This window comes from Oncorhynchus mykiss, chromosome 23 (genome assembly GCF_057628025.1).
Source record: "Oncorhynchus mykiss isolate SJ-2025 chromosome 23, ASM5762802v1, whole genome shotgun sequence".
NCBI lineage: Eukaryota > Metazoa > Chordata > Actinopteri > Salmoniformes > Salmonidae > Oncorhynchus > Oncorhynchus mykiss.
Genome location: NC_143044.1, coordinates 26,400,890 through 26,527,024, shown reverse-complemented (window position 1 = coordinate 26,527,024; position 126,135 = coordinate 26,400,890). Strand labels below are relative to the sequence as shown.

The following is a 126,135-nucleotide window of genomic DNA, read 5'->3' as shown; positions in this document are numbered from 1 at the left end:
ACCTCGTACCCCTGCACATCGACTCGGTACTGGTATCCCGTGTACATAGCCAACGTAGCGTTTCCTCCCGTTATTATTTTTCTATTCGTTTTTAATTGTTCTCTCTGCGTTGTTGGGAAGGGCTCGTAAGTAAGCATGTAACAAATAACATTTGATTTGATTTGACACACACGCCAATACTAGGACGATCACGGTCAAAGCAGCTCCAATCATGACAGGAGTCATCCTACAGACGTGACGAGATGTGACATGTCCCCCGTTCCAAAACTATTGGGACAGTGACAAATTATTTGTTGTTTAGGCTCTGTACTCCAGCACTTTGGATTTGAAATGATACAATGACGATGAGGTTAAAGTGCAAACTGTCAGGTTTAATATTTATCCAGATATGGTGAACCGTTTAGAAATTACAGCACTTTTTGTACATAGTCCCCCCAGGGGACCAAAACTAAACTATTGGGACAAATTCACTTATACTGTATGTGTATTAAAGTAGTAAAAAGTTGAATATTTGTCCCATATTCATAGCACGCAATGACTATAGATTGTGATTCTTCAAATTTGTTTGAAATATTTGCTGTTTGTTTTGGTTGGGTTTCAGATTATTTTGTGCCCAATAGAAATGAATGGTAAATAATGTTTTGTGTTTCAGAATAGGTTTCAGAATAGAATGTGTTTCTAAACATTTCCACAGTAATGTGGATGCTACCATGATTATGGATAATCTTGAATGAATCATGAATAATGATAAGTGAGAAAGTTACAGACGCACAATTTTCGTTCCCCCAAAAAATGCTAACCTCTCACCATTACAATAACAGAGGAGGTTAGCATTTTTGGGGGGGTATGATATTTATGCCTCTGTCATTTTCTCACTCATCATTATTCATGATACATTCAGGATTATCTGTAACCATGGTCATATCCATTAATTTCTATTGGGCACTAAATAACCTGGAATACAACCAAAACAAACAGCAATTTTTGTTGAGTCATCATCTTGATGTAGTCGTTGCGTGCTATGAATATGGGACCAAATACTAAACGTTTTACTATTTTAATACGCATACGGTATAAGTGAATTTGTCCCAATAGTTTACGTCTTCTAAAATGGGCGGACTACTGTATGTACAAAAGGTGCTGTAGTTCCTAAACTGTTCACCGTATATGGGTTAAAATACCCCAAAATAAAGTTGACAGTCTGCACTTTAACCTCATAGTCATTGCTACATTTGCTGGAGAACAGAGCCAAAACAACAACAAAATGTGTCAGTGTCCCAATACTTTTGCTCACTGTATTGCTCACGTCATGTTTCTGAGCCAGTGTTTTGGCTGTACATACACATATGTTAATGATAATGCAGAGGATATTTCCAATGTTGCTGTTGTCGTATATCCCCCGATAGTTATTGGGGTCAAATTTGTGCCCACTGTTGTGTATTGGGGTGATCTCAAACCACACAATGGGACTTCCAAGCAGGTGGCTGAGTCCAATGACCCCACACATAATGTAGTTTCTTTCTTTCTCTCTCTCTCTCTCTCTCTCTCTCTCTCTCTCTCTCTCTCTCTCTCTCTCAAACTGAATTTTGTCTCACTTTCATCTTATTGTGTACTAACAGCATCACTCAGGTGATAGTCAACGCCTTCAGAGGGGTGTCAGTTTGTATGTGCAGCACAGATCTGTCAAGGCCAGCTAATATTGAGAGATAAAGATATGAAAGATACAGTAGCTTTTTTAAATCCACCGGCTTAAAGAAACATTGGATGAGTTCAAAGAAACAGTGAATTAGTTCAAAGAAACAGAGGATGAGTTCAAAGAAGATAGAAGAGTAAACTTACAGCACTACACCTGTGGAGAAAAGGTCAGCTTTTATGTTCCCAGGCCACTCTCTTTCTTTCTCCTTCCATCTTTCTTGGCCACCTCTCAAACCCTTCTATTTCTCCCTCTCTCTTCCTGTTCTCCCCATCCCTCTTTAAAGGTCAGTTTTGCTGTTGTGCTTACAGTTTTCTAAGCGCTTGCTCCTTCACAGAGGGGGTTTGTTCCCTGACTAAAAGGTCTCTCTCCGTCTACCTTTCTTTCTCTTTCTCCCTCTGCTCAGCCTCTTTCTTTCTGTCATGCTCTCCCTTTCTGCCTCTCTTACTCTACCTCCCTTGCGCTCTGTCTTCCTATTTTTCGAATGTACTGCTTGGCTCTAGTCACCCAGTTCTTTAAATAACTGACCATAACAAATGTTTTCAAAAAGCTCTGTTTCTATTAAAAAGTTACATTTCTATCCCTGAACAGAGTGTACTTTATTAGTATTTGGCTGAGCTCACCTAAACGTCTGTCTAAAGTAATACTGAGACACACACCACATCACTTCAGTGTGTGTGTGCGTGTGTTTGTGTATGTACGTGTGTGTTTGTGTTTGTGTTTGTGTGTGTGTGTTTGTGCACTCTGACATGCTGTTTTCTGCTTTACTGACTCATAAACCTGTGTGTTGTTATTCCAGCTAAGGAGGGAGATCTCCTCCCTGTGAGCAGTTTGACTCCTGAGCTCAGTATCAGTGCAACATTCTCCTATCTGCCATCATGTAGTACTATCTGTAGTATAGCCTGATCCCACTGGTCCCAGACCTGTTTGTGTGGTCTTCTCACCTCAACAGCCAAAAAAAAGACCATTTTATAAATGTGTAGGCTAAGAGTCTTCGAACAGACAGCAGTGTTTTAAGGCACCCTTAGACATGTGATAACTCAGAAGATGTCACAGTTATAAGAATATAGAACATAAGTAACTGCAAAAAGTATAGCTAGCAGCTGAGATGCTGTATGTTCAGCTCAGAGGCTGCACAAGGCTACCGTTCTTCCTCAGATCAAGAGAAAGTAACTAAGTCACAAACACACACACACACACACACACACACATATACACACACACACACACACACACACACACACAGACTCCAATCCTAACCAAGTCACAGTACAGTAGTGTTCTATCATGCCAGCTGGCATCTGCTCTTTACAAACCCAGAGAACCTGCCTTTGACAGGACAATACCCTACAGTAACAACCACTGAACCGTCATGACACACTCACTCACGCACACAACACACGCACACACAACGTCTCACACAACACATGCAGAGAGAGTTTGGCCCCCATGCAGACCTCACAGAACAGGTATGATCTGTTGGAAGGTCAGAACATTAGGAATATTCTTTCTGATTCTCAACATTTGTTTGGAATATTTATCACTCATGACATTCCAGGCAACCACATTGCTGAGAGTGACTTTGAAGAAAGGAGAGCGAGAGGAAGGGAGGAGAGAGAGGTTGAGTGAAAAAGGTGTTATTTGTGAGAGAAACGGGAGAGAACGATGGAAACTACCAGCTTTCTCAGTCAGTGAATGTTTTGACCACATTTTATTTATTGTCCTTGAGCCTGGTCTTGGAACGTTTTTCCTAAATCCCTATTCCCCTTCCACAGCCTTCTGTGCTGCCCAATGTCTGTTGTCTTTGGCTTTGGTTTGTCTAACCTTACTGAGATTGACAGTATTGTTGTTGTGTCTGGGGAATAGCTAACGCTAACCCAGCGGATTTAGGAATGTCGAATAACAACCAAATGTATTGGCATCAGAGCATGGGAATTAGCAGATTCACTAACTCTAACCAAGTAGAGCTAGTTTAAACACTTGGAATAAGAATATGACAGAGATATACTGTGCATCTCAAATGGCACCATAAAGTCCTGTTTTTATAAATGAATGCACTGTAGGGAGTTAGGTGCTATTTGAGACACACTTTATGGATCCTGTGATGAATGAGCATATTAAGTCATATAAACAACAATTGACATCAAAATAAGTCAGTTTGTCTCAGGTGTTGGAACTGGTTCAGGGAACAGAACCGAAAACCGGAAAATAACAAAGAAAAATTGAGGAACAGGACCAGAAGTGAGAACGAAAGTGATCTATAGTGTTTCGGAACACAACCGTTATTTTAAAACCATGTGAACCGGTTAATAATGTTATTTTACATTCCGCAATTTTTTTTTTCCAGTCCCACAAAAAATGCAACAAAGTGCCTATGCAAAGCCCTCACTGTCACTCAGAAACTTCTTTCAGTGTCTGCCTGCCTGCCAGCTCAAAATCTTTGCCTGTGCGTGTAGGCTACCTGCCCATCCCCCTCCCCCGAAGCATGCATAGTCTACTGTAGCTACAGACGTTGCAGGCATGATAAAGAAATTTTATTTTATTTTTATTTATTTTATTTTTTTACAATGGATTAACTTTTTCAATGCTAGTTAAGGATACCATAGTTATCACGTTTCACATTGTATTTAATAAGTACAAAAAGGTTTTAAAAAATCATTTTAATTCTGGTGCCGCTCTGCACACACAAGCTTGTTAGCTAGCTAGCTTGATAGCACGCTCTGGTCTAGCTCTTGAAAACTAGATGGCATTGTGTGTAATGTAATGGAACTGAGAGTCATGATCAAGGACTACCTCTGGTCCAACGTTAGCCAACTCTCTGAAGTTCAAAGACATTCAAAGATCCTTCATAGAAGCCACTCCTCCATAAGTATAATTCTGTGGGCCTAATTCAGATAATGCATGTCAAAACAACAAGATGCCCAGCGCTTCATGCCCAGCTCTCTCCTCAGCCACAAAATTTCAGTCGCATGTCGCACCCTACACTACACTTTTCTGTCCAATGCATGTATATAAATTGACCGCTCATCCATTGGTGAAGTAATTTGATGTCGAGCTAAATTTACATTTCAGATGATAAAAAGGGAACAGAAAAGAAAGATCTAAATTGTAACTTTTTAGGGGTTCAAACCGGTTCAGAACTTTATTTTCCTGGCCAGAACATTGGAATGGAACGAAAAAAGTTATGGTTCTGTTCAGAACGAAACAATTGACAAATAATATTGGTTCCAACCCCTGGTTCGTCTTTCAAATGTACAAGTTGTGGTAAGTAACCCACTGTGCCAAATCAGATAGTGATCAGACCTGTCAGTGGGTCTAGTGAACATAAGAGGAGCTGGTTTGTTAATGAAAGCTGGGACACACACTGCTGCAGACAGACAGAATGTCTGGCAATGGGCTTACGGGAAGGCCAACTCTGTGTGTGTGAGTGTGTTTCTCTCTCTCGCTAGCTTACTCTCACTCTCTCTCTCGCTGCCTCTCTCTCCCTCTGTGTCTCCCTCTCTCAGTGTGTGGCCCTGTGTGTTTGTTATTGGATGTAGAATAGAGACAAGTCTTCAAAGCTCTCCTCCACATCAACCCCTATTCCCAGCTCAGTCAAGGATATCTTGGATATACAGTGGGGTCCGAAATTATTGTCACCCTTGATAAAGATGAGCAAACATTTATTTTTAAAATAAAGAATTCAAATACTGAGCTAAATTGTATGGCACTTTTAATTTTAATTACATTATTTTATACTACAAAAAAAAACGTTTTTTTACGTACAATTTAGCTCAGTATTTGAATTATTTATTTAATGCAGTCATTTCTGCTATTCTTTATCAAGTGTGTCAATAATTTCAGACCCCACTGTGCATCAGTTTAAATACAGTATACTGTTAATATAAGTTATTTAGTTCACATAGAGGAGAGGTGTTCTGCCATGAGGTTTAGGACTTCTGGAAATAGGAATTTTGGGAAAGTTGCCCTAGTTCTAGTTGAGAGACCATCTAAAACATTTGAAAGATATACCACTCAAAATATATACCACTAAAGCTTTGAGTACCAAAAAACTAAGAAAAATCACATTTCTATGCTTAGGCTACAGTTAGACATTGATTTTGAATTTGTTAACACTGAAATGTATATCAGGGCCTATATTCATAAAGCGTCTCAGAGTAGGAGTGCTAATCTAGGATTCCTTAATAGTCCCAACTATGACCCCAACAACCACACTGCCTAAACCCCCTTGTATTTGGGCAACAAATAACTAAATACATAACAAGAAGATTTAACTGGTTATTTCCATTACAACACCTACTGTTGACAATGACATATTGAGCTGTGGGGTTGAGTGGCAGAGACTGTCATTCTGCATCAAGTTCATGCCTGTGTCCCAAAGGGTACCCTTCCCTCTACAGTGCGCTACTTTTGACCATAGGCTCCGGCCTATAGGGCTCAGGTTAAAAGTACTGCATTATATGAATATTTGGGACTCATACCATAAGTTTCCACCTTAATCCATTTTAAATTCAGGCTGTAACCCAAGAAAATGTGTGTTGTCAGAGTTGCCCAGACAGCCTGCGAGTTGAATGCACCTTATTCATTCATATTTGTGAGAGAGCGGAGGGTCGGCAAAGTTAAGTAATGTCTTCACAGTCATTGGCTCAGATCATAGAGTAGCATCTGCAGTAACCATAATATAACCTTTTCCTGGTCACACACACATGAAAAGAAATACACACACACACAGAAATACACACACACACAGTGCAACACATGGGCATGCATACACACATACTGAAATCTGACATACAGTGCCTTCAGAAAGTATTCACATACCTTAACGTTTTCCACATTTTCTTGGGTTACAGCCTGAATTTAAAATGGATTAAACTGAAATGTTGTGTCTCTGGCCTGCACACAATACCCCATAATATCAAAGTGGAATGATGTTTCTAGAAATGTTTACAAATTAATAAAAAATGAAAAGCTGAAATGTCTTAAGTCAATAAGTATTCAACCCCTTTCTTATGGCAAGCATAAAATAAGTTCAGGAGTATACATTTGCTTAACAAGTCACATAATAAGTTGCATGGACTCTGTGTGCATTAATAGTGTTTACCATGATTTTTTAAAATGTTTATACCTCATCTCTGTTCCCCACACATACAATTATCTGTAAGGTCCCTCAGTTGAGCAGTGGATTTCAAACACAGATTCCTCTACAAAGACCAGAGAGAAGAAGGGCACCTATTGGTAGATGGGTAAAAAAAGCAGACATTGAATATCCCTTTGAGCATGGTGAAGGTATTAACCCTTTCACACGTACCATCACACGGGTGTGATCGTTCTACAGTGGTCCCTGAAGAGTACGATCACACAATTGTGATTAGAACGCTTATTTAGAACGCTTATTTAGAACGGCCAGTTTCGAATGACGCAACAATCAGTATTTGAGCTGGCCACACTTTTTTCAGAAACTATTTACACAAACACAGTCCTTACAAAGTTATGTCCAGAATGTAAGCAGTTTAGTTTTGGTTGCAATGTTCAGACATTCACAGAAGTATCTATAGCATAAGACAACCATCCAAACCGGAAAAATGTAGGCTACATTTGTCCTAGCCAACTGAGGAAAGATTGACTCAACACAAGCAGTAATTTTTGTGTAACTCTCAGCTGACAAACTACAATATGAATGAGCTAATAGCAATTAATATTTATAATTAATCACATCACGGGTGAGCTAACCATTGATTGAAATAATTGAGTAAAATACTTTCTAGAAATGAAAAGAAATCTGACGATTAGTTTCAGTGTGCTGCCATGCTTTTTTTTCTCACAGAAACCAAAGATAATAAAAGAAGACAAGATGAGCTTGGTCTGTTTTATAGTATGCATTTTGAAGGGGTGGTCGTCTACCATCGTTCACATCCCGCCATTCACTTCCTGAAGTTCTCAAAAAAGGAGTGAACCCTTACTGACCTCATTTTGTTATAGCATCTTTGGTCAGACAGACAATTACATGAAACCCAGAATGCATTGTATGTCAACAAACATGGCTCCACACACGGCTATAATTAGCTTAGCTCATCATAATCAGAACAACCTTCAAAAGTATTTTACACACATAATATGTGCCCATTATAATCTATGCAAGAATGGGTAATGCAGGATTTATCACTGTTACTTAAAAACGTGAATGAAACACTAAATATATAAATAATTACCACACAAAACATTTTCTGATAGTGATTTATTGATACAAATGACGCGTGCCGACAATCAATCACATAACCTCTCACTCCCACTCTGAGCCATTCAGTGTTGTTGTTTATGTATGTAGCTCGTGAGCTAAGCTGTAGCATTAGCAATGTCCTTCAAAAAGGAGACACCTCACAAACGTGGAAATTCTGGATATTTTTTACAATTCTGACAATGAGTCTGAGTATGAAAGTCAGGAATCAGATTCTTACAGTGACAGAGGAGTTAAACACAATAATAAATGTCAACAGTTGGCAGTAAAGTGGCATGACAAACGAGACATCCATGTCCTCTCCACTGTCCATACAGCAACCATGTCGGCCACAGGGAAGGTGGCCCACCTGACGGGAGAGAGAAAATTCAAACCAGACTGCGTGCTTGACTATAACCTCAACATGGGGGCAGTGGATAAGGCAGACATGATAAACAGCTTTGTGGAATGCACGCAGAAAACGACCAAGTGGTACAAGAAGATATTTTCCCAGGGTAGCTTCAAATTACAACAAGCCAATACTTCTGACACAATTAGCATTGTTTTACAGAGCTAATAGAAGAATGTAGCTAGCTACATAAGCACGATTGAATATAACACCATAAATGTTATGAAATGAGTAACGTTACCTCGCGTGTCCGCGGTTATAAGGAATATACACAAATATATTATGCTCCGTACAGAGTGAGCTACAGTAGAAACTGTATAACACAACATACAGAAACTATTATAACGTAATAAGGCACTTACTTTGATAGAAACTCAATCTAGATTTGAGCCTGGGTGTCTGTAGCACTGAGACGCTGTGCCTTAGACAGCTGCACCACTTGGGAGTCATAAGGCCAGGGTAGCTTCAAAATACATGCTCAGCCTCTGCTTCGGGTACCACTTCGGGTACCACCCCCAGACCAATGGGCAGACGGAACGCTTGAACCAAGAAATAGGGAAGTACCACCACCAACAATGTTCTGCCTCTCCACACGACTGGAGTCGATATATGGCCTGGGCCGAATATGCTCAGAACTCACTCATGCACTCATTCCTTCACCTTACCAACCCCCCATGTTTCCCTGGGAGACGGAGCCTGGTACTTGGTCAGCTGTCTACGACTGGTTTTGGCGTAGTGATTGGGTATGGGAGACCACTCACCGGCATCTGCAGGAAGCCTCTAATACCCAGAAACGCTTTGCCGACAGATGCCGTTAGACATTGGAGGGGAACCTGTTTACGCCATACGGGCCATCCTTGATTCCAAACGACTGAGAGGTCGCATTCACTACCTAGTGGACTGGGAAGGTTATGGGCTTGACGACCGGTCCTGGGTCCCCGGCCAAGAAATCCTCGACCCAAAGAGGATTCAGGCATTTCACCATAACCTTCCGGATCGTCCCGCTCCCTAACCACAGGGTTGACCCCCGAACAGACCCACTGGACATCAGCCTTGACGCAGAATGTCGGGTCAGTCCACAACCTCGTCGAACCAGCCTGCCGGACCTCGCCCCCGAGGTAGGCGTCCGCCTCTGCTCCCTCGCCTGCCCGTTCCACCCTCTGGTGCCGTAGGGTTGTCAGGAGCCTCCCTTCAGGGGAGGGGGGGGGGTTACTGTAAGGTTCTGCTTTTCTTTTCTCAGTCAACCTTGTGTTCTTTTTCTTTGTGTTCTGGAACGTAGCCCTATCTTTCATTACAGGGTAAATATATTTTTTTATCTGTATGTACAACTGCACAGTATGTAATTGGGGAGAGCGGGTTGGTGGTAATGACTGGAGTGGAATAGGTGGAACGGTATCAAATACATCAAATACATCAAATACATGGTTTCCATGTGTCTGATGGCATTCCATTCACTCCGTTTTGGACATTATTATGAGCTGTTCTCCCCTCAGCAGCCTCCTGTGATGCACAATTGGGCAACCTGTACAGGTGTAAATGTGTTTTTTTTTGCATATTCCACTCCCTCTGATGCACCCTCGGAGAGTGGGTTCACAGCAGGGGATCAACCATTACTGAAGGTGACCCTTGAGCAATTAGGGTTAAACAAGGGTGGAACAATAGATTTTTACTTTGTCGGCTTGGGGATTCGATCAAGTAACCTTTTGGTTACTGTTATCTACAACTTTGTTGGAGTCCACCTGTGGTAAATTCAATTAATGGGACATGATTTGGAAAGGGACACACCTGTCTATATAGGGTCCCACGGTTGACAGTGCATGTCAGAGCAAAAACCAAGCCATGAGGTTGAAGGAATTGTCCGTAGAGCTCTGAGACAGGATTGTGTCGAGGCACAGAGAGATATAGAGGGATTGATGATAACGTTATTATGAAAACATTGTAACCTGAAGAGTTTTCATAATATGTACATGATGTTTATATACTGTGTGTTGTGATTGGCGCGCAAGATGGCAGTCAGTGCAGATAATTTGTTTTGGTAGCTGAAGGAATTATTGGATTTCCTTACCCAATTATGACCATTGGATTATTTCTACGGTCATAACGGTTTATTTACCAAAGTAATTGATTACTTTCTGCAAGTTATTCAACTCTAAAACGAAGTTTGCGACAACACTAGATAGCCCGATAAGCTAGCTAGCTCAAAAACTAGCTTGTCGAACGTACATGGAAACTGCCACGACCAGAACCAAAAGGAAAGAAATGGAGAGATCGTCAGATGGACAATTAACCACAAAAGATAGTATGATTTTGGGTACTCCTCTTCAGAATGTAACTGTGGGGGGAAATACTGTTAATGGGTGATGAAAATGTGGTGAGCACGGACAACAATGCTCACAACTTGCGCCCCTCCAGTCCCCTGCTCAGGCCTTTACATTACGACCCCGGCACTCCAGTCAAGCTCTAGGGGAAAAAGATGAGAAGCTAAGAGGGTATGTCACTTCTTGAGATGCAAAACAATATTGTAATGCTTTTGACAGCAAAGATAGATCAAAGGGCAAATGACTTGGAGGTCATGGTTAGGGAGAATACGATGAAAATTGAGGCCATTAAAAAATCTGTTGACTTTATCTTTGGAGAAGTGAAAACCCTCAAAAGTGACATGAAGGAAGTGGTGGTTATCTGCCAGGAAAATGAAAAGAAGGTGGCTGAACTCGAGCAAAAGGTGAATGAGGCGGAGAGATAGCAGTGCAGGTGGAACCTGAGGCTCCATGGAATTCCAGAGCAGGCGGGTGAGGACATCAAATGCAGAGTTGTTGACATCTGTGGAGCTGTCATTCCCAAATCAAAAGCCAAACTTCAGGAAAATGTAGACATCGTCCATCGTTTGGGAAGACTTAAGGATCAAGACGAGACCGAGGACGACCATCATCCGGTTCACCAACAGATCCACACGGGATCTTCTTTGGAGGCGAGCGAAGAATTGTGAATTCCTCATCAAGCAAAAAATGAGGTTCACGGAGGTTCTGACTTCAGCAGACAAATTGACAAGAGAGAAACTGTGGACGACGGTGACTGCAGCTCGAAAGGCAGAGAAAAGTGGCATCAAGGTATCAATTGAACCATCAATTCTTACTGATCATAAATTTATATTCTTATCTTTAAATATGAATGGATATGAAGTTAAACCGGATCGGAGTTATTGGAAACACAATAGTAGACTGTATGAAGATGATCATTTCAAGATGGATGCCAACGATATTATACAAGACAATTGGAGAAAAGCCCAACTATTTCAGACTTATGTGAAATATTGGGAATTAATGAAGTATGAAATAAGACAAACAGCCATGAAGAGAGGTAAAAAAAATTCTGAACTTAAAAGATTGAGGGAAGATAAACTTGTTAAGGAAATCCTTTCTCTAATCTCTATGGAGGACCTTGATAAAGAAGAAAGGGTCAGTTATTCTCTTTACAACTAGAAATGGACAGAATGTATGAAGAGAAACCAAAAGGAGCATTTGTAAGATCAAGAATGAGATAGATGGTTGGAGGAAGGTGAAAAAAATACAAAATACTTTTACAATTTAGAAAGAAATAATTCTGAATTTACATCTATTCACAAGCTCAATATAGATGGCAAACAAAATGAAAACCCCAAAGATATTTCAAAATATGTTTCAGAATTCTATGGTAACCTTTATACCAGTAATGCCTGTCCTACTAGTGACTTATCTACCTTTCTAGACTCTGTCAAATACTGTGCAAAATTCATAGATGAAGACTTCCAAAAGTCTTGTGATGAAATTATTTATATTAATGAAATAAAAAAATGTACCAGCAAGTTAAAAGAGAACAAATCTCCAGGGAATGATGGCATTATCAGTGAATTCTATAAATATTTTCAGGAGGATATTATTGAATTTATATTTAATGTTTTTAAGGAGGCAATTGATTTAGGGTTCCTGCCTGTTTCTATGACACAGGGCCTAATTTCTGTAATACCCAAACCAAACAAAGATTATATGATGTTAGAAAATTGGAAACCAATCACATTCATGAACAATGATGGAAAGATACTTGCATCCATCTTTGCAGAAAGACTGAAAAAAGGTCTTGACCAAATCATTGACGATACCCAGTCTGGTTTTGTGAAGGGCAGACATATATGTAATAATATTATACTAGTATTGGACTTGATAGACTACAATGAGCACATTATGGAAGATAGCTTTATTTGATTTGTAGACTTTTACAAGGCATTTGATACAGTTGAACATTCTTTTCTTTTTGGGACTCTTGGATTTTTTGCTTTTGGTCAATATTTTCAAAGTGTAATTAAGACACTTTACAATAATAGTAACAGCTCTGTTAAATTATCCCATGGAACTTCACAAAGATTCGACATTAGACGTGGAATTAAACAAGGATGCCCAATTTCTCCTTTCTTATTTTTAGTGGTCACACAAATTATGGCACTTCATATAAATAAGGATAGTTTTAGGGGTATTCAGATACAAGACAAAGAGATAAAATGTTCACAATTGGCTGACGACACCACCATTTTTTTTGAAAGATCATAATGAAGTCAAGAAAGCTATTGAGTGTATTAATGCTTTCACACATTTATCAGGTTTATCTCTGAATAGTAGGAAATGTGAATTATTTGCGTTGAAAAGATGTGACTTAAACTCAATATGTAATATCCCTGTAAAATATGTGATCACATATCTTGGTATTACAGTTAGCAAAGATCAGAAAGAAAGGGCCAACTTAAATATCTCTAATATTGTAAAAAAAATTGGAAAGAGATTTAACTCTTGGTTATTAAGAGATCTTTCTTTATCTGGACGTGTACTATTGTCAAGATCTGAAGGTCTGTCCAGATTAGTTTATACCTCCCTTGCCTTGGATGTTCCTCTGTCAGTAACTAAAATGGTTTATACTAAATTATTTAACTTCATATGGAGGAATAACCTCATTATTTAAGAAAAGCGGTAATATGTAGCACCCAAGGTGAGGGATGGTTGAATGCTCTGGATTTTAAAACCTCTAATATAATATTTAAGATTAAATGGATACAAAACTATTTAAGAAATAAGGATTGCATCTGGAATATCATCCCTAATTTAATATTCCAACAAATTGGTGGTCTAGAATTCTTACTCAAATGCAACTTTGATATGGGTCAAATCCCTTTAAGCTGCAAACTTTCATAAACAAGCACTTCTAACTTGGAACCTCATGTACAAACACAATTTTTACAGGTATACAATCTGGAATAATAAAGACAGAAAATACAAAAACAAGTCTTTGTTTTTCCAGAACTGGTTTGACAACAACATTATTTGGGTTATTATTGAATAATGATGGACAACTATATGATTATCCAGAATGTATTAGAACACACAATGTTACATTCACTCCTGAGGAGTATCAAATTGTTGTTAGAGCTGTCCCTAAAGGTGCTATTCTTGTTTTAGGAGAATATAACAGTACTCCAAGTGCAACTGTTGAGGATTTTGTAGCCTCAATACAACTAGAAGGAATTTACATTTTAAACTATAAATGTAATAACATGTATATAAGGAAACTATGTCAATATGTTACTATTCCCTCTGCTAAAATGTACTGGAATGCAGCCCTTGGACAAGTGAACCAGAACAAAGTTTAGTTGTCGTCTGGTAAATATTGTATATCTAATAAGGTGTAAGAAGTATCATACAAACTCATTCATAGAATCTACCCTGTAAAGACCTTTATTATACACAGATTTAAAATAGCTATTGATAACAAATGTGTATTTTGTGATTGTGACCCAGAGACTCTTGACCATTTATTTTGGGACTGCTCTTATGTCAGAAGATTTTGGTGTGAGTTAGAAGATTTTATTTTAAAAGAAACAACTATTAATGTTAATTTGAAAGACTCTGATATTATGTTTTATTTTGAACCAAATGATATGGACCCTGATTTAACTTTCATTGTTAATTTGTTTATCTTTCATGGAAGATTCTTTGTCCATAAAATGAAGTGGGCAGAGAACAAACCCCTTTTCACATGATTTAAGATAGAATTGAAATATTATTTTGAAATGATCAGTAAATATAAAAACAAAAAAGCAATACGCACCATAAAAGTATTTAACAAATTGAAAATGAATCTTGATATGTAATAAAACAGAAATATACAAACAAGAGTATATAAACCTAACAGACAGTACTCTTGTTTGTATATTTCTGTTTTTTTTGTATTTGTTGTGAAAAAAAAAAATATATATATATATATATATATACTGTGTGTTGTGTAGAAAGTATGCAGATCAAAGAGAATGTTTTTGTAAAGATGAACTGTGATTTTAGTTGTCTAAACGAGAACCTGGTACGACTAGTCATGACCCCAAAACGCAACACAAGGAAGAGGACAAACAAACCTCTTAACAATCAAGGCTACTATTGATTACTGTATCTAAGAAGGTGAATTCAAGAAGAACCAACCAGTTATACTCTTCAAATCAACAAGTAAGTACATTCTTTGTAGTTCTGACCAATAAGAGCGGCAGTTCAGGGCAAGGTGTTAGGGCTAAGTTAAGCATAGTTTACAAATGTATCCAAGTATGCTTTTCTCTCGTGCACTTTCTCTCTCTTTCTTTAATATTTTTATGCGTGACTTCAAAATATCTCTAACGGTCACCCCAGCATGAGTTTTTTTATAAACGTGATGTTAGAATGTTCTCTCCATTCCAGAATGTGAGTGTTACTCAACAGTACATTTAATCCGCGCTGCCCTCTAACCAAGGCAGACAACCTGTTTGTATTTATAGGCTCAACTAGTCAATTTCAAATGATTTTATAACAAGTTTTGATTTTCTAAGAACAGTTTGAATTGAAGTGTGTTCCGCCTCCTCATTCATTCACATCAAAAATAGTCATTTTTACTTTTGCGGACAATACATGTTTTTTGACATTTCTGACCCGGACAAAATTCCCCAAGAACTTCCCAATTGTTTGTGCAGTTCAAGTCTGCAGACATTTGCGCATCTTCTGAGTTTGGCTGGTGTAGGCAGTCATTGTAAATAATAATTTGTTGTTAAATGACTTGCCTAGTTTAATAATGGTTAAATAAATAAAAATTCATATGACCATGGTTTGTTTTCATTTGGCCTTTTTAGCATAGCTCTGTTCTGCCCTGCCTTGCCCCCCTGTGGAGATCAAAAGTTACTGTTTCTTACTGTTATAACAAGAAGTGCAAGAAAACACACACGCCAATATGTAATAGCCATCTATTTTATTGCAGGATTGGTGGAGGTTGGTTCAACAACAACAACAAAAACATGTTTTACTTGAGGAAAAAAAAACATTTTATGTTCAAGGAAAGACTGAACTACAACTGCATTTCCACCCCCACCTCAAAAGGCATAGTATCATGGCAGGTCACCTGTCAGGTCAGTCAGTCATTGATTGCCTCAGATGTGCTCAATAGTGCTTGAGCATATGATACTCCCCAAAGCATGGTGAAATACATAGAGGTGTATCACAAGCTGAACACATGTATTTTGTCAACTTCCTCTGCTTACTTCTCCTGGTGCCAGACAGGCAGTCTTTGCAGTGCCTCCGTGTGCGACTACCTTGAGCAGCAGTTTGGGGGACTTTGAAGGGAAAATGCTATGCAGTGAAGCGTAGGGGATTGTCCGCAGCAGGACAACCCCCAGTGGATGGGCGCCGAGGGGTGTTGTGCTTCTCCAGCAGTTCTCTCATGAGGTTCTCTCTGTACTTTTGGTAGGTCATTACTTTACATATGAGGGAAGGGAGAGGATGATGAGGCAGTGGGTAGGTGTGTGAGATATTGTCACTATAATTGCATAATGGAACTGTATGTGATTTGTATGTGAACTGTATGTCCAATTACAAAAAAATCCCTTGTTCAGTAATCATCTCACCTGTTAGTTGGCAGTGACCTATGTGGCCATTGAAGGCAGCAGTGTCGATCAGATGGAAAAATATTTTCAGAGTGCATTCCACAAAGTTGTTTATCATGCCCGCCTTATCCACTGCCCCCATTTTGAGGGTGTCAACCACACAGACTGGTTTTATTAAAAACAAAAAAAATGTAAACCTTTATTTAATCAGGAAAATTCCATTGAGACCCAGAGACTCTTTCTCAAGGGAGACCTGGCAAAGAAGGTTGCAACAATCAATACATTACATAATTACATTTACATTACATTTTTCTCTCTCCCATCAGGTGGTCCACCTTCCCTGTGGACGACATGGTTGCTGTATGGACAGTGTAGAGGACATGGACGTCTCGTTTGTCATGCCACTTTACTGCCATCTGTTGACCGTTCTCCTTGAACTCCACCTCCCCTCTCTGCATCTTCCTGCATCCGAATGCCAGCATCCCCTTCCTGTTTGACCTGACTGTGCCACAGGCCCCTGTGCTGTTGGAGAGCAGATGCTGGAAGAGTGTGGGACTGCTGTACCAATTGTCCACATACAAAGTGTGTCCCTTGCCGAGATGAGGAGCCAGCATGGTCATTACCACAGACCCGGACACCCCAAGACCCTTATAATGTTGGATGTCAGTGGTGGACCCTGTGTAAGTTATAATGTCCTGGACAAATCCTGTCTTCACATCACACATGACAACGAACTTGACCCCAAACCTGTGCCTTTTGGAGGGAATATATTGACGGAACACCAGCCTACCTTTCCATAACATCAGGGACTCATCAATGCATAGATCCTTGTATAGGCACAAAGAACCGATCAAATGCTGATGTCAGGCTGGTAAGAACATTTCTTAGTTTATATAACCGGTCGATACTTCGATACATCCAAAAATAAACTGCTCACATTCTGGACATAACTTTGTACGGTCTGTGTTTACGCTAAATGTTTCTGAAAAAACTGTGGCCAGCTCAAATGCATTTTGTTGCATCAATCGAAACTGGCCGTTCTAAATAAGTGTTCTCAATAAGCGTTCTAATCACACCGGTTTGATCGTATGCTACAGGGACCACTGTAGAACGATCACACCCATGTGTTGGTACGTGTGAAAAGGTTAAATCTCCATCTTGTGTAACACGTGTTGGTCCGCTAGGGACCTGTTACCATTTTATAAGTTCTAACCAATAACCTAGACTGTTTGTGTATGTGTATCTTATATTATCATTTATCTTGATAGTAAATAAATAATCAACTCAATTGGTGTGGTCGGAATTATTTAGTGAGACCCGGGTTTGGCAAATTTACGAATTATGCAATGTTAAGAATGAGACTGGTCAGGAAATGTATTAATTAGTGACTGCCATGAAATCGATATTCTGATATTCTTTGAGTTAATTTGGGAAACGGTAACTCATTAAACAAACTTTCCCCATGGTGCCCCAGGTTACTGAGCTATTCGATGAATAGCAGTCGTCACATTAATGATACCAACGTCCGCCGTAGGCAGACCTGGCTCTCAAAAGAAGACAGGCTATGTGCACACTGCCCACAAAATGAGGTGGAAACTGAGCTGCACTTCCTAACCTACCAAATGTATGACCATATTAGAAACACATATTTCACTCAGAATACACAGCTCCACAAATAATTCGAAAACAAACCCAATTTTGATAAACTCCCGTATCTACTGGGTGAAATACGACAGTGTGCCATCACAGCAGCAATATTTGTGAGCTGTTGCCACAAGAAAAGGGCAACCAGTGAAAAACAAACACCATTGTAAATACAACACATATTTATGTTTATTTATTTTCCATTTTGTACTTCAACTATTTGCACATCGTTACAACACTGTATATAGACACAATATGACATTTGAAATGTCTTTATTCTTTTGGAACTTCTGTGAGTGTAAGGTTTACTGTTCATTTTTATTGTTTATTTCACTTTTGTTTATTATTTACTTCACTTGCTTTGGCAATGTTAACATATGTTTCCCATGCCAATAAAGCCCTTGAATTGAATTGAGAGAGAGAGAGAGAGGGAGAGGGAGAGAGGAGGAGGAGGGAGAGATAGAGTGGCACCTGGATAAACAGGGGAGTCAATAGCGTGAGCCCTGTGTTCCAGTTCATTTGGCCCAAGCGGAGAGGAGGGTAAACCCGCTTGCTCTCTTACCCGTCTCTCTCCTCTTTCATTCCTCCCCTTCTCTTCCCCAAAGCTCTTCAAAAGTCTAGCGCAGCCTTAGGAATCTAATGTTGCATTCAAACATAACAAGCACACCATCCAGGCAGATCGCTCAAGAGTGACTTCAAAATTTGACGTCTTTCAATGTCTTGAGGACGTTGGAAAATCCCTTCAAAACCAGCCATTGGGGCAACAGTGAGCAGTATTACCATCAAGTTTGCTCAAGTATTGTGGACGGGGGACATGGATGGGCGTAATCCAATGACCCTGGATCAGGTTGTGTGCTCGATCCCAGTTTATTTTATTTTTGTTTTAATGCTATCCCGAACCTTAACACTTATCTTAACCATTCGGAATGAGTGCCTAAACGTTATGTTTTAACCCCATCCGAAACGCTCATGCACACATGCACAAGTGACTGCAAACACACTGACAAATGCAAACACACACACACACAATGGTGTATTTAAGAAAAAAATACTTCAATGTACTATATGTCGTTTTTGGGGGGGTTTATGTACTTTACTTTACTATTTATATTTTTGACAACTTTTACTTCATTACATTCCTAAGGAAAATAATGTACTTTTTACTCCTAAAGTACTTGTTATATTTTAAATTCTTAGCAGGACAGAAAATGGTCCATCAACACACTTATCAAGAGAACATCCCTGGTCATCCCTAATGCCTCTGATCTGGCGGACTCACGAAACACAAATGCTTTGTTTGTAAATGATGGTTGGAGAGTGCCCATGGCTATCCGTAAGTTTAAAAAAAAAACAAGATAACACACAAACACACACACACACACACACACACACACACAGTCAGTAGAAACACAGCTGTTGGTTCAGTTGAACAGAGGGACATGGACATGACATCACCAAATGCTCAGTCTACAGGACACAGTGAGATAGAGGTACTGTTCCCCTTTATAGGTCAGCATTTCCCATCCATCTCTTCATGTTACTGTGAGGCTGAACCAAGGTTGACCAGAAGCTAAAGGTAAAGGTGAAAGTACTCCAAAGGAATGTAGATTGTGATGTGACACTTACTCTCCCTAGCGCTGTCTGCAGGTTAGCATATGCCATCTTTCTCTCCAGGTCCCCCCATACTGAGGCTGAATGAAGCTTGACCAAAAGGTAAAGGCAAAACAGAAGTACAAATGGTAGAGGTAGTGTCCAAAGGGCCACTGCTTCTAGTCTAGGAAGTCCCCCCTAGCAGCCACGAGGACAGATGACTTCACCTAGAATGAACCTTATTAAGGGAATTTGTAACCCCTAAACTGTGTTGACAATGGCAAGTTTCCATTCTATCACATCATCTCTGTTTCTTGAGCAGGTATGTGTGAATCACCCTATTTTTTCCACTGAGCTGTTTATTGGTTCATGCACCAACCAAAGATCCTGTTTACAGTTTGCAGTTGGTTGAGTCAGATAGTACCTTCTTGCATCATAGACCAGGAATGGGACACTCAGGTCCCGTAGCTTCCTATTTTTTTCCTCTCCCTGGCACTTCATTGGTACATTAATGTCACTGATTGGTCAGGGAGGCCATACACCTGGTTTTCCAGATAAGTGCCCATCCCTGATCTAGCCGAAAAGGTGATTGAATGTTTTATGCTGGTCATTGTCTAATTGTGTATGCTGCTGCTTTGGCTAAGTTTCTTCAGTAAAAGATAAAAGAACTTCACCTGAGATGATCCTGAAAGCAAACAATCCTCTCATTCCATAGATTATGATCTGTTCATACCAACATTCCATAGAACACAGAACATGGGAATTGTGACAGTATCATTATGGCTCCAGCAGATATCCAGTGAGATTCCGGTCTTGAACATTTTTTAATATCCCTCCCTTTGTTTATTGAAATTCCAGACCTCTGTCTTATCCCATTACCTTGTCTCACTAAGAAGAAATATACAATACCTGTTTAGGCTATTGTTGGTGTGTTTTATCAACACACTTATCAAGAGAACATCCCTGGTTATCTCTACAGCCTCTGATCTTACGGACTCACTAAACACAAATGCTTCATTTGTAAATGATGTCTTAGTGTTGGAGTGTGCCACTGGCTATCCATAAATCTAAAAAATATGAAATTGTACCACCTGGTTTGCTTAATATAAGGAATTTGAAACAAATCGTACTTTTACTTTTGATACTTAAGTATATTTTTGAAATTACATGTACTTTTGATGCTTAAGTATATTTAAAACCAAATACTGTTTATTATCTACCCATAGTCACTTTACCCCTACCTACATGTACCAATTACCTCGACTAACCTGTATCCCCGCACATTGACTCGGTACCGGTTATTGTTATGTCATCTTATTGTGTTACTTTTTATTTTACTTTCGTTTATTTAGCAAATATTTACTCTATTATTGAACGCCATTGCTGGTAAGTAATCATTTCACGGTAAGGTCTATCTATACCTGTTGTATTCGGCGCATGTGACAAATACAATTTGTCTTGATTTGAACCCGCAATCAGACTGAATCCCGACCTTAGTCACACAATGTGACTGTTTCCTTTTTGTACTCTCATGGCTATACATTAAAATGCTAACATTGGGAACAGAGTGTCAGAACCTAACTTGAGTTTCATCAGTACTAAATATACATATCTCTGATTGACATCTGTGATTCATATTGAAAGTGTGAGTTACAGTACATGCAGGAATCTCAGGTTAGGATTCATCCTATAATGAGATGGATTTTACTTTTTAAATCACATTGCACATGGCTCTTTTATATAATAATGACACTTTTATTTGACATTGGAGACACGATAAGGAATGCAATTAACTTGAAAACAGGTTGAACATCATCATTTATACACCATCATCATAATTTATTTACAGTAAGGAGGCAATGCAACATTTGGTGGAAAGCCTGGTTTGAGGTACCGGGAGCATCATTTTACATCAGTGTTCTTCAGTGCTTGTCCTGGGGATCTATATGTTGTGCAGGATTTTGTTCCAGCACAACGTTAACATTCCAGATTCATCTGATCAACTGAGTTTGAATCAGGTACAGTATGTATGTGCTTGGACGGAGGAAAAGTCTTGCGGAACCCTAGAAGCAGGATTGAAGAACACTGTTTGGCATTGAAGGCTTGGTTATGACTGTGTGATATGTGTTTAGATATGTATTCGTTATGCAATATGTTTTCATGAAAAGCATCTATCAAGAATCATCCAATGCTAATGTCAAAAATATGATGAAGATCATGTCCTTTGTGTATCAAATAAAGCAGACATTACCTTTCTTCCATCATGGGAAACCCAAAGCAGGGTCCTCTGTAGCTCAGTCGGTAAAGCATGGCGCTTGTAACGCCAGGGTAGTGGGTTTGATTCCTGGGACCACCCATATGTAAAATGTATGCATGCATGACTAAGTCGCTTTGAATAAAAGTGTCTCCTAAATGGCATATATTATGTTCAGTAGGCACGAAATAAACGTTTTGGAACCGAGTGAAATGCAGAGGTATTAAAATATGGAAACGTTATTCTATGGTGTGTCCTTTTGAACACTACCCAGATATGTACCGGTGCATTCTAGAGGGAATAGTGTGCGATATATAGACGCAGACACACTGAAGTCCAAGGCTAGTCCAGCTGATGAGGTGGTGTGAAGGACTCTGCAGTTCGTTGTTAACTCCTTAACTCACAGCAGCATGCTCCCAGTGTGTGTGCGTGTAATTATACAGTTCAGAGGGGGCTGGGAGCTAAGTGTTGACAAACAGAAGTCCATGAAAAGTCCATGAACAAGTGAAGAAAGGAGGAAGAGAAGTCCATGAGTTGTTATGTATGAGAGGAGTGAAGAGAATAAGAAATGTTCATGGAGAGCTCGTTTTGAGAGTGAAGAGAGGGAGTGAGTTCTATGATCCGTTTGTTTCAGGACGAGTGAAAAGATGGTAGATGCTTCCATGAGCAGTTAATTTTCCAGAGGAATGAAGATGGAGAAGAGACTTTCATGTTCAGTTTGTTTTCGAGAGTCACTGTACACTCCCCCAGAGAGAGGGAGGAGAGCGAAGGAGGGAAGGTTCCAGAGTGAAGTGGAGAGGAAGTGTGTAGCAGCTACAGTAGTCCGGTTTGCAGATGGGAGGAGAGGAGAGGCAGCAGAGAGAGAGAAAGAAGCCAGAGAGAGAAGCCGGCCCATCTTCGGACCCCCGAGGAGCGTGTCCCCCCAAAGTAAGCTACCTGAGCTGCAGAGAGGCACAATGAAGACAGAAAGATTAATAACAGCCATAGATTAACTCACAGTGCAAAGCCAGTGCAAACAGTAAGTCATGCAGGTACAGGGATGCAGAGAGGAGAAAAGTAGTTTGGAAAATGTTACAATCACTCGTTGGAAGGACTGTAGCCTCAAAAAACCTATTTCGCTTGGGCAGCTATATCTATTGTATATCGTAGCACATTCTAGCCTGGTCCCAGGTCTGTTAGTGCTGTGTAGCCACTTTTTATGGTCAAACATGGCATGGCATTTACAAGAGATGGCAAGACAGCACAAACATATCTAGGACCAGGGTAAGCCCACTCACCCACGCAGGCCGATCCATCATCGTTGGGTTCAAAGCCCTGGTTGCACCTCTTATTGGCACGACACTTGTGGCTGCCATAGGTGTTAGTGCATACAGGACGGTCAGTGGGACACACAGAGGGGAACTGGGTGCACTCATCCTTATCTGGAGGGAGGGGGGAGGGAAAGAATGGGACGTGTAAAGGGGGAAGGGAGGAGAGTGGGAGGAGAGGGAGAGAGAAGGAAGGTAGCGGGAGAAGACGTTTATTGCAGGGAAAGAGATGCAGGATAGCACATTGGCAAACAGGACAGGGATTGTTAAAGACATATAGTGGAGCTCAACCTACCTGTGCACCGGCCATTCTCATTCATAGCAAACCCTTGGCCACACTGTAAGAAAGGGATACACCTTCAATACTGTCTCGTTGAAAGCAAGAAACTGTATCATCTTATAACACAAGATCTTATGATAAGTACAGAATACAGTCACTGGATAATAATTATTAACAACCAGAGAGAGAGAGAGAGAGAGAGATAGAGAGAGAGGGAGAGAGAGAGAGAGAGAGATAGAGAGAGAGAGAGAGAGAGAGAGAGAGAGAGCAACTAAATTATGTGCGGGGTCAAACTTAGCCACTTGCTTTGAAGTCCCATTGTGTGGTTTGAGATCACCCCAATACACAACAGTGGACACAAATTTGACCCCAATAACTACCGGGGGATATACGTCAACAGCAACATTGGAAATATCCTCTGCATTATCATTAACAGCAGACTCGTACATTTCCTCAGCGAAAACAATCTACTGAGCAAATGTCACATTGGCTTTGGGGTCACTTAGTTTGGGGTCACTTAGAAATGTTCTTGTTTTCAAAAGAAAGCAATTTTTTTGTCCATTAAAATAACATAAAATTGATCAGAAATACAGTGTAGACACTGTTAATGTTGTAAATGACTATTGTAGTTGGAAACAGCAGATGTTTTATGGAATATCTACATAGGCATACAGAGGCCCATTATCAGCAACAATCACTCCTGTGTTCCCATGGCACGTTGTGTTAGCTAATCCAAGTTTATCATTTGAAAAAACCCAATTATTAATTAGAAAACCTTTTTGCAATTATGTTGGCAGAGCTTAAAACTGTTGTCCTGATTAAAGAAGCAATAAAACTGGCCTTCTTTAAACTAGTTGAGTATCTGGAGCATCAGCATTTGTGTCATGGCAGATTTCCTCCTCTTCGTCTGAAAAGGAGTAAGGATCGGACAAAGATGCGGCGTGGTAAGTGTTCGTCATTTTAATGGAAAAACTGAACACTACAAAACAACAAATTGCAAGAAACTGATGATCTCGTACAACACTGTGTGCTACTCCCTTCACAGAATAGCGCAAACTGGCTCTGTTCAGAATAGAAAGAGTGGGAGGCCCCGGTGCACAACTGAGCATGAGGCCAATACATTAGAGTGTCTAGCTTGAGAAACAGACGCCTCACAAGTCCTCAACTGGCAGCTTCATTAAATAGTATCCGCAAAACACCAGCCTCAACATCAACAGTGAAGAGGCGACTCCGCAATGCGGACCTTCTAGACAGAGTCCCTCTGTCCAGTGTCTGTGTTCTTTTGCCCATCTTAATCTTTTATTTTTATTGGCCAGTCTGAGATATGTATTTTTCTTTGCAACACTGCCTAGAAGGCCAGCATCCTGGAATCGACTCTTCACTCTTGACTTTGAGACTGCTGTTTTGCGTGTACTATATGATGTGGAAACTGAGCTGTACTTCCTAACCTCCTGTCAAATGTATGACCATATTATAGATACATATTTCCCTCAGATTACACAGATCCACAAAGATGTTGAAAACAAATCCAATTTTGATTAACTCCCATATCTACTGGGTGAAACACCACAGTGTGCCATAACAGCAGCAAGATTTGTGACCTGGTGCCACAAGTGAAGAACCAGTGAACCAGTGAAGAACAAACACCATTGTAAATACATCCCATATTTATGTTTATTTATTTTCACTTTTGAACTTTAACCATTTGCATATCGTTACAACATTGTACACATGATATGACATTTGTAATGTCTTTATTCTTTTGGAGCTTCTGTGAGTGTAATGTTTATGGTTATTTGTATTGTTTATTTCACTTTTGTATATTATCTACTTTACTTGCTTTGGCAATGTTGGCATATGTTTCCCATGCCAATAAAGCCTTTGAATTGAATTGAGAGGGGGGGGGGGGGGGGGGGGCAGTGAGAGGGAGAAAGAAACAGTGAAAGAGAGAGAGAGAGAAAGAGTGAGATAAAAATATGGTCCTTACCTCTATCTCTATTTCAGGTGTGCCCTCCTCCTCCTCTCTGGGATACCGTATCTCCAGGACAGAGTTGATCTCACTTGGTTCCAGAGGCCTGGCTATTGACTTCCCATCTGGCCAGTACACCTCAACATTAGTGGCTATGTCTTTACCTGGAGAGACAGGTAAGAGAGACAGGTAACATCACCAAAACATCCTCATAATGTTCCATAACATTGTCAGAATGTTTACATAATGTTCCCGTAAAATCCACATAATGTTCCTTTAATGTTTCTATATTATGTCAGCACACACACACACACACACACACAACACACACACACTACTGCTAGTCTGAACCGGCAGAAGTTAACTGTCTTGGCTGGACTATGGGGATGAGGGGCTGGAGAGGGGTTTCTATCCAGGCCTTCCAGCTGCTGCACCTGCACCTGCCTCTCCCTTCCACCTCCTCGCCCCTCACATCCTCCCCTTTCTCTCTATCTCTCCCCCGGGCCTCCAATCAGAAGGGGTATTAAGGCAATGCTTTCCACATGGATCTTGCAATGCTTTCCACACACACACTCAGTCTGTGTGCACTCTGCGTGTGTTTGTTTCCTACGTGCATGTGTGTGTGTATGAGCGTACATCTATATGTGTCAGACCTACCGAGCCCAAAGTGTGCTACAGGCTCCATCTCACAGAGGTATCCGGAGCCCCCGTCGATGATGCGTGTGTGTGGACCACTTCTCTTAGTGTAGACCACTACCTTAGCCCCCCGAGCATACGCCCCGTACTGGGTACGAGGGATAACACGCAGCCATGAGTTAGTGGAGCCCTGAGAGAAAGAGAGAGGGGGGGGGGGGGGCAGATTAAAGGAGATGTGTGTGGGATACAACATCTCGAATTAGAAAATATGGTGAGAGAACACACAACGAGAACACGTGGTCAGAGCACACACACAGTGGTACCTGGTTGACTCTGTAGATAGAGAGAGGCTGTGCAGCACTCTCTCCATGAGATATCAGCAGGTCCAGACGACCGTCTCCATCAAAGTCTGTCACTGCCGCCCCTGATAGACGACAACACATACACACATGCAAACACTTAGAACACACATCGAACTAACGGACACAGGTCACTGAGAGGACACGAACATACAACACAATAAGAATAATAAGAGAACACACATTGAGAAAAGAGGCTGATAAGGAGCTAGAATCAGAGCTGCCAAAGCTGATTAGTCAAGTTTACAATCTCAAACCACAGACATCTAGCACCATCCCATGGAGGAAGTAGGAATTACACTATATAATTGATGTGTGTTACACATTTACAGTGTAAAATAGGTTAATGATAAACAGTTCATCACAGTGTAAGCCTAATAGGTATTTCTACCCCCCATACACATACACCTGTACACTCCCCTGACCCCCAACCCTCACCTGTTCCTCGTCCTTCTGGCTCGGCTGCCTCCCCCACATTCAGCTCCTCAATCTGGGGGTCCCCATGTTCTCTCCTAGTTACCCTGCCATAGCAACCAGATATCTGTTAAACTCCCCATAATAACCCAGGCCCAGCTACCATCACTCAGGGTGCATTCTGTTGTTCCCCAAGTGGGACTCAAACTCACAACATTCTGCACAGCAAATGCCCCTCAAAGCCAACCGCCTTAGTCAAAAAAGCAAGACACAAGTCCAGCGATCATCATCTTGATTCAGCCTTGGGCCAATTTGTTCTTGAGTGCATAGTTGGGGGGCCGGAACAGAATGTCAAATCATTTGTTGATTGCAAATTGACCACAAGACGCCCAAACAGATATTATATTTCAAACCTTGCTTACATTTGTATATGATCACTTGTCTATTATGCGTTGGAATACTTGGGAACATATTTCCAAAATTAAAATCACTTGGAGCTGATTTCCTGGTATTTTTTACATACTTTTATGTCCAACAATAAAAAATATATATATAATACAAAAATTATACTAATTTGTAGACTGCAAATTGACCGCAAGAAGCCCAAACAGATAAAATATTTGACTAAAACAATAATTTCAAACCTTGCTTGCATTTGTATACGATCATGTGTCTCTCTATTATGGTGGGAATACTTAGGAACAGATTTCCAAAATGTAAATTACTTGGAGCTGATTTCCTAGTGTTTTTACAGTCTTTAATGCCCCTCAATGACATACAGTTTCAAAATATAGAGATTTTTTGCTCAGAAAACTTTGGGGGGCAAATAAATCCACACGCAGGCCAAATTCGGCACGCCAGTTGGAGAACCCTGGACTAGCCTGTCACTCTGTGAATGACAGTTGCCTTTTAGATCTCAGTAATGTCCCTGATTTACTCCAGCCAACACACTTTGGACGAGTTTCATACCCACTACACATTTGTAATGTTGGATGTTATGAAGCACAGCAGCTATTTTGTCCTGATTATCCTGGCATGGACAAGTTCAATCATTTACACATCCGGTACTAATCACTGTCATTTCCTCGTAACATCTCATAGTTTGAACAGCGCCTCACCTAACAAAATTTTCCATATTGAGATTGGGTCACAAATATGTTTTTCTATCAACTTTATTAAACTTCAGAACATTGTCAACTTAGAACATAAGACAGAGTTTTCCAGCGCACTCAAACCCAGCACAACTTTGATTGATTGAATTAATTAGCTTCAATGAGGACAATGAGGAAAATAGTTCAAGCTGGGTATTTCATTGCCAGACAATGCATAACCGTTAATTTTGGTGGATTGTGTTTCATGATTGAAACTTCAACTCAGGTTTTAATATGGTACAAGTGGAGCCTCGGGCTTTGGATGTTGGATTGATCACCATTTCAAACCACAGATGTCCTGCATAACTACAAAGGGGACAAACACATGAGCACACAAACACACACACACACACACATTCCACCAATAGTCACACGTCTGGGAATATTCAGTCATTATGACTACTTCCTGACTACAGAAATGCTTTAAGTCTAAAATAACAGAGGAATTAGAGATCTGACATTAACAAATGTTAGCTAAGATTTGAGGCTCAAATTTACATGGAAATTCAATTAGTTTAATTGCTTTTTGGAACTGATGATTCAACTGATATATTGCATGTGTGTGAGTGTATGTGTGTGCGTCTCCGTGTATGTGTGTGCGCGTGTACCTGAACAGTCTGTTGGATGACGACCCTCTGTAAGCAATGTTATTAAAGAACACCTCTAGTTCGTTGTCGTTGTCGAAGTCTGCAGCGATGACCGTACGCACCGGAGACGGCATGGAGAACTTCTGAGACGCTATGTCCTGGGGGAGGGAGACAATATGTTAACACACAGACACAGAGAGACACACACACACACACACACACACAGGAACACAGGCACGAACGCACATATGCATGCACGGCACGAGTTTGCATGCAAGCACACACACCTCCACACACAACAGGAACAGCAGGAGACCAATGTAACATTATGGGAATACTCACTATGTACACTCACTCCAGGTAGCTAACATCCCACTATGGCGACCTCATGGGGTTTAGGCAATGTTTCGTGTTGATATTACATACACACTGGGGGAGATTCCTGTTCATAAAATTGTATTTCTGTAAATGTACCATCTGTTGAGTGGAAAAACTCTCAACCAAACCCAAATAGTGGGTCACTCCGTCCTGTCTGGAAGCATTTTTCATTTGTTTTCTTAATACATGTGCAATTGTGGGCAGCAGGGTAGCCTGGTGGTTAGAGTGTTGGACTAGTAACCGGAAGGTTGCAAGTTCAAATCCCCGAGCTGACAAGGTACAAATCTGCCGTTCTGCCCCTGAACAGGCAGGTACCCAGGAACCCACTGTTCCTAGGCCGTCTTTGAAAATAAGAATTTGTTCTTAACTGACTTGCTTAGTAAAATAAAAAAATGAAATGCAATGAAATGTGACTGCTGGACTCACTGTGAGTATGGATAAGCAAAGTGAGTAATTTGTAGTTGGTCTGCTGAGTAAGCTGGTGTAAAGCTGGGCTGTAACAAAAACCTGCACATCCTATCCAGGACCAGGCATAGTGTCAACTGTCAACGTATTTGGGAGCCTCAAGCCCAAAATATTGTACTGTTCTACCACACTGGGGGGAGGGGAGTCTTGATTTGTTGGTCAGGTGATTTAGTCCTGGGCTCATGGAGTGGAGGCTGTTAGAGCAGCAAAGGGGAGGACCAACTCCATATTTTGGAATGAAATGATCGACGGGCACGTGTCCACATACTTTTGGTCTTGTAGTGTACATGTTCCTCTCCTCTCCTCCTCTCTCACCTCTATCTCATCCCTCTCTCCTCTCCTTACAGTGTTTACTCCCTGTGTTAATTATATGGATCATAAAGCCTAAGGGGAGGGCGTAGAGGAGAGGGGATGAGGAAAGCGGGGAGGGAGGGGAGTGACCTTCTACTGTTTAGGTGAAGGAGAGGGGATGGCCAAGTGAGGGCAGGAAGGAGGGAGGTGAGGGGAGGAGGAGCGAGGAGAGAGAAAGAGGGAGAGAAGGAAAGGGAACGACGGAAGAGAAGAAAGGGGCAGAAAGTGACCTTCTGTTGTTTTGGTGAATGAGTGGATGGAATGGCCAAAGAAAAAAGGGAGAGGGGAGAGAGAGAAGTTGACGAGAGAAGAGAGGGAAGGGAAATTCAGAAAGGGTGAGATAGGGAAGGGGAGATAAAGAGAGGGGCAAAGGAGATGGAGTGAGGAGCTCTATACTGGGAAAAAGTAGCCTGGTTGATGCGGCCCACATGACTCACAGTGCAGGGAGAGTTGTGACACACTGATCTAGAAAGGAGGTATTGATTGGTTCTCTCAAATGTTTTGAGACCTCAACTTGTTTGGATTTGAAAATCCAACTGTTGTAATGGAAGGGGCGGCGCTCAGGGCTGTGCATAGTATGTGGGTGTTTGAGCAAAATAGAAAGAGGAGAGCCAACCAGTAAAGAATACAGCCCCCTTCATTATTGACGCATTGTGGCTACAACATCAATGAGCCATCCCAGAATGAAGCCAGCAGGACTTGGATAGTTAGTTGTTAGCCAGATTAGGGAAGAGGACCAACTACTTTGTCAAATCTCAGATTTGTTCAATTCAAATCAACATGATAGTGATTTTCACTGAATCCCTGCTGACATTTCATTTTAAGATGCCCCATTAGCTCACATCATGTCTTCTGAGATTTATTCTTAGTTACGGTTGGTGGGGCTGGGAGACATACTGCTAAGATGAGTGTGTGTGCCTGTGTTTTTGCGTGCATGTGTGAGTGTGCAAGTGTGTGTGTGTGTGTGTGTGTGTGTGTGTGTGTGGTCGCTGCATCCATAGAGTTAAAACAGTCCTAATCGGCACTTTCCCCTCTTCCCCCTGTCCATCCACTGTCCAGCCAAGCTGCTGCTTCAGCTCCTTTTATTCAGTAGATTACTGGAGTGACAAAACACCTGTCACGACTTCCGCCGAAGTCGGGATCCTCTCCTTGTTCGAGCTTTCTAGCCCTCGCCGCTCCATTTTAATATATCCATTTGTTTTGTCTTGTCCCATACACACCTGGTTTTCATTCCCTAATCATTCTACATGTATTTAGCCCTCTGTTTCCCATCATGTCTTTGTGTGTAATTGTTTGTTTGATATTGTGGATTATTGTTGGGCGCTTTACTTTTGTCATGTTCCGTGTTTTTGGCAGGTTATTGTTTTTATGTGCTGTGTCTTTTTGGAACGGAATTAAAGTGCGCCTGTTCACTACACTCTGCTCTCCTGCATCTGACTTCGCCTCCCGTACACACCTTTGACAACACCTTAATTACCAATGCTAAAGGTCAACCCAGATACTGTGTGTGTGAGAGAGTTGAGGTAGGGGAGCCTGGCAATCCGTCAGAGGCATGAGAACCCGATGAGCCGGTGGAAGCAGGGGAGCCTGGCGATCCGGTGGAGGCAGAAAGCCTGACGAGCCGGATGAGGCAGGGAAGCCTAGCTATCTGGTCGAGGCATGAGCCTGTAGAAATAAAATAACACTCCCTGATGCTTCCCTTAGGTGAGGTGTTATTCTGTAACAAGTGCGCTGAGAGTCAGCAAGTTCAATGAGTGAGTGTTTTAATAAATAAAAGAAACAATGAACATGAAACAACGCACCGACATGAAAACAGAGTCAATGACACCTGAGGAAAGAACCAAGAGGAGTGACAGATATAGGGAAGATAATCAAGGAGGTGATGGGAGTCCAGGTGAGTGTCATGAGGCGCAGGTGCGCAAGACGACGGTGACATGTGTGCGGGTTAATCAGCAGTGTGATGACCTACAGGCCAGAGAGGGAGTATACGTGACATATCAAGAAGCTGATTAAACAGCATGATCATTACAAAGGTGCACCTTGTGCTGGGATAATACACAGCCACTCTAAAATGTGCAGTTTTGTCACAACACAATGCCACAGATGTCTCAAGTTTTGAAGGAGTGTGCAATTGGCATGCTGACTTCAGGAATGTCTACCAGAGCTGTTTCCTGGGAATTGAATGTTCATTTCTCTACATAAGCCGCATCCAACATCATTTTAGAGAATTTGGCAGTACGTCCAACCGGCCTTACAACCGCAGACCACGTGTAACCATGCCAGCCCAGGCACTACACATCCAGCTTATTCACCTATGGGATCACCCAAGACCAGCCACCCGGAGAGATGAAACTGATGAGTATTTCTGTATGTAATAAAGCCCTTTTGTGGGGAAAAACTCTGATTGGCTGGGCCTGACTCCTCTGTGGGTGGCCCTGGCTCCCAAGTGGGTGGGCCTATGCCCTCCCAGGTCCACCAATGGCTGCTCACCTGCCCAGTCATGTGAAATCCATAGATTAGGGCCTAATTTATTTATTTCAATTGACTGATTTCCTTATATGAACTGTAACTCAGTAAAATTGTTGCTTGTTGCGTTTATATTTTTGTTCAGTATCAATCACGCCTGTGCGATGGTGGGACTCATTGAATTAACAGAAACATCAGCCCAGCCAAGGTTTATGGGGTTTGTGGTGTAAGGCCTCACTGGGACAGCTTAATCCCTGACAACACACACACACACACAACACACACACGCATACACTGGAAACAAATTTAATTAGCTATTTTACTTTTAACTACAGTTAGAAGTAATTGGTAAATATGTAAGACCATAAAAATACACGGATAATAATGGGATTCAGGATCTAAATAGCTGGGCTTTGTTCTGGCAGGAAAGTAGCCATTGATTATTTTCAGAGGAGACAGAGCAGCAGCAGCCGCAGCAGCAGCCTGCGTGTGTCAGAGGAAGGATCTGCGGTACCCTCTAGAATCATTAAGCACAGTAGCTGAAGGTTAGCTAAGATCAATGTACTGCTCAATAGAAGAAACGGTGGGATGCTAGTTGATTACTGTGCTTGAACCTTTGTTATCGTTCCTTGAAGTTGTGTGTGAGCCTACTTTCTGTAACTTGAACCTGTGCTGAAGTTGTGTTTGTATCTGTCTACCAAACCTTGAACCTGTGCTTGAACCACAGTACCGTACGTGGAATCTGTGTTTAAAACTGTGTTCCATACCTTGAACCTGTGCTTGCGGTTGTTGCCCAGCTGTAGGTAGAGTCGATGTGGCCCGTTCCAGTTTCCGTAGACAATGTCCATCTTTCCGTCTCTGTTGAAGTCAGCCAAAGTCACCCCCCTACCGTGCTGCATAGGGTCTTCCACACCTGGTACACAGAGGAGGGAACACCACAGTAATATATGGTGTGGCAATCAAAATACATAGATACACCTGTTCAATTAGCTGTCTCTCCATCTTTCTCTCACCTGCCTGCTGAGCCACGTCTGTGAAGGTTCCATCTCCATTGTTTACAAACAGGAAGTTAGGTCCGTACTCGTTATCACAAAACACGTCAGACAAGTACTGGCTAACAATGGGACCTACAACCACACCACGGCCACCTGGAGAGAGAGACAGAACACGTCTCACAATCTGACTGATGTCACACACCAAGAGAGAGAGCGAGAGAGAGAAAGAAAGAACACATCTCACAATCTGACTCTCACACCTCGAGAGAGAGAGAGAGAGAGAGAGAGAGAGAGAGAGAGAGAGAGAGAGAGAGAGAGAGAGAGAGAGAGAGAGAGAGAGAGAGAGAGAGAGAGAGAGAGAGATGAGAAATTGGTTTTATTGATTTTTAAAAGTAGATAGAACATAATGGACAGTAACAACATAAATACAGCAACAAGTTACATTGATACTATCCTATGCAATAGCTGTTAAACAATATATGACTTCCACTTCAAAAGAAAGAGTTGACGGGCCAGAAGGCTATGGCGTCTGCTTGGGTGTTACAAAGACTAAGCCCTTCGGGGGATACCCCGAAAATAGCAACAGAGGGATCTGGGGCAATTTCCTTATTGCATATATACAGTGCCTCGCGAAAGTATTCGGCCCCCTTGAACTTTGCGACCTTTTGCCACATTTCAGGCTTCAAACATAAAGATATAAAACTGTATTTTTTTGTGAAGAATCAACAACAAGTGGGACACAATCATGAAGTGGTTGTGGTGGCTGAGACTATCACATGCACTGTGATAGTCTCAGAGGTCCGTTAAAAGCGCAGAGAGCATCATGAAGAACAAGGAACACACCAGGCAGGTCCGAGATACTGTTGTGAAGAAGTTTAAAGCCGGATTTGGATACAAAAAGGTTTCCCAAGCTTTAAACATCCCAAGGAGCACTGTGCAAGCGATAATATTGAAATGGAAGGAGTATCAGACCACTGCAAATCTACCAAGACCTGGCCGTCCCTCTAAACTTTCAGCTCATACAAGGAGAAGACTGATCAGAGATGCAGCCAAGAGGCCCATGATCACTCTGGATGAACTGCAGAGATCTACAGCTGAGGTGGGAGACTCTGTCCATAGGACAACAATCAGTTGTATATTGCACAAATCTGGCCTTCATGGAAGAGTGGCAAGAAGAAAGCCATTTCTTAAAGATATCCATAAAAAGTGTTGTTTAAAGTTTGCCACAAGCCACCTGGGAGACACACCAAACATGTGGAAGAAGGTGCTCTGGTCAGATGAAACCAACATTGAACTTTTTGGCAACAATGCAAAACATTATGTTTGGCGTAAAAGCAACACAGCTCATCACCCTGAACACACCATCCCCACTGTCAAACATGGTGGTGGCAGCAACATGGTTTGGGCCTGCTTTTCTTCAGCAGGGACAGGGAAGATGGTTAAAATTGATGGGAAGATGGATGGAGCCAAATACAGGACCATTCTGGAAGAAAACCTGATGGAGTCTGCAAAAGACCTGAGACTGGGACGGAGATTTGTCTTCCAACAAGACAATGATCCAAAACATGAAGCAAAATTTACAATGGAATGGTTCAAAAATAAACATATCCAGGTGTTAGAATGGCCAAGTCAAAGTCCAGACCTGAATCCAATCGAGAATCTGTGGAAAGAACTGAAAACTGCTGTTCACAAATGCTCTCCATCCAACCTCACTGAGCTCAAGCTGTTTTGCAAGGAGGAATGGGAAAAAATGTCAGTCTCTCGATGTGCAAAACTGATAGAGACATACCCCAAGCGACTTACAGCTGTAATCGCAGCAAAAGGTGGCGCTACAAAGTATTAACTTAAGGGGGCTGAATAATTTTGCACGCACGCCCAATTTTTCAGTTTTTGATTTGTTAAAAAAGTTTGAAATATCCAATAAATGTCGTTCCACTTCATGATTGTGTCCCACTTGTTGTTGATTCTTCACAAAAAAATACAGTTTTATATCTTTATGTTTGAAGCCTGAAATGTGGCAAAAGGTCGCAAAGTTCAAGGGGGCCGAATACTTTCGCAAGGCACTGTATGAGAAAGTCTCAAACATAGAGGACCAGAATGGAACTAGTGCCGGGCATGACCAGTATGTGTGATACAGCATGGAGGGTGCCTGATGGCATCTAGTGCAGGTTGGGTCTATTTCTGGAAACAATCTGGCAAGTCTACTCCTGCAAAAGTGTTGGCGATGAAATCCTTGAAACTGTAATAACCCATGTCTAATGCAGATAGAGGATGAGTGTATCCTGTCAACTGCAGAATGCCAGGTCATATCGTAAATCAAACTCTTCCTCCCATGAACACTTTACATGGTCAAGAGTGGGGCATGCAATATTCTAAATATTGTCATATAGCTTAGTGTAACGATGTGCACTGAGAGTTGGGAAGCAAGTTCAGGGAGTGAGTGTTTTCATAAACAAATTAAACAAACACATAACACAAACAACGCAGCCATGACCCAGGAACAGAAACAATAACAATAATGCCTGGGGAAGGAACCAAAGGGTGTGCCATATACAGTATAGGGAAGGTAATCAGGGAAGTGATGGAGTCCAGGAGAGTCTGATGATGAGCAGGTGTGTGTAACGATGGTGACAGGTGTGCGCCATAACGAGCAGGCTGGTGACCTAGAGACCGGAGAGGGAGCACATGTGACACTTCGAAATGTTTCCCTTTGCATAGGGATACAGTTTCAGACATTCATCGAGCCAGCTTGTGGGTGGGAGAGATGGGAATGAGGGGAAAATCTTTCTTGTAAAGTTACGAATCTGCAGGTACCTGAAGAAGTATGTCTGGGGTATACTGTGCTCTCTAACTAGATGTTCAAAGGAGGTAAATATACGCTCATGGAAAATGTATTTTTCACTCTTCAATCCTTTCTAAAACCATAGCTGGAAGGCTGTATCTATTAGGGAAGGTGTGAAGAGTGAGTTGGAAATAAAAGGCATGGATGAGATAGCTTGTCTATGTCCAAAGTGGATCCTAAACTGAGACCATATCCTGAGTGAACTTTTCACAGTAGGGTTGTTTGAGTGGTATTGAATGCTCAATGGTAGGGGTGCACAGACTTAGGAGACTGGGGATGATGATTGACACGAGCGCTCTTCCATAAGGGACCACACCAGTCCTTCCCCCTCTAAAAATGTAGAGGCCCAAAAGGTTATCTTGTGAATATTAGCAGCCCAATATTACTAGAGGAAATTGGGTTGGGCAAGACCCTCCTCTCCTTTCTGTCTCTCCAAAAACACTTTACGCAACCACGGGATCTTTTTTTTCCAAATGAAAGTAGATATATCTATCCAGTTTTAAAAATATATATTTTGCAATAAAGATGGGAATAGTCTGAAATAGATACAGGAATCTTGGCATGATGACCATCTTGACCGAGTTGACTCAGCAAATGATTGAGGTGAGGGGAGTGATTGAGGTCCTGCTGAGCCTTCTCCAATGCTGGCTTGAAATTAAAATTGAACAGGTCTTTCAAGTTCATAGTCACACAGAACCCTAAATATGTGAAAGTATTGAGTACCGTGAAAGGAAATGAATCCAAAGATAGATCTATTGCTTGCTTATTGAGCGGAAAGAGTAAGCTTTTTGTGAAATTGATTTTGTAACCTGAAACATTTCCAAATCTGGAGATGATATCAATAGTGATTGGGATAGACGTGATGGGGTCTGAGATATACAGTAAGAGGTCGTCAGCATACAGAGACAGTTTGTGGACCTGCCCTCCTCAACTGTCATCCCTGCGCCACCTCTCAGGGAGATGTCTAGGGGTTCAATGGCTATATCAAACAGGAGAGGACTCAGCGGACAGCCTTGACAATTTCCTCTATGCAGGGAGAAATATTGTGAGAGTGCTGTTGGTACGAACAGATGCTTGAGGAACTGAATATAGTTCCGTTATCCACAAGACAAAAGTAGGGCCAAATCCAAATCTTTCATGTGCAGTAAAAAGGTATTCAAATTCAATACGGTCAAAGGCTTTCTGGGCATCCAGAGAGATCAGGGCTTCTGGAGTGGGGGAAGAATTTGGTGAGTAAAGAACATTGAATATGCGCCGTAGGTTACCGAATGAACGTCTGCCCTTGATAAAGCCTGTCTGATCGGGGTGTATTATTGTAGGCATAACCACTTCTAATCGGATATCCAGAGCCCTAGTAAGTATCTTATAGTCACAGCAAAGCAGGCTAATGGGTCGGTAGGACTCAAATTTCATCGGGTCATTCCCCTTTTTCAGGAGGACTGATATTACAGCCTGTGACATGGTAGGGGGGAGTGACCCCTGCATGTGTGCCTCAGTATAAACTTAGCATAATAAGGGAGTCAGCTTAGAAGATAATCTTTTGTAAAACTCAATTGGGTAACCATTGGGACCCGGGGCCTCACCGCTTTTCATTAATTTTATCGACTGGTCAATCTCTGATACAAAGAGGGGCTTCTCAAGATCAGATTTATTGTTTGTGCTGGCTCTGACCATAATAGAAAGAGGAATGGGAGGTCCTGGTGCACAACTGAGCAAAAGGATAAGTACATTAGTGTCTAGTTTGAGAAACAGATGCCTCACAAGTCCTCAACTGGCAGCTTCATTAAATAGGAGCTGCAAAACACCAGTCTCAAAGTCAACAGTGAAGAGGCAACTCCGGGATGCTGGCCTTCTAGGCAGAGTTCCTCTGTCCAGTGTCTGTGTTCTTTTGCCCATCTTAATCTTTTCTTTTTATTGGTCAGTCTGAGATATGGCTTTTTCTTTGCAACTCTGCCTAGAAAGCCAGCATCCCGGAGTTGCCTCTTCACTGTTGATGTTGAGACTGCTGTTTTGCGGGTACTAAAAACAGAATGGAAGTACTCTGAAACACCAAAAGTTGGTGTTCTTCAATCTGAATATTGGTGTTTTTAAGAGAACCTCGTGAAACCCATTGTTGGTGTTTCAGTCCATGAAAAAGGCTGCATCCAAACAGAAAAATGATGTTTTGACAGAGTGTGTCTTTCATACAATCAAATGGTTTTGAAAAGCCAATGTTTATAGTGTAAATGTTGATTGACAATTTTCAGACAATATTTGAATCAACATTTTAAAGATAACACTGGAATTTTAACACTGGGAATTTAACACTTTTCCTATGGTAGACAATGGCAGTAATTATTAGTGGCATGAACTCATGGATGCCAAGGGAAGCCCGCCTTCCCCCAAAAAATGTACCAAGAAAAAATCAAAAATGATTTGTCTTTCATCTCTGTGTTTCATAATTTTCCTTCAATTCCCAAGAGCCTGAATGTATCTCACCGGAGAAAGCATGTTATTGCATCCTACTTTTGACATTAATATTTTTATCTCGTTTCTATATTTGCATAGCTTCATTCATGTATAAATGCATTTTGCATATTGCTATTGATGTTTAATAATTGTATATTCATGTTGCAATTTAAGAAATATTAAAGTAGTTAATAACTGAAATACGCATTCATGTTCTATCACTATTGCTTGGTATTATTTGCTATTTCTCAGTTTCAATGCAGAAAAACATACATACTACATTTACCACAGGCTGGTCAATCCTAACCAAAGCCAATTTAGACAAGGATCACAGACTAATGCCAACTGACCTGTCAACTGTTAATCATATCATCTAACGGAATTGTACTGTGACTCAAGCCATCTGAACAACCTTCCATGTACCATCATCTGAATATAAAGACTCAGTTCAGAGACATTAGCATAAGGGATGACTGGTGGATCGCATTGAGCACTGAGCTGAAGTTTTGTACAAGTTTTGTATTAGTGCTACTTCTAACATTAGCAGTCATTGACAGTTTTTTTTATTTCTGTTCATGTCAAATATAATACCATATTCCCCTTGATTTTGAAGAATATGAATATGATAAATAACTTACAGATCCCATGATGTCAAGCAAAGAGGCACAGAGTTTGAAGGTAGGCCTTGAAATACATCCACAGGTACACCTCCGATTGACTCAAATGATGTCAATTAGCCTATCAGAAGCTTCTAAAGCATGACATAATTTTATGCAATTTTCAAGCTGTTTAAAGGCACAGTCAACGTAGTGTATGTAAACTTCTGACCCACTGGAATTGTGATACAAGTGAATTATAAGTTAAATTATCTGTCTGTAAACAATTGTTGGAAAAATTACTTATGTCATGCACAAAGTAGATGTCCTAACAGACATGCCAAAACTATAGTTTGTTAACAAGAAATTTGTGGAGTGGTTGAAAAAATGAGTTTTAATGACTCCAACCTAAGTGTATGCAAACTTCCGGCTTCAACTGTAGCTTTGTAGCTTTGTAGCTTTCCGACTTCAACTATAGCTACCGTAGCTTTGATTGGACTGATAATTTCATCATACTTTCAAAATCTTAGCTAGCAAGCTAGACAAGCCGACAATCTACTGGCAAATCCTTTTCAATCCTTGTCATATAAAGGGAAATTATAGCTTAAAATGTATCTGTGCTCATCGGCCATTTGGCATAAACATTACACAACAAGTTGGAAATTGCAAATTCAGCAATTACTATTTTGGAATGAATCCGTGGCTAACTGCAAGTGTTGCAAAGGAATCACTGTTTTGCTTACCCTGCTATTCAGTGGGGAGGGTGTGTGGTTCAAGTCTGGTTTTAAGGGTCTCTTTTCCAAGCTTAAAAGGATAAAAATTCACACGCAAAACAATGGGCCAGAAAAAGTTGAATAAATTGGCCATGCTGTCATTCCTAGGAACTGGAAAATCTCAGACTTCAGTGAGTTCAAGACAACTCAGAACTCAGAGGAACGACTGAGGAAGAGCTCCAAGCTCCGACCTGAAGATCACTGACGTCATGATTTAACTTTGTATTTTTTCGGAGTTCTCAGTTGTCTTGAAAGCCCCATAAATCCAGAGAATGACAAGACTTTGATGACTAAGTTTCATGACAAACTTTGCCCACAAGAAGGACCGTGAGCCACCTTCCTGCTCAAGTGAGCACAGCACAATGGTGACTCCAAAAATGACTTGTATGCTGCTGAATAAATGATGTAAAATGCCAGGGAGATATGTATACTGTAGCTTAGAAAGTAATACTAAATGTATGTTGTGTAGTAAGCTGTTAGTAGCCCATGTGCCACACCCTAATAACTTGGTCCTTTTACCCCTCATAACTTAGCCTACAGTTCTGATTTGGAGGTGCACATGTAGCAGAATGGCCCATGTTCTGAATTCTGTCATTGTACATTTTAGAAGTGCTGAACAAATAGTTTTGACTACATCCGTCTTATTGACTCCCTTTGTCTTAGCTCGCTCAAACCTCTCTGGGATAGGCAGGACTGTCGCGTCCCACTTGGCCAATTGCCAGGGAAAATGCAGAGCGCCAAATTCAAATAAAATACTATAAAATTCAAACTTTCATTAAATCACACATGTAAGATACCAAATTAAAGCTACACTCGTTGTGAATCCAACATATCAGATTTCAAAAAGGCTTTTCGGCGAAAGCATAAGATGCTATTATCTGATGATAGCAGAACAGTAAACAAAGAGAGAGTGGCATATTTCAACCCTGCAGGCGCAGCACAAAACGCAGAAATAAAATATAAATAATGCCTTACATTTGACAAGCTTCTTTTGTTGGCACTCCAATATGTCCCATAAACATCACAAATTGTCCTTTTGTTCGATTAATTCCGTCCATATATATCCAAAATGTCCATTTATTTGGTGCGTTTGATCCAGATAAAAAACAGCTTCCAATTTGGGCCACGTCACTACAAAATATCTCAAAAGTTACCTGTAAACTTTGCCAAAACATTTCAAACTACTTTTGTAATACAACTTTAGGTATTTTTAAACGTTAATAATCGATCAAATTGAAGACGGGTCTCTCTGTTTTCAATACAGGAGGACAACAAACTCAAGCATGCTTTCTAGTCTTGCGCAACTCTCAAACAGGACACATAACGTTACACTGATTCAAGATGGCCGTATTCTCCATTACACAAAGGAATAACCTCAACCAATTTCCAAAGACTGGTGACATCCAGTGGAAGCGGTAGGAACTGCAAACAAGTGTTTTCCAATGAAAACCCATTGAATAGACAGTGACCTCAAAAAAAAAAATCTGAAGGGTTAGTCCTCGGGGTTTAGCCTGCTACATCAATTCTGTTATACTCACAGACATGATTCAAACAGTTTTAGAAACTTCATAGTGTTTTCTATCCAAACCTAATAATATGCATATCTTATATTCTTGGCATGAGTAGCAGGAAGTTGAAATTGGGCACGCTATTTATCCAAAAGTGAAAATGCTGTCCCCTATCCCAAAGAGGATTTATTAATGTCTTAATCAAAATTATGGATTACATCTTATCCACTCATCGTTCCCTTATGCCATAATTTGTACATCTCAATTGTCAGTAGAAACCACATTTGTTTAAGCGAGTCAGCCATATCAGATATGTTTTTTAAAACTGTAGTGTCGCTGCCAGACAAGGCTCCAATGATAGCCAGGTGTAGTGGAGGTAAGGATTCGCTCCATGGTTGCTGAAAAGACAGCTCTGCTGTTTGGACACATTTATGTAGGCCCTAACAGTTTACGGGCACCGTTTGTCACCGTTATAGTGCAATTCATGTATTGTTTAGTGTTGTGGCTTTGCTGGCATGTATCCCCCGCCTAAAAAATTTGAGTTTTCCCAACCAAGACATAGTCAAATTGCCACTGGTTTCAGTACACCTTAAATCTGCCTCATAACCCCATACATAACCCCTGAGGCCTGGGCAATTACAGTCCTCAGGGGCCTGATTGGTGTAAACCCCAGCAAAGTAAAGGTTTTGTCTCCCTAACAATGGTGGCAGCTCAGTTGCCACTAGTTTTAGTGTTACAAAACACTTTTTTAACAGTGCATGCTGTTACAGCAAAATACAATTTGCAATTAACAACTTTACTATACAGATTAAAGTGCTTACTCGCTCCATAGCAAGCTGCTCTAGCTGCACTGATTGGTGAAGTCATTTACCATAAAAATGTTTTGACTAAAGTAATAGTGCAAAAAATATGGCTAAGCAATTCACTTTTAGTCCTGAATAGAAAGTGTTATGTTTGGGGCAAATCCAATACAACACATTCCTGAGTAACATTCTCCATATTTTCAAGCATAGTGGTGGCTACATCATGTTATGGGTATGCTTGTAATCATTAAGGACTGGAGAGTTTTTCCAAGGTAAAAATGAATGGAATGGAGCTAAGCACAGGCAAAATCCTAGAGGACACTGGGAAATTAATTCACCTTTCAGCAGGACAATAACCTAAATCACAAGGCCAAATCTACACTGGAGTTGCTTACCAAGAAGACAGTGAATGTTCCTGAGTGGCCAAGTTACAGTTTTGACTTACATCTGCTTGAACATCTATGGCAAGACCTGAAAATGGTTGTCCAGCAATGATCAACAACAAATTTGACAGCACTTGAAGAATTTTGAATAGATTAATGGGCAAATGTTGCACAATCCAGGTGTGGAAAGCTCTTAGAGATTTACCCATAACAATTCACAGCTGTACTTGCTGCCAAAGGTGATTCTAAGATGTATTGACTCAGAGGGTTCAACACTTAATACAATATCAAGTGTTTTATTTTCATATATTTTTTTGAAATGTTAGAATTTTTCTTCCACTTTGACATTACAGAATATTTTGTGCAGATTGTTGTCAAAAAATGACAATTAAATAAATGTTAATCCAACTTTAACACAACTAAATGTGGAAAAAGTCAAGGGGTGTGAATACTTTCTGAAGGCACTGTAATTTTGGTTCCAACACCTGGGGGGATAGCGCGGGACAGGGAGACATCAAAAGAGAACAGAAAGGAGAGACAGTGAGAGAGAGAGAGAGAGAGAGAGAGAGAGAGAGAGAGAGAGAGAGAGAGAGAGAGAGAGAGAGAGAGAGAGAGAAAGAGAGAGAGCTAGAGAGAGAGCTAGAGAGTGAGAGCGAGTGAGAGAGGAAAGAAGGCGAGAGCAGGCTCCATCAGAAAAGCGATCAGAGAGATCATTACAGTCTTTCCAGGCCATTTCCCCTGAATGGGACATAGGGCATTCTGCTGACACAGACCTCACAGAGAGAAAGAACACCAACTGCCAACACATCACAGGGAGCATGACCACATGAACATGCACACGCACGCACGCACACACACACAGAAAGATACATGCATGCAAAAACGCACGCTCACACAGTACGCACAGATCAGCCAGATTGCTCAAGATTGATTTAGAAATGTAACGCCTGTCCATGTCCAGAGGACGTTGGGAAATGACTTCAAAACCAGCCACTAGGGGCAACAGTGAGCACTATTACCATCAAGTAGGCTTGGGTTTTGCTAAGGTGTTGTGGACAGCAGTGGCAGATAGGCGTAATCTCCTGATCCGAAGGTAGTAAATTCAATCCCAATGGTAGACACTCGTTTTTTGTAGTTTTGTTTAACCTTATCTCAAAATGTAACCCTTAACCATTCAGAATGAATTCCTAAACTTAATGTTTTAACCCTTTTTGAAACCTTAAGCCTTAAATTCGAAATGTAACGTTTGGAGAAACAGAATGATGCAGAGTAGGAGGTAAAACCCATGGTGTAAAAAACAAGTACATTTCTATTTACACTGGATAAAAGCAGAGACACAGAGCTACAAAATGGTATATCATACACTGCATTTGAGGAACAATGGGAAATGTTTTGGAACCTACTGGAGAGGCCTTTGAATGTTTTGGTACGTACTGAAGAGCTCTTTTTGTCTACACCCATTCGGCATCGTTTACACCCTCTTAAGCTTTAGCCCCCACCCATTTTACTCGCCCTAGCAGAGCTGGTTAGGCTGTTTTCATGTTATCCAGAGCGTTGGTGACTGTAACTGTCCTGCTGGCAACAATTGAATTATGCTTTTTTGTCGATGTTTACTGACACCGGCCATAATCAAAGGGTGTTGAGCATTCGTAAATTCATCTGATATTCTGCGCTCTGGCACACTCAGACGAGAGTGCTCTGAAATCGGAGTAGATGGCCATATTGAATTTACGAACACACCTGAAATGGTTACTTGCATAGTGGAGTTTTTTGTTAAAAAATGTAGCTAGCTAGCTAAACAATGAACCATAATCCCAACTCATGACGTTCCTACCCTGCATGAATCTGCAACCAGGTTCAATGTTAGCTAGCTAACATTAGGCTATAACTAGCCAAGCATACACATAACATTAGCTAGCGAGCCAGCCAGCTAACATTAGCTAGCTAGCTAACAGTACACTTTAACTTGAAATGAAACCACTTTCTGTCAAAATTAGAAACGTGTAATATCTGAAAATGTAGCTAGCTAGACTATCTACTTGTATACATCATGGATGGACGCGTCTCCTGTCGGATGCCATGGTTGCCCTTAGTTTGAAGATGTAATCTGGAGACAGGTGTTTTCTCCATCTCCTTAGCTATCATACTCGAATTCCACTGATTTCAAAACTCGGTCCTCCAGAAAGTGGAGATCAAAATTTATGCAGTTTTACTACTCAATAAAAAAAATGTAAAGCCGCTTTAGACAGGATTACTTAGCAACACTGACCAGCTCAAATATACAGAAGCGTGCTATATGGCAGACCAATCCAAACTCATCTCTCTGCCTGTCCAGCCCACTCATTATCAGTCAATCATGGCTAGCGGGAAGGTTTCTGACTTTGTGGCTAAACCAACTAGGCTCGTAATTTAACAATTGTATTTTCAGATGGCATACAAGTGTGTTATTAAGGCACATAAAAATGTATATGTTCGAGAAGGCATTTCTGCCAACAAAAAAAAACATTTTGATTTAAAAAAAAATTACGTTCAAACGGCTCTGCTGTGAAGTTGAGACATAAGCCTAGTTTAGTCGAATTTGACATTTGGGGAAACTTCTAAATTTGACATTAGTAAAAACGTGGATAAACGTTAGAATCTGAAGTCAAATTGGCAAAACCGTGAGATCTTGTTAACACAGATACAAACACGCGCACACCCTGTACCATACAATTAATTTATTGAAGCCAAAAGCCCTTTTGTATTAATTGCTCAAATCACTTTGCTTTTAATCTTGCACCGATGCTGGCTTGAATGAAATGGGTCGAACTAGCCAACCAAAATACTCCCTGTATAATATCTGTCCCCCCTATATCAGGACAACACAGATTGAAGGAAGAAGAGTGAGGGACCAGGGGGAGTAGGGGGGGGGGGAGTCAGGACTCAGTCTTAAAATCTGCAGAGTCACCCTGGTATCAGATTTATATCTGTTGATTGACTATCTCTCTCTATCAGTTCAGACAACACAACTGCTCCTTTAGGTCATAAAATATGAACTACCCCCCGCCCAGGACGATGTTACGATTAAAAATACAACCTCACGGTCTGTTCCTCCTCCAGTGTGATTAATGAGTGTAAAATGAAGGCATCTAGATCACTATGAAACCGTGATGGTATACTGTTAATCTACCCACTCTGAACACTCTGCCCTCTAGTGGTTTGGATGCCTTCCTACAGCAGTGGTCACCATACCTGTATGCAATCCCAGGACCACAAAACCTGGTTTAGCAAGGTTTAGCTGCTTACCTAGACCAAATCAACCCCTATCTCTGATCTCCTAGGCAATTGTGTAGATCAAAGAGGATTGGATAGGTATATCTTGCCTATCAGAGGAATATATGGAGCTAACAATGATATTGCTTACACTTATCCAATCTTCTTAGATCTAGACCTAAGGAGGGCAAGGAGTACATTTGGGATTCAGGGTTTGTCCGTTCTACTCCCTGTCACACAAACGCACGAACACAGCTCTACTAAGCAGTGAGTAATGTCATTGAGCCAGTCCAGGGTGATGTATGTGCGTGTCGCCCTTCTCTTCTCCTCTCCCTCACTTCATGACTTTGACTGGAGTAAACAGCTGACAAGGCAGTCTCTGTCTCTCTCTATCTCTCCTCTCTTATAACACCTTGATGTCTCGTTTCTTTCTCTTCCTCCCTTTCACTCTATCACTACTCCGTTTTTCTCAAATTGTCTCTCTCATTCTAGTGCGCTCTCTCATTCTAGTGCGCTCTCTCATTCTAGTGCGCTCTCTCATTCTAGTGCTCTCTCTCTCTAGTGCTCTCTCTCTCTCTCTCTCTCTCTCTCTCTCTCAGGTATCTTAAGGACCATTAAAAAAAGGTTATATAATTGCACCAGAAAAGGGTTCCACTATGGTTACAACCCTTTTGGGAGCTATATAGAAACCTTTAGTAGCTACTATCTTAACTCATCGCTACAACTCCCGTACTGGCTCAGGAGAGACGAAGGTTGAAAGTCATGCGTCCTCCGATACACAACCCAACCAAGCCACACTGCTTCTTAACACAGCGCCATCCAACCCGGAAGCCAGCCGCACCAATGTGTCGGAGGAAACACTGCGCACTTGGCAACCTTGGTTAGCTCGCACTGCGCCCGGCCCGCCACACGAGTCTCTGGTGTGCGATGAGACAAGGATTTCCCTACCGGCCAAACCCTCCCTACCCCGGACGACGCTAGGCCAATTGTGTGTCGCGCCACGGACATCCCGGTCGTGGCCGGTTACGACAGAGCCTGGGCGCAGCTAGCGCTGGTGGCACAGCTGGCGCTGCAGTACAGCGCCCTTAACCACTACGCCAGAGGGTTCTGTATTCTATACTGTTAAAATTCCATAGGCGTTATTATTGTGCTAATTGACAAGTTGAATCAGGTGTGCTAGCTTTGGAACAGCTGGGGGTCCCTGAGGAGAAAATTGTTAACCACTGACTTAGTCGACCGTTCTCAATTGACACAAGACCATACGTGACTCTTTCACAAGACACAGTCAATGGCCATAGTCATATATAGCATGTAATGGCATAACACAACAGATTAGATCAACTGGAATGACTCTCACTCACAGTTGCACAATAAGAGCTGTGAGCAAACCACGCCCCTAAATATTTGATTGAACCACTGAAGGGTTCTTTGATTCACTATGGTTCCACATAAAACCATCACCCTTCCCAAAGAACTCTTAGTGTGCAGGAATAGGCATACGTTGTTATTAGCAAATGTTTTAACTATCCCAAACTAGTGTTAAGCAATTAGTTCTTTTTGAGTTCGGTTCGGTTTCGGTTTGATAATTTTTTTAAATCACTGTTTTCAATTATTTTTTTAAACATGAAAATGCAGTATGCATTATGTGGGTTGAATAATGTAACAAAACAGAATAAAACAATTAATACAAGTCCCATGATGGTAGTGATTCCCATTACTGCTTATCACTTATTAACCATCATTTATTCACAATACTTTACTTTTATTTCAGTTGTTGCATTGCATTTGTTTTATTTGATTACTTTATTACTTAATTCTCATCTCTACAGAGCTGCTGCCTATGCTGTCTTACAAAATCATTATTTTAGTAGTTCTTCAAAGTAAATAAGGCCTACCTTTGCCTAGTCAAATAAAGGTTAAATAAAATGTTTAAAAAAATAATTTTATGACCGCTGAATACCAACTATCAATCACTTAGATCATGCATTTTCAGGTAGAGAGACCTCGCAAAGCAACTGCTGTCTTTCTCGATAGCACATTCTTCTGTATTTTACTTAGGTGTAAAATAAACACAGACCGGACAAGTAAATGGATTATGGTCTCTTCCTCCCTTTCTATCACTCCTCCGTTTTTCCCAAATTGTCTTTCTCTCTCTCATTCTAGTACTCTCACTTTTACTCTCTCTCTCTAACTCTGCATAGGTACACAAGCACACACACACATATCTACCTGTGAACTTGTTGACTCCAGCCTGCTCTGCGACATTGGACAGGGCGATGATGCCTCGGGAGAGGTCACTGGCAGCTTCATCCATTTCTATCAGGGCATGGGGAGCCACGTTACCACTAGCATAGTTAGCTATGTAGATGGCATAACGACCTGTACCCTAGAGACAAGAAGACATGGACTTTGAATTAGATTTAAGTTACCGCTGGTAAATTTGGTTATTAAAACAACCATGTATGAAGAGAAGAACATAGGTGAAGTTTGTAACAGTATTTAGAAGATGGCATAACGATATGTACCATATGAAAGGAGAAGGAATTATTTGGATAAGAGACTTTAGTAAGCAACGTGAACAAACATTGTCCATGGCATCACACCCAGTTCCATAAGGAAGGAGAGACATGAAAAGTTGGAACCATTGACTGCACAAAAAGGTTGGAACTCTAGACCCCTATCTTTCACTCATCTAACTCAACCCTTATCCTTGTTCCCTAATTCCCTACTCAGTTCCCCACACACATACAATTTTCTCTTCACCTCTCTACCCGTCTCCCTTCTCTCTCTTTCTTTCATCCTACAATCTTTCTCTCTCCCTCTTTCTGTCTTCTTACTCCATCTTTCTTTCCTTCCCTCTCTTTTCTCTCCAGCCCTCCATATCATTCCCTCCTCTCTCTCCTCCCTCCTTCTCTCACTCTCCTCCTTCCATCTTTCTCTTCATCCCTTTGGAGGTTAATTTCACACTCCATTATCAGTGAGGGTCCCTGCAGACATAAAGGCACAGACGGAACCACCCTAATAGATTACACACTACCATTACAATGCGCTAAGTTACCCACTGGCCCTTACACACACACACACACACACACATCAAATCAAAGTTTATTGGTCGCGTACACAGATTTGCAGATGTTACGGCAGGTGCAGTGTAATATTTGTGTTTCTAGATCTAACAGCGCAGTAATAATACCTAGAAAACAAAACACACATAATTCAAAAGTAAAAATGTAAGAAATTAAGAATATATACAGTTGAAGTCGGAAGTTCAAATACACTTTAGCCAAATGCATTTAAACTCAGTTTTTCACAATTCCTGACATTTAATTCTAGTAAAAATGTCTTAGGTCAGTTAGGATCACCACTTTATTTTAATGTAAAATGTCAGAATAAAAGTAGAGAGAATTATTTATTTCCCAGTGGGCCAGAAGTTTACATACACTCAATTGGTATTCGGTAGCATTGCTTTTAAATTGTTTACCTTGGGTCAAACATTTCAGGTAGCCTTCCACAAGCTTCCCACAATAAGTTGGGTGAATTTTGGCCCATTCCTCCTGACAGCTGGTGTAACTGAGTCAGGTTCGTAGGCCTCCTTGTTCACACACACTTTTTCAGTTCTGCCCCCAATTTTCTATAGGATTGAGGTCAGGGCGTTGTGATGGCCACTCCAATACATTGACTTTGTTTAAGCCATTTTGCCACAACTTTGGAAGTATGCTTGGGGTCATTGTCCATTTGGAAGACCCATTTGCAACCAAGCTTTAACTTCCTGACGGATGTCTTGAAATGTTGCTTCAATATACCCACATAAATTTAGTGTATTTTGTGAAGTGCACAAGTCACACCTGCAGCAAAGCACCCACACAACAGAATGCTGCCACCCCCTGTAAGGGTTTTCCTCCTCTTCTTCGTCTAAGGAGAAGAAGCGAAAAGGATCGGAGGACCAATGCGCAGCGTGGTAAGTGTCCATGGTTGTTTATTTAAAAAACATAAACTGAACACTATGAATACAAAAACAATAAACGTGAACAAACCGAAACAGTACCGTGTGGCGACAAACACAGACTCGGAAACAATCACCCACAAAACAACAGTGAAACCCAGGCTACCTAAGTATGATTCTCTATCAGAGACAACTAACGACACCTGCCTCTGATTGAGAACCATACTAGGCCGAACACAGAAAAACAAAACATAGAATGCCCACCCAACTCACGTCCTGACCAACTAAAACAAACAAATAACACAAGAACTAGGGTCAGAACGTGACACCCCCGTGCTTCACGGTTGGGACGGTGTTCTTCGGCTTGCAAGCCTCCCCTTTTTCCTCCAAACAAAACGATGGTCATAATGGCCAAACAGTTCTATTTTTGTTTCATCAGACCAGAGGACATTTCTCCAAAAAGTACCATCTTTGTCGCCTTGTGCAGTTGCAGTTGCTGAGCGGCCTTTCAGGTGATGTCGATGTAGGACTCGTTTTACTGTGGATATAGATACTTTTGTACCGGTTTCTTCCAGCATCTTAACAAGGTCCTTGTTCTGGGATTGATTTGCACTTTTTGCACCAAAGTACGTTCCTCTCCAGGAGACAGAACACGTCTCCTTCCTGAGCGTTATGACAGCTGCATGGTCCCATGGTGTTTATACTTGCATACTATTGTTTGTACAGATGAACGTGGTACCTTCAGGTGTTTGGAAATTGCTCCCAAGGATGAACCAGACTTGTGGAGAGCTCCATTTTTTTCTGAGGTCCTGGCTGATTTCTTTTGATTTTCCCATGACGTCAAGCAAAGAGGCACTGAGTTTGAAGGTAGGCGTTGAAATATATTCACAGGTACACCTCCAATTGACTCAAATTATGTCAATTAGCCTATCAGAAGCTTCTAAAGCCATGACATCATTTTCCAAGCTGTTTAAAGGCACAGTTAACTTAGTGTATGTACATTTCTGACCCACCGGAATTGTGATACAGTGAATTATAACAGAAATAATCTGTCTGTAGATAATTGTTAGAAAAATAACTTGTGTCATGCACAAAGTAGATGTCCTATCCGAATTGCCAAAACTAGAGTTGGTTAACAAGAAATTTGTGGAGTGGTTGAAAAACAAGTTGTAACCTGTTGAGTGTAGGGGGCAGTATTTTGATGTTTGGATGAAAACCGTACCCAAATGAAACTGCCTATTTCTCAGGCCCAGAATCTTGAATATGCATATAATTAGGATTAATATAATAATTATCAGATTAGGATATAAAACACTCTAAAGGTTCCAAAACTGTCAAAATATTGTATGTGAGTATAACAGAACTGATATTGCAGGCGAAAACCTGAGGAAAATCCAACCCGGAAGTGCTGTTTTTCCCGAAAGCTCTCTGTTCCATTGCCTGCCTTCGCTCCATTTAAAGGGATATCAACCAGATTCCTTTTCCTATGGCTTCCACATGTTGTGAACAGTCTTTAGACATAGTTTGAGGCTTTTATTCTGAAAAAATTAGCGAGGAAGATCACATTTCTGTCATTGTATGGCTGGGAGCCAGCAGAGTGTTGCATGCGCAACAGCTTGGAGCAGACTTTTTCTCTCTCTCTCTCCTATTGAAGAAGGTACAGTCCGGTTGAAATATTATCGATTATATATTTTAAAAATAACCTAAGGATTGTTCCCAAAGAAGATATTCTGTTTACAGGAAACTCACTCTACATCCTTAGATGAAGTTGCGTGGAAAAAAGGAATGGAGCGGTGAAATAAATTTCTGTCATAGACACGGTAACTCAAAAGGAGGTGATAATATTAATTTACAAAAATGTCGATCTGAATGTGCAACTAGTTAGGAATGATGTGCAAGGAAGGTGGATCTTTATTAATATGAAAGTGGATGAAAAATACATTTGGCTCATTAACTTGTTTGGGATAGGGGGCAGCATTTTCACTTTTGGATGAATAGCGTGCCCAGAGTGAACTGCCTCCTACTCAGTCCCAGATGCTAATACATGCATATTATTATTAGTATTGGATAGAAAACACTCTGGAGTTTCTAAAACTGTTTGAATGATGTCTGTGAGTATAACATAACTCATATGGCAGGCGAAAACCTGAGAAAAATTCAACCAGGAAGTGGGAAATCTGGTTGGATTGGCGGAGATCTTTGTGGGCTATACTCGGCCTTGTCTCAGGATGGTAAGTTGGTGGTTGAAGATATCCCTCTAGTGCTGTGGGGGCTGTGCTTTGGCAAAGTGGGTGGGGTTATATCCTTCCTGTTTGGCCCTGTCCGGGGGTGTCCTCGGATGGGGCCACAGTGTCTCCTGACCCCTCCTGTCTCAGCCTCCAGTAATTATGCTGCAGTAGTTTATGTGTCGGGGGGCTAGGGTCAGTTTGTTATATCTGGAGTACTTCTCCTGTCCTATCCGGTGTCCTGTGTGAATTTAAGTATGCTCTCTCTCTAATTCTCTCTTTCTTTCTCTCTCTCGGAGGACCTGAGCCCTAGGACCATGCCTCAGGACTACCTGACACGATGACTCCTTGCTGTCCCCAGTCCACCTGGCCGTGCTGCTGCTCCAGTTTCAACTGTTCTGCCTGTGATTATTATTATTTGACCATGCTGGTCATTTATGAACATTTGAACATCTTGGCCAATGTCTGTTAAAATCTCCACCCGGCACAGCCAGAAGAGGACTGGCCACCCCACAGCCTGGTTCCTCTCTAGGTTTCTTCCTAGGTTTTGGCCTTTCTAGGGAGTTTTTCTTAGCCACCGTGCTTCTACACCTGCATTGCTTGCGGTTTGGGGTTTTAGGCTGGGTTTCTGTACAGCACTTTGAGATATCAGCTGATGTACGAAGGGCTATATAAATACATTTGATTTGATTTGTTTTGATTTAGGTTTGTAGTTTTTCAAAGCTTGGCCTACCAAATACACAGTGTCTATGGGGTCAAGTTGCACTTCCTAAGGCTTCCACTAGATGTCAACCGTCTTTAGAAACTTGTTTCAGGCTTCTGCTATAAAGGAGGGGAGAATGGGAGCTGAATGAGTCAGTGGTCTGTCAGAGTGTCTCAGGCTCGTGACACGCGGTCCCGACAGAGTTAGCTCTCGTTCCAGTGCTTTTCTACAGACAATGGAATTCTCCGGTTGGAACATTATTGCATTTTTTCTGTTAAAAACATCGTAAAGATTGATTCCATACATCGTTTGACTTGTTTCTACGACCTGTAATGGAACTTTTCGAGTTTTTGTCTGGACATAATGCTCGCACCTCATGAAGATGGATTACTGGGCTGAACACGCTAACAACAAGTGGCTATTTGGACATAAATAATGGACTTTATGGAACAAATCAGTTATTTATTGTCGAACTGAGATTCATGGGAGTGCATTCTGATGACGATCATCAAAGGTAAGTGAATATTTATAATGTTATTTCTAACCTCTGTTGACTCCAACATGGCGGATATTTCTTTGGCTGGATTGGGCTCTGAGCGCCGTACTCAGATTATGCTTTTTCCGTAAAGTTTTTTTGAAATCTGACACAGCAGTTGCATTAACTTCTTAAGGTATAGGGGGCCGCATTTTCACTTTTGGATAAATAGCGTGCCCAATTTCAACTTCCTGCTACTCATGCCAAGAATATAAGATATGCATATTATTAGTATATTATTAGATTTGGATAGAAAACACTCTGACGTTTCTAAAACTGTTTGAATCATGTCTGTGAGTATAACAGAACTTATGTAGCAGGCAATGCCCCGAGGACTAACCATTCAGATTTTTTTTTTGATGTCTCTGTCTGTTCATTGAGTCCTCATTGGCAAACAATATTTCTTAGGAACTTGTTTTCAGTTCCTACCGCTTCCACTGGATGTCACCAGTCTTTGGAATTTGGTTGAGGTTATTCCTTTGTGCAATGAAGAAGTCTGGCCATCTAGGAACTGCGTAACACTGTTGAGAGTTGCGCAAGACTTGAAAAGTAGCTTGGTTTGTTGTGTTCCTGTATTGAACACAGACAGACCCGTCTTCAATTTGATCGATTATTAACGTTTAAAAATACCTAAAGTTGTATTACAAAAGTAGTTCGAAATATTTTGGCAAAGTTTATAGGCAACTTTTGAAATATTTTGTAGTGACGTTGCGCATTTTGGAAGCTGTTTTTCTGGATCAAATGGGCCAAATAAATTGACATTTTGGATATATTTGGATGGAATTAATCGAACAAAAGGACCAATTGTTATGCTTATGGGACATATTGGAGTGCCAACAAAAGAAGCTTGTCAAAGGTAAGGCATGTTTTATATTTTATTTCTGCGTTTTGTGTAGCGCCTACAGGGTTGAAATATGCTACCAATTTTGTTTACTGTTGTGCTATCATCAGATAATAGCATCTTATGCTTTCGCCGAAAAGCCTTTTTAAAATCTGACATGTTGGCTGGATTCACAACGAGTGTAGCTTTAATTTAGTATTTTACATGTGTGATTTAATGAAAGTTTGATTTTTATATCATTTTTATTTTATTTGCCGCGCTGCATTTTCCCTGGCTTTTGCCCAAGTGGGACGCAAGCGTCCTCTATACCATAAGAAGTTAAGGAGAAGTCTATCTTTAATTATGTGAATAACACTTGTATCTTTTATCAATGTTTATTATGAGTATTTCTGCGATTTGATGTGGCTATCTGGAATCAAAACATTACTGCATGTAACGCGCCAATGTAAACTGAGATTTTTGGATATAAATATGCACATTATCGAACAAAACATACATGTATTGTGTAACATGATGTCCTATGAGTGTTATCTGATGAAGATCATCAAAGGTTAGAGATTCATTTGATCTATATTTCTGCTTTTTGTGACTTGTATCTTTGGCTGGAAAAATGGCTGTGCGTTTTTGTGACTTGGCTCTGACCTAACATATGTCGTGCTTTCGCTGTAAAGCCTTTTTGAAATCGGACACGATGGGTAGATTAACAAGAAGTTTCTTTCATTTTCTGTATTGGACTTGTTAATGTGTGAAAGCTACAATATTTTTGAATTTCGCGTGCTGCCTTTTCAGCAGAATGTTGTCGAGGGGTTCTGCTAGTGGAACACCTGCGCTAGAAAGGTTAATCTATATGGTCCAAATCAGGATGATCCATACTTCTTCCAATTTATTGAACTTACAGCCAACAAATGATCAAATCATTCTGGTAGGAGACTATAAAACAGTGTTAAATACCTCAATGGACTGTAAAGGAAATCACTCTACAAACTATTATCACCGTGCCGTTAGGAAATCACAAATATTCTGGACACATTAGAAATAGTGGATATTTGTAGACTAAAAAACCCCGACCTAGAGAGATATACATGGAGGAGACTTAATCAAACTAGCCGTCTTTGATTACATTTCCAATATCCCTGTCCATGTGGAAATTCTATAAGGGTTATGTGAAGGCCAATTAGATGATGATCCGATCGCGTTCTGTCTCCTATTAAAACTTTTTTCACCTTTGATGCAAGCTCTTTTCTCTCTTTCTCTCTTGCATCAAAGGTGAAAAAAGTTTTAATAGGAGACAGAACGCGATCGGATCATCATCTAATTGGCCTTCACATAACCCTTATAGAATTTCCACATGGACAGGGATATTGGAAATGTAATCAAAGTTTACTGGAGGACAACTCATTTTTAACTAAGACAAAATAATTTATAACTGAATTTTTACAGTATAATATAGGAACAGCAAATTCACTTATTGTTTGGGATACCTTTAAATGTACCTTCAGAGGTCATTCAATTCAATATTCATCAATAATAAAAAAGCAGTTTCTGGCTAAAGAGACAAGACTAGACAAGGGAAATACATGAACTAATAGTACAGGTAGATAGCAATAAAAATGATGTTAGAGACAAAATAAGTTAGAGGAAAAACAAAAAGAACTTGAGGAACTTATTCAAGAACGATCTAATGAAATATATTACAAAAATAAAGCAAACTGGATGGAATATGAAGAAAAATGCACAAAATTATTCCCGAATCTCCAACACAGGAACGCTAACAAAAATAATTAGCAGAAACTCGTTACTGAAGTCATCTATGATTCTCCAAATTATATTTTAAAAGAGGAGGCTAAATATTTTAAGCAGATGTTCTCTTTTCCGTCTCATCCTCTCCCACTGAATGAAGATTACGGTAAGCAATTATTTCCAAATAAAACAAAAAATTGAAAAATTAACAAATGTACAGAAAGATCAGTGTGAAGGCCAAATTATAGAGGAATAACTTTGAGGCTATTAAATCCTTTCAGTCTGGAAAAACCCCAGAGCTTGATTGCATTCTGGTAGAGGTCTATCAAGCCTTTTTTGATATACTAAAAGCGCCATTGTTAGATTGTTTAAATTAATCCTATAGAAATGGTCTGTCAGGTACTATGCAGGAAGGTCTTATTTCACTATTATTAAAACAAGACCCAGATGGCAAATATAAAGATCCAGTCTATCTAAAAATACACGACAGCGACTCTTCCACCTCAGGCTGAAGAAATTCGGCTGAAATTTGCCTGCTTCTACAGAAGCACCATCGAGAGAATACTGTAGGACTGCATCACAGCCTGGTATGGAATCTCCACCACCGCGGACCGTTAGGAACTACAGAGGGTGGTACGCTCAGCCAAACGCAGCATTGGGTGCACACTGCCTGCCCTCCAAGACACCTACAACAACAGATGTCACAGGAAGGCCAAGAAGATCATTCGGGACATCAGCCACCTGAGCCACGGCCTGTTCTCCTCGCATCCATCACTTTGACGCACGCAGTACAGGAGCATCGTGGCTAAAACGAAGAGACTGGGCAAAAGCTTCTACCCCCAGACAATCAGCTCGGAGCTTAACAATTTTACTGTACACTGCAACTACATCTGTGACCCTGTGCATGTGACTAAATCCAATCTAATCTAATTTCCACTGCGGGACTAAAATGAAAATGACTGTTAAGGAATGTAAATGTCACCACCAGCATCAGATCGTCACAGCTCACTCTCTCAGCACATCCATCTCAGGTAATAGAAACAAACACACACACACACACACACATATGATTTAGTGCTGCAGGCTCCAAGGCCATTGAAAATTAGTTACTGGTGTTAAAAGTCAGTGGTTTTCAGTAATGATGCTTCACTCACGCTCATTTCTGTAACCAGTCATTACAGATCAGGAGACTATACATAATGTGTGTGGTTGTGTGTGTGTGTGTGTGTGTGTGTGTACATGCATGCATGAATGGCTGTGTGGGCATGTGTGTGTGCATGTTTTGAAGGCCTTTCGCATTGTGACGTTGTTTGACTTAGGGAGGCTATTACAGTCAACAAATCAACTTTGACATTCGGGTAGGACCAAATATTCACATTTGGAGCTAAAAGTGTAAATAGTTTCCAGATAGCTCTTTATACCAAAGCTCATTTTCGGTCACTAGTCTTTGTCTGAAAGTGGTCCTGTTTCAGTGTCATCTATCACTTTCACATGTCTTAAATCAATAGCTTCCCTTCATCAGTTTGGAAAAGACAAATGATGGAACTTCCCTCCCAAGGAGACTAAAAAACACACATACAGAGGCATGCACACACACACATATACAGAGGCACGTATGCGGAATACACACACACACTGAAGGAGACTAAGAAAGTTGCAGTGGTCTAGATGAGTAATTATATTTCTGAGTGAGTGATAGAAGTCTATTTAGAAGTAAATAACACCAAACACATTCATCTTTCTACCTTTTTTTTCTCTTTTCCCCCACACTTTCAGTGGCCTTTTTGTGATACGAGTCCAAATTTGAGATTTTTGGTTCCAGCTTCCGTGTCCTTGTGAGACGCGGAGTAGGTGAACGGATGATCTCCACATGTGCGGTTCCCACCATGAAGCATGGAGGAGGAGTTGTAATGGTGTGGGGGTGCTTTGCTGGTGACACTGTCTGAGATTTATTTAGAATTCAAGGCACAATTAACCAGCATGGGATTTGCCATCCCATCTGGTTTGTGCTTAGTGGGACTATCATTTGTTTTTCAACAGGACAATGACCCAAAACACACCTCCAGGCTGTGTAAGGGCTATTTGCCAAGAATAGTGATGGAGTATTGCATCAAATGACCTGGCCTCCACAATCACCCAACCTCAATCATATTGAGATGGTTTGGGATGAGTTGGACCGCAGATTGTAGGAAAAGCAGCCAACAAGTGCTCAGCATATGTGGGAACTCCTTCAAGACTGTTGGAAAAGAATTGCAGGTGAAGCTGGTTGAGAGAATGCCAAGAGTGTGTGTGCAAAGCTGTCAAGGCAAAGAGTGGCTACCTTGAAGAATCTAAAATATATGTTGATTTATTTAACACATTTTTGGCTACTACATGATTCCATATGTGCTATTTCATAGTTTCATGCCTTGTAGAAAATAGTACAATAAAGAAAAACCCTTGAATTACTAGGTGTTTCCAAACTTTTGACTGGTACTGTATACAATACAATACATACATACTGCAACATATTTTATGTAAAAAAAAATCTCTGCGACTCTGGGAATTGTGGTCTTCAAGAGCTTTTGACTGTGATTTGGTGGTCCCCTGAAAGGGGGAACAAGACAGAGTGGTTCACATCTTAGGCCTTATTACAACATTTTTCTCTGTCTTTTCCCCCTTTTTTCACACTGTCTTTCACTATAAAGTGTGTTAGGGACGTGAGTGATACAAAATTGAAGTTGATTGATCAGTTGAATTTCCTACCACATACAAATGTGCTATATCTTAATTTGATCTGTGTTGTCAAATGGAATTTTCCTGTGCAGCAGGAAATGCAAACAGTGTATACAAGGTTTAAAAGGCTTCTGAAGTTTGTAATTTCCACCTAAGAAAATGTCAGACTTGATTAACAAAAGATGTATCAACCCTTACAAAAATGTCAATTAATTATAATGCAGGAATATTTTCCTGCTGTGACAAACTGCTCAAACCAGTGGCTTTTATAACCTTGTGATGCTGCTCCAATGGGGCTATAATGTATATATTATATATCATATTACAGTACAATGATGAGAAATCTCCATTACATGAGGCTCACATCCTGCTCATCAATGACTGCTGTAAACTTAACTCCAACTGTGGATGGGAGAATAAGAAGGTCCTCTCAGAAAGTATAGGAGAGGTAGATTTTTACAGCTAAAGGAAAATGCTTTATTCTCTCATCCATCTCATGAAATGAACACACACACACGCACGCACATGCCCGTGCGCAAACACACACACAGTACACACACACAATACACACACACTCAAGGAGACCACACACTCAAGGAGACTAAGAGTTTGGACCATTGTAAAGGTATTGTCATATTAAAAGGAGATCTCTTCCTATGGGCTTGGCTCCTCTCCCATGCCCAGTCAGATGAGACTGCAGTCAGAAAATCGATTCTAATACCGTCCGTACTGTACCTCACTGGGTAACAGCTTTATCCCTCAACCTGGGGTGGGGTAGAGAGGACTGCAGTCATGATTACAGAAATATGCTGTTCTGCCTATCTCCATTTGGCCCATACACTGGCCATCCATTGCCACATTATTTTACTGTGTGTGTGTGTGTGTGTGTGTGTGTGTGTGTGTGTGTGTGTGTGCATGCAAGTGCATGCATGCATGTTTGTTTAAATGTGTGTGTTTGTCTGTGTCATTGTATTTTGTGTGTATGCGTGTCTGTGTGTAGACATAATTTCTCCCCTTGTATGTCAGTCTGTAGAATGAACGAGCCCATTGTTTTGTAATTACAGCGGTGCACTGAGCAAAAGAGGAGACGGAACACCACATCTCTCTTCTAATGAACTGTCATAACACACACTGAGGAGGGCGGGACACACAGCAAGCATGAATTATGACCACGCACCTACAGTCACACAAACACACACACACAGACACACACACAAATATAAAACCCACATCATAATATGGGCTGGGAGAAGAGACACTAAACAGAAAGCCTGAGTTATTGTTGATATGCTCAAATGAGATAAGAGGTTAGTAATGGGGTGTAAAGGACAGAAACTGACATAGAAAGACAGATATGTTTAGAGAGAGCTGTGTATTATGAGTTCTGTAGTGCGAGTGTGTTTCTCAGTCTGAGCGTGTGTGTGTGTGTGTGTGTGTGTGTGTGTGGCTCTTGTACCTTTCGGTCTACGCAGGCTACAGATCGTCCAGCCAAGCGGTTGGCTACATCGCGGTGTTCGTTAATATCGTCGTTTAACAGATCTTCAAACCGGCCATTACGGAACTTAAAGAGCTTATCAGAGTAGGTGGCACGACCTTCAGGAGAGGAGGAGGATAAGAGAGGAGAGGAGAGGAGGTGGAGGAGGAGGAGGAGGAGGAGAGGAAAGAAGAGGGGAGGGGAGAAGAAAAGAGAAAAGAAAAGAACAGAGAATATTTTAGATTTAAATGAAGATAAAACATCTAGAATCCTATACAACCATTTTGGGGGTAAATAAAGTAAAGAGAAAATGATAAAGCTGTGATATTGTAGTTTTGGCAGTCAGTCCTATAAACTCTCAGAAGATTAATAGCGACACAAAGTCCTTATCTGTTACCTGATGAAGTCTGTGATTAGAAATGTTTATCTCTGCTATATTGATCCTCCCTTCTGTGTTTGTGTCTGAAGAGAGATGAGAGGACATGATCCGTGTGTATGTGTGTGTGTACTCGTGTGTGTGTATTATTGCATGTGCGGGTGTATGTACAGTATGTATGCTTAAACGTATGCATGCATCTCTGTGTGTGTGTGTGTATGCATGTCTACCTGAGAAGGCGTTGTTGGTATTGAGCACATAGATCTCCTCTCTTCCGTCTCCATCAATGTCGCAGGCTGTCACTCCGATGGCATTGCCTTGGCGATCTCTCAGAGCATAGAAAGGGGAGCTACGGTTGTCAACAGCAATGTTGACCAGTCTCTTCCTCTGCTTGTCGTACTTCAGAACCAGGTTAGGACCATTGTACCTGTAAGAGACCAACAACAGAGTTAAAGGCTGCACATCATGTAAACCCTTTGAGCTAGGCAATAGCAACATCAGAGTTACAGGGCACAGAGTTCCAGTGTTAACTTTAATATTTGCATAAATAATCGTTACCTTTTCTTGGACATTATTCTAAAGGAAGTTTTGAGAGATCCCACTTGAAGATTTGTGAGGCATTGTTAGGGCAAATAGTACCTGTTTTAAGAAGAGTTAATTGTCGCCCATAGGGCTGCACCTACAATCATCAATCAATCATGGGGGAACAGGGAGTAATTGCCTTCTTGTATTTACTCGCCTCAAGATCGTGTTAACCCTCTGAGCTAAAGTTGAGGTATTAGTAAACACCAGTTTATGTCTTATACCTTCAGGTATTTAGAGTAATGTAAAAAGGTTCAAGCCCCATCTAAGGTTCATAAGAGTTCCCTTAGAAAAGTCAGTTTCTAAAACTGTGTGTAGATACTACAGTAGTTATAGGCTGGATGTTATAGGTTGTCGATGTTATTTCTTAAAAGTCTATGCCATTTGGGGGGGGGGGGGGGGGGTTCTAAGCTGACATATATCTAGGAAATATAAGAAAGCTTTGGAAATATTTGTAGTTTTTTTGACACATTTAACCCCTTATTTATATAGGCCCATGACACCATCATGTTCGTGAAAGTCTACCCTGGGGTCATATCCGTTTGTAGCCCAAACGGTTCGGACACCACAGGCAAAAGTTGGCAAATTAGCGTTACTGATTTCAGACAAGTCCCGTGAGGCTTGTGGGGGTCGTAGAGCAAAACAGAAAACACCATCATATTTTTGAGAGTCTCCCCTTTCTATAGAATGGTATTAGTTTGTAGGCCAAACCGTTCAAATGCTACAGTTGTTTTTGTGAGAAGACGGATTTCCGGATGTCTGTTGGTCTGAAACAGTGCTGGAGCTCTGACACTTTCCATCGCAGATGCAGCAGTGAAACATAGGCAGATGCGGAGAATTGAGACACAGCCCATGCAAAAACACAGATATCTCAAGCTTAAACCGATGGATTCTTTATGTTACTTAGATTCAATCAACTGTACAGTGCCTTGCGAAAGTATTCGGCCCCCTTGAACTTTGCGACCTTTTGCCACATTTCAGGCTTCAAACATAAAGATATAAAACTGTATTTTTTTGTGGAGAATCAACAACAAGTGGGACACAATCATGAAGTGGAACGACATTTATTGGATATTTCAAACTTTTTTAACAAATCAAAAACTGAAAAATTGGGCGTGCAAAATTATTCAGCCCCTTTACTTTCAGTGCAGCAAACTCTCTCCAGAAGTTCAGTGAGGATCTCTGAATGATCCAATGTTGACCTAAATGACTAATGATGATAAATACAATCCACCTGTGTGTAATCAAGTCTCCGTATAAATGCACCTGCACTGTGATAGTCTCAGAGGTCCGTTAAAAGCGCAGAGAGCATCACGAAGAACAAGGAACACACCAGGCAGGTCCGAGATACTGTTGTGAAGAAGTTTAAAGCCGGATTTGGATACAAAAAGATTTCCCAAGCTTTAAACATCCCAAGGAGCATTGTGCAAGCGATAATATTGAAATGGAAGGAGTATCAGACCACTGCAAATCTACCAAGACCTGGCCGTCCCTCTAAACTTTCAGCTCATACAAGGAGAAGACTGATCAGAGATGCAGCCAAGAGGCCCATGATCACTCTGGATGAACTGCATAGATCTACAGCTGAGGTGGGAGACTCTGTCCATAGGACAACAATCAGTCGTATATTGCACAAATCTGGCCTTTATGGAAGAGTGGCTATAAAGATATCCATAAAAAGTGTTGTTTAAAGTTTGCCACAAGCCACCTGGGAGACACACCAAATATGTGGAAGAAGGTGCTCTGGTCAGATGAAACCAAAATTGAACTTTTTGGCAACAATGCAAAACGTTATGTTTGGCGTAAAAGCAACACAGCTCACACCCTGAACACACCATCCCCACTGTCAAACATGGTGGTGGCAGCAACATGGTTTGGGCCTGCTTTTCTTCAGCAGGGACAGGGAAGATGGTTAAAATTGATGGGAAGATGGATGGAGGAAAATACAGGACCATTCTGGAAGAAAACCTGATGGAGTCTGCAAAAGACCTGAGACTGGGACGGAGATTTGTCTTCCAACAAGACAATGATCCAAAACATAAAGCAAAATCTACAATGGAATGGTTCAAAAATAAACATATCCAGGTGTTAGAATGGCCAAGTCAAAGTCCAGACCTGAATCCAATCGAGAATCTGTGGAAAGAACTGAAAACTGCTGTTCACAAATGCTCTCCATCCAACCTCACTGAGCTCGAGCTGTTTTGCAAGGAGGAATGGGAAAAAATGTCAGTCTCTCGATGTGCAAAACTGATAGAGACATACCCCAAGCGACTTACAGCTGTAATCGCAGCAAAAGGTGGCTCTACAAAGTATTAACTTAAGGGGGCTGAATAATTTTGCACGCCCAATTTTTCAGTTTTTGATTTGTTAAAAAAGTTTAAAATATCCAATAAATGTCGTTCCACTTCATGATTGTGTCCCACTTGTTGTTGATTCTTCACAAAAAAATACAGTTTTATATCTTTGTTTGAAGCCTGAAATGTGGCAAAAGGTCGCAAAGTTCAAGGGGGCCGAATACTTTCGCAAGGCACTGTATTTATAAAGCCCTTTTAACATCAGATGTCACAAAGTGCTATACACACACCGGTACACATAGGCTGGATGTTATAGGCAGTAGATGTTATAGGCTGTTTGTTATAGGCTGTAGATGTTAAAGGCTGGATGCTATAGGCCATAGATGGAGCAGAGAGATGATAGGAGGTCAAACAGAGTAAACCTCTCATTTATGGACACTTATCTGAAGATCAGTGCTATCCATCATCCTTGGGACGTCCCAACCCTAAAACTTAAACCTTAAATTTAACCCCTCCCCTTACCCTTAACCATAACTCTTACTTTAACCATTTTAAAATGTCAACCTCAATTGGGTAGGGACGTCCCGGGGATCCCGGATAGCACATACCCTTATCTGACCTCAGGAATTCACCGACAACCTGTCTCATACTTTGACTATAGATGTGTTCTATGGAGCATAGACATACATTAAACTGTGTCTCATCTCGGCAACCCAGAACCAAATATCGCGTGAGATCTGGTTCTGGGGAGAGAGGTTGAGACTGAACTATGTCAAAATATGTGTCTATGGAATAATAATGCTGCTCAAAGATATACATGTATACAGTAGGCTATGTCCCAGTATTTTATGTCTGAGGGACAGGTTTACTTCCAAAGTGCCAGGTTTTTTCAGCGAGGTTAAAACACCAAAAAATAAAATCTAAAACATTAAACTATGTTCATTTACAATTTACTTTTTTTTTTATATATCTCACCATTATTTAATCTGTGTCCTCAATGTTCCCTTTAGAAAATATATGCACCTGGTTCAAATCTGGCCATTTGTCATGAATAATGAATAAAGGAGAAGAGAAGGGGATCTTCAGACAATGTGAAGGTTACCAGCCTGCTCCGATGAAAGGTTTGACCACTTCTTATTGAACTTCCAATCACTTAACTTCAACTAGATGCCACACTTCACTAAACTATATCATAGTCATGGGATGACAGTGCTTAATTTCACCATCCCTGTCTCTGCCCCTCCCTCCACTCTCCTGTATACTGCAGTCTCGCCAAACCTCTATCAGTGTAGCGCCACCCAGCATTATCCATTCTCATGAGCACCACTTGTCGAAGACTCAGGACACCCTTATACACTTTCATCCTGTAAAACACTTTCTTTTTCATCCTTGTTCAGCCCTTCTCTCTCTTCCATTAGCTCAGAAAATGACAGATCTCTTCCCCCCTTTTCTTGTACATTTAGCTAAGTGAGTGACAGAACACTTCCTACCCTTAATCTGGTCCTCTTGGTCAGAAATGACAGATCCCTTTCCTCTTATGTTTAGTTCAGTGAAGTAAAGATACCTTAACATAAGAGCAAGAGCTACGGACCTATTTAAACTTTAGTTAAGCAAACGATACATCACTTTCCATTTTTCCCACCTTGTTGGGGTTATTGGAGAGATCACTATCTTGTCTTGGAATCGCTGTAATTGTCTCTTAGGTCCATAAATGGAAGAAAGCGTTTTACTGCTATAAACTCCCTGATTCTCCTGTTACTGTGAGAACAAATCAATTTTCCTCTTGAAACAGAATGGGATTTCACATTTTATAACAGAGAAGACATTTTGTTATGTAATTATCTGTAATAGACATAATTTGTGATAGTACCACCTTGTATTTCACTTACTGTTGAAGCATGTCATGGTGGATTTTCTTGAGGCAGGAGTGAATTTAAACAGAATAGAGGTTGTTTTAGGTTTGTTTCTGTAATGTTACATAAAGGTTGATGTCATTTTGGCCACCCTGTGAATTTTCTATAAAACATGCCCTTGTAGATTTTCTTGAAGCAGGAATAAATGTAACAAGGTCAAACATAATTAAGAGTATATTGAATAGGCTGTTTTATAACAGTTTTGACCAGAGTCATATACAGTGCCTTCAGAAAGTATTCAGACCCCTTGACTTTTTCCACATTTTGTTACAGCCTTATTCTACAACGGATTAAATAAAAACAAATCATCAGCAATCTACACACAATACCCCATAAAGACAAAGCAAAAACAGGTTTTTAGAAAATGTTGCAAATTGATTAAAAAAATAATATTCCTTATTTACTACATATTCAGAATCTTTGCTATGAGACTCAAAATTGAGCTCAGGTGCACCTGTTTCCATTGATCATCCTTGAGATGTTCCTACAACTTGATTGGAGTCGACCTGTGGTAAATTCAATTGATTGGACATGACTTGGAAAGGCACACACCTGTCTATATAAGAACCCACAGTTGACAGTGCATGTTAGAGCACAAACCAAGCCATGAGGTCAAAGGAATTGTCCGTAGAGCTCCGAGACAGGATTGTGTCGAAGCACAGATCTAGGGAAGGGTACCAAAACATTTCTGCATCATTGAAGGTCTCCACGAGCACAGTGGCATTCTTAAATGGAAGAAGTTTGAAACCACCAAGACTCTTCCTAGAGGTGGCCGCCCGGCCTAACTGAGCAATCGGAGGAGAAGGGCCTTGGTCAGGGAGGTGACCAAGAAGCCAATGGTCACTCTGACAGAGCTCTAGAGTTCATCTGTGGAGATGGGAGAACCTTCCAGAAGGACAACCATCTCTGCAGCACTTTACCCCTCAGGCCTTTATGGTAGAGTGGCCAAACAGAAACCACTCCTCAGTAAAAGGCATATGACAGCCTGCTTGGAGTTTGTCAAAAGGCACCTAAAGACTCTCAGATCTCAAGAAACAAGATTTTCTGGTATGAGGAAACCAAGATTGAACTAAGGGAACTCTCATGACGTCTGGAGGAAACATGGTACCATCCCTACGGTGAAGCATGGTGGTGGCCACATAATGTTGTGGGGATGTTTTTCAATGGCAGGGACTGGGAGACTAGCCAGGATCGAGGCAAAGATGAACGAAGCAAAGTACATAGACATCCTTGACATCCTGCTCCAGAGAGCTCAGGACCTCAGACTGGGGTGAAGGTTCACCTTCCAACAGGACAACAACCCTAAGCACACAGCCAAGAGAATGCAAGGGTGACTTCGGGACAAGGCTCTGAATGTCCTTGAGTGGCCCAGCCAGAGCCCTGACTTGAACCGGATCAAACATCTCTGGAGAGACCTGAATATAGCTGTGCAGCAACGGTCCCTTTCCAACCTGACAGAGCTTGAGAGGATCTGCAGAAAAGAATGGGAGAAACTCCCCAAATACAGGTGTGCCAAGCTTGTAGTGTCATACCCAAGAAGCCTCAAGGCTGTAATCGCTGCCAAAGGTGCTTTAACGAAGTACTGAGTAAAGGGTCTGAATCCTTACGTAAATGTGATATTTCAGTTTTTTATTTTTATAAATGGGTAAAAATGTGTGCCACTTTCTCAATAATTGACGCTTCTGCGTTGTGCTGTTTATTTATAATAGTTTTCAAAACCAATGACGATGTCCAGTGAAAGCATATATGCAATTTGTTTACACAACAACAGTATAGACTTGGAAACACAAACCTCTACGGGATCGGTGTCCCTATACCAGGACTGTTGAGCTAAAGGGCCCTAATGTGATTAGCATGACGTTGTAAGTAACAACAAACTTTCCTGGACATAGACATGTCTTATATGGGCAGAAATCTTACATTTGTGTTAATCTAACTGCACTGTCCAATTTACAGTAGCTATTACAGTAAAAAATGCCATGCTATTGTTTGAGGAGAGTGTACAACAACAAAAAACTTTTATCACGGCAACTGGCTTGCTACACCTCTGAGGGTAAATAAGTTATTCTAAGTTCTTTTGACTGGTTCTGAGACCTTCTAACTTACTCACCTGGCTATGAACATCTCCAGATCATCCACTGCCTCCTATGTCTAACATATTCTGGATCTGACACATTCTGACTGGTTCTGACCAATTCTGACTAGTTCTGATTAGTTCTAATGACCATGTCACTCACTCACCCGGCTACAAACATCTCAAGGTCTCCATCGTTGTCTACGTCGGTGACAGCCACTCCGTAGTTAAGCTGGGTGGGATTGTTGTCATAGTCCGGAGGAAGCATGGTCTCTGTGACCGCTGAGAACATGGGCTCTGACCGTTGGGCCGCAGAGAGGACAGGGAGGAATATACACACCCACAGGGACATCATCACCTGCAGACAGAATCACAACCTTAGGGATGCAAAATTTTAGCATCGTTCCTTTTCTGGAAATCCTGGTTGGAAAATTCTACATTTTCTGCATATTCCCTTCCGATTCCAGAAATCTTCTAAGCAGGACTTCTGGATAACCTTTATATTTTGGTCAAGTTAGCATAATTTTGCAACCCTCCACACCCTCAGAACAGCTGGGCAGTGGAGGTGAAAATATGACATCACATTGACATCACATTCTGGATGAAAACTGTCTTTCTGGTTGAGAAGATTATAACCAGAACCAAACCAAATAGTCACTATTACAACCAGGTAAATACTTGTTTTTTTCATAACAAAATGTAATGGAAAAGGTGTCAGGCATATTGTAACCATCGATGGCCACCAGATTATCACCAGTTGATCTCGCATTAAACCATCAATAAGTGCTAAATTCACCAACACAGCTGATCTCATTTGCAACCATTATTGGTCACCTCATAACTGCACCCTAAAAGCTGATGTCGATGACACCTTCTGTCCTGCTTGCTACCAAGATCTTTGAATATACAATACCAGTCAAACGTTTGGTCACACCTACTCATTCAAGGGTTTTTCTTTGTTTTTACTATTTTCTACGTTGTAGAATAATAGGTAAGGCATCAAAAATCTGAAATAGCACAACCAGCTTCATGAGGAAATGCATTTCACCTGAAATGCATTTCAATTAACAGGTGTGCCTTTTCCAACATTCTGAGCACTTGCTGGCTGCATTTCCTTCGCTCTGTGGTCCAACTCATCCCAAACTATCTCAATTGGGTTGAGGTCTGGTGACTGTGGAGGCCAGGTCATCTGATGCAACACAACATCACTCTCCTTCTTGGTCAAATAGCCCTTACACAGCCTGGAGGTGTGTTTTGGGTCATTGTCCTGTTGAAAGACGGGATGGCGTATCGCTGCAGAATGCTGTAGTAAACATGCTGATTAAGTGTGCATTGACTTCTAAATAAATCACAGACAGTGTCACCAGCAAAGCACCCCCACACCATCACACCTCCTCCTCCATGCTTCACGGTGGGAACCACACACGTGGAGATCCTCCATTCACCTACTTCACGTCTCACTAAAAAACTCAAATTTGGACTCATCAGACCAAAGGACAGATTTCCACTGGTCTAATGTCCATTGCTCGTGTTTCGTGGCCCAAGCAAGTCTCTTCTTATTATTGGTGTCTTTTAATAGTGGTTTCTTTGCAGCAATTCAACCTTGAAGGCCTGATTCACGCAGTCTCCTCTAAACAGTGGATGTTGAGATGTGTCTGTTTCTTGAACTCTGTGAAGCATTTATTTGGGCTCTAATTTCTGAGGCTGGTAACTCTAATTAACTTATCCTCTGCAACAGAGGTAACTCTGCATCTTTTTAGTGTGGCGATCCTCATGAGAGCCAGTTTCATCATAGCACTTTATGGTTTATGTAAATGCACTTGAAGAAATTTTCAAAATTCTTGACCTTCATGCCTTAAAGTAATGCTTGACTGTCATTTATCTTTACTTATTTGAGCTGTTCTTGCCATAATATGGACTTGGTCTTTTACCAAATAGGACTACCTTATGTATACCTACCCTACCTTGCCACAACACAACTGATTGGCTCAAACACATTAAGAAGGAAATCAATTTTAAAAATGTACTTTTAACATGGCACACCTGTTAATTGAAATGCATTCCAGGTAACTACCTCGTGAAGCTGGTTGAGAGAATGCCAAGAGTGTGCAAAGCTGTCATCAAGGCAAAGGGTGGCTAGAATCTAAAATCTAAAATATATTTTAATTTGTTTAGGTGTTATTTCATAGTTTTGAAGTCTTCACTATTATTCTACAATGTAGAAAATAGTAAAAATAAAGAAAAACCCTTGAATGAGTAGGTGTATCCAAACTTTTGACTGGTACTGTATATTCGCCCTCTGGTGGGTATTATCATCGGAAAAACTTAGTCCTACATTTTGACCAGACAATTTAACAATCATTACGTACAACTGAAATAATCTCTACTGTGGCAATTTTTGTATGCATGGAAAACTTATGTTGGTGTACCCTACTCTTACTATTTGGTCAGTTTCCAATCTATGCAGTCCATTAAATACCACTGTCTTTAAAATAATTGTCTGGTATGGCCATTTCTTATCAAGATCTGGACTAAAATATTCCTGGACTGTCCATATTTGAAATGTGGAACTAAATTTCGTGATTCATTTTTTTTTTTTTTTTATCAAAATATAATTTAGGCTAATAAAGTTATTTCAAATGGCATATGGTTTTTGATGCTCCTGGTGCTCGATATTTCAATGCGGGTGGGAGTAGAGAACCTAGAAGCAGCTGTCTGGTATCACTTGACACAGATCGGCTAGTTTATTCTTGTGGGCTGTAATGCGTAGCACAGCATTACATTATGCCCGTTGGTTGCAAGGCTCTCGTCTTGTCTTCATAAAAAATCATTCTGACCACTAAAAAGACAATAACAAAACAGTCTTCTACAACCAGTATACAACCTGATCATGGCGTCATAACGAGGAAATGGCAACCAGTTTTGACCGCTGGGGAAGGTCATTCCCGTTGTAAATGTCAAGCACACACACACACACACACACACATACACATACACATACACACACTGAACCTGATGGCCTTATAAAAGCTGACAACTTGATTTACCAACTGACTGTATAAACACCAAAAGCCATCATCACAGTCCCTCAGTTCTAATGTAATACAACAGAACCATTCTCATCTCAGCTCCCTGGTGCTGTGGATTCACTCACTGCTTAGTGCTTACACACACCGTTCTGCTTTGCCTCTGTCTGGGTGATATATGACTCTTTAACATCCTCCTCAACAATTCAATTTGAGATAAAACGGCATCATTGTCCCAGTAATCGGGGTAGGGTAATAGCAAGCTGTGTTTGTGTGTGTGTTTGTGTGAGCGTGCGGCATGCATGTGTAAGTTTGTGCTTGCATCTATGTGTGTGTGTGTGTGTGTGTGCACATTCATGTGTACATTCGCGTGTCAGGGGAGGCTGGTGGGAGGGGCTATAAGTGGACGGGCTGGAATTAAATAAATTAGGACGGAGTCAAACATGAGCTTTCCATATGTTTGATACAGTTCCATTCCAGCCATTACAATGAGCCCGTCCTCCTATAGCTCCTCCCACCAGCCTCCTTGGCCGTGTGTGTGCGCAGCACAGTGATAAGAGGGTAGCGTTCAGCAAAGTCTTGCGTTCATCGCCTCTGGGTTAATGAATGGTAGAGAAGGGAAGAGATGTGGCCGTTTCTACCCATTAGAAGCGGGCATAATGACTGATGAGTCTGAGAAATACAGGCCATTTTACAGGCCTGCTAATGCTCTGTAATAGATAAGAGGGCAGAACATATATTATAAAAGGGGAGGACAGGAAGGGATAGATGAGTACTGGAACTTTGACTGAAAAACTATAACTACACAAAATATGAAGGAAAATGTGTAATGTTTTATAGGTGCAATGTTGGCCAGTGGTTGGTGAGAAAGTTTAAGGGTATACCACTTAAATAGAAACAAACTAACAAAGTACATGTATTGATCAATTAATAATTACCCGATGCTGCACACTCCTACCCTACTACAAAGATTAAAGATGTGTCACGTTGTATAATGATAGGAGGCAGGGAACCAGGTGTGCGTAATAAGACAAAACAGTCCGGGGTTGGTGGTAATGAATCCAATCCAGTGACGCCTAGAAGGCCAGTGACGTAGACCTCCGGAGCTGGTGAAAAGAATGAGCAGCAGTACCGGGGGGATCCGTGGCAAGATGGCACCGACAGAGAGGGCTGTCTCGCTTCTAGTCCTTAAGAAACTTTGCAGTATTTTGTTTTACATTGTTAGCCCAGAAAATCTTAAGTGTTATTACATACAGCCGGGAAGAATTACTGGATATCAGAGTGACGTCTACTTACCAGCACAATGACCAGGAATACGACTTTCCCACCCAGGGAATTTTAACTGATTCCAGAGGCCTTCCCAAAACAACGCCGCCGGAGAAGAGGGAGAGGCGGAGGCGCACACACCACCCACCGCTTCCAAGTATATTACTCGCTAATGTCCAGTCCCTAGATAACAGGGTCAATGAAATCAGGGCAAGGATTGCTTTCTAGAGAGACATCAGGGATTGTACCATACTCTGTTTCACAGAAACATGGCTCTCTCGGGATATGCTGTCTGAGTCGGTACAGCCACCTGGATTCTCAGTGCGTTGCGCCGACAGGAATAAACATCTCCAGGAAGAAGGAGTGCTGGGGTGTATGTTTCATGATTAATGACTCATGGTATAATTGTAACAACATACAATAACTCAAGTCCTTTTTTTTTTTTTTTCACCTGACCTAGAATTCCTCACAATCAAATGCGACCATATTATCTCCCTAGAGAATTCTCATCGATTATTGTCACAGCCGTGTATATCCCCCCCTCAAGACGATACCACGACGGCCCTCAAGGAACCTCACTGGACTTTATGCAAACTGGAAACTATATATACTGAGGCTGCATTTATTGACATGGCTGGTTTTCGTTTTGAAGTCCAAGATCGTCTGTAGACCCTGCCATATACGTCTCATGTCTGAGCAGACAAACTAAAACACCTTTTTTGCCCACTTTGAGGATAATACAGTGCCACCGACGAGGCCCGCTACCAAGGACAGTGGGTTATCCTTCCCCGTGGCCGATTTGAGCAAGACATCTAAACGTGTTAACCCTCGCAAGGATCCCTAGCCGTGTCCACAGAGCATGCATGCTTCTACACCTGCATTGCTTGCTGTTTGGGGTTTTAGGCTGGGTTTCTGTACAGCACTTTGAGATATCAGCTGATGTATGAAGGGCTATATAAATAAATTTGATTTGATTTGATGCGCAGACCCGCTGGCGGATGTGTTTATAGACATATTCAATCTCTCCCTACCCCTGTCTGCTGTCCCCACATGCTTCAAGATGGCTACCATTGTTCCTGTACCCAAGAATGCAAAGGTGACTGAACTAAATGACTATCGCCCCGTAGCACTCACTTCTGTCATCATGAAGTGCTTTGAGAGACTAGTCAAGGATCATATAACCTTCACCTTAACTGTCACCCTAGACCCACTTCAATTTGCTTACCACCTAAATAGGTCAACAGATGATGCAATTGCCATCACACCACACACTGTCCTATCCCATCTGGACAAGAGGAATACCTCTGTAAGACTTCATAGACTATAGCTCAGCATTCAACACCATAGTACCCTCCAAGCTCATCATTAAGCTTGAAGCCCTAGGTCTCAACCCCGCCCTGTGCAATTGGGTCCTGAACTTCCTGGCAGGCCGCCCCCAGGTGGTGAATAGTAGCAAACAACATCTCCACTTTGCTGAACCTCAAAACTGGGGCCCCACAAGGGTGTGTGCTCAGCCCCCTCCTATAATACCTGTTCACCCATGACTGCGTGGCCATGCACGCCTCCAACTCAATCATCAAGATTGCAGACGACACAGCAGTAGCAGGCTTGATTACCAACAATGACGAGACCGCCTACAGGGAGGAGGTGAGGGACAAACTGAAATGGACAAACTGAAATGGTCCACTCACACAGACAGTGTGGTGAAGAAGGTGCAACAGCGCCTCTTCAACCTCAGGAGGCTGAAGAAATTTAGCTTGTCACCTAAAACCCTCACAAACGTTTACAGATGTACAATTAGGAGCATCCTGTGAGCTGTATCACCACCTGGTATGGCAACTGAACCTCACACAACCACAAGGCTCTCCAGATGGTGGTGCGGTCTGCACAACGCATCACCGGGGGCAAACTACCTGCCCTCCAGGACACCTACAGCACACAATGTCACAGGAAGACCAAAAAGATAATCAAGGACAAAACAACCCGAGCCACTATCTATTCACCCCGCTACCATCCAGAAGGCAAGGTCAGTACAGGTGCATCAAAGCTGGGACCAAGAGACTGAAAAACAGCTTCTATCTCAAGGACATCAGACTGTTAAACAGCCATCACTAGCACAGAGAGGCTGCTGCCTACATACAGACTTGAAATCATTGGCCACTTTAATAAATGTAACAGTAGTCACTTTAATAATGCCACTTTAATAATGTTTACATATCTTGCATTACTCATCTCATATGTATATACTGTATTTTATACTATCTATTGCAGCTTAGCTTATGCCACTCTGTCATTGCTCATCCATATATTTGTATATTTATATATTCTTATTCCATTCCTTTGCTTAGATTTGTGTGTATTAGCTATTTGTTGTGGAATTGTTAGATATTACTTGTTAGATATTGCTGCACTGTCAGAACTAGAAGCACAAGCATTTTGCTACACTCGCAATAACATCCGCTAACCATGTGTATGTGACAATACAATTTGATTTGATTTATTATTAGATCCTTTGTTAAGCTAGCTTGGTGCCAAACCAAGACAGAGGTCTTACACAAGCTCTACTGCTGCAATGAGACAGCAGCTGCATCTCAATGGTCTAACGTGGCATCCTCTCTTCCCCTCCTTTCTTAATTTGCACTTATCCAAGAGTTGGAACTGTGTTAATCTCAACAGTCTAAAAAGTATCTTTCTTCTCATTTCTCATTCCCCTGCACGGACAACAAAACGTCTACCAAGTATTTTTGCTTTCACCAGTCCAGCTCTTTCACAACAGGAGAGGAGCAGAGAGGACAGAACGGGACCCTGCTAGTACATTACGCTTCTACGGTACTACTGTACCTCAAGGACAGATCTGAGTGTCTCCTGCCTGTTTCTCAACTACCTCGCACTGCAGTAAAACACATTACACTCTCTGGGACGTCCCTTATCACATTGCTCTCCACACCCCTCCCTACAAGAGTTTAGGAAGTTCTAAAGTACTTAGCTATGACTCCTATGAAATATGTTTGTCATATATGATATATCATGGTTGTATTTGAGCTGTGAGTAACCTCAGTTACGGATATGCCGACTAAATCAAAACCCACTCTCACACAACCAACAACTCGGACATCAGTGAACAATACAGAAATATAGTCCAAAACCTGCTTTCTTTATGGAAAATAACCAAATTCTCTCCTTCAATACAATAGAATATCACTCTCAATAACGAAATAAGATGATTTGACAGATTGGAACACTGTCGTTTGAAATGGTGAGATGTTTTGGACTTTATTTATGGGGCCATAAAGAGGCCATTACAGTTCAGTATGCAAACATCAGCAAGTGTTCACGCCGTGCTCAAATCTTGATAAGACTGCGACAAAGAGCCCCATGCAGCACCAGCATCTTCACTTACACAACACGCTGTATGGAGGCTCCTCTCTGTGAAGGACACCATTACTGCACCACACACACACACACACACACACACACACACACACACACACACACACGAGAGAGAGAGCCGTCATCAGTGAATTAAAACTGTTCCAGACACACTGAGTTGAGCTTAGTCATAATCATTCTGACCAATCAACAGTTTAGAGGAATGCTACTTCATCAGGAGATTTTCTGTGAAAAGCAGCAAAAGCCCCCATCACACACAAAAACACACACCATCTTCAAATCAGAGCCAAGGCACTTATACAATCATACTAATGGCCAATTACAACACTTACTGCTCTCAAATAGGTCCAACTTGACACTCAGCACAAACTACGAATGTATTTAAATATTTCACTGCAATTCAATCACATCTGATTAGCAATGAAAAATAATTAATAACTGATTAGCTCGATAAAAATTAAAATTATAAATTATTATTATTATTATTATTATTATTTATAATTATTATTATAAAATTATAATAATGAGTCACACTTTATTTGGATAGTCCATTGTAGATGCTCTACATACCATCTGTTGATATGCTAATGTTAGGGTTAGGTTTAGAATGAGGGTTAGGGTTAGGGTAAAGGTTAAGGTTAGGGCTAGGATAAGGGTAAGGGTTAACTTGAGGGTTAGGATAGGGGTTATAAGATGTTATTTTTTTATCAACCATTAATTCATTAATGAATTAATGTAATCATTACAATAAATAAATCCGTTCTAGCCTAGATACAAATGATATAGTCTGCACAGACATTACTTTCAAATCCATAATGTATTATCTTGCAAATAGCTTTGGAACAACTGTTCTCCTATATCAAATATATATAACACACAAATTAAAAGTTTTGCAGCGACTATTCAGCATCACTGAACATTACAGCATATTGCATATAGGCTACCCAATCCCGCAAACCTTTGACTTGGGTATCAACTTTATACTGTAGTCTAGTAGCCTACCTAACTACCTAACTACCTACCTACCTACGACGAACATATTGTACAAGCTTAGAATAGAACCCATATCAACACATCATTGGCCATGCGCTCGTATGATATAATATAACATAATATCACTGTGTTGAATGATGACGAGCTAAACTTCCACAGACGCGCTCAGAGCATCCTATCTGTGCTCCGTCCAGTTAAGTACAGTAGCCTACCGCCGCAGAACTGTCAAAAGACCCAGGGTACTCACTCGCAATCACATGGACACACCGACGCAACTATTCCTCCAGCGCCAGAAAGAGTAAGAGGGGACGAGTCAGCGAATTCTGTAGAGACAAGCCACTTCAAGTGTCTCTTGGGTACCAGACTTCTTCATCCATTTACACTAGTTAGAAAAGAAAAGCTTTATGAAATCACTTGTGTCAGATTTAAACCAATCGGCAGACATGTGCGTGAAGTTTTAGGAGGCAGCCAATGGATAGTGCAGAAAGGGAGACGTGGGCGCGTGGAGTGTAGATTTTCTCAGGTGCTCATTAAAATATGAAATGAGTTGCAGCGGGGACCGGGGACTGGGAGAAGCGATGGTTATTCGGGGATGCTAAGAGGATGCTTCAATGCCTTTACAATTCATCATCATCATGATTCATACGTGCGTACAGAATCTGTGAAACTTTTCTACTCTTTACATTTTATATAGCCAAATATAGGCTATAGGTTAACCGTTTTCACCAATCAAAGCATTTTGTCTGCCCCTCATATGTAATGGCAATAATCCAAACGCAGAAAAAACACATCCATGTGAAAATGAATTCCACTCGAATATAGGCTTCAAAACTTTTTGTAGCTCAGGTGCTATTGGTCTGTCTAGTTTGCCACTATTTCAATTAGGGTAGCATTTTATGAAATGTTACCTGCAGTAGCAATCCCACCTCAGGGTCATTTTTATAGATAAAATAATCTCTCTGCTCTCAATTTGCAAGGAACATATCACAGACTGTGGGTAGAATAATAGAAACACAACATTTGCACAAGGCATAGGCTTGTACTTCAGAATGGCAGTACCCTCCAGTGAACTAAGCAATGTTACATCAAACAGTGTTGTAACACTGAGTGATCCTGCTCTCTCTGCAGTCACAATTTATCTACAGAGAGCTAAGTGAGGAGATTGGAATTGAGTCGGTGCTGCTCAGACACTGATCAGACTAACACGCATACACACACGCACATGTGTGTGTGCCTTTGCAGGTTTATTGCTGCTGGTCTGCAGTTGTATAATTCCCTGGTCATGCTCTGATGACCTAGCCTCCCTGAGACCCCCTAGCGAAATGAGATGTGTGGTGTGTGTGTGTCTCTCTCTCTATGTGTGTGTGTGTCTGTGTTCGCTCATGCATTTGTGTGTGTTTTATTGTGTGTGTGTGTGTGTGTGTGTGTGTGTGTGTGTGTGTGTGTTCGCGCACTTGTGTTTGTATGCACTCCCCACTGAAATGAGACGTTCACTTCTTCAAGGACGTCTCCCACCATAATTTAAAGCCAGTGAGGTTGGGACGCTTAAAACACACAAACTATTGAGGTCATAAACTTAGTAAACCTATATACACTATATACTGTATCCAAAAGTATGTGGACACCCATTCAAATGAGCGGATTTGGCTATTTCAGCCGAACCCATTGCTGACTGGTGTATAAAATTGGGCACCCAGCCATGCATTCTCCATAGACAAACATTGGCAGTAGAATGGCCTTACTGAACAGTGACTTTCAACATGACACTTTCATAGGATGGGACCTTTCCAACAAGTCAGTTTGTCAAATTTCTACCCACCTAATGCTGCCCCGGTCAACTGTAAGTGCTGTTATTGTGAAGACGAAACGTCTAGGAGCATCAACGGCTCAGCCGTGAAGCGGTAGGCCACACAATCTCACAGAACGGGACCACCAAGTGCTGAAGCGTAAATATCGTCTGTCCTCAGTTGCAACACTCACTACCTAGATCCAAACTGCCTCTGGAAGCAACGTCAGCACAAGAACTGTTCGTCGGGAGCTTCATGAAATTGGTTTCCATGGCTGAGCAGCCGCACACAAGTGTAAGATCACCATGTGCATTGCCAACCGTCGGCTGGAGTGGTGTAAAGTTCGCTGCCATTGGACTCTGGAGTAGTCGAAACATGTTCTCCGGAGTGATGAACCACGCTTCACCATCTGGCAGTCCAACGGAAGAATCTGGGTTTGGCGGATGCCAGGAGAACGCTACCTGCCCCAATGCATAGTGCCAACTGTAAAGTTTGGTGGAGGAAGAATAATGGTATGGGGGCTGTTTTTCATGGTTCAGACACTTTAGTTCCAGTGAAGGGAAATCTTAACGCTACAGCATACAATTACATTCTAGACAATTATGTGCTTCCAACTTTGTGGCAACAGTTTGGCGAAGGCCCTTTCCTGTTTCAGTATGACAATGCCCCTGTGCACAAAGCGAGGTCCATACAGAAATGGTTTGTCGAGATTGGTGTGGAAGAACTTGACTGGCCTGCACACCTTGGGGATGAATTGGAACGCCGACTGTGAGCCAGGCCTAATCGCCCAACATCAGTGCCCCACCTCACTGACGCTCTATTGGCTGAATGGAAGCAAGTCCCTCCAGAAATGTTCCAACATCTAGTGGAACGCTTTCCCAGAAGAGTGGAGGATGTTATAGCAGCAAATGGGGGACCAACTCCATATTAATTCCCATGATTTTGGAATGAGATGTTTGAACAGGTGTCCACATACTTTTGGTCATGTAGTGTACCTCTGTAATATATTGTTATACACTGTGTGTGTGTGTGTCTGTGTACGTGTGTGTGTGTGTGTGTACTGTTATTGTCTTTAACATACCGTGTAAATCCTTATGTCTTGTCAATTAACTATCAAATAAAGAAAATTATTTGGAACATAAATAATATATAGAGCATTTTGATCGTTCGGCACTATTCTTACAGACTTGTAAAAGTAGTTTAATTTATCATTTGAAAACCGGACATTTCTGTAAAATTATGTAAGCAAAAAATATAACATCTTCAGATAGAAGTTCATTCATATTGTTTTTATCTGCACAGCAAAATAGTTCAAAATACCTTGTAGGGTCGATATACAAGCCAACATTAAAGAATGTAAGCAAAATGTGTTGGAACTTACCTGCAGTTCAGGTTTACTCTGTGTGCTATTCCCATGTGGCTGGTTACAGTGCCTTGCGAAAGTATTCGGCCCCCTTGAACTTTGCGACCTTTTGCCACATTTCAGGCTTCAAACATAAAGATATAAAACTGTATTTTTTTGTGAAGAATCAACAATAAGTGGGACACAATCATGAAGTGGAATGACATTTATTGGATATTTCAAACTTTTTTAACAAATCAAAAACTGAAAAATTGGGCGTGCAAAATTATTCAGCCCCTTTACTTTCAGTGCAGCAAACTCTCTCCAGAAGTTCAGTGAGGATCTCTGAATGATCCAATGTTGACCTAAATGACTAATGATGATAAATACAATCCACCTGTGTGTAATCAAGTCTCCGTATAAATGCACCTGCACTGTGATAGTCTCAGAGGTCCGTTAAAAGTGCAGAGAGCATCATGAAGAACAAGGAACACACCAGGCAGGTCCGAGATACTGTTGTGAATAAGTTTAAAGCCGGATTTGGATACAAAAAGATTTCCCAAGCTTTAAACATCCCAAGGAGCACTGTGCAAGCGATAATATTGAAATGGAAGGAGTATCAGACCACTGCAAATCTACCAAGACCTGGCCGTCCCTCTAAACTTTCAGCTCATACAAGGAGAAGACTGATCAGAGATGCAGCCAAGAGGCCCATGATCACTCTGGATGAACTGCATAGATCTACAGCTGAGGTGGGAGACTCTGTCCATAGGACAACAATCAGTCGTATATTGCACAAATCTGGCCTTTATGGAAGAGTGGCAAGAAGAAAGACATTTCTTAAAGATATCCATAAAAAGTGTCGTTTAAAGTTTGCCACAAGCCACCTGGGAGCCACACCAAACATGTGGAAGAAGGTGCTCTGGTCAGATGAAACCAAAATTGAACTTTTTGGCAACAATGCAAAACGTTATGTTTGGCGTAAAAGCAACACAGCTCATCACCCTGAACACACCATACCCACTGTCAAACATGGTGGTGGCAGCATCATGGTTTGGGCCTGCTTTTCTTCAGCAGGGACAGGGAATATGGTTAAAATTGATGGGAAGATGGATGGAGCCAAATACAGGACCATTCTGGAAGAAAACCTGATGGAGTCTGCAAAAGACCTGAGACTGGGACGGAGATTTGTCTTCCAACAAGACAATGATCCAAAACATAAAGCAAAATCTACAATGGAATGGTTCAAAAATAAACATATCCAGGTGTTAGAATGGCCAAGTTAAAGTCCAGACCTGAATCCAATTGAGAATCTGTGGAAAGAACTGAAAACTGCTGTTCACAAATGCTCTCCATCCAACCTCACTGAGCTCGAGCTGTTTTGCAAGGAGGAATGGGAAAACATTTCAGTCTCTCGATGTGCAAAACTGATAGAGACATACCCCAAGCGACTTACAGCTGTAATCGCAGCAAAAGGTGGCGCTACAAAGTATTAACTTAAGGGGGCTGAATAATTTTGCACGCCCAATTTTTCAGTTTTTGATTTGTTAAAAAAGTTTGAAATATCCAATAAATGTCGTTCCACTTCATGATTGTGTCCCACTTGTTGTTGATTCTTCACAAAAAAATACAGTTTTATATCTTTATGTTTGAAGCCTGAAATGTGGCAAAAGGTCGCAAAGTTCAAGGGGGCCGAATACTTTCGCAAGGCACTGTACAATGTTATTTCTGTGGGACACTGGGATACAGTGCTTTCAGAAAGTGCTCATACACGTTGACTTATTCCACATTTTGATAAATGGGGGGCGGCAGTGACCAACAATCTTCAAGTGTTTCCACAGATTTTTAATGGGATTCAAGTCTGGGCTTTGGCTGGGCCATTCAAGGATTTCACATTCTTGTTCTGAAGCCATTCCGGTGTTGCTTTAGGTGTATGCTTGGGGTCATTGTACTGTTGGAATGTAAATCTTCACCCCCCAGTCTAGGATTGTTTGTACTTTGTAGCAGGTTCTCATCAAGGATTTGCCTGCATTTGGCTCCATTCATTGTTCCTTCTATCCTTACCAGTCACCCAGTCCCTGCTGCTGAAAAGCATCCCCATAGCATGATGCTGCCACCACCATGCTTCACAATAGGGATGGTATTAGATTGGTGATGAGCTGTGCCTGGTTTTCTCCAGACATAGCACTTTGCATTCAAGCCAAAGAGTTAAATTTGTCTCATCAAACCACACAATCTTTTGCCTTATGATCTCAAAGTCTTTCACATGCCTTTTTGCAAACACCAGGAGTGCTGTCAATTGCCTTTTTCTCAGGAGTAGCTTCTCTCTGGCCACTCACCATTAAGCCCAGATTGGTGAAGTGCTGTAGAGACTGTTCTGTCAGGTTCTCCCATCTCAGCCAAGGAACTCTGTAGTTCTGTCAGAGTGGTCATTGGGTTCATGGTCACCTCCCTGACCAAGGTCCTTCTTGCCCAGTTGGTCAGTTTGGTCAGGCGGCCATCTCTAGGCAGAGTCTGGGAAGTTCCATATTTTTCCCATTTCCTAATGATGGAGACCACTGTGCTCTTGGAAACGTTTTTACCCTACCCCAGATATGACACAATTCTATCTCAGCGATCTATGGACAGTTCCTTGGACTTCATGGTATAGTTTCTGCTCGGACATGCACTGTCAACTGTGGGACTTATATAGACAGGTGGGGTTCTTTCTAAATGATGAAAAAACTTTTTCTAGGTGGACGCCATTCATGTCCACAGGTGGTCTCCATTCATGTTGTAGTGACATCTCAAGGATGATCATAGGAAATTAGATACACCTGAGCTCAATTTGGAGTGTCGTAGCAAAGGGGTGTGAATAGTTATGTAAATATGTATTTATGTATTTAATTTTAAATATATTTGAAATTCTAAAAACATGTTTTCACTTTGTCATTATGGGGTATTGTGTGTGTATAGTGCCTTGCGAAAGTATTCGGCCCCCTTGAACTTTGCGACCTTTTTCAACATTTCAGGCTTCAAACATAAAGATATAAAACTGTATTTTTTTGTGAAGAATCAACAACAAGTGGGACACAATCATGAAGTGGAACGACATTTATTGGATATTTCAAACTTTTTTAACAAATCAAAAACTGAAAAATTGGGCGTGCAAAATTATTCAGCCCCTTTACTTTCAGTGCAGCAAACTCTCTCCAGAAGTTCAGTGAGGATCTCTGAATGATCCAATGTTGACCTAAATGACTAATGATGATAAATACAATCCACCTGTGTGTAATCAAGTCTCCGTATAAATGCACCTGCACTGTGATAGTCTCAGAGGTCCGTTAAAAGCGCAGAGAGCATCACGAAGAACAAGGAACACACCAGGCAGGTCCGAGATACTGTTGTGAAGAAGTTTAAAGCCGGATTTGGATACAAAAAGATTTCCCAAGCTTTAAACATCCCAAGGAGCACTGTGCAAGCGATAATATTGAAATGGAAGGAGTATCAGACCACTGCAAATCTACCAAGACCTGGCCGTCCCTCTAAACTTTCAGCTCATACAAGGAGAAGACTGATCAGAGATGCAGCCAAGAGGCCCATGATCACTCTGGATGAACTGCAGAGATCTACAGCTGAGGTGGGAGACTCTGTCCATAGGACAACAATCAGTCGTATATTGCACAAATCTGGCCTTTATGGAAGAGTGGCAAGAAGAAAGCCATTTCTTAAAGATATCCATAAAAAGTGTCATTTAAAGTTTGCCACAAGCCACCTGGGAGACACACCAAATATGTGGAAGAAGGTGCTCTGGTCAGATAAAACCACAATTGAACTTTTTGGCAACAATGCAAAACGTTATGTTTGGCGTAAAAGCAACACAGCTCATCACCCTGAACACACCATCCCCACTGTCAAACGTGGTGGTGGCAGCATCATGGTTTGGGCCTGCTTTTCTTCAGCAGGGACAGGGAAGATGGTTAAAATTGATGGGAAGATGGATGGAGCCAAATACAGGACCATTCTGGAAGAAAACCTGATGGAGTCTGCAAAAGACCTGAGACTGGGACGGAGATTTGTCTTCCAACAAGACAATGATCCAAAACATAAAGCAAAATCTACAATGGAATGGTTCAAAAATAAACATATCCAGGTGTTAGAATGGCCAAGTTAAAGGAAATAACTGAAAACTGCTGTTCACAAATGCTCTCCATCCAACCTCACTGAGCTCGAGCTGTTTTGCAAGGAGGAATGGGAAAACATTTCAGTCTCTCGATGTGCAAAACTGATAGAGACATACCCCAAGCGACATACAGCTGTAATCGCAGCAAAAGGTGGCGCTACAAAGTATTAACTTAAGGGGGCTGAATAATTATAATGAATAATTTTGCACGCCCAATTTTTCAGTTTTTGATTTGTTAAAAAGGTTTGAAATATCCAATAAATGTCGTTCCACTTCATGATTGTGTCCCACTTGTTGTTGATTCTTCACAAAAAAAATACAGTTTTATATCTTTATGTTTGAAGCCTGAAATGTGGCAAAAGGTCGCAAAGTTCAAGGGGGCCGAATACTTTCGCAAGGCACTGTATGTGTGATAATTGTTGTTGTTATTATTTTTATTTTAACAAAGGTGGAATAAGTCAAGGGGTATGAATACTTTCTGAAGGTCCTGTATATCTATGGTTGAGTGATTGAGGCATATTTCAGTTAGAGAGTGACTTTTCCTCAGGGAGACATAGTGACAAACGTCAGACTGGAAAAACCCTGGAAACAATGTATTACGCACACACACACCATTCTAAATCTATCGCTCAATGATAGTAGGACTTCCTGACTCGGTCGCGGAATCAGGGTCCTGCGTGAGTTGAGTCATGGGAAACGTGTGTGTGTGTGTCGTAAATTCCACTTCCCCTCCATCAATTCCCGATCATCCCCTTACTCAGCTAATAAATCCCTGAATCTATCACCCACACTCATAGACACCGTTCTAAGACCTCTCATGCCCCTTCCCCTGTAGGAATTATCCTGATCTTAAAATAGCGGAAGTCCCTTTTCAGGAGTTTTACTACGGTGAGAAGAAATGTCCCTCTCATTGTGGTAGGCTGTCTAGTGCTACAGCATTTTGATGAATCTCCGTTATCAACGACTGTATGACTGCAAACACAAAGACACACACACACACACACACACACACACACACACACACACACACACACACACACACACACACACACACACACACACACACAAATCCCCATCTAGACACACACACTGTGCTCATGCTGTGATGAATCTCCTCTGTGCTGGATGGTGAAAGGGAGAACACTTCTCATATCATTAAGCTTTAGTAATGGTCCCCATGCAGTGAACCCTCTGGCACAGTGATTCTCACTCTGCTGGCTAACTAGCCTGCTATGGACTGGGGAGGGATGGAGAGTGCAGGCACTAGATGGCCAGGTCGGAAGGGACATAAATGGCCATACAATTGACTATTAACTGCACACCCTATTTACTGGAAGCACAGTGCAGTTCACCAGGCTGAATTCTAATACGTTCTTGCCCTGCAAACTGCTCTGGATGAGTGCATACATTAATATATAGTCCCACGCTGTTGCACCACAAGACAACTAAATTGTCACCACGTGTGTTTGTATTTTTAGATCAGTATGTGCATACAGTACTGGTCAAAAGTTTGGAAACACCTACTCATTCAAGGGTTTTTCATTATTTTTACTATTTTCTACATTGAAATAACACGCATGGAATCTACTAGAAGGCAAAAAACTGTTAAACAAATCTAAATATACTGTATTTTATAATTGCGATTCTTTAATGTAGCCACCATTTACTTTGATGACAGTTTTGCACACTCTTGGCATTCTCTCAACAAGCTTCATGAGGTAGTCACCTGGAATGCATTTCAATTGACAGGTGTGCCTTGTTAAAAGTTAATTTGTGCAATTTATTTCCTTCTTATCGCGTTTGAGACAATCAGTTGTGTTGTGACAAGGTAGTGGTGGTATACAGAAGACAGCCCTATTTGGTAAAAGACCAAGTCCATGTTATGGCAAGAACAGCTCAAATAAGCAAAGAGAAATGACAGTCCAGCATTACTTTACGACATGAAGGTCAGTCAGTTCTGAAAATTTCAAGAACGTTGATAGTTTCTTCAAGTGCAGTCACAAAAACCATCAAGCGCTATGATGAAACTGGCTCTCGTGAGGACCGCCACTGGAAGACCCAGAGTTACCTCTGCTGCAGAGGATAAGTTCATTAGAGTTACCATTCTCAGAAATTGCAACCAAAATATATGCTTTACAGAGTTCAAGTGACAAACACATCTCAACATCAACAGTTCAGAAGAAACTGAATGAATCAGGCCTTCATGGTCGAATTGCTGCAAAGAAACCACTACTAAAGGACGCCAATAATAATAAGAGACTTGTTTGGGCCAAGAAACCAGAGCAATGGACATTAGACCAGTGTAAATCTGTTCAAATTTGAGATTTCTGGTTCCAACTGCTGTGTCTTTGTGAGACACAGAGGAGGTGAATGGATTGTCTCCGCATGAGTGGTTCCCACCATGAAGCCTGGAGGAAGAGGTGTTATGGTGTGAAGGTGCTTTGCTGGTGACACTGTCAGTGATTCATTTAGAATTCAAGGCACACTTAACCGTCATGGCTACCACAGCATTCTGCAGCGATACGCCATCCCATCTGGTTTGCGCTTATTGGGACTATCATTTGGTATTCAACAGGAAAATGACCCAACATACCTCCAGGCTGTATCAGGGCTATTTAACCAAGAAGGAGAGTGATGCAGTGCTGCATCAAATGACCTGGCCTCCACAATCACCCGAACTCAACCCAATTGATATAGGTTGGGATGAGTTGGACCACGGGGTGAAGGAAAAGCAGCCAACAAGTGCTCAGCATATGTGGAAAGTCCTTATGTGGGACTGTTGGAAAAGCAATCCAGGTGAAGCTGGTTGAGAAAATGCCAAGAGTTTGTAAAGCTGTCATCAAGGCAAATGGTGGCTACTTTGAAGAATCTCAAATATAAAATATATTTTGATTTGTTTAACACTGTTTTGGTTACTACATAATTCCATATGTGTTATTTCATAGTGTTGATGTATTCACTATTATTCAACAATGTAGAAAATAGTAAAAATAATTTAAAACCGTTGAATGAGTAGGTGTGTCCAAACTTTTGACTGGTACTGTACGTGAGTGTGTGAGTGTGTGTGTTTGTATGGAATGTATGTGTGCATGTGCGTGTGTGAGTGCTTACATGCTCGCACATTTGTGAACCAGGGTTCCAGAGCCCTGGGCTGAGTGCTGAGATCACGCTTCATACACATGGGCTGCCTCCCAAATAGCACCATGCATATTCCCTTTATAGTTTATTAATTTTGTGCAAGACCCATAAGGCTACGTACTGTAGGATATTAGGCTGCCGTTTGGAACAGGGACATGCTGCTTGCTTGGTGTGTAGGTTTAGCCACCGACAGGGAGCTCAGTAGATCACCTTTCTCTGACAGCTCTCTTAAATGTCCTTGGCAGACCCCCCCCCTCCCTCATCCTCTCTCCCTCCATTCACCTCTTCCCTCCATCCGGCCCAGCCTGGATGCTGCCATATTTCTCTCTTTCTCTCTCCCACTCTTTCTGCCCTCTCTCTTCACCCCTTTATACCTCTCTCTCTCTCTCTCGCTCTTTATCCTTGAAATTCCTCCTGTGCAATGCCAATATTCTTATCAGTAAAGTAATACAACAATTTGGAATACTGTAGGTGTAGATGTACCTTCCTAACATTGAGTTGCACCCCCTTTGCCCTCAGAGCAGCCTCAATTTGTAGGGGCATGGACTCGACAAGGTGTCGAAAGCATTCCACAGGGATGCTGGCCCATGTTGACGTCAGTGCTGCCCACAGTTGTGCCATGTTGGCTGGATGTCCTTTGGGTGGTGGACCATTCGTGATACACAAGGGAAGCTGTTGATGTCACGATCCCCGTCGTCGTGGAAATGACCGGACCAAGGTGCAGCGTGGTGAGCGTACATCTTTCTTTATTATAAATGTCGCCAACAAAACAAGAAACAACAAAAACTAACGTGAAGCTTACTAGGGCTATACAGGCCACTAGCAAAGACAACTACCCACAAAATACAAAAGGAAGAAAAGGCTGCCTAAGTATGATTCCCAATCAGAAACAACGATAGACAGCTGTCCCTGATTGAGAACCATACCCGGCCAAAACATAGAAACACAGAACATAGCGTTTCCCATCCGAGTCACACCCTGACCGTAGAGATATTTTTATTCTCTATGTTTGGTTGGTCAGGGTGTGACAGTTGAGTGTGAAAAACACAACAGAGCTGGAGTTGTACCGGTACCCCCTGTATATAGCCCCGTTATTGTTATTTACTGCTGCTCTTTAATTATTTGTTATTATTATCTCATACTTTTTTTCTGTATTTTCTTAAACCTGCATTGTTGGTTAAGGACTTGTAAGTAAGCATTTCACTGTTAGGTCTACACCTGTTTTATTTGGCGCAGGTGACAAATAAAATTTGATTTGATTTGAAACGTTCTTGGCACACTCAAACCGGTGCGATGTCACATTATCCCAGGCCTGGGCAATGCGACCTGATTCAATACTGCCCGCAGAATTAAGCTCAAATCACATAAAGAATTTGCGATAGTAAAAAAAAAAAATGATTTGTTATTCAAATTTTAAAGCCCAATGAATTCTCACCTTTGTGTAATGATTTAACTCCCACTGCTTGTGGGACATTTATTTTGAAGGCACGTATAAATAACAACTGCACGAGGACAGACAGTGACTGACAGGCTGACACACACGTCACAGTTACAAATAGTAGCTAGCTAGAAATTGCGCAAAAATTAGTTTTTCAAAGATTTTCAAAGAAAAGGAAAGTAGACAATGAATGTCGGGTGTTCCAGCAAGAGTGGACATCAAAATATTTATTTTTTGAAGTACAGTATCAGGGAAAGCTGTGTGCTTAGTGTGCAAAGAGAGCATCACTGTCTTGAAAGACTGCAACTTGTCCCGACTCTTCCAGACAAAGCATGCAGAGAAATATAGGAATATGTCTTGTGAGCAGAGGGCAAGTTCATCGAAAGAGTTGCTTTCTCAGTTGCAAAAGCAGCAAGGAATTTTCACAAAACTGCATTCATCAAACAACGGAATTGCGAGACCTAGCTGTGTACTGTACCACAAAATTGCTTAACATAGCAAGCCATTCGTTGAGGGCGAATTCATTAAAGAATGTTTAATTGAGTAGTTTATGTGTAATGTTGTGCTCTCTCTCTTGTGTTTTTGTGCATACCCGTTAACAAGAGTTCTGTCTGTGTTGCTGAAATCACAGTGTACTTTTCCCTCCGTGTAGTTCATTGCATGTTTAATAATGAAAATACCTACCAAAAGGAGAACATGGATGTGGTTTATTTCTGTGCATGTAAAATAAGTAGCATATCTGTACGTGATTTGCAGTAGATATAACTGTCAACACAGTCATACACATGATGTATAATCCTGTAATATGATTCTGGCCCACTATGGCAAAAAAATATTCTAATGTGGCCCTCTATGGAAAATAATTGTCCAGGCCTGCATTATACCATGCCCCATTCAACAGCACTTAAACATGTTGTCTTTCCCATTGAATGGCACACATACACAATCCATGTCTCCATTGTCTTACGCCTTAAAAATCCTTCTTTAATCTGTTTCCTCCATCTACACTGAGGGATGTGGATTTAACAAGTGACATCATTAAGGGATCATAGCTTTCATTTGTATTTACCTGGTCAGTCTATGTCATGGAAAGAGCAGGTGTTCATAATGTTTTGTACGCTCAGTGTATATAGACAACAACTTCTAAACATCTGATCCACAAGGAAAAGTACAAGAACCAGGACATATATCTTATCGAAGAAAAATAGTTGTTTGGCATTCTGTCTCTCTGAACAAAATGTCCCCTCAAAATAATATTTAATATTTTTTACATCATGCGGTTTTGTACACACTCTCTCTTGCACCTCTATCAATCAGGTTTTTAATTTAATGTATGAATATGTGATTTATGTAGCTGGGGCAGATAGTATAAATCTATTGTGTGGAGAGCGCTGATGTTCCTGTATTGATTGACCGTCTTAATAGTGTTTGTTGTTTATCGCTGATCCCGGTAAATAAAGCAAATAAATAGTTCAGATTGAGCTCACTCACAATGATGATCAGTAGTATGGAGGGAGGGAGACAGAGAGGGAGGGATCTGGAACAAGGCAGGGAGAGGGAGAGGGAGAGGGATTACAGATATGCAACAAGGCAAGGAGAGGGAGGGAGGGAAAAATTGAGTGATTGTTCAGTGATTGAGCGCTTTGCTGATGCACACTGCTATAGGACAAGACATGAGCAACAGCTCGATGGGTGCGAAGCCAGGGTGAGCCATGGCTCAGCACCCATAGAGCAGTTTGTGTATGTTAAGTGTCTTGCTCAAGGGCACAATAGCCGGAGATGGTATCTACAATTTTCTGCCAGTGCTATGAGGACTGGACTGACCTACATTTTTGGCCTGATCTGCTCCTATATAGTTTTGCGTTTGAAGAACATTTCATTTTATCATTTGATTGACAGCTCAGTGTATTATTGTATGCTTAAGGACACAACGTGTCCAATGTGCACCCATAGGCATGCACACACACACACACACACACACACACACACACACACACACACACACACACACACACACACACACACACACACACGCACACACACACACACACACACACACAGTCTCCAACCCAAGGCCTAAATCAAGTACAAATCTGATCGCTCAGATTCTTATTCTCAGAGTTATTTCTATTCCCGGTGAATTTGTCAAATCAATGAGAAAATCTACCCATTGTTATTGCTCAGTGTCTGTACTTTTCAGAAGAATTGTGACAAATGAAATTTGTCTTGACAGTCAGTTAGTTAGAGAAGAGAAAAGTTAAGAGAGCTTTCTTTGAGACGTACTGTGGTGTGTCATGTTAAATAAATTAAATAAGGAAACCCCGAGAACTACAAGTGATAGTCTTTAGTTAATGCGTTGACCTGAAATTATCCGCAATAGATAAAAGAGGGAATATTAATTTCATTAGCTTATGTAACAATGATTTAAAAGTGCCCTTGTGTGTAAGGCACAAGGCCTAGATTTCATATTTCACTGCTCCTTTCCACAGAGCACTTAGAAGTGGCCTTAGGTACAGCTGTAGGATCAGTTTATTCTCCCTATTCAATTTGTATTCATTTGGGGGGAAAGTGCATAACTGACCTTAGATCAGTCTAGGGGCGACTTCATTCTACACACACGTATCTACACACTTACACAGACACTCACAAGCACATGCACACACACACACACACGCACACACATACACACAAACCACACACCACACACACAAACACACCTAAAAGTAGGGAGGGAAACACACAATAAATCAGGACAATTACTCGTCATGTCTCTCAAAGAATGCTCACGCCCCTGGCTAAAATAAACAGAACTTCCCATCCCCATTTCCCTAAGACAGAGCAGGCTGTCACCCTACTGTCGCTGCTGTAGCTACCTCTCCCCCCTGCCACCCCCCATCCTCCACCCTCCCACTCTCCCTCTGTGGCGCTACCACATTAACAGTCGATCGATCCTGAATACGAGAGAATGGGAAACGAGAAGAAAATGGAGGGATGTGTCCATCTCCGGTGAAGGGAGGTGTGGTGGACGGGGGTCAGATCAAACGGTGACACAATCCGGATGTTAAGACTAAGGCAGGAAGATGGGGAGGATGGAGGCCGGAGGCTGAGGGGGATGCTGAAGGGGGTTGGGCTGGGGGGGTTGAGGTGGGGATGCAGGGAGGTGTGTGTTTCGCAGACGTTGACGGATCTTGGCAATCTCACGCTAGTCTCCGCCACTCTATCAGGCGAGGAGCGTTAACATTAGCTGTCAATATCATCAGCCGGGGGTCGGCTAGGGCTGAGAGATACACCGGTCTAGTAACACTCAGTTACTGTGGGCTTTTCTATACTACATACACCTGCCATGCTAGGGCTGAGATACACTAAGCTAACACTGCTCAGATATTGTGGGGTTTTCTATACTGTCTGCCAGGCAAGGATACAGAAATACAGAGGTAATGGGTTTGAATCTGGACTCGTCATTTCAGGTGATTTACTGTCATGCTGGTTCAGCCAAGGCCACATTTGTTGACTGTAAAAGGCTTTTCATGAGACTGTCTGCTAAATGACTGCAATGTACCATTCCTTATATACCGTAATATAAATATGCACATGATCGAAGCACCGCAGCAGAGCATTATATTTTACAGCGAATGCTGCAGAAAACGTGAACTCCTTCATAGGCGACTCTTACGTTCCCCGCACACACAGCTGGCTGTTTAAACCTGTCTGAAAACAGACTATAATATATCTTTGTCTACAAAACAAATAATCTGAGATGCATGCGATTGAACAAGTCACAGGAAGCATGCTCTCCTTTTGTGCCTCCTAGTTAAAAATGTACTAGCCTAATCCGTAACCCTACAAATGCATGTATTAATATATTGTCAAAACACATAGGCCTATTCAATAGCCTAGAAGAAACAAAGAAACGGAAATAAAAGTGATTTTAACCTGGTTATAATTAATTTTCTTTCAATTTATTAATAATAAAACAAGGCAACAGTAAACATGTCGTCCCCCACAAATTATGCAGAGCCCCCTTGGGCCAATTGAGATATCGTATGACATACAAATTTCAGTTATCGTAAGTGACCACAGATTATCCATTATATTGTTCACATACTCAAGTGGCCACTTGAACAATGAAAATAAATGTCTTAAAAATGGTAGGCAGTTAGCCTGAGTACCAGTCTCTATAGATAATCCACACCCTGTAGGCCTACTCCATGTCATGTGCCAAAGAAATACACCACCTGCTGGAGAAGACAGATTTTAGGCCCGGGGGTTATCCCTCTTGCTTTGCATCTTCATCTCTGGTGTGACTCACACATTTAAGTTAATAACTATAGCTCCCACTTTGGGCCTATCATTGTAATTTTATAAATGCCGGATCTTTACAGCAAGATTAATCATTCCCCCAAGTTCCGTCAAAATTGGGCCAGTGCTTTCTGAGATATCACGTGTGACTAACATACGAATGGACGGACGGATGGAGACAGATCCTGCAGTCCCCTCTAGCCGCTCCACTAGAGCCGCAATCATCAACTAGATTCAGCCACGGGCCGATTTTTACTATAATATAATATTTGACAAAAACATGATCATTTCAAACCTAACTTACATTTGTGTACAATCAAATCAAATCCAATTTATTTACATAGCCCTTCTTACATTAGCTGATATATCAAAGTGCTGTACAGAAACCCAGCTGTACAGAAACCCAGCCTAAAACCCCAAGCAGCAAGCAGTGGAGGTGTAGAAGCACATTTCTCTCTATTATGCCTGGGAATAGATTTCCAAAATTAAAATAAATGTTTTTTTTACAGTCTTTGATGTCCAACAATGAACATAAAAAAGTAAAAAATAAGTGTTAACAGATTTTGGATCAGAAAACATGGGGAAATAAAACCACCCACAGGTGATTGGCACCAATATGTACAGTCTGACTGTAGATAGGCTACCATGTGAATTTTTCCGATATTAAAAAAAGACAGAATGTAACTGACCTGCACAGGTAGGAAAGTGTCCAGATAACTGTGTGCTGATTGACCGGCAGGCTTGGTGTGAAGGTTTCTGAAAGATTAATTTCTAATCAATCATCTGAATAATTTAAGAGTCCTAATCAACACCTGATGGGCCATCACCGGTTCAATTGAGCCATGTACACATTAGCAGTTTGAAGTGAGTCAAATCAATTTTTTTTGCATATACAATTCGAATCTCATATTTTTCCTGCAGTCTGAACAGCCAAGAAATACATGGAATCAGATTTTTTAAGCCACATTTCAAACCACTTTAGATGGTTTGTAGTCAGATACAAATTGGATTCCTGGCCATGTGTCTGAATCTTTCAATCTTATTTGTTTGCCCTCAAGTGGTTTTTAGACTGTTATTTGGCATATCGAGTCTGTTCTGAGACTTCACTATCAATGCGTTTCTATGGGCTACAGTTGTAATGGTTTTCCTCCTCTTCGTCTGAAGAGGAGGGGCGAGAAGGATCAGAGGACCAATATACGGTGTGGTAAGTGTCCATGGAATTTATTTAAACACATAAACTGAACACTCCATACAAAAACAATAAACGTAACGTGAATAACCGAAACCGAAAACAGTACCGTGTGGTGAACAAACACAGACACGGAAACAATCACCCACAAACAAACAGTGAAACCCAGGCTACCTAAGTATGATTCTCAATCAGAGACAACTAACAACACCTGCCTCTGATTGAGAACCATACTAGGCCGAACACAGAAAAACAACCTAGACACACAAAACATAGAATGCCCACCCAACTCACGTCCTGACCAACTAAAACAAACAATTAACACAATAACTAGGGTCAGAACGTGACAACAGTAGTAAAGACGAAATTCCATATTTTATCAAATCATTTTTTTAATATATTTTTTTATACCTAAAGATGCCATTAAATTCCTTATCAAATAGCTAAATGATCCACCACCTTAAAACAATTCCATATGTTAGCTTAGTTTTCCAGTTGGCGGCAGGTAGCCTATAGTGTTGGGCCAGTAACTGAAAGGTTGCTAGATCAAATCCCTGAGCTGGGATCAGGCCATCATTGTAAGAAGGAATGTGTTCTTAACAGACTTGCCTAGTTAAATAAAATAAATAAATGTCTTGTTGCTTGCTAACTACTCTGTTGACAGTTTGACAAGAATATGTAGTAGCTAATTAACTTGTTTGTTAGTTATTTACAAACAAATTAGTGAATGTGCTAGAAAGCTAAACAGCTAGTTGACTGCCTTGGCTAGCTAAAAATGACTTGTTTTGAAAGTTGGCTCATCTTATCATTTGAGGCTTTAAAAGTGTTCTTACACTATGATTTATAGAAATGCATTGATAGTGAGGTCTCTTCAGAATCTCGAAGTCCAGAACAGACTGGGAGGAGCACAGTACTACACAGAGCCATGGCAACATGGAACTCTATTCCACACCAGGTAACTGATGCAAGCAGTAGAATCAGATTTAAAAACCAGATAGAAATACACCTTATAACAGCGGGGACTGTGAAGAGACACACATACAGGCACAGACACACACTAACACATACAAATTATAGACTCGCACTCTACACACACGTACACATGGATTTTGAATTGTAGATATGTGGTAATAGAGTAGAAGCATACAACAATTGTGTTGTGAAAAGTGTTATGAAATGTAATGTCATATAATATTTTAAATTGCCTTAATTTTGCTGGACCCCAGGAAGAGTAGCTGCTGCATTGGCAGCAATTAATGGGTATCCGTAATTAATACAAATACAAATTGAAAACACATTCATAGTTGGTATAAAAAAAAAAACGGTTAAAAAATAAATAATAAGGAATCAAGTTATAAAGTGTCTATCCTACATATAGGAGATATAAGAAAGTTCAGGATTTTTTGTTGTTGTTGGGGGGGGGGGGGGGGGACGACACATATTTAACTCTTTAACAACTTTTTGTTGGCACAAAACTATCTCCATACTTCCATTATTTATACGGGCTACCTTTAGACGAGTCCCGTGACACTTGTAGGGGAAAAATGGATAATACCTCTGTTTTCATGAGAGTCTCCCCTTTCCACAGTGGGTTCATATTATACGGAACAAAAATATAAATGCAACATTTAAAGTGTTGGTCCCATGTTTCATGAGTTAAAATAAAAAATCCCAAACGTTGTCCATAAGCACAAAATGCTTATTTCTCCAATTTTTTTGCACATGTTTGTTTACATCCCTGTTAGCGAGCATTTCTCCATTGCCAAGATAATCCATCCAACTGACAGGTGTGGAATACCAAGAAACTGATTAAACAGCATGATCATTACACAGGTGCAAGTTGTGCCGGGGACAATAAAACGGCACTCTATAATGTGCAGTTTTGTCACACAACACAATGCCACAGATGTCTTCCTGGAAGCTGAAAATGTCCAAGTTCTTCCATGGCGTACATGCTCACCAGATATGTCACCTATTGAGCATGTTTGGGATGCTCTGGATCGACGTGTAGGAAACCCGTGTTCCAGTTCCCACCAACATCCAGCAACCTCTCACAGCCATTGAAGAGAAGTGGGACAAAATTCCAAAGACCACAGTCAACAGCCTGAACAACTCTATGCGAAAGGAGATGTGTCGCACAGCACTATGATGTCAATTAATAAATGGTAATCAAAACGATAAGAAAGCTCATAGTTGTGCATGTGACTTGATGGTGAGAGCCCAGTAATAGATTGACATGCAATCCCTTTAATTATAGGCTATTGTTACTTGGTGTCTCTAAGATCACGATCACATTTACATTTACATTCGTCATTTAGCAGATGCCCTTTCCATTTCTATAGAAATAGCCCATTCTTTTTTACCGATGTCATCCTTTTACCAGATCCGAATATTTTCGCATGAACTGTATAACTGATACAACTTCTGTAGGCTATACATACAATATTCTGCCCATATGAGCAAATGTAATTTTGGCCCAAAAACAGCCGTACATGATTTAAATCTGTAATATGTAACTTTTTGGGTGACCCGAACCAATTTTAGGAAGCAGGAAATGGCGGAGTGATTTCTGCATAGTGCATAGTTAATGAAAAGCAGCAAACATACAGTGCATTCGGAAAGTATTTAGACGCCTTAACTTTTTCCACATTTTGTTACGTTACAGCCTTATTCTAAAATGGATTAAATAAATATAAAATCCTCCCCAATCTACACAGAATACCCCATAATAACCAATCGAAAACATGTTTTTTTACATTTCTGCAAATGTATTACAAATAAAAACATAAAATACCTTATTTACATAAGCGTTCAGGTCCTTTGCTATGAGACGAAGTGATGAATCACGCTTCACTGGTAGTCTGACGGATTATTCTGGGTTTGGCGAATGCCAGGAGAACACTACCAGCCCAAATGCATTGTGCAAACTGTAACGTTTGGTGGAGGAGGAATTATGGTCTGGGGCTGTTTTTCTTTGTTCAGGTTAGGCCCCTTAGCTCCAATGAAGGGAAATCTTAATGAAGCTGCCAGTTGAGGACTTGTGAGGCATCTGTTTCTCAAACTTGACACTAATGTACTTGTCCTTTTGCTCAGTTGTGCACCAGGGCCTCCCACTCCCAATTATATTCTTGTTAGAACCAGTTTGCGCTGTTCTGTGAAGGGAGTAGTACACAGCGTTGTACAAGATTTTGTACAAGATGCAATTTCCTGCATGGAATAGCCTTAATTTCTCAGAACAAGAATAGACTGAGTTTCAGAAGAAAGTTTTTTTTGTTTCTGGCCATTTTGAGCCTGTAACCAAACCCACAAATGCTGATGCTCCAGATACTCAAAACTGGCTGTCTTTAGACTAGTTATTACTTCTTTAATCAGAACAGTTTTTAGCTGTGCTAACATAATTGCAAAAGGGTTTTCTAATCAGTTAGCCTTTTTTAAATGATATACTTGGATTAGCTAACACAACATGCCATTGAAACACAGGAGTGGTGGTTGCTGATAATGGGCCTCTACGCCTATGTAGATATTCCATTAAAAAAATCTGCTGTTTCCAGCTATAATAGTCATGTCTGTATTTCTGTCTACACTGTATTTCTGATCTTTTTGATGTTATTTTAATGGACAAAAAAATTTGCTTTCTTTCAAAAACAAGGACATTTCTAAGTAACCCCAAACTTTTGAACGGTTTTTTATATATATATATATATATATATATGAGGTTTGGACACCTACTCATTCCAGGGTTGTTTAAAAAAAATGTTTTTTAAATTCTGCATTGTAGAATATTAGTGAAGACATCAAAACAATGAAATAACACATGGATCATGTTGTAACCAATTTTTTTTTAAACATATCTAAATACACTGTTCAAATAAATAATAAACACTTAAACAACACAATGTAACTCCAAGTCTGCTGCCTGCAACGTCCTCCAGCAAGACCGGTTTGGCGGTGGGTCAGTCATGGTGTGGGGTGGCATTTCTTTGGGGGGCCGCACAGCCCTCCATGTGTTCGCCAGAGGTAGCCTGACTGCCATTAGGTACCGAGATGAGATCCTCAGACCCCTTGTGAGACCATATGCTGGTGTGGTTGGCCCTGGGTTCCTCCTAATGCAAGACAATGCTAGACCTCATGTGGCTGGAGTGTGTTAGCAGTTCCTGCAAGAGGAAGGCATTGATGCTATGGACTGGCCCGCCCGTTCCCCAGACCTGAATCCAATTGAGCACATCATGTCTCGCTCCATCCACCAACGCCACGTTGCACCACAGACTGTCCAGGAGTTGGCGGATGCTTTAGTCCAGGTCTGGGAGGAGATCCCTCAGGAGACCATCCGCCACCTCATCAGGAGCATGCCCAGGCATTGTAGGGAGGTCATACAGGCACGTGGAGGCCACACACACTACTGAGCCTCATTTTGACTTGTTTTAAGGACATTACATCAAGTTGGATCAGCCAGTAGTGTGGTTTTCCACTTTAATTTTGAGTGTGACTCCAGACCTCCATGGGTTGATGAATTTGATTTCCATTGATAATTTGTGTGATTTCGTTGTCAGCACATTCAACTATGTAAAGAAAAAAGTATTTAATAAGAATATTTCATTAATTCAGATCTAGGATGAGTTATTTTAGTGTTCCCTTTATTTTTTTGAGCAGTGTATATTTTATGTTTGAGATTCTTCAATGTAGTCACCCTTTGCTTTGACAGCTTTGCACACTCTTGGCATTCTCTCAACCAGCTTCATCAGGTAGTCACCTGGAATGCATTTCAATTAACAGGTGTGCCTTAACTTAATTTGTGGAATTCATTTTCCCCTTAATGCGTTTGAGCCAATCAGTTGTGTTGTGACAAGGTAGGGTAATATACAGAAGAACAGAAGCCCTATTTGGTAAAAGACCAAATCCATAATATGGCAAGAACTGCTCAAATAAGCAAAGAGAAATGACAGTCCAGCATTACTTTAAGACGTGAAGCTAAGTAAATTCGGAAAATGTAAAGAACTTTGAATGTTTCTTCAAGTGCAGTCGCAAAAACCATCAAGCGCTATGATGGAACTGGCTCTCATGAGGACCGCCACAAGAAAGGAAGACCGAGTTACCTCTGCTGCAGAGGATAAGTTCATTAGAGTTAACTCCACCTCAGATTGCAACCGAAATAAATGCTTCAGAGTTCAAGTAACAGACACATCTCAACATCAACTGTTTAGAGGAGACTGTGTTTAATCAGGCCTTCATGGTTGAATTGCTGCAAACTACTAATAAAGGACACCAATAAGAAGAGACTTGCTTTGGCCAAGAAACACAAGCAATGGACAGTAGACTGGTGGCAATCTGTCCTTTTGGTCTGAGTCCAAATTTGAGATTTTTGGTTCCAACTGCCGTGTCTTTGTTAGACTATCGTGGAAATTTAGTACTGAGTGATATTTGGTCATTTCTTCAAATAATCATCTTCATTCAATATCGATGAATTATTGCAATAATGAGGCTGGTCGACCCACCCACAACACTTGAGTGTTGGACCGAGTAACCTAACCTTTACACAAATGCAGAGTACTATATATAGTTGACGTTAACGATGCTCAGTCATGGTTGGTTCACCCCCCCCCCCCCCTCATGCAGCCCAAGGAGCATCATAAGCCACCCCTGTCGTTATCTGCAGGTGGGTTGTTGTCTTAACCCCACCCTGTCTTAGTTTCCCAGATTATCCCGACCAGGAAATTATCCCAATCTGGTGAGATTTATCAAAACCAAACAGGACAAACACCTTCATACATCACTCAATACATTTCTATATATCACTTGGTATGTAAACTTCAATCCAAAACCCTCAAAAGACTGGTAATTCCCCCACTTTGACACGATTCACATAGTGACTGTGTTTTAAAAACAATACTACAAATTCAAATTACTACCCTTAACTCCCCAAAAAACATTTCTACCCATAAACTTCATAGTAAAAATAGACTAGAGACAGGTCTATCCTTCTCGTGGTTCTATTAGTTATATAACTTCTCCTTAATTATCAGTATTATAAATTACACTTTAAATCATCATCGAATGTCTCTCGGCATTCCAGGGAGGGTGATTAAACCACACTAGAAAGGACAGAGGTCGGAGTTCATTCAAACTCTTCAAATAAGTGTTACTTTCTCTAATTAGACCAATTATCTAAAAACATTTCATATCCCAGGTTTACACTAAGTTTCTCCAGTACATTCTTTTATCAAAATAATTTGCGTGTTCAAGTAAAACTCTGAAAATAAAAACTTGTGCCCCTTTTAAGCTACCTCGGCACTAACACGTGTAAACCCTACTAAAACCAAATGAAATAGAACACTCACAATAAATCAAACACAGCATTTTAAAAAACACTAACAAATGTGTGGGTTCTTGAAACTATGGTAAAAACAAACAAAAATGGTCAGGCCTTATTTAATGAACTCCTCTTTGCCTTCAGATACCTTTTTATAAAACTGCTGTATTTCACTATACTAATCATAATCAGCAACCCAAAGGTTTTAAATACAAACAAAACATGATGATAATAAGTCCATTGTACTCCCTCCCAATCACGGCTGGATGTGATGCAGCCTGGATATTCAATACTCATTTCAATCTAGATTAAACAGATTAGAATTTTTATAATACAATATCTGCTGGATATTCCCTTTTTTACTTCAAACTCATTATATGTCTATTTTAAGATGAACCTGTAATGCGCTAAATGTAGAAAATACATCAGCCAAATCTTAATCAAGCCAAACAATTCAAATTTGAAATTTTTACTTTCCAATTTACCTACTTTCCTTTTACCTTCACTAGTCTACTTTTTTTCCCCATTAAACTCAGAAAGCCCTCTACAATCTCTACTGTACACTACGTCTGTTTTTCTGTCTAACGCTATGTTACCAGGTAAAAACATAATTTTGTTATTATGGTCAAAACAAACACTTCTCAGAGGCCACTTTAATTACACTCATCTCTTCCTCCCTTTCGTCAATTCAATAAATATATTTGAAAATAAAACAAAGTCTCGAGAGATTAAAACTCCTATGGTTTTCCTGAGTTGCATTGTTCTCGAATCTCCCAAATATGTTCTCTTGTATCGGCGGTTGCACTTTACCATATAATACCTTGTGACCCTGCTCTACCACATAGTTTACTACCACATAGTTTACTACCACATAGTAGCTTCATCCTGTCATTATCTACATGTGGGTTGTTGTCTTAACCCCACCCTGGCTTAGTTTCCCAGATGCAAGGGTGATTTAGAGACACTGAGGAATTGTTCTAAACTCCTCCTGGCTACCTCGGATAAACCCACCACATATTGTCTTTGTAATTCAGTCTTTAGCTCATTTGTCAGCTCAAGCCATGTCTGGTGACCATACGCCCAGATTAGCTGCAGGGAACTAGTGGAGATCATAAAAACAGTGACACTAACAGGACAGAAATATCCTTCTGTTTATTAAGCATTAATTGCTAACTATTAATATCAAACAATTCAGGTAAATTTAATTTTTCTATCGCAAGATGCAAAGATTGGGTGAACGGATGATCTCCGCATATGTGGTTCCCACTGTTAAGCATGAAGGTGGTGGTGTCGGGCGGGGTGCTTTGCTGGTGACACTGTCAGTGATTTATTTAGAATTCAAGGCACACATAACAAGCATGGCTACCACAGCATTCTGCAGCGATATGCCATCCCATCTGGTTTGCGTTTAGTAGGACTATCCATTTGTTTTTAACAGGACAATGACCCAACACACACCTCCAGGCTGTGTAAGGGCTATTTGACCAAGAAGGAATGTGATGGTGCTGCATCAGATGACCTGGCCTCCACAATCACCCAACTTCAACCCAATTGAGATGGTTTGGGATGAGTTGGACCGCAGAGTGAATAAAAAGCAGCCAATAAGTGCTCAGCATATGTGAGAGCTCCTTCAAGACTGGTGGAAAAGCATTTCTCATGCAGCTGGTTGAGAGAATGCCAGGAGTATGCAAAGCTGTCATCAAGGGAAAGGATGGCTACTTTAAATAATATAGAATGTATTTTGATTCGTTAAACTTTTTTGGGTTACTACATGATTCCATGTTATTTCATATTTTTGATGCCTTCGCTATTATTCTACAATGTTGAAAATAGTACAAATAAAAACCCTTGAATGAGTTAGTGTGTCCAAACGTGTGTGTGTGTGTGTGCTTACAGTGGCAAAGTATGTGAACCCTTTGGAAATACCTTGAGTTCTGCATAAATTGGTCATAAAATTTGATCTGATCTTCATCTAGGTCACAACAATGGACAATCTGCTTAAACTAATAAAACACAAACAATTATACGTGTTCATGTCTTTATTGAGCACACCGTGTAAACATTCACAGTTCAGGGTGGGAAAAGTATGTGAACTGCCCTCGGTCATACCACAGCATCTCAATCGCATTGAGGTCAGGACTCTGACTGGGCCACTTCAGAAGGCGTAAATTCTTCTGTTGAAGCCATTCTGTTGATTTACTTCTGTGTTTTGGGTCGTTGTCCTGTTGCATCACCCAACTTCTGTTGAGCTTCAATTGGTGGACAGACACACTAACATTCTCCTGCAAAATGTCTTGGTAAACTTGGGAATTCATTTTTCCATCAATGATAGCAAGCTGTCCAGGCCCTGAGACAGCAAAGCAGCCCCAAACCATGATGCTCCCTCCACCATACTTTACAGTTTGGATGAGGTTTTGATGTTGGTGTTCTGTGCCTTTTTTTTCTCCACACATAGTGTTGTGTGTTCCTTACTAACAACTCCACTGTATGTTCATCTGTCCACAGAATATTTTGCCCGTAACACTGTGGAACATCCAGGTGCACTTTTTCAAACTTCAGACGTGCAGCAATGTTTTTTTTATTTGGACAGCAGGTGCTTCCTCCGTCGTGTCCTCCCATGAACACCATTCTTAAGTGTTTTGGGTATCGTAGACTCGTCAACAGAGATGTTAGCATGTTCCAGAGATTTCTGACACTAGGTTTCTTCTTATCCTCATTGAGAATTCTGCGCAGTGCTCTTGCAGTCATCTTTGCAGGACGGCCACTCCTAGGGAGAGTAGCAAGAGTGCTGAACTTTCTCAATTTTTATAGACAATTTGTCTTACCGACTGATGAACATCGGCTTTTAGAGATACTTTTGTAACCCTTTCCAGCTCTGCAAGTCAACAGTTCTAAGATCTTTGTTTGAGTCATGGTTCACATCAGGCAATGCTTCCTGTGAATACCGAACTCAAATTTTGTGAGGTTTTTTTATGGGGCAAGGCAGCTCTAACCAACATCTCCAATCTCATCTCATTGTTTGGACTCCAGTTTAGCTGACTCCTAACTCCAATTAGCTTTTGGTGTAGTCATTAGCCTAGAGGTTGATACTTTTTCCAACCTACACTGTGAATGTTGAAATAATGTATTCAATATATACAAGAAAAATACCATTTGTGTTTTAGTTTAAGCACACGGTTTGTATATTGTTGTGACTTAGATGAAGATCAGATCAAATTTGACCAATTTAGGCAGAAATCTGGGTAATTCCAAAGGGTTCACATACTTTTTCTTGCTACTGTATATGGATGGATGGATAGATTGGTATGTATACATGCATACCTTTTGGATTTCTGTGGGTGTAACACGACGACTGTGTGAACGTAAGTGATGTGTTTTCCCTATTCGGTCTCACTTTCTTTCCTTCAGGTCCTTGTGTGCGTCTCTCTGGGTGGGGAACGTGACCACTGAGATTGCTGAGAAACACCTGTTGGACCTCTTTCAAACCTATGGGGAGATAGACAGCATACGAGTTATCCACGAGCGGTTCTGTGCATTTGTCAACTTCAAGAACGCCAACATGGCATCGCGGGCCATGGAGAAACTCAACGTGAGTGGCCTTCTGTGACATAAGATGCTGTGGCCTCTTTTCTGTTTTGTATATTGTAGTTCTTGTTAACTTTTTCTTGACATTTTATCTTTCGGATTCTTACAAAAATGCACAATGAAGTATTTTCTATTGATCTTAATGTATTTGTATTTTATGGGTGTATGTGTATTCCCTCACAGGGCTACAGTATAGAGAACACAAGGTTGGTGGTTCGCTACCCAGACCGTAACACCCAGAGGGTTCTGCCAATCCCCCTCAAGAGTAGCCCCCCCGCATCGCAACAGGCAGCTGCTGCTACTTGGTAAGGAACCACACCCTTATAAGGCTGAGATATGCAAAAGGTAAAACGGTGCCACTGGTTGCCCCCAGGCGCATTTATTGTTTTGTTTTTGAAAAGGAGATGAGCATCCAGCAACGTAATAAAAATAAAATGTGGAAGACAGATTTTCAGTTGAATGCATTGTTGTACAACTGACTAGGTATCCCCCTTTCATTGTTGTAATACCGTAAACAGATGTGGCTATTTCACTGCAACTTTAAAGGATCATTCATAATTCCAAGTTTTTGCCTATTTCAACAACGTAGGTAAATCCAGAATAAGCTAAAAGCTTTGTAATGGTGGAATAGTTATAAAATAACTATTAAATAATAAAAAAAACTATAAACCAAAAGGAAATCAGTTGAGGATGAGCCTACTTGAAAATGGGTATAATTTCATCCCAAAATCACCTCTACATAACATTCCAACCTTTTTGCCCCTTTTCCAGTCCCAGACGTCGTGGCCCAGTGAATGGAGATGAGTGTTACTTCTGGAGGACCACTGGCTGCCATTTTGGGGACAAGTGTCGCTACAAACACATTTCCGAACAGAGGGGCAAAGACAGGAAGCCCTGGCAGCCCTGAGCACAGTTTCCTCCCCACATCTGGGCTTTTATAGAAACTGGATCATTACGAACACTGACTGAGCCGAAGGACTATTAAATTGGGCCATGTTCTCCCCTCTAGGACAGCAGGAGAACTGTTGTTATGGAGGACAATGTTAAGACTAATAAAATGGTGGACACCATAATTAATGAGTGGACACCATCATTAATAAGAGCGTATTTTGACTAATAATGGACCAATTAACAGCCGTTCCCCTTGACCACAGCTCGGTGTTTAGGCTCATCATGGGAACCAACCTCAAAAGCTTTAAGCCTTAAAACCTTATCAGCCTTTACAGTTAGCATTCGTTAGCCTAACCAGCCATGGCCTCTCTAAATGAGTCTAGTTCAAGGCTTAGAGGAAGAAAGGTGTCATACATTGTCAAGATTCTCTAGGAGGAGCTCTCCTTTCTCTGCTTTGGTGAAGGTAACCAACTGAACAATTTTCTATGACCTCTGTTCGATCATTTATCTGATTTGAGTCTTGATCCTGGGAAAGTGAAAATGGGTGCTGTTTCTCTAGTAAGGGCAAGCTGCAGTCTCGGTCCCTTCAGCCCTGGCTATGCTATGCTATGCTAATCTACAGCCACTACTGTCTGGGTTTTGTGGCCTGTGCTGTCCTTGTCCTCCTTCTCTGATTTCCCAACCACATCTGTCTTACCGTGCCAATACCGTCAGAATGGAATAGGCCCTCCACACCAAAGGAGACCCAGAAGCCATGAAGCAGATTCACCCTGATGTTTCAGTTCCTCCCTAAAAGGATGGTGCCTACCTTCCACTCTGACTTGGTGCTTAGTAACCTTATAATAGTATAATGTTCATTAGGCACCAAATGTGAGAAAAGACACAGGGAAGGACTACCTGGATTTCTCCAAAAATAAATGTTCCATTTCCAAACATTTTCCTTGGCATGCCCTAATGAACATGACCCAATGCTTGATCTACCCTGGGCTATGGATCTGTGCTATTGGCCTTAGCTATGTGGTCCATTGCAATGTGCACAAACCCCATAATGAAGATCTAAAGAGAGGTTGGGGAAGTGAGCAGTACCACCAAATTCCATAAAGGTAACTTGTTCTTCAGTGTATTAATGTGTGTTTTCATTTTACTACTGTACCCGATGGTCAACCACTTAAATGCACACTGAATCTGTTGGGTGATTTTTGACACTGAGAATTGATTGACACCTACTTTTCTGTGTTTGTCAAGGTTTGAGTAATTGTAGTTATTTAGTAAGCTAGGTTTTAAAACATCTTGGGAAATAAGCCTCTTGTTTCTTGAATGAACCAAATATATTTTTCTTGCGGTTTCCATCTACCATCTATTCTCTAGAACAAGCACCCTCTTCGTCCTATGAAGGGACAGAATCACTGAATTTACACTGTATTCGGAGGGTATTCAGACCCCTTGACTTTTTCAATATTTTGTTACGTTACAGCCTTATTCTAAAATTGATTGTTTCTTTTCCCTCAATCTACACACAATAATGACAAAGTGAAAACAAGTTTTTCAATTTTTTTTTTTTTTAAACCGATACCTTATTTACATTATTATACAGAAGAGGAGGTTCTGCTTTTCTGTGGTTGCCTTGTTTCCAGCCTCGTAGAGATTGGTCAAAGCAAACAAAACTTCATATTGGGGAAAAAGTCACATGAGAAACCACGAGACTATTACCTTTTAAATGACTCGCAGATGTGTATTTTTTTTGTTTGTTTCATGACCAAGTACACAGTTTTCACTCATTTGGGCCAATGCATGTTTAATAATTTTGATAGAAATACTTAATTGTTAATTTCTGTGTGGTGCCCACTTTTTTTTAATTTGGTGTGGTTTTAGTAAAGTAGTCCATTTCGAGACCCTATTTTTTATTTATTTTTTTTATTTTTTATAAATGATATCCCACAAAATCGGTATACGCACAACTGTTCAACTCAGGCACTGTAATCTCTGTTTATGCTAAATCTACCAAATATTGTGTTAAACTATTCTGCACTGCCAAAGAGTCCTTTGTAAGTCATACATTTATTTGAATAATTTCAGCCTCTGTCTTTATTTTTCTGTTTTCGTCCTGACGTTATGGTGTATGTAAACCAGTGGTGTCATCACGCACACACCCTATTCTATTCACTGTTTTCATGGAACAACTGTCCTATTATATATTCTGCACTTTGGTTATTTATCAATTTTTATAAAATATGGTTAGGCAGACCTTTGAATGTTTGTGTGTGTATAGAGGTACAGTGATGCAGAGTAACAATTGGAACAGCTTCTGAAGCTGAATTGAGACTGAGGAGGCTGTCGACGCTATCTTCAACTGCAGCTCATGGTTAAACACACACAGATGACTGATAGCTGGTTAGAAGTATACGGGCACAGTGATCCTGGTTCCTCTAGGTTTCTTCCTAGGTTCCTGCCTTTCTAGAGTTTTTCCTGGCCATCGTGCTTCATCTGCATTGCTTACTGTTTTGGGTTTTAGGCTGGGTTTTTGTATAGCACTTTGACATCTGGTGATTTGAAAAGGGCTTTATAAATACATTTGAGTGGTGTGTAGTTTAGCTTGCTTAACACCAGGGGGCATAATGGCATCTATTAAAACAACTCAATCCAAATAGAAAGGAGAGTGGCATTTGTAGCTGGATTGTAAATGTTATTTTCCAAAATAGCTATTGAGATTTTAGTTTGCTCCTTTAACTAGCAGTAACTGCAGAGCTTGATCATCACACGCAATGACGCTGACGTGTGTGTCAGTCACTTACCTGTATGTGAGCGAGATGGAAGCTGACGGTTAGTATTTGCATGGAGGATGGATGGATGGTGTGTGTCACAGATAAAATCTTGTTTTGGTGGATGATCGATGAAGTAGGGAGAACCACTCTAACCAAGGGGAGAATGATAGACGTAGACTACTGTACTATTGGATGCGTGCTGCATACCCTATTTCTTAAGATGTTTAAAGCACCCGTCTGACCCTCCATACAGTGTGTGTTACAAAACTCTTACGAAAGCTCTTGGCAGGAGGTGGTGTCATTTGGATAGACAGTATGTATTCATCCCCTGCCTGTGTAGAGCATCTATGTATGCTCTGCAACAGGAGGCTGAAAATATTTTGCATGGGCCCTCCAGATCATCAAAAGTTTCAACAGCTGCACCATTGAGAACACATTGACTGGCTGCATCACCACTTTTTATGGCAACTGCAAGGCACCCGACTGCAAGTCCCTACAGAGGGTGGTGAGTAGGGCCCAGGGACACCACATCGAGTTCCCTGCCATCAAGGACCTCTATACCAGGTGGCGTCAGAGTAAGGCCCCCAAAAAATTCAGCCTCCAGCCACCCAAGTATTTATTGATCTTGTCACTATTTAATTTTTAAAAAAATCTTAAACTCTGCATTGTTTGAAAAGGACCCGTAAGTAAGAATTTCACTGTTAGTCTACACATTTTGTTTACGAAATGTGACACATTTTATTTGATTTGCCTTGGCAGAGCAGGGCCAGGCTGCATCATTCGAGAAGTGATGAGATAGTGAGCGCTCCACCACAGCAACTAGCTATACTGTTAGTGTGTGTCTCATTCTTACACACACACTGTCCTCCCCTTCCTCACAAATTGTTAGGTCAGCTGTTCGGTGCAAATACATGCATGTGCAAACACGTACACACGCATGCACACACTATTCTCAAACAGTCAGTTCTTTGTCTTCACACACCAGCATTCCTGCCTGTACCTCATTTCTCTCTCTCTTTTCTGTCATCCATCAAGGAGGATCTCAATCAAATGTATTTCTAAAGCCCTTTTTTACATCAGCCGCTGTCACAAAGTGCTGTACAGAAACCCAGCCTAACACCTCAAACAGCAAGCAATGGAGAAGCACGGTGGCTAGGAAAAACTCCTTAAAGGCCAGAACCTAAAGAGGAACCAGGCTCTAAGGGGTGCCCAGTCCTCTTCTGGCTGTGCCGGATGGAGATTATAACAGAACATGGCCAAGATGACCAGCAGGGTCAGATAATCACAGGGGTTGTAGAGGGTGCAACAGGTCAGCACCTCAGGAGTAAATGTCAGTTGGCTTTTCATAGCCAATCATTCAGAGTTAGACAGCAGGTGCGGGATGAGGTAGCACTTACAGTGAACCGGTCAGGGTCAATAGCCACAGGCAGAAACAGTTGAAACTGGAGCAGCAGCATGACCAGGTGGACTGAGGACAATGAGGCATGGTTCTAGGGCTCAGAGAGTGAGAGAAAATACACACACTTAAATTCACACAGGACACCGGATAAGACATGAGAAATACTCCAGCTATAACCAACTGACAGTCCCCCGACACAAATTATTGCAGCATAGATACTGAAGGCTTGAGACAGGAGGGGGTGGGAGACACTGTGGCCCTGTCTGATGATACCCCCATACAAGGCACAGCCCCTACACCAATAGGGGGATATCTTCAACCACCAACCTACTACCCTGAGACAAAGCTGAGTATAGCCCAAGAAGACCTCCCACACGGCACGAACCCGGGGGGCGGGGGGCAACCCGGACAGGAAGATCACGTCAGTGACTCAACCCACTCAAGTGACGCACCCCTCCTAGGGACGGCATGCAAGAGCACCAGTAACCAAGTGACTCAGCACCCGTAATAGGGTTAGAGGCAGAGAATCCCAGTGGAGAGAGGGGAACCAGCTAGGCAGAGACAGCAAGGGTGGTTCGTCGATCCAGTGCCTTTCCGTTCACCTTCACAACCCTGAGCCAGACTACACACAATCATAGGACCTACTGAAGAAATGAGTTTTCAATAAAGACTTAAAAGGTTGAGACTGAGTCTGCGTCTGTCACATAGGTAGGCAGACCATTCCATAAAAATGGAGCTCTATAGGAGAAAGCCCTACCTCCAGCTGTTTGCTTAAAAATTATAGGGACAGTTAGGAGGCCTGCTTCTTGTGACCGTACGTGTAGTTATGCACGGCAGGACCAAATCAGAGAGATAGGTAGGAGCAAGGCCATGTAATGCTTTGTAGGTTCGCAGTAAAACCTTTATCAGCCCTAGCTTTAACAGGAAGCCAGTGTAGAGAGGCTAGCACTGGAGTAATATGATTTTTTGGTTCTAGTCAAGATTCTAGAAGCTGTGTTTAGCACTGACAAAAGTGTATTTAGTTCTTTATCTGGGTAGCCGGAAAGTAGAGCATTCAGTAGTCAAATCTAGAAGTGACAAAAGCATGGATACATTTTTCTGCATAATTTTTGGACAGAAAGTCCTTGAAATATTCTTGATATCTTCGTCGAAGATCAGGGTCCAGAGTAACACCGAGGTCCTTCACAGTTTTATTTAAGATGACTGTACAACCATCAAGATTAATTGTCAGATTCAACAGAAGATCTCTTTGTTTGTTGGGACCTAGAACTAGCATCTCTGTTTTTTCCGAGTTTAAAAGTAAAACATTTGCAGCCATCCACTTCTTTATGTCTGAAACACAGGCTTCCAGGGAGGGCAATTTTGGGGCTTCGCCATGTTTTATCGAAATGTACAGCTGTGTATCGTCCTCGTAGCAGTGAAAGTAAACATTTTATGTTTCCGAATGATGGCACCAGAGGTAAAATATATAGTGAAAACAATACTGGTCCTAAAACGGAACCTTGAGGAACACTGAAATTTACAGTTGATTTGTCTTCTGACAAACCATCCACAGAAACAAACTATCTTTCCGACAGATAAGATCTAAACGAGGCCAGAACTTGTCCGTGTAGACCAATTTGGTTTTCCAATCTCTCCAAAAGATTGTGGTGATCGATGGTATCAAAAGCAGCACTAAGGTCTAGGAGCATGAGGACAGATGCAGAGCCCTGGTCTGACGCCATTAAAAGGTAATTTACCACCTTCACCAGTGCAGTCTCAGTGCTATGATGGGGACTAAAACCAGACTGAAGCATTAAGTATAAATTGTCTTCAGGAAGGCAGTGAGTTGCTGCGCAACAGCTTTTTCAAACATTATTTTTGAGAGGAATGGGAGATTCGATATAGTCTGCTAGATTTTTATATTTTCTGGGTCAACGTTTGGCTTTTCCAAGTGAGGCTTTATTATTGCCGCTTTTGGTGAGTTTGGTTCACATCCGGTGGATAGGAAGCCGTTTATTATATTCAACATAGGAGGGCCAAGCACAGGAAGCAGCTTTTTCTCTGATAAACCTCTCTAATAGGGGCCTGTTCTTCCTCTGCTAGTTTAACAGCCAGGCAGGGAGTAACTGCCATGTGGGGTAATACTTTATATATTTTTTCAGTGTAAAATATGCACACAACCGTTAATAAACATGTTTCATGAGCTGAAATAAAAGATCCAAGAAATGTTCCATCCGCACAAAAATATTATTGGTCTCATTTTGTGCACATTTGTTTACACCCCTGTTTCTCCTTATTTAGTGAGCATCCATTCACCTGACTGGTGTGGCATATCAATAAGCAGATTAAACGGCATGATCACTACACAGGTGCACCTTGTGCTGGGGACAAAAGGTCATTCTAAAATGTGCAGTTTTGTCACACAACACAATGTCACAGATGTCTTGAGGGAGCGTGCAATGTTCATGCTGACTTCAGGACTGTCCACCAGTGCTGTTGCCAGAGAATTGACCTGACAGCAGTCCGGCGTCGTAATCAACTAAAGTCGGCAAATGCTCACCTTCAATGGCCACTGGTACGCTGGAGAAGTGTACTCTTTACAGATTAATCCTGGTTTGAACTGTACTGGGAAGAAGGCAGACGGTGGGCAGACTGTTTGCTAATGCCAGTGTTGTGAACAGAGTGCCCCATGGTGGGGTTATGGTATGGGCAGAAATAAGCTACGGACAATGAACACAATTGCATTTTATCAATAGCCATTTGAATGCACAGTGATATGTGATGAGATCCTAAGGCCCATTGTTGTGCCATTCATCCACCTCCAACCCCTCATGTTTCAGTATGATAATGCATGGCCCCATGTTGGAAACATCTGTATACAATTCCTGGAAGCTGAAAATGTCCCAGTTCTGGCCTACATACTCACCAGACATGTCACCCATTGAGCAGGTTTGGGATGCTCTTGACTGATGTGTATGACCGTGTGTTCTAGTTTCCAATATCCAGCAACTTCGCACAGCCATTGAATAGGATTGGGACAACATTCCACAGGCCACAATCAACAGCCTGATCAACTCTATTCAAAGATGTGTTGTGCTGCATGAGGCAAATGGTGGTCACACCAGATACTGACTGGTTTTCTGATCCATGCCCATTCTTTTTAAAGGTATCCGACCAACAGATGCATATCTACTCCAAGTCATGTGAAATACATAGACTGAGGCCTAATGCAGTTATTTCAATTGACTGTTTTTCTTACTTGAACTGTAACTCAGTAAAATCTTTGAAATTGTTGCATGTTGGGTTTGTTTTTGTAAAGTGTACAGTATGTCTATACAGTGCCTCAAAAATAATTCAGACCCCTTGAATTTTTCCAACATACGTTACAACATCACTCTAAAATTGATTAAATAAAAACAATTCTCAGCAATTTACGTACAATACCCCATAATGACAAATCAAAAACTGTTTTATAGAATAAAATAGAAAATGAATTACCTTAAGTATAATGACAAATCAAAAACTGTTTTATAGAATAAAATAGAAAATGAATTACCTTAAGTATTCAGACCCTTTTCAATGCAATTCGAAATATAACTTGGGTGCATCCTGTTTCCATTGATCATCCTTGATGTTTCTAGAACTTGATTGAAGTCCACCTGTGGTAAATTCAATTCATTGGACATGATTTTGGACATGATCTCTGCAGCACTCCATCAATCAGACAGAGTTCAGTGTGTCAAATCGGAGGGCATGCTGTCCGGTCCTCTGGGAGTCTCTATGGGGGTGCCACAGGGTTCAATTCTCGGGCCGACTCTTTTCTCTGTATATATCAATGATGTTGATCTTGCTGCGGGCGATTCCCTGATCCTTCTCTACGCAGACGACACCATTCTGTATACTTCCGGCCCGTCCTTGGACACTGTGCTATCTAACCTCCAAACGAGCTTCAATGCCATACAACACTCCTTCCGTGGCCTCCAATTGCTCTTAAACACTAGTAAAACAAAATGCATGCTTTTCAACCGTTCTCTGCCTGCACCCGCACGCCCGACTAGCATCACCACCCTGGATGGTTCCGACCTAGAATATGTGGACATCTATAAGTACCTAGGTGTCTGGCTAGACTGTAAACTCTCCTTCCAAACTCATATCAAACATCTCCAATCTAAAATCAAATCTAGAATCGGCTTTCTATTCCGCAACAAAGCCTCCACTCACGCCGCCAAACTTACCCTAGTAAAACTGACTATCCTACCGATCCTCGACTTCGGCGATGTCATCTACAAAATAGCTTCCAATACTCTACTCAGCAAACTGGATGCAGTTTATCACAGTGCCATCCGTTTTATTCACTGGTCACGATGGCAACACCCTCCCGTAGCACGCGCTCCAGCAGGTGTATCTCACTGATCATCCATAAAGCCAACACCTCATTTGGCCGCCTTTCGTTCCAGTTCTCTGCTGCCTGTTAATTTGTTAAATTGTAATTATTCGCTCCTATGGCCTATTTATTGCCTACCTCCTTATGCCTTTTGCACACAGTGTATATAGACTTTCCTTTCTCTACTGTGTCATTGACTTGTTTGTGTTATTGGCTTGTTTGTTTACTCCATGTGTAACTCTGTGTTGTTGTCTGTGTCACACTGCTTTGCTTTATCCTGGCCAGGTCGCAGTTGCAAATGAGAATTTGTTCTCAACTAACCTACCTGGTTAAATAAAGGTGAAGTAAAAATAAATAAATAAATGAAAAATGAAAAAACACAATAAAATAACAATAACGAGGATATATGTAAAATGGAGCCGTTTTACGTGCCCCCAACCGATTGTGTTTTTTTGTTTGTTTATCTGCATTGTTTGTAACTTATTTTTTTACTATTTATGTACATAATGTTGCCGCTACTGTCTCTTATGACTGAAAAATGACTTCTAGACACCAGGATTGTGAACACTCACCACGGACTAGCAGGATCCTTTTTCTTCCTTCACGACTCTGACGAGCCCGAGGCGGAGGTTATACGTCTCCTTCAGGAACAGGCCCCGACCCCAGTGATCTGTGTGAAGAGGAGGCGGAGAAAGAGAGGCCGGAGAGTGGGCTGCCTTCTGAGGAGTAGGAGGCGATCGAATAAACCCGCACTCCCCTCAATTCTGCTTGCAAACATGCAATCTTTGGTCAATAAAATGGACAAGTTATTGGGAAGATTAAACTACCAACGGGACATTTAAAAACTGTAATATCTTATGCTTCATGGAGTCGTGGCTGAACGACGACAATATCAACATACAGCTGGCTGGTTATACGATGTACCGGCATGATAGAACAGCGGCGTCTGGTAAGACAAGGGGCGGCGGTCTATGTATTTTTGTAAACAACAGCTGGTGCACGATGTCTAAGGAAGTCGCCTGAGGTAGAGTTTCTCATGATAAGCTGCAGACCACATTACCTACCGAGAGAGTTTTCATCTGTATTCTTTGGAGCTGCTTACATACCACCACGGTCAGAGGATGGCAATAAGATAGCATTGAATGAGCTGTATTCCGCCATAAGCAAACAAGAAAACACTCAACACTTGCACAATTGGTGGCTGACTAAATACTTTTTTGCCCCACTGTACATGTACATACTACCTCAACTACCCGGTGCCCACGCACATTGACTCTGTTCAGGCACCCCCCTGTATATATTGTTATTTTTTAACTCTCCTCTTTCATTACTTGTTACTTTTATCTCTTATTCTTATCCAGATTTTTTAAAACTGCACTGTCGGTTAGGGGCTCATAAGTAAGCATTTCACTGTAAGATTGTATCCGGTTGTATTCGGCGCATGTGATAAATAAAATTGTATTTGATATACGTGATTTGAGTTTACGTGATTCCATAGTAAAACCATGTGCAATCAAGTATTATGTCTTTAGCTGACTAAGATCAAGGAATGGTCATGAGAAGCGAATATCAAAGCAAGTATTATTTAATAACTTTGCAAAATGAGTGGACTCACATACAAGGCATGAATCTGATGTTACAAGGCAAAACTGCCATTAACAAAGCATTTAGATTCAAAGGTTAATGTACATTACAGAGCATGAAAAAAATGATTTTTGCTAGACTTACTAGGAAATTACTAGGAAACAGTTCTCCAATGGACAGGATACAGGATCCGCGAGAGAGAACAACAGACCATTTAATTTATAACATACTACAGAGCAGGGATGCCCAACCCTCTTCCTGGAGATCTATTGTCCTGTGGTTTTTCAGTCCAACCCTAATTTAACACACCAGATTCTACTAATTAGCTACTCAACAACACCTTAACTAGCTGTATCAGAACCGCTAAATTAGGGTTGGACTAAAAACCGACAGGACAGTAGATCTCCAGGAAGAGGGTTGGGCAGCCCTGCTATAGAAAGAGAAAGATACATTTTGGCCCCTCAGAGGGAAGTGCGACTGCTCTTTGGGCATTGTCCTTGATCCATTTGCCATCCATTTTCATGTGGCTGGAGGTGACATAGCGCACATAAATTAGGGCTGAGCCTACACCGCCATTCTAGCACCCAGTCACACACACCCTGTCCCAGCCTGCCTGGCTAGCACACAAACAACTAGATTGCTGGTTCTGGATTCACACAGTCACAGACACACACACACACACACACACACACACACACACACACACACACACACACACACACACACACACTCTACCGTAGTCGGCATGATCCAGTTCTTGCTCCTTAGTTTAAACGTTATTATAATTAGAGCATGTAGTTGATTTTTTACATGCATCCAATAGTACAGTAATCTACATCAATCCTTCTCCCCCTGGTTAGTAGTTACACATTCTCCCTACTGTATCTATTCTCAACCACACTTACTAACTAATATAAGCTTTCATCTGTGACACACACACCATCCATCCATCCTCCACGCATATACTAACCACTGCCAGCTTTCATCTTGGTCATATACACAAACAAAACTGCATAAAAATATATTTACTGTACATGAAAACATAGCTGTTTTCATAATAAGCTAGAAATATGCAGAGCCATGGCATCTGAGTTTATCTGTGAATTTATGGTAATCATGGATGGTTCTGTCCCCCTGCACCACTCCTCTCGCGTAACATGGGAATATTAAGTCTATGAATATACCCTGTCCTTCTCAAAATAGAGACCTTGAGGTTTGCATTTATACTGAAATATCCTTTATCAACAACGCACCCGGGGGCAGAATATTCCAGGTGGCTAATTCTGTCGCTACCTAACCCCACCCCCCACCCCAAATTAGTTGGTCAAATAAATGTACAGCTTCCCAACAACAAGCAGAAAAATTAACATGGACACCTTGAGGAAATGTACTGAAACAGCCAGGGACTGTGGGTCTTCTTATTGGATTTGTCCAATAAGAAACACAACATTTTAGTTTCCATTGCAAAATGTTTTAAAACATTTTCCGTTGCATGCCCTAATGAACATGACCCTAATCTACTGAGCACTGAACTGAACACAGAATGGACTTTAATGTATATTACATAAACCATACATAGATACTGTATGCAGTATAAGGAAGAAAGTGAATTTACAAATTAGTAGTAGAAAACATATCATTCATGGGGGAAGAATAGAAGAATCCCTAACGTATAAAAACGCATCACTACAATGATGATTGACTAAAAGACAATCCCATGGAGATGTCTCCTTTAGGAAAGACATGAATAGTTTTAGGTACAGTGATATAGGACTACTACATTCTATAAAATAAACAAGTCCATCAAAACCCTGTATCTGAGGTCAAATGGTTCCTGATTTATCAGGAAGTTAATTAAGGACTCACTCAGGTAGTCCCAAAGTGAAGTGAGAGTAAGTTACCTCACAAATCCACCTCACTTGTATCACACGTACCTCACTGGGGCTATACCATCCCGTCAACACTCCCATCTCTGACTTCCGCCCTTACACTAAGGGAGAGAGAGAAAAGGAGGCTGGGCCTATTTTAAAACGCTGATTTACGGTTGAGCTCAACAAGAAAATATCTACCCTGTGGTTTACGTAACTTCATTAGAATACTTGGAACTTGACATTTAGGAGCTATTCCTGATATAGCAACTTCCTGTTGGTAGCATTTAACACACACACATACATACACACACTACACAGCTATCTGTTTGGTAGGGTTTACACAACACTGGCCTCCTCAATTACTCATTCTGTAAAACATCTGACCGAGGTTGTGTAATGGCAACTAGCAGAGAAGAGAATCATGTGATGCTCTAAGGACAGAGACAGATTTGTCTTTCATGTGAAATATGTTACCCCAGTATTTCATATTTCTGTGTTGGAAAGTTTGAATTTACATGTTGTTTACATTAAAGGGATAGTTTGGGATTTTGGCAACGAAGTCCATTATCTACTTCCCCCAAATAAGCTTTAATATATACACGTATATATATGTATATATATATATATATATATATATATATATATATATATATATATATGTACAGTGCCTTGCGAAAGTATTCGGCCCCCTTGAACTTTGCGACCTTTTGCCACATTTCAGGCTTCAAACATAAAGATATAAAACTGTATTTTTTTGTGAAGAATCAACAACAAGTGGGACACAATCATGAAGTGGAACGACATTTATTGGATATGTATGTATGAATGTATGTATGTATGTATGCATGTAAGTGTGTGTGTGTGTGTGTGTGTGTATATATATGTACATGTATAAATACAGTACCAGTCAAAAGTTTGGACACGCCTACTCATTCCAGGGCTTTTCTTTATTTTTACTATTTTCTACATTGTAGAATAATAGAGAAGACAAAAACTATGAAATAACAAATATGGAATTATGCAGTAACCAAAAAAGTGTTTAAAAAAAGAAAGTATTTTATACTTGAGACTCTTTAAAGTAGCCACCCTTTGCTTTGATGACAACTTTGCACACTCTTGGAACCAACTTCATGAGGTAGTCACCTGGAATGCATTTCAATTAACAGGTGTGCCTTATTAAAAGTAATTTCTTTCCTTCTTAATGCATTTGAGCCAATCAGTGTTGTGACAAGGTAGGTTTGGTATACAGAAGATAGCCCCATTTGGTAAAAGACCAAGTCCATATTATGGCAAGAACAGATCAAATAAGTAAAGAGGAATCATCATTATTTTAAGATATGAAGGTCTGTCAATCCGGAAAATGTCAAGAACTTTTAAAGTTTCTACAAGTGCAGTCACAAAAACCATCAAGCGCTATTATGGAACTGGCTCTCATGAGGACCCAGAGTTACCTCTGCTGCAGAGGATAAATTCATTAGAGTCTTTTATACAGGTAACGAGTTCAAACGGGTGCAGTTAATACATGTAATGAGTGGAGAACAGGAGGTCTTCTTAAAAAGAAAACTAACAGGTCTGTGAGAGACGGAATTCTTACTGGTTGGTTGACCCAAATACTTATGTCATGCAATAAAATGCTAATTAATTACTTAAAAATCATACAATGTGATGTGATGTTATCAGAGTCGGTACAGCCACCTTGTTTCTTCACGCATCACGCCGACAGAAAAAAACATCTCTCTGGAAAGAAGAAGGGTGGGAGTGTATGAAATCATACAGGAGTACAGGAACTCAAGTTCTTCTGTTCACCTGACCTAGAATTCCTTACAATCAAATGCCGACTGCATTATCTACCAAGAGAATTCTCTTCGATCCTAATCACAGTCGTGTACACCCCCCTAAGAAGACACTTCGACGGCCCTGGACTCTATGTACACTGGAAACCACATATCCTGAGGCTGCATTTATTGTAGCTGGGGATTTTAACAAGGCTAATCTGAAAACAAGGCTCCCTAAATTTTATCAGCATATCGAATGCGCAACCCGGGTTGGGAATTTTCTGTCTCATTGTTACTTCCGTGACGCATAGAAAGCCACCCCTCGCCCTCCTTTTAGTAAATCTGACCATGACTCTATTTTGTTGCTCCCAGCCTATAGAAAGAAACTAAAACAGGAAACGCCCGTGCTCAGGTATGTTCAACGCTGGTCCAACCAATCTGATTCCACGCTTCAAGATTGCTTCGATCACATGGACTGGGATATGTTCCGGATAGCGTCGAACAACAACATTGATTTATACGCTGATTCGGTAAGCAAGTTTATTAGCAAGTGCATCGGTGATGCTGTACCAACAGCGACTATTAAAACCTTCCCCAACCAGAAATGTGGGCCTTGACCCTGCCCTGTGCATCTGGGTCCTGGGCTTTCTGTGGTGAGGGTAGGAAACAACATCTCCACCCCGCTGATCCTCAACACTGGGGCCCCATAAGGGTGCATTCTCAGCCCTCTCCTGTACTTCCTGTTCACCCATGACTGCGTGGCCATGCACGCCTCTAACTCAATCATCAAGTTTGCAGACGACACTACAATGGTGGGCTTGATTACCAACAATGACGAGGCGGCCTACAGGGAGGATGTGAGGGCCCTCTGAGTGTGGTGTCAGGAAAACAACCTCACACTCAACAACAAAACAAAGGAGAGGATCATGGACTTCAGGAAACAGCAGAAGGAGCACCCCCCTATCCACATCGACGGGACAGTAGTGGAGAAGGTGGAAAGTTTAAGTTCCTCTGCGTAGACATCACAGACGAACTGAAATGGTCCAGCCACACAGACAGCGTGGTGAAGAAGGCACAACAGCGCCTCTTCAACTTCAGGAGGCTGAAGAAATTTGGCTTGTCACCACAAACGCTCACAAACTTTTACAGATGCACAAACGAGAGCATCCTGTTGGGATCTATCACTGCCTGGTACGGCAACTGCTCTGCCCACAACCGCAAGGCTCCCCAGAGGACATTAAGGTCTGCACAACGCATCACCGGGGGCAAACTACCTGCCCTCCAAGACACCTACACCACCCGATGTCACAGGAAGACCAAAAAGATCATCAAGGACAACAACCACCCGAGCCACTGCCTGTTCACCCCGCCATCACCCAGAAGGCGAGGTCAGTACAGGTGCATCAAAGCTGGGACAGAGAGAGTGAAAAACAGTTTCCTTCTCAAGGCCATCAGACTGTTAAACAGCTGTCCCTAACATTGATTGAGTGGCTGCTGCCAACATACTGATTCAAATCTCTAGCCACTTTAATAATTAAACATTTGATGTAATAAATGTATCACTAGTCATGTTAAACATGATATAATGTTTACATACCCTACATTATTCATCTCATATGTATACACTGTACACTATACCATCTTGCCTATGCCGTTCGGCCATCGCTCATCCACATATGTACATATTCTTATTAATTCATTTACACTTGTGTGTATAAGGTAGTGGTTGTGAAATTGCTAGATTACTTGTTAGATATTACTTAGATATATGCCTCTTTTGTCCCACCCCACACACATGCGGAGACCTCACCTGGCTTAAATGGTGCCTCCAGAGACAAAACCTCTCTCATCGTCACTCAATGCCTAGGTTTACCTCCATTTACCTTTATGTAAGGTAGTTAATTCTTCAGTTAATTCTTATTTTCAATGACGGCCTAGGAACTGTTCAGGGGCAGAACGACGACCTTGTCAGCTCGGGGGTTTGAACTTGCAACTTGCAACCTTCTGGTTACTAGTCCAACACGCTAACCACTAGGCTACCCTGCCGCCCCATCTAGCATCACGACTCTGGACGGTTCTGACTTTGAATATGTGGACAACTACAAATACCTTGGTGCCTGGTTAGACTGTAAACTCTCCTTCCAGACTTACAATAAGCATCTCCAATCCAAAATTAAATCTAGAATCGGCTTCGTATTTCGCAACAAAGCATCCATCACTCATGCTGCCAAACATACTCTCGTAAAACTGACAATCCTAACGATCCTTGACTTCAGCGATGTCATTTACAAAATAGCCCCCAACACTCTACTCAGCCAATCGGATGTAGTCTATCACAGTGCCACCGTTTTGTCACAAAAGCCCCATATACTACCCACGACCTGTATGCTCTCGTTGGCCGGCACTCGCTTCATATTCGTCGCCAAACCCACTGGATCCAGGTTAACTACAGTTGAAGTCGGGAAGTTTACGTACAGTTATGTTGGAGTCATTAAAAATTCACAAATTCGCTCCACAAATTTCTTGTTAACAAACTATAGCTTTGGCAAGTCGGTTAGGACACCTACTATGTGCATGACACAAGTAATTATTCCAACAATTGTTTACAGACAGATTATTTCACTTATAATTTACTGTATCACAATTCCAGTGGGTCAGAAGTTTACATAAACTATGATGACTGTGCCTTTAAACAGCTTGGAAAATTCCAGAAAAATTATGTCATGGCTTTAGAAGCTTCTGATAAGCTAATTGTCATCATTTGAGTCAATTGGAGGTGTACCTGTGGATGTTGACATACTCAGTGCCTCTTTGCTTGACATCATGGGAAAATCAAAGTCCTATATCAACATAACCTGAAAGGCTGCTCAGCTAGGAAGAAGCCACTGCTCCAAACCACCATAAAAAAGCCAGACTACAGTTTGCAACTGCACACGGGGACAAATATTGTTATTTTTCAGAAATGTCCACTGGTTTGATGAAACAAAAATATAACTGTTTGGCCATGATGACTATCATTATGTTTGGAGGAAAAAAGGGGATGCTTGCAAGCCGAAGAACACCATCCCAACCGTGAAGCACGTGGGTGGCAGCATCATGTTGTGGGGGTGCTTGCTGCAGGAGAGACTAGTGCACTTCACAAATTAGATGGCATCATGAGGTAGGAAAATTATGTGGTTATATTGAAGCAACATCTCAAGACATCAGTCAGGAAGTTAAAGCTTGGTCGCAAATGGGTCTTCCAAATGGACAATGACACCAAGCATACTTCCAAAGTTGTGGCAAAATGGCTTAAAGACAACAATGTCAAGGTGTTGGAGTGGCCATCACAAAGCCTTGACCTCAATCCTATAGAAAATGTGTGGGCAGAACTGAAAAAGCATGTGCAAGCAAGGAGACCTACAAACCTCACTCTGTTACACCAGCTCTGTGTCACGACTTCCTCCTCTCCCTGTTTGGGCGGCGTTCGGCGGTCGTTGTCGCCGGTCTACTAGCTGCCACCGATCCTTTTTCCTTTTTATTTGGTTATGTCTGTCTTGTGTTTCACCTGTGTTCTATTTGGGTAATGAAGGTGGGGGGGGGGGGGGGTTAAATCTCGCCATTTCTTCTGGGTTTTGTGCGGGAATGTTTCTGTCATTTAGTTTTGGGTTGCGTTTTTTTGGCTTCTGTTGAACAGGTGTTGTCTTCCCCGGATGGTGTCTGGGTGATTTGAGGCTATTGTTGTAGTCCTGTTTTTTCCTGTTCTTTGGACTTTTTTGACTTTTTTTCCTGTTCTTTGGACCTTTTTGAAACTTGCTTTCTCCTGCGCCTGACTCCACACCCACATCACCTTTGGGAGATATCTGACAGAATCCCACACCCGCAAATATGGAGTCAACAGGAGCGGACGTGCCCACCCTGTCCATGGAGGAGTGTGTTCCCCAGCATTCAGCTGTACTATACCGTTTGGGGACAGCCATGGATCAGTTGAAGGCGACAATGGAGAGATGGGAGAGGAGCGGCCTCCCTACTCCGTCTTCAGCCACTCTCCAGCCTGCACCACCACCTTTTCTGGCTGCGTACGGCCCCAAGCGGGATTCGGCTCGCGCTCCCGAGGGAGTACGATGGGAAGGCTGCCGGGTGTAATGGGTTCCTGCTCCAGCTGGAGCTTTACCTGGCGACAGTTCGCCCGACTCCCTCATCTCCTGTCAGGCGACAGTTCTCCCGACTCCATAGTCCTCGTCTCCTGCATGTCGGGTAAAGCCCTGGAGTGGGCCAACGCGGTCTGGGAGGGCCCAGACTCGGCGAGGGACCATTACACAGAGTTCACCTGCCGCTTCCGGGCTGTGTTTGATCAACCACCGGAGGGCAAAGCGGCGGTTGAACGGCTGTTTCATCTAAAGCAGGAGACGAGGAGTGCACAGGATTTCGCACTGGAGTTCCGGACCCTGGCCGCAGGCGCGGGGTGGAATGACAGGGCCCTGAGGGACCATTATAGGTGTAGCCTGCGGGAGGACATCCGCCTGGAGCTAGCCTGTCGAGACACCACCCTCACTCTGGACCAGCTAATCGACATGTCCATCAGGCTGGACAACTTGCTGGGTGCTCGTGGGCGTCCAGCGCTCCTGCGCCGACACCCATGGATTTAGGGGGTGCTGTTGCTAGGGCCACTGGAGGGGGAGCCTCCTTCTGCACCAGTTGTGGTTGGAGAGGACACACTGCTGACCGGTGCTGGAGGAGCTTGTCTGGGAGTCTAGAGGGCAGGCAGAGCACGGCTCGAACACCTCAGGTCAGTCAGCACCCGGCTCACACTCATACGTACCAAATCTCTGGGACAGGGGTATTCGGCCCTCCACGTCACCTGCCTCCTCGAGTTTATTTATTGTGAAGAAGAAGGAGGTAGGTCTGCGTCCGTGTATTGACTATAGAGGTCTAAATTCCATCACAGTGGGGTTCAGTTACCCGCTACCTCTCATCGCCATGGCGGTGGAGTCATTCCACAGAGCACGCTTCTTCACAAAACTGGATCTCAGGAGCGCGTATAACTTGGTGCGAATAACTTGGTGCGGAGGGAGATGAGTGGAAGACCGCGTTTAGTACCACATCTGGCCATTATGAGTACCTCGTCATGCCGTATGGGTTGAAAAATGCTCAAGCCGTTTTCCAATCCTTTGTTGACAAGATTCTCAGGGGCCTGTACGGGCAGGGTGTAGTGGTTTACATCGATGACATTCTGATCTATTCCGCCACATTTCGCATGTGTCTCTGGTGCACAAGGTACTTGGGCGACTGTTGGAGCATGACCTGTACGTCAAGTCCGAGAAATGTGTGTTCTCCAAACAAGCCGTCTCTTTCCTGGGGTATCGCATTTCCACATCTGGGGTGGTGATGGAGTGTGACCGCATTGCAGCCGTGCGTAATTGGCCGACTCCGGCCACGGTAAAGGAGGTGCAGCGGTTTTTAGTGTTTGCCAATTACTACCGGAGGTTTTTCCGGGGTTTTGGGCAGGTGGCTGCTCCCATTACCTCACTGCTGAAGGGGGAGCCCGTGTGTTTGCGGTGGACGGCGGAGGCGGACAGAGCATTTGGTCGCCTGAAGGCGTTGTTTACCGATGCTCCCGTATTGGCGCATCCGGACCCCTCATTGGCATTCATAGTGGAGGTGGATGCGTCCGAGGCTGGTGTTGGAGCCGTGCTACGGGCACGCCCCCGAAGCTTCGCCCCTGCACTTTCTTTTCGAGGAAGCTCAGTCCGGCGGAGTGAAACTATGATGTAAGGGACCGGGAGTTGGCTTGAGGGGACGAAACACTCTTTTCTCATCTGGACTGACCACCGTAATCTGGAGTACATCCGGGGGCAAGGAGACTGAATCCTCGTCAGGCAAGGTGGGCGATGTTTTTCATCAGATTTCGTTTCACCATCTCTTACAGACCAGGTTCCCGTAACGCTAAGGCCGACACACTGTCCCGTCTCTATGATACCGAGGAGCAGTCCATCGATCCCACCCCCATACTTCCGGCCTCTTGTCTGGTGGCTCCGGTGGCATGGGAGGTGGACGCGGACATCGAGTGGGCGTCCCGGTTAGAACCTCCTCCACCACAGTGTCCAGCTGGTCGGAGGTATGTCCCACTTGGTGTTCGTGATAGATTGATCAGGTGGGCCCACAAGCTACCCTCCTCTGGTCATCCGGGGATCGATAGGACGGTGCGGGCTCTTAGGGGGACGTACTGGTGGCCCACCTTGGCTAAGGATGTGAGGGTTTATGTTTCTTCCTGTTCGGTGTGCGCCCAGTGTAAGGCTCCTAGACACCTGCCTAGAGGGAAGTTACAGCCCCTCCCCATTCCACAGCGGCCTTGGTCACACCTGTCTGTGGACTTCCTTACCGATCTTCCTCCGTCACATGGGAACACCACGATCTTGGTTGTTGTGGATCGGTTCTCTAAGTCCTGCCGTCTCCTCCCTTTGCCAGGTCTCACTATGGCCCTACAGACTGCGGAGGCCCTGTTTACACACGTCTTCCGGCACTACGGGGTGCCTGAGGACATAGTTTCTGATTGGGGTCCCCAGTTTACTTCCCGGGTTTGGAGGGCATTCATGGAGCGTCTGGGGGTCTCGATCAGCCTGACCTCTGGTTTTCACCCAGAGAGTAATTGGCAGGTGGAGAGAGTGAACAAGGATGTGGGCAGGTTTCTGTGGTCGTATTGCCAGGACCGGCCTGGAGAGTGGGCGAGGTTTATCCCATCGGCGGAGGTGGCTTAGAATTCACTTCGCCACTCCTCCACGGACATGTCGCCGTTTCAGTGCGTGTTGGGCCATCGGCCGGTACTGGTCCCATGGCATCAGAGTCAGACCGAGGCTCCTGCGGTGGAGGATTGGGTGCAGTGCTCAAAGGAGACCTGGAGAGCCGTCCAGGAAGCCCTGAAACGGGCCGGTGGGCGACAGAAGGTGAAACCTGCTCTCGACCCGAAACTTGCCCCTCCGCCTGCCCTGCCGGCAGCTGGGCCTGCGGTTTGTGGGGCCATTTAAAGTCCTGAGGAGAATAAACGAGGTGTGTTATAGGTTACAGCTCTCCCCTTACTATCATATTAACCCCTCGTTTCATGTGTCTCTCCTCAGGCTGGTGGTAGCTGGTCCACTGCAGGACATTGAGGTGCAGGAGGTCCCTCTGCCCCCCCCCCCCCGGACATTGAGGGGGGTCCGGCGTACACTGTACTTTCCATCCTGGACTCTAGATGTTGGGTGGGGGGTCTGCAGTACCTCGTGGATTGGGAGGGGTACGGTCCGGAGGAGAAGTGCTGGTGGGGGACATCTTGACCCATCTCTGCTGGGTGAGTTCCACCGCCTCCATACTGATCGCCCTGCGCCTCACCCTCCGGGTCGTTCTCGAGGCCGGCATCGGCGCGCTGTCACGACTTCCACCGAAGGTGGCTCCTCTCCCTGTTCGGGCAGCGCTCGGCGGTCATCGTCGCCGGTCTACTAGCTGCCACCGATGCTTTTTCATTTTCATTTGGTTATGTCTGTCTTGTGTTTCACCTGTGTTCTATTTGGGTAATGAGGGGACGTATTTAAATCTCGACATATCCTCTGGGTTTTGTGCGGGAGTGTTTCGTTTCCTGTCATTTAGTTTTGGGTTGCGTTTTTTGGGGTTCTGTTGAACAGGTGTTTTTTTTCCTGGACGGTGTCTGGGTGGTTTGAGGCTACTGTTGTAGTCCTGTTTTTTCCTGTTCTTTGGACTTGTTTATTAAATGCCCTTTTCAAAACTTGCATTCTCCTGCACCTGACTCAACACCCACATCTCCTTTGGGAGATATCTGACACTCTGTAAGGAGGAATGGGCCAAAATTCACCCAACTTATTGTGGGAAGCTTGTGGAAGGCTACCCAAAACGTTTGACTGAATTAAATAATTTAAAAGCATTGCTACCAAATACTAATTGTGTATGTAAACTTCTGACCCACTGGGAATGTGATGAAAGGAATAAAATCTGAAATAAATAATTCTCTCTACAATTTTCTGACATTTCACATTCTTAAAATAAAGTGGTGATCCTAACTGACCTAAAACAGGGAATTGTTATTACGATGAAATATCAGGAATTGTGAAAAACTGAGTTTAAATGTATTTGGCTAAGGTGTATGTAAACTTCCAACTTCAACTGTATATGTACATATTCTTAATCATCCCTTTACATGTGTGTGTATTTGTGTGTATAAGGTAGTTGTTGTGAATTCGTTAGACTACTTCTTAGATTTTACTCCATAGTCGGAACTAGAAGCACAAGCATTTCGCTACACTCGCATTAACATCTGCTAACCATGTGTATGTGATCAATAACATTTGATTTGATTTGAGTTGCTGTGGCATGACCTCAAGAGCAGTTCACCAGACATCCCAAGAATATTGCTGAACTGAAACAGTTTTGTAAAGATGAATGGTCCAAAATTCCTCCTGACCGTTGTGCAGGTCTGATCCGCAACTATAGAAAAC

General features: G+C 41.6%; 1 protein-coding gene and 1 long non-coding RNA gene across 2 annotated transcripts; one reads left to right on the top strand and one right to left on the bottom strand.

The window, feature by feature from the left end:
- Window positions 1–21,202: 21,202 nt before the first annotated feature.
- Window positions 21,203–76,286, bottom strand: crtac1b (cartilage acidic protein 1b). The gene is made up of 15 exons (XM_036960507.2): window positions 76,023–76,286; window positions 67,268–67,458; window positions 60,468–60,664; window positions 59,844–59,980; window positions 47,915–48,071; window positions 33,099–33,233; window positions 32,853–32,998; window positions 28,447–28,583; window positions 26,712–26,794; window positions 26,238–26,338; window positions 25,936–26,104; window positions 25,297–25,442; window positions 23,325–23,367; window positions 23,000–23,143; window positions 21,203–22,663 (listed from the first exon to the last, which is right to left on the bottom strand). Exons 2-15 carry the CDS (start codon window positions 67,453–67,455, stop codon window positions 22,536–22,538), a joined length of 1,911 nt encoding a protein of 636 aa, XP_036816402.1. The 5' UTR covers window positions 67,456–67,458; window positions 76,023–76,286; the 3' UTR covers window positions 21,203–22,535.
- A 25,235-nt stretch (window positions 76,287–101,521) lies between these two features.
- On the top strand, window positions 101,522–105,983 carry LOC149972553 (uncharacterized). The gene is made up of 3 exons (XR_016491028.1): window positions 101,522–103,026; window positions 103,206–103,327; window positions 103,794–105,983. It is a non-coding gene; the product is annotated as an uncharacterized LOC149972553 (long non-coding RNA).
- The last annotated feature ends 20,152 nt before the right edge of the window (window positions 105,984–126,135 follow it).

Excerpts from the sequence above, each read along its gene's own strand:
- crtac1b (XM_036960507.2), bottom strand. The coding sequence starts at position 67,455 with ATGATGTCCCTGTGGGTGTGTATATTCCTCCCTGTCCTCTCTGCGGCC. Across the intron at positions 59,981-60,467 it reads TACCAACAACGCCTTCTCAG|GTCGTGCCACCTACTCTGAT; the intron begins GTAGACATGCAT and ends CCTCTCCTGAAG. Across the intron at positions 23,144-23,324 it reads TGAGAATGGCCGGTGCACAG|ATAAGGATGAGTGCACCCAG; the intron begins GTAGGTTGAGCT and ends CCCTCCCTCCAG.